At 44.2% G+C, this 120,944-nt stretch overlaps 3 protein-coding genes across 3 annotated transcripts in view; all 3 read left to right on the top strand.

The window, feature by feature from the left end:
• Positions 1 to 51,847, top strand: part of ACER3 (alkaline ceramidase 3) — a 58,907-nt gene extending 7,060 nt beyond the window's left edge. The window contains exons 2-11 of the mRNA XM_042024220.1: positions 14,712 to 14,822; positions 21,949 to 22,001; positions 26,161 to 26,213; positions 28,359 to 28,440; positions 29,577 to 29,612; positions 37,582 to 37,640; positions 40,894 to 40,995; positions 43,405 to 43,509; positions 45,047 to 45,092; positions 45,598 to 51,847. Of these exons, the coding sequence (XP_041880154.1) occupies positions 14,712 to 14,822; positions 21,949 to 22,001; positions 26,161 to 26,213; positions 28,359 to 28,440; positions 29,577 to 29,612; positions 37,582 to 37,640; positions 40,894 to 40,995; positions 43,405 to 43,509; positions 45,047 to 45,092; positions 45,598 to 45,651 (701 nt within the window). The 3' untranslated portion in view covers positions 45,652 to 51,847. The remainder of the gene's footprint in view (positions 1 to 14,711; positions 14,823 to 21,948; positions 22,002 to 26,160; positions 26,214 to 28,358; positions 28,441 to 29,576; positions 29,613 to 37,581; positions 37,641 to 40,893; positions 40,996 to 43,404; positions 43,510 to 45,046; positions 45,093 to 45,597) is intronic.
• A 13,941-nt stretch (positions 51,848 to 65,788) lies between these two features.
• Positions 65,789 to 118,671, top strand: CAPN5 (calpain 5). The gene is made up of 13 exons (XM_042024218.1): positions 65,789 to 65,894; positions 81,313 to 81,489; positions 97,509 to 97,640; positions 105,955 to 106,163; positions 106,579 to 106,771; positions 107,336 to 107,529; positions 108,182 to 108,259; positions 108,817 to 109,012; positions 110,320 to 110,442; positions 111,121 to 111,317; positions 111,761 to 111,882; positions 114,898 to 115,034; positions 115,344 to 118,671. The coding sequence occupies exons 2-13, from the start codon at positions 81,328 to 81,330 to the stop codon at positions 115,524 to 115,526; spliced, it is 1,926 nt and encodes a 641-aa protein (XP_041880152.1). The 5' UTR covers positions 65,789 to 65,894; positions 81,313 to 81,327; the 3' UTR covers positions 115,527 to 118,671.
• LOC121662713 (olfactory marker protein) lies at positions 97,648 to 102,323 on the top strand. Its single transcript, XM_042024219.1, has one exon. It carries the CDS (start codon positions 100,836 to 100,838, stop codon positions 101,313 to 101,315), a length of 480 nt encoding a protein of 159 aa, XP_041880153.1. The 5' UTR covers positions 97,648 to 100,835; the 3' UTR covers positions 101,316 to 102,323.
• Positions 118,672 to 120,944: the final 2,273 nt, after the last annotated feature.

Here is a 120,944-nt window from a genome sequence, read left to right as displayed (position 1 = left end):
GAGAAGGGAGGAAGGTGGGGGGAGGAGGAGAGTTCTGAAGGTGGTATAATTTTTTTTCCTTCTTCTTTTAGGTCTGTTAATAAACTTCTTTATATTCTTTCAAGTTTGGTGCCTGTTTTGCATTTCTCCTAACTCTTATCTCACAGCAGATAAACAGTAATGAGTATTTTGGACCAAACCACTACACTAAATTGGTGTTTCCGCCCGGTTACAAACCGAACCCGCGACAACATACTTCAGTGTGTCTGGAGTTCGGGAGGCAGAAGTTGTTCTCTCTGTCAATCTCAGTGGAGAGATTGCATCCTTTGTGCCCCTTCCTCAGCCTTACAAGATTCCTCTTCAGTTCTTTGCCTTTCCACCAACTGGTGACTCAACCTGCCCTGCATATTGCAGAGCTTTCCTGAAGGAAATTCCAAACTTTATTTCAAAATTGAGATTAGTGTCCAGCAGAATGCCTGTTTCCCAGCTGTGTCCTGGGGCTTTTGTTTTTTTTTATTTGGTTTTACATTATTCCTTGGTTCCTTTTGACATGTTTTTTGAATGCAGTGTCCTTGGAGTGACCCTGAAATGATACGTGCAGAGTGTGTGTCTCTTAAAAGATCTCTGGCTGGCTTTGTCAACAGGAAGGTATTTTCCCTTAGCCAAGTGCAGATAATGCTCAGATTCTCCTCTCTAACCAAAGGAACTGGAGAAGGGGGCAAGAGTGTGGCCTGATTAAACTAGGCAAGGTTCAGGATGTTAGTTTGAGACCTGACTTTTACATTTGAGAAGGCAAGATTTGGACTTCTTCAGGCAGAAAACCAGACAAGCAGAATTAGGAAAAGACATTGTGTTAGGGATGAGCTGAACATCTGTAGGCTTTGTATGAATTTTATATGTATTCCAACTAGTAGGATTTCCAGGTATCAACTTAATGGTCATAAGACATGACCCTAGAAGCTCTTGATTTATACAGTGCTTTAATGAGCTCATTATTTACAGTAAGCTCAAAATGCTACTACTCTGTAAGCTGGATTTTTAGTAATTGCTGATTCCAGTTGGATAAGGATTTTAATTTGAACAAGAACCAGCGTCTGGGAAACAGGTGCAATATTAGCTCAAAGAAGTCCTTTAGAGCACTGAGCATTAAAATTAGTCTGGACACTTTCAATCTTGGGACAGAGTATTTCTGTGTTAACCTGATGAACAAATGACAGATCTCTTCATTTTCCCTGGTCAATACCATTTGTTTGTTCAGGCAAAGACCTGCTTCCTGACTGGAAAGCATGCTGTGATCCCTTCAAATGGGTATTTTAAGCTTCATTGAGGAAACTCAGGGATAATTGAAAAATTACTTGTATGTCTCTGAGAAAGAGGATCTGCAGATCTGGCTTGCTCTGAAATCAAATGGGTCATCTGCAACAAGAAGCTAAAATGACCAACAGAACTGATGAACTGATTTTGTTGTCACAGAGAGGAGTTTGTATTTCTTCTAGGTAAAGTGGGTGTATTTTTCTTCTACAAGTTTCTTCTTACCCATTTCTTGTACAGCAAACCTTTTCACATTTGTGTGGTTCTCATTACAGATTTGATTGTTCTTGGAGGGAATTTGCAGTGCTGCTCTCCTGTCAGAGACTTCCAAGTCTGGTGCTGGCCCCAGATTGCAGCAGCCAAGCTGCTCTGGGGGTTATTGCACACTGCAGGGTGTATTTCTACTGATATTCCTGCATTCCTTCCACAGGATACAGACTTCATTATTTTTTTTAGATTTTAAATCTTACAGACTTAAGAAAAAACCCACAAATATATAAACTCAGAGTTGTTCCAGCTAATATTTTGTTCATGAATGGAAACTGATGTCTTTGTCTTTCTTTTCTTTTTTTTCCAAGTCCTTTTCGTAGTTGTGAAAATTACCTGTATAAGCACAAAGAACAAACTGTACACAATGTGCTGACCAGTGTATGAGTAAACTGCCTGGAAAATCAGAGAAACAAAACTTTTTGCTTTATTTTTTTCAATTTAGTAGCAAAAACGTAGAAAAAAGTTTGGCAATGCACTCCTGTTCATACCAGTTTAATGTCATCTCCATAAGCTGCCGCTAGCAGCAGCAGTGTGGAAGTTCAGGGCTTTCTTTAGATGCAGCAGAGCAAAAACCAGAGGATCATTGCTGGTTTGTGCTGCTGGTGGGTGCAGTGTCTCTCTAAGAATCAGTTCAATTGAATTGTGTCGATGCCTTGGAAAGCAGCAGAGAAGTGCTCTGTAGCAGTGAAATCATACAGCAGATGTTGTTTTTGTTCACTTAAACAAACTGCTATGCCTTTGTGGTCTGTGATACCACAGTTGCTTTTCACTCGGAGTTTTGGTGGCTGTTAAATCTTTCAAGGCCCAAGTTTTATAATCCTGCAAGGCTCCTCTTAATATGTTCTCCTGAACAATGCCTAACATCAGTGCAGTGCTGAAATTCTTGAGTCTATCCCGGTTTAATTTTTCATGTCCTTTCTTCCCCTCTGTTCTGGGCTGCCGAGAAACATTGTAAAGCAATTTCCATTTCTTAAATGCACTTCCTTCCGAGCTCTTCCATGCTGATTTCCACTTGACTTCTGTATTATTTTTTTTTCTACACTTGTCTCAAGCATTTCCTCTGCCAGCATATAGGCCACCATTTGTGTTGGGAACATGGTTAATTTGTATATAGTTTTCAACTACTTTGTATCTTATTCAGTAAAACAGACTTGTGCCCGAATTCCTGTCATGCACCTTATAAACTGTTATTGTAGGTACTATATTAATTTATATTTATAACAAAAAGATAGTCTTTAAAGCTTGAACCTTCAGTGTATTTCATATCTCTTCCTTAATTTGGCTAAGACTGTGAGATACTTAAGATACGGACTTTGATCTTACGGTCTTTGTGAGAAGAAGCGTCATTTTCCCTCCAGATAAATAGCTTTTGCCAAGGTTTGTGGATGATAGATGACTGCCAATTTTTTTCTTTCCATTTTTCAAGCAAGAACAAGAGGGTTATCTTGAAATGAGAATTGGACAGTGACTAAAGAATACAGTTGGAATTAGAAGTTGTACACTAGGAGTGACAACCTTTGGGTCTTGCATTATTGAATTAATTAGGTACTGTTGAAAGTTCTTGCTGGAGGTTGTTATATTAACTGGAAAAGGTTGTGAAGACTTTAGAGAAATGAAGTACCTATGTAAAAGAGATAAAGTTAGATATTTAGGAGTGAAGATGATGGCTCCAGGTCATTTCTGGGATCAGTTGCTTGTCATCACATGTTCCAGGTAGCCTTAGGATTATTCATGTAAAGCAGCCCTGAAAAAAAAAAAGAAAAGAAAAGAAAAAAAATATGAGTTGCAGAAGGAATTTAGTTTGTATTAGTACTGCTAATAAGAGGGTGAATGTCACTAATGAGATTTGAGTGGTTGCTGTATGTCTGAATCAGGCTGTAGTTGCTGACCAGCTTCATTATCCTCATGTGTTCTCCTATATTTGTCATGTTGTATCTCACTTTTAATTTCCTGCTGTCCAAGTAGGGCAAAAGAATGGTGTGAGTCCTTAGTAGGAGAGGCTTTAATTGTTCTGGACACCCAGAGGAAATCTATATTGACAGTAAGAAAGGGAAGAAAGTGAGAAGATTTGGATTTTGAAGATAGGCTAATCAAGCTAAAGCTACAAATACCTGGACAGGAGCACTGGCGCACATTATTCTCTGCTGTTCACCATCCAGCGAGCATATTGGGCTCCTCTAAGGCTCAGCTCTCCTCTGTCACTGCTTAGTGCCTGGAAGAGTCCTGCCAGAGCCTCTGGGCTGATACCCACAGCTTCCGTGCCTCAAGCTGGTTTTTCCATTTGTAGTGAGGACTGATGGATGCTGGGTTGGATGTACTTGGTAGCTCAAAGCTATCAGCTGCTAAAAGCTGTGCTTTCTGCTCTGGACAGACCCTTAGACTTAGAGGAGTTGGTGCAGACAGTGAACAGGAAGCCAGGATGCTGACATCAGCACAGAAGAAGAATGGCTGGAAGGAGTTAAGAATGGTGAAAATTGAATGGATGATCAGTGTAACATCATATTGGTCACTGCTTAGTTTAAGCAGGGGCTGAACAGTAATCTTCTCCATGTCTGTTATTTCCTTCCAGTCTGACATCATCAACCTGCCTTAAAATAACATTTAAAATACGTTTTATTTTGTTTTCCAGTAAAGGATATAAAAGAAGCAAATCTGCCCTTCAGCAACAAGCTTATTGCATGTAATATTCTAACTTTACATCATCTCAGCCTAATCTCTTTAGACTTTGATTGCATTTTCCAGATGTAAGCACTTGCTTTTAGCGAGCTTTCTAGATTGGTATTTCAAATTATCTGCCTGTGTCAACTGTTTTTACTTTAAATTTGCTTTCAGAATCCTTCCAGGTGTACTTCAAAGTAATTGGTGTGCTTGCTATCATCTTAGATTCATGTTTATTAGGGAAATTATGATTTCTTTTCCATGTGGTTTCCCATACCCTAGGAAAGCAATATTAAAATATGACAGGATGGCATATCAGCTGGCTGTAATGCAAGTTTATTCCTTGTAGTCCGGTTAATTGTGAATTTCTTGGATTAGGAATAAAATGTCCTGTAAAGATGGTGTGTGCTATCATATTTGTCCAAGCTGCTTCCTGCAGTCTCAAAACAATGGGCATGAATAGATTCTAGCATCTTTATTATTACATTTTTAAATACTGTTATTTTTAATGTAATGGTACGTTCAAAATGCAAAAACCATTTATTAATGATCCACAGTGCCCTGCACTTGTGACTGGCATTGGTGTGATAAACATAGTGTTACAGCAAACTAATAGGCTTCAAAGGAGAGACAGTACTTGTCTTTTAAATTTAAGTGTTGTAGCTATCTCTGTTCTGGCCTATCACCTCAGAATATTTTCATTGCAATTGCTTTCATAATTATCTGTTAAACTTCGCAGCTGGTCCTCCACATTTTTAATCTGCCCTTTTAATGCTCCTCTGGGGAAGAGCAGTTCATGCTGATCTCAGACTTCACTCATGAAAGGTTTTGAGACAGATCCCTCTGAAAAAATCAGCAGTCACCCTTCCTCAAAAAAAAAAAAAAAAATCAGTACAAGTTCTGTGGCTTTATGCACTTCTTCTTCATTTGTGATAGCCTTCAAGAATTCCAGAAGAAGGAGAAGTTCATTATGCTAAACATGAGAATTGGTAACAAAAACACTGTTTCTGGAAAGTACCCAGTTCTTACTGTGCCTGTAGTTTCTACTTTGAAGCTTTACTTATGAGAAGTGGTGTGTTGAACTCATTCATTTTTATTGTGGCACCTGAGGATGGTCATGTGGCTAGAGGAACACTTTGGTGTTTGAAAGTCCTGACTTCAGTTTTATGCGGATTTCTTTGTGACTCAGGCACCTTTATCCAGCCTGTCTTGCACGGATATTGAGACCGAAGACTGGGGTTGCTTAGACCCTGCAGTAAAGGAGACTAAATAGGTGACCAATGTGTTTTAGATTTGAGTGGAATGAGCAAAAATTTCTTTGGCCCAGCAATAAATGTTTTACCATCTAAATTTAAATTTGCACTATAAACACAAATGTTGTGTTTCTGGGATTGCAAGGGTATCCTCAAGGGTATTGGTTTCTTATGAAGAAACAAGTGGAGCTTCAAAATGTGAATTTGTGTAGTATTAGCTTTCACTTATTTATTTTTCGTAGAATTTACATAAGAAGCAAGGTCAGTGTTAGTATAGTCTTCCGTTAGGTGGTAGTTTTCGAATGTCTTTACTATACAGTAGCAAAGCAGATTGCAGAGATGAGAGTAAGGAAAAGGATAGCTTAATTGTAACCTGGGGCAATTCAGAAGCAGTTTATAGTAAGGGCTTTTGTAGGGTGTGCATACCAAAGAGGGTGGTGCAAAAGAAAATACACCTACACTTCACAGGTTTGAACTGAGCTTACTTCTGTGTGTTTTGTTAGTCAGCAGTGTCAAGAGCTTTCTCTTCTAATACCTTTTGATTGTTTTGAAGAACACAAATGTAACATGAAGTAGTGTAATCAGACTAAAATCGTCTAAAAATATTAGCTGGACTAGTGTGATGAATGCCAAGGGAAAGAATTCTGTGGTTGGAATATGAAGTGTGTAAAACCATAAATCAGAACATATCACTTGATACAGAGTGTGAGACCCATTTATAAATGTGCATTGGAAATAAAAATCAAATTGTATTGTTAATAATTCATTTTTTTTTCTGAAATTGCCTCGTTACCCCTCCCTAATCCAATATATCACTGAAATGGTTTACCTCTTCAGAAGGATATCAACTTACATATCCTGGAAATGGAGGCCCAGCAAGGGAGAAGCAGCCTAGAAGATCTAGAAGCACTGCCCCACATGCTGACTTTAAACACTTAAACCTCCCAGTTGGCCACCAGCTCTGCAGCAGCAATGTTGCTTCAGTTTTTTTGGCCTTGTCCCAGCACTCGGATGCACTGGAAGCAGCTCTGCTGCTGCTGGGGCTGAGACACGTGCAACTGGAACACAGTGTGCTCACACCAGTGGTATGCATCCCAGTTGGTGCTGGCCTTGGGAAGGAGCCTGTGTTCCCGCCTCGTTTGCCACCTTTCTTCACCCACAGTGGATTGTTTTCTTTGCATATCTTACAGTGTATTGTCCATTCTGTTTGCAACTCTTCCAGGATTCATGGTTTCTTTTGGGAGATGTTGCTGCTGCCAATGTTTGATTTCTAGATGTCCTACTGAAATGTCCCTTTCCCTTGGTTCAGCCTGTTATTGCTCATCAGAATGTTCTTCTTTAGTAATGCAAATAATATTTCTTTTCTATCCTTCCCCCATGTAAATCCTTTGGATTCTACATTGCTTTCTTGTAGCTTCTGCCTGGCTGAGATTTAGGTAGCTGTTCTTACCCTTTTGAGATCTTTCTTTTCCTTTGTAGTACTCCTAGTTGTTGTATCCACTCCCTCCCTCTCATTTGTGCCTTACAGTTTTTCTCATAATAGTATGACAACTTCTGTACAGAACTATATTAATGCAGCATTCCTTTGTAATGTACTTCATTACATTTTTCTGTGCTGTTTTATCTGTCTTTTATGATTCCTATGATCTATGTGAACTTGCTCTATAGATTTCTGGTATTATTTTAAATACCTAGAAAGATCTAGTAGTCTCAGTAAAGATCTATTGATTTGAGTTGTTATTTATGTGTACTCATTTTTATAGTTCTTCAGGAGGCTTTCATACACAGTTTATACAGTTCAGTAGTTCCTTCAGTATTTGTTTCCTTCAGTATTTTTCCCATTTTGTTATTACAAGTGTGGTGGCCAATACAAGTTGCAGCTGAATTGCTGATGTTTTAACTTCAATTAACGTCCCAATAAACAAAATCAAGACTAGCTTAGTATTTGGAAAGGAGAATAATACAAGGTAAGAAATGGATCTTGTAGCTTAAAAACAAACATCCCACACTCCCATTTTTTAATTTTTCTTTTATAATTTATTTTTAAAGTCTGTGTTGATCCTGTGTTCCAGCCTGCAGTAACAGTGTGTTGTATTTCACTGAGTGACGGGAAGTTTATATTGATCCTTCATGCACATTAGCAAGTAGGGAGTCCAGTAATTACACATTGGCAAAATTCCTGTTGGGATGACTTGGTTTTCTCCCCTTGAGGTCCTTCTGAAATATCAAATGGAAACAGGAGCTTTCATTTCCTGACACTCCGAAGTGCAGTTATTGTAGACTTTGAGGTGGAAGATATTAAAACTGGCTGGTGGAAGTGAAAATCTAATTGCTGCTTTGCTCTTCTGGTGATAAGCCGTAAGCGAAAACAGCGCGAGATTGGAGTTAGTGGCCAAACCAGGTGCCTCTGTGTAGTTGATTCTTCTGAACAATCATGAAATGCTCTTATTTTCAAACATCAGTGATACAAACCTCTGTCTCTGGATTGGTTATTATTGACTGATAATATGTAGCATGTGCTGTAGGGAAACTTGTTGGGTTTTATTCAAATTCATTCCCCTGTTGACACTTTGAATGCTGTGGTAGGTGAGCTATGAAATACTTGGATCTTAGCAAGAACTCCCGTATTAGATTTAAATGAGTTTCTTGTTCATATAAGGAATTACTCTAGATCCTCCTCAGTCTTTAAGCTGTTAGACTACCTACTCCTCCAGTTAATAACTAATTTCCAAATATCTTTTTTATCTTTCATTGTTTCACCTTATCTGTTGCTGCTAGGCCCCAGGACTCACCTTTCTTTCGCTTTCATGTTAATTCTCTCGGTGTGTTCATCTTTGGTCTCATATCCACAGAGATCCTTTCAAAAAAAGGAAAACTCTTTTTCTTTAAAAGAGAGCCTACCTAATGGTAGATGGCTATGCTCTCAAATGTGCCTGAATTGCATTCCTTTGCAATTTCTTTAAACTTAGTAAACTCTCTAATAATGAACTGTAGTTTGCACCAGAAGTGTGTGAGATGATTCCAGAAACAAAAACCATGAAATAGAATTCCTTACATCTGAAAGCAGCTAGAAGGATGAATCAAGTTCTACATTATGCCATCTGGCAGGCTTTGTTTTTTTTAATTATTTTTAATTTCTTCCTGCAGTGATGGAAAAAGATAAAGCTACATGATCCAGGAATTGACTGTGAAGAGCACCATGATATCTAGACAATTAAATGGGTGTTTTCAGCCTCAAAACCTTGTTTGTTTGCTTGTGTTTTACTTAAAGGCCTACTTTGACTCTGTTACAACTTAGGAAAGTGGCCACTATTTTCCAAAAAAAATAACCTTTCTCCTGTTTCACAGTGGGATGCAAAAATCTTACTGTAATGAAAAATCTTACTGCTGAAAAATCTTACTGTGATGAATATTGTGTCCTGATATTAAATGAGCTCTTTATGTATAGTCAACTTTTTAAACTGCAAGTGTTTTCTTCTTTCCTCTCTGAGGGTAGCATCTATTTCTATTGGTTTTGAGTCTTGTAGAAACCATTAGAGAGTGAAAAGTCATTTGTTTGACGAAGAGAGCAAGAACATTTTAAAATTTGAGAAGATCCTTGTGGTTGGTAGATCTTGCAGTCATTCTGTGTACAAACATAGGAAAAAGCATCTCTTAACACTGGGTAAATTACACTGATCACCTTGTCAAAAGTTGAACATGATAATTTTTGCTTCTTTTTTATGATAGCACTTTTCCTCCCTCACCAAAACCAGCATGTTTGTTCTAACTCCCAGTGTTTCCCTTATCTTTTTGCATCCTGTTCATTATCCCTTTATGACCATGTTCTTTTACAACTTACTTCCAACTTTGCTTTTTTTTCTCTTTTAACTCTGCATCCAAACATTATAGCAATTACTTTCTAGTGTGGAATTAACTACATATTTGGAAAAATGGAAATTTTATGAAAGGTACTTCAAGTTTGTGTCCTTCCCAACTGTGTGTACAATGTCTGTACAACAGTAAGCTGTATATTGTGCCTGCATTTGCCTGTAGAAACTATTTCTCCTTTTAAGTTATTTTTCTTTGTATTTGTGGTCAGTCTTTGTACAGATCTTTGTGTGTTAATGATAATACACATATATTTTAGGGCATGAAGGTGACTGTGAATATACATGCATTATAAAAAGACTTGTCAGGTTTCGCTGCTGGATTTGTAGAACGGGAAGCAGATGTGGTTTAACACTCATACTGTTCTTCCTACAGACAGAAGCTTGTTGAAGAGATGTTTTGCATAAATTTGATTTTGTTCCGCTACCTTATGGCATTCTCTCAATGAATAAAACATTACTTTGAAACAATGGTTTGCATTAAAACAGTCTTGAAAGACTTATATGAAAATTTGTGCAGTCAGTCACATTCTCATGATTAGACATTAATTTAGCCCTTTACCTAGTACCATGTATGATCTTTTTGGATGTGGTCTGGTTTAGTACTCAGATACAGTACTTCATCATATAACCTCATTGTGGAGCTTCCTGAGCTGCATCCTGACAGGAGGTTCATCGTGCTGCTCATTTCTGTTGGGAAGCAGTTGTAAATATTTCCTCTTTAATGGGAAGCTTTCCTCTTTATTCTAGCCTGCATTTATTTAGGGTTAGTTTATATTGATGCAGTCTTTGTCAGTATTATCCTTCAGCTCAAACAGCTCCCTTTTGTCTTTGGCATTGACCCATGATGTCTTTACAGAGCACAGTTTTATTCCATCCAGCCGTTGTTTTGTTCAGTGAGCTGAGCAATTTTTGTCCCTTCAGCCTTCTGAAATTGTAGGCTCCCATTCATCACTCCCATCTGAGTAGAGCTTCTCTGCACCTGATAAGCTTTCTCTTTTACCAGTAACTAGAGAACAGTGTATTCTACTGTTGACTTGCATGAAGACATAACTATTTTCCCTGACTCTATTGGAAATAAATTTAGGGTGCATACAGTGCATACAGTGATGGTTTATGGTCCGTTACCATGCAGTTTAAATTCATTTTTCTGCATTTTTTTGTATTCTTCAAATAGATTCATTCTGCATATGGAATAAGGATTCGTATTCACACTGAAAGGTGTATTCTTGGCCGTCATATTTAATCCTGTTCTTGTAATTTCACTCTGTAAGTTCATTCATTTCTCCCTCAGATAATGTGGTTTGCCCTTCTGTTGACAGACATGTTGAAGACAAAATGTTGAGAAGCAGTCTTTGGATCAAATTAGAACAAATGAGATCACTCCCTGGACCAGTATTCAAGGAATCCAGTACTGAAATATAAGAATGCTGTACAGAGTTAAGCCCAGGTCCATCCATGTGCATTCATCAAATTTCTGATGTACTCTATTTCTTGTAGGCATAACCAATAATTTCTTCTTTAATTATTTTGCATATCTTCTGCCTCATATCTTAGTTGCAATTTCCCCAGTCTCTGGTTTTCCCATGGAGTTCTGCTGCACTATGTTTCCCCCATTTTAAAAAAAGGAAATGTAGTGAAAAAAGATCAGATTTTTTTTTTTTGACAGTTTGAACTGTTTTACCCTTTTCAACTTCCATATCTATTTCCTTCAAAGCTTGTTTCACTTCCTTGTTTGTTAATTAACTTTAGAGTTATGTGTCTGCATTGTGTCACGTTTTTCTTCCTTCTTGGTATTCTTTGCTAATCTCTGTGCGTATCCCACTGCCATTTTTTGATGGAATTAGTAAATATCCCTTTTAATGAATTTATAAGCTATTCTCTGTGAGGATAATCCTGAAAAGACTAGCTAGACTTTTATGAAATATGCATTCCTGAGGACCCTGGGTTGGCAAGAGGCCTTGCAGTTTTCATTCTTGAAAAAAGTAATTTTGCTAGCAGCATGCCAGAGGGCTTTATTGTTCCCCTGACCCCATTTCCCCTTTTAAAAAAATATACACAACTTTCAGTAAGTTTGTTTGCAGATAGGCTTGCCTAATCCATGCTGCAAATGTTCTGAGTAATATGGGCCAAAAAGTGCAGAGAAGGAGTGGCAGGAATGTACAGCTAGATTAGGTCTATGGTATTTCCTCTCTCAGCAAGATGGTCCCAGATTAAATGCTCATAAATTTTCAATAATTTAATGTAATTATAGCTTTACAGGAAGTGTTGAAACCTTCCCTTCCCTTTCCTACAGAAGAATCTGTTTTCTGCATTCTTACACCCATCTGAAGTTTGTTATCCTACTGCAACTCTCTTCTACAGTTATGTGCCTTCCCAATTGCAGATAAACATCATGGTATTTCTTTTGTTTGGCATTTTCATATTTGAATTTTTGCCAGGTTTTTGACAGTTTCATAACTAAGTGACCTTGAACAGTGATATTTATATAATGTCTACTGACTTCTCTTGAAAATGGGCATAATTGAGGACTGTTCTAGAAAGCAGAAGTTTTGCTATCCAGACTATGTAACCTTTATTCTACTTTTCAAGGCTCAATGACATGTTTGCATGATTTACAGGAAGACATGGTGTAGTGGTTTGGTCCAAAATACTCATTACTGTTTATCTGCTGTGAGATAAGAATTAGGAGAAATGCAAAACAGGCACTAAACTTGAAAGAATATAAAGAAGTTTATTAACAGACCTAAAAGAAGGAAAAAAAATCATACCACCTTCAGAACTCTCCTCCTCCCCCCACCTTCCTCCCTTCTCCCACTGACAATGTGAAAAGACAACCCTTAAGATGTTCAGTCTGTTTAGAAAGAGAAGTCTCTTCTTGCTCATGCTATGAAAACATTATCACAACGAGACAGCCGCCCACTTCCAAATATTGTTCAGTCCATTTAGGAAGAGGAGTCTCTCTGCCTGCGTGTGAGTCCTTTCCCCCGACTTGCAGCTTTTCCCACAACTGCTTTCGAGGGTCCACTCTTGAAGTTTTTTGGGGTACGATTTTAAGGTTGAGCCGTTCAGAAACAAAAACAGAGGCCCTTCTCCTTCCCTGGGAGCAAAGGGTCTTCATCATCTTCATCGTTAGGACTATCTCTGGGAGCATCTCTAGGAACTGAGGTTTTCTCCTTTCCCATTTGGAGCAAAAGTCCTCATCTGGTTCATCTCTACGGACTGAGGTTTTCTCGTTTCCCGTTTGGAGCAAAAGTCCTCATCTGGTTCATCTCTCCCTGTCCAAACTTCTCATGAAATTACAGCTGCGTCAGCATCTGCCTATCTCAGCGCAGGTGCTTTTGCTCACGAGTTGAACACTCCACCCCCCATATCTTCATGAAATTACAACAGGATACTCTGATATATCATAGCTTCACAACAGAATTTCAGCTTTAAGCATCTCCTCTCTCTCTTCCCTCAGGTTTTCAGCTCTTCACAGCAGTAAAAGGGTTAATCTCACCTCGGCCTTGCAGCTTTGCAGCTGGAATGTTGAATTTTTCTTATCGAAGTGGGGAGGGGGGGAGAGCCGAGCCGCTCCGGCTGCCGACGGCAAGGCAGTGGGGGGGGTTCCACGGCTGGAACAGGTCCAGGGCTCCAGGATGGCCGTGGCCCGGCCCGGCCTGGCCCAGGCAGGGCCTGGCCGGGCCCGCTGGCCCCCACACAGGGCCTGCAGCCACTTGTCCCAGCGCCGGAAACGAGAGAGAGCTTGGAGGGGGAGTTTGCCTATTCTTAAATGTGGATCACAGAGGTGATCACAACTTTAAGTGGCTTAGAGAATTGTCCATATTCAAACTGGCCAGCTGATAGGTTCTGTCAGTTCCCAGAGGAATCTGTAAGCACCCCTTAGCAAGGACGTCCCTTCCGGGACTATGCTTGCTAACCTATGACACATGGCAATGGTCAGTATGTCACACAACAGCATTTTAGTGAATGTCTTGCAAACCTGGTCTCTGCTAAAAGTGAATCACTACCCATTGCAACACTGTGGGTATGTGGTAAAAGGGTAATGATTCCACAAAGAATTTAAACATAAAAAAGGCCTTTTATAGTGGTATAAACTTGTATATCCTTGCAGAAGGTTTTTTGATTTCAGCTGGGCTTCCTTTACATGGAGGAACTCACTACAGAGCTGACTAGAAGAGCGAGATCTCTGACACATCCGATTTGACTGTTATAACTTGGTGAAATTCATGGTTGGGCAGGATATGATGTTAAATCAATAAGGAAGTGATTTAAAGAAGTTCTGGTATAAATCAGATGCGATTTTTATCTGGTTGAGAAGACTGTCTCAGGGTGAGATTTGTATCTACTTTGTGAGAATATAGAAGAGCTACCTTGTTCCAGGTAACGAGGTACCCTTCTGCTCCATTTGTTCTGAAGTAACCTTTTTTCCATTTGCGTCTGAATTTTCTTGAAAACTGTGAAGTATGGATTTTTGTTTTTAGAGGTGCTGCAATACCTTAGGGTTATATGAACATAGCTTGGTAGGTTTTGCTTTTCTTTAGGATGCATCTTCGCAAGTAGGACTCCTGAAAAATAGCTGCTTGAATTAGGGGTGTGACTCAGACAGGACCTGCTCACTCTTGTTCTTTGTTCTACGATGTGAAATGCTTCTGGGATTTTCTGCTGAATAAAAAATACAGAAATAGGGGTTTTTCTGGTATCTTCATAGCCTCATAAATTGTATATTTCATTGGGATATTTGCAAATTAGATTTCAGTTTTATATATATTTAACTGATGGTATGTGAAAATGTGTCATTTATCTTACACAAGCCTTTTTTAACGGATTAGTTAATTTTCCCAAATCGTATGGCATTTAATTCCCATAACATAACCTCTATTCTCAAAATTATGATTTGTGGTTAAGCTAAAAAGCTGAATCTGCATCCCTTCTCTTGAGAGATGCACCATTTCCTTTTGTTTCATTTAAACTTTGCAGGATTTCATTGCACTTTTGCTTAGGTCAGCACAGTTTGGAAAAGAAAAACCAAATCCAAATCAGTATGCAAGAGCTGGGCTATTGGCTTTTAGTGCTTTCTCTCGTGTCTGCAAGGCGTGTAATTTCTTTGCATGGGGTAGAATGTAGGATGAGTCCTGGAAAGGTTTGGATTGGAAGGGACCTTCAAGACCATCTAGTTCTAAGCCCCTTGCCATGGACAGGGACCCCTTCCACTAGACCAGGGATGGAGAGCAGTGGTGTCCTGGCAAGTAGCTTTCTGATGAAAACTGTTGGACCGGTCTCTAATGAGTGAATGTAATTTTGTTGGATTTAGTTAAAGCGCATAGTACCCAATTCTAAATCTCTCCTTTGTGTTTCTGTCCTCCAGGGAACACAGTGAGTAACCTGATTTTCATTCTACCTCCAATCTATGGTGCAATTCAGACCTATAAAGATGGCCTTGAAAAACGGTATTTAGCTGCCTATTTGTGTCTTACAGGTATGTGTAAAACTTAATTTGCCCTTTCATTATAAAGAGAGCTCAGATATGCAATGAAAACTATATCTAGATATTAATAAACCAAGTCGTTAAATCTGAGTACAGTGTGTGTGAAAAGTAGACCTCAGTTTGCTATACTTCTTAATGTTTGCAGAAAATTTGTATTTGTTGCAGGGACATGAAATTAGCATTCAACTAAATAACTCTATCAGATTTTAAAGTGATCCTTTTCTGGCTTTGGGTCCTGCTCAGTGCATCTTAGTTTGCTCTGTACTTTTCTAATGATTTACAGAAGGTGTCTTGTGTGTTCTACTTATAAACTGTTTCACACTACATTAATGTTTTTGTGGCATTTGTATGGAAGAGTAATATAGGAAGTGGCCAAGATGTAGAGGGAACTGGAAAGGCATTCTTTCATGGCTTTGAATTTGTTTTCAGTTCCTCTTTGGCATGTATCATGCAACAGCCTAACTGCCATCATATCTGGGAAGTTTTGCAAGAATGGAGCAACATGATATTCATGTTTGTATCAACTCAAGGGAAGTCTGTCCATTCTAAAATAACAAAATTCAGAAAAGAACCAACTTCCTTTGAAATGTTAGTGTGACTAGAAGTCTTGTGTGACTAGAAGTCTTGCTCCTTATGAGAAAAGATGTTTGAAGATTGTTTAGATTTGGCAGTTGGGTGTCAAAACTAGATTTCATTGAATTTCTGTGTTTCATGGGATTTCTGTGTTTGCTATAGCTCTTACCTATGGAGATTTTTCCCAGTCTTTGGAGTGGTAAGGGATTGGTAAATGTTACTTTTAAGATTGGCATATTATGTATTTAGGCAGACATTGTTGAAAAACACATATCCATATGCTAAATATATCCTTCATGCCAGTTAAACTGTAACATATACAAGGTGCAACTTCACAAGTTTTCAGTTATATCAGCTTTGCTCATCTATGTGAAAGACAGGCAGCAGCAATGCACTGCTTTGCACGTTGTCTGAACACTTTCTAATTAGCCACTTGTAGGCTTTCTGTGGTTTCAAGTAATTATTAATTTTTGTCTCAGTATGAAACAGAGAGAATTCTTAAAGGTCAAGGTTTACTTTTAAAAAGACGTGGTAGGAAATGGTGTGTAAATGTTTGCTGAAGTTGACTTTGGGTGTTCTTGAATCAAAGTGTCCTATACTGCCACTCTTTTTAAACTATGAAAAGAAACCCCTTAAATTAAAGCTCAGTTTGAGACTGTTTTCGCCATGATTTATGGCTACCTCTGTCAGTGACACATTATGATAGACAAAGCGTGCCACTATCTGACCAGAATGTCAGGCTGTCACACACAATGGGCATTTCTCATGTCCCTTTTAATGTTTGAAATATTTTTTTTTAAAAAAGTTATCTGTCTTTGATCACAGTAAATACCTTAGACTTCAGTTTTTCTTCTTTGTGGTGTTGCTGAAGGGGTGTTCAGCCTGCATTTAAACAGCAGTGCTGGAAGGCAGTCCTGAGTTCCATCCAGGCCCTGCTCATCTGTGACTGAGTTGGCTTTGATTCCTGTCTGAAGTGATAAATGCTTGCATGGCTTGAATTTTATCTCATATGTTGGAACCTAACATTAAAGGTTTCTTCCAAAAGCATTTCCCTTCTGCTTTGTGTCTGCTTCAGTATTCATAACCCTGTTTTACAGCAGCTGAAAGATGTAAAGGAATGTAGAAGACTTTATAGCTTCTCAGTGAAAAACAGGAACAGGATGATTTGGAATCAAAAACCTCTTAACATTTGCTCTACTACAGAATAAAAGCAGTGAATGAGAACATAAGAAGAATTTTAAATATGGTTGAAATGTGCCAGGAACATTGGCATTCTTTCTGTGCATGTGACTGAACAAGAAGCATATTGAAGTGGAGATAGAGTAAGTGTACAGAAAATTCTTTTTTAAGAAAGTACCAGACAGAATTCTTTCCATTGCATGAATTTTATTTAGTAATAGGTTTCACGCTATTTATTTAATTTGTAACAAACAAGTGTAGACTTCATCTGTGAAAAGATAGTGAGTGTAACACGAAGTTGTGATTTCTCTTGAGGCAGCATGCTTCATTAAAGACCACGTAGCAGAGCCTCTAACTGAGGGTTGTTTTGTCAAAGTAGAAATTAACAATTCTGCTGTGAAGATGGAGGTGGAAGGGAGGGCACTTTAGTTAGGTTTTAACAATTTTGAATAGTTACTGAGATTTTACAAGATACTAAAAGACAGCTGTCAAAGCCAATGTTAAAATTAAATCTGTTAGCATTTGAGAACATAAGAGGTGTTGTTTCTAGACATTATTTTGATCCAAATCAGCTGTTTCTTTTGCATGCTTCCAGACATTTAACTGATTGTCAGTTCCTTTGTGTTCTACCATGCCATGTTCAGTGCTTGAGTTTTATACCCACAATTTCTTTGGTTGACAATTACTTCCTTTTTGAAGCAAATGCATTTTGAATTATGGAAGCACTGTTTGTTTCACATACATGCAAAGATCTTGGCAGGACAAGAAGGGGTATTTCTAAATAATTGTTCAAATAAATTTCTTGCTCATACTGATGCCAAGAATGAGTTACACTTTTCAACAAGGCCTTTGAGATACAGCACGCTGTTCTCAGCCCTTTTTTCTGCTGCCTTTCAACATAAAGTGCATGTTCTCAATTAACTCAGTGGGAATTGGATATTATTTTTAAGCTGTAGAGAACCATTTAATCAATGTGTAAATTATGAAGAATAATCTTAAGCCATTATTTCAGTATGTTGCATCACCTGAAGTAGGTGGAACATCAGACTGTTAGTACCTCAAGGAATAAGCAGTTGGTTTTGAGTAGTTCCTTATGATGCTGGGGTATTGTATCAGGTTCTACCAGATGCCAGTTCCTCATGCATCCTGGGGAACTGTGATTCTGAAAGGGCTCATATTCTAGAAGGGTCTTGATTTTTAAAAAATTGTGTGTGTGTGTATATATATATATATATATACACACATATATAAAGTGTAACTTCTGAACCTAAGGAAATAAGAAAGCACTCAATGGAGTAATGTTTGGTAGATACTTCACTTGATATTTGGAAGGATTGTTCCGATTTGTATTTCTTTGGCCTGTTTAATAGGGCTGAGTCATTCAAGCAGTGCCAAAGTGGAGGGAAAAAAAAAGTACAAAATTTTTTCTAAATTAGGCATAGCCATAGGAACTCTTAAGCAACTTACTAAACTTAATTTCCAGTGAAACCATGTGTCAGTGAAAACAGTTCAGTCAAAGTTAATTCCCTTACTCTTACCTAACACCTGTAGAGGAGCTCCCAGGGCTGTGTCAATGTTGGTAAATCAGCTGTGGTTGGGAACATTCCTGAGTGCTGAAGCCAAGCAGCATGGAACAGCTCATGTCTGTTCGTCTTAGCCTCCAAAACAAGGTGACCGCATACAAATTCCCTGCTGAGCGCGGGCCCCAGGCTCTTCCGGCTGCTAGGCTGTGCCTGGAAGCTGCTTGGGGAAAGTGCTCATTGGAACAGGCCAGATTCATACCACAGACTGTTCTAACAACTCACTAGTGCAGACACTTGTATTGCAGTGTCTGGGAATAGTACCAGCCAAGCTGGAGTTTAACTGTAGAGCTGTAGCTCTGGAGTAACCAGGGTGTCTCCTGTCTCTTATGCTGTGGAGGGAAAGCATTACAACACAAAATAAGCCATTAAAAATAGTTAATTTAATTCTACTTTTTCATCTTGTTTCTTTCTTTAACTTTTAATGATGCAATATGTTGTTGTTTAATTTAGTTCTATCACTGTAAAAAAAAAAATGGAACTCAGCTCCAAATTTGAACACTTAAACATATGTGTCTAGCTGTGCAGAGGGTTCTGTCTGCCAGTGCCGTCAGTAAAGCCAGGAGAATCATTTGACTTTTTCTAAAATACCTGTTTGGCCAGCTGAATTACTCTTAATAATGACATTCTCTTAGTGGAAGCTTTGACGCCTATTTCATGTGTAGATACCTAAATAAAGGTGTTTGCATCTGGAGCATCCTTCCTTCAGGATATTTTCAAACAGTGCCTGTACAGTTACTATTTCTGCAAAATCCTAATAAACTGCTTTTTCTGTGAAGGATTTAGGCTCATAATGATACTTTTCATTGCTGATGGATAGTTACATCAAACTGAGTTATCACTGATTGTGATGCTTCTGATGCTTCCTAAACTATTGAAAAAAATCCCTCTAGGATTCACATCCTGAAGGTTTATAGAGTTCATCTATAGAGCTGGATCTTTTGTATAATATTAGATTATTTCTAGCCATAGGTAGAAATGTCTCATTATTTCTAGCCATAGGTATTGCCCTTAAGTTTTTTGACAGTACATGTATGAAGTAAAGTTTGTAGATGTATTGGTTTTACATCATCTTAACACCACTGTTTTATCCACTGGCAGTAACCACACAGGGTGTTTGCTGCAGGACAGAAAAAGACCCTGTTGGTCTACATGTAGCAGCAACCCTGACTTTGCAATTCTGGTCTTGTGAAGTGCCAGTCTGATCTCATAATATTGTGATTTAATGTGTGTTCCGTGCTTAGTACATAATTTATATATATCCCCTGTAACTTGGGAGGTTCATTGATGTAAAAATGTCAAATGACTTGTGGTATTTATGAAAAGTGAGTTACAGTAGTTAGAGAGGAAATGGTACTTACTGCTTCAGATGGTGTTAAAACTTCCCAATCAATATGCAGCTTTTAGTGAGTTCATCTTCTTTGCAAAAGGAAACACCTAAAATATGAACTGTAACCCCTGCTTAGAAGATAAGGAGCAAATTTATTGTTCAGTGTGTCAGTGGCTGTACGGGAAAGTTGCTTCTCTTTAAAACTTGTGTCATTGCAGTGATCATGATCACTCTTATTTTGAAAAGTACAAAGCTGGCAGAATGTATCATTGCAGATGGTTTTTGTGAAGTAAATATTTTTTAGAAATGTCTGGAACCTGAACCATATGATCTGTCCTGTAAGCTTTTCTTCTTCCAGGTATCTATTTTAGATAGATAGATACTATAGATAAAACATTGTTCTGCAATGCATAGCAAAATTTCATAATCAGAGAAACTCCAATGTGATTATTACACAGAAGAAAAGAGGGGGTTTATTCATTTTAACCATAGAAATTAACTGCAGTCATAGGATTAATGACTTGAAACCCTAATATCTGCAGCATTCTTCATTTTTTTCAAAGCCTGGAGAGGAAAAACTAATCTAGAAATAATTGCTTCTCATCATATAGGAGGAAGGGAAGGAGTTCAGTTGCTGATTGTTGAGATTTATTAACCCAAATAACATTAACAAAGGCAAACAAAGAAGAAAACCCCAAAACCATATTTTGTTAATTTAAAATCTGTTTAAATTTCTTATGCAATGATTTTGCCCATACTTGAAAATTATATTTGTTACAAATTGTAAGAGTTTGTATTCTGTGACAGCCAGGATAATGAATGACGCTGTTTTAATGATGATCTTAATGAGTTTTTTTTCTCCAGAATGAACAGTTGTTGTCATATATTCTGTATACATAGAAAAATGGCTATGAGAATTTCCCATTAGAATCTCAATGAAGGCAAAAGCAGTTGTTGCTTATTGTTTGGAAAGATTGATTTTTCAGAGGCAAACCAATGTAATTAGAGTTTACAGAAGTGCATGTGGTTGTTTATTTTCTGGTAGGGAGCTGTGCTTAATTGTCCCAGAGAATTAACGACAGTGAAGTGTTTGGTAATACATTTTGAAATGTCGCTGTATTACAGTTTTGCGTTTCAGTAAAGTTACATGCTTAGGTATTTAATTTCACTGGGTAAGAGTAATAATCACAGTTCTAATTAATAACATCTAAGGAAGCATCTCCAGACGTGTCTCGACTGTCTTGGGAATCATTTACAGAGTGCACAGAGATAGAGTTCTTGTTTATGCATCAGTGAAACTTGACTGGTGTGTGTAGACAAGGTGATGCTCCTGCCGTAAAACATGGTAGCACTAGTCAGTGATCAAGGCTTGAGTGCAAATTACTTGGCTTTCTCTGAAACTGGAGTCTGAGGTAAAACATAATTTCTTGAAGGAAGACAAGACATCACATTACTGTACTTGTTCTTGCAAAATAAAACTGAGCTGGTGCTTAATGAGAGTGTTTTACTGATAATATTTCAAAGTAATGAATGATGCATTAAATACTATACTAGCTTTGCTCTAAACAGTGAAATCTAACTTCCAAGAAGCATTATTCATGCCTGACTGAAAAAACTGTGTATAGGCAAAGCATACGTCTAATAAAGTAATTTCAGAAGTAAATTCAAAATGTGTAAAGAGAGTATTTCAAATAAATACAAATCATTTCTTAAAAGCTCATCTTTCTGTGTAGAAGGCCCAGATACGGTGATCTCATTTCATTAAACGAGTCCATACTATGTGGGGTTGGTTTATGTACCTTGAATTTCTAGTTCTGAGTTGTAATAGCAATTCACTTCTGCTTTTGAATCACAGAGTAGTCTCAGTTAGAAGGGAGCCACAAGAATCATCAAGTCTGGCTCCTAAATGAATGGCCCCTGTGGGGATCAAACCCAAGCCCTTGGTGTTATTAGCCTCATGTTTTATGGAGACAAAGCTTTGGTGAAATACATGTTTTAAAACTGGGCAATAAGCAGAAACATTGAGAGGCTTCCAGGAGTACTAGTTACTTGAATGATGCTTTGCCTTATAGAAGGACTGGAACAGAGAAATCTTAATTTACTTAAAATTTTAAAAAATAAAAAGAAAAAGGTAAATTGATCTATAATATTCCGTTCATTCTGGGCTCCCTCTGCTCCTCTCCTCTTTGAGATTACACCCAGTTCATAGGACACGGTATTGAGAGGAGATAGAGAGGACACTCACACCCAAAGCCCCGTAAATTCAGGGATTTCATTGGTGACTAATATAAAAAGTAGAAGGCTGTGGAAAATTGGGGGTATGTCCCTGCAGTGGAATGCTGATATTCTAATTTCTTTTTCACTGCTAAGCATGCATTTCATGCATTTAAGTTAATGTACCTGAAAATTTTACGTGTGTACTATTATGTTGATGATAGTTTTGATTTGTTTTCAGCTGTAGGATTGGGATCTTGGTGCTTCCACATGACCCTGAAGTATGAAATGCAGGTGAGTACTGATAAGTAGCTGTGAGTCATTTTCTGTGTGTATCTCGCTGTACAGTCATACTGCCATTTCTTGGCTAGATGGAACTTGTATAAAATGAGTTAATCTACCTTAAGTATCATTGTACATGACTCCTGCTCTCAACAAGGCAGTAATGCAGGTCTTGTTTCAATAGGTATTTTCCCCTGATTATGTACGAAATATATACTTACATCTAAAGTAAGAGCTATAATCAATTGCTTATGTTGGTAGAGGAAACTTTATCCTTTGGGAAATCATGTAATCTTTTACACGAGATGTTATTTTAAAATTCCCACAGCTTTGGCACAATAGCAAGCAGTATAAATGAGTTACTGCTATTTATTGTAACTTTTCTCATCTTTATGTTTCTGTATATCTAGCTGTAGCATTAGTACTGAAATCAGTATCTTCTGAGTAGCAGTAGTTGCATCATCTTCTCTCTTATTTTTGAGTAGACAGCATTCTATGACAAGTCCCAGGGCACAGGGATTGTCCTGGTATTTCCTGTTTTCTAAAGGGACACTGGAAGTCTTGTCCTGTCGTCCTCTTTTAGGTCTGCAAAGATGAAGGAAGTGCATCTTTGAATTAAAGTCAGGGTGAAGTGGGATTCTGTTCAAAATTAAGAAACCTGCATTTAAAAGTCTGTGCTGGAAGTCTGTGTTCCCACCACAGTCAATGGAAATACAGTTAAATCAGTGGAGTGGAGAGGGGCAGTTGGCTGGGCTGAATCATTCTCCAGACATTGCCATTGGCAATCCTTGCTCAAAAAAGATTCATTTGTCTAAACAGAGATGTTTAGTGTTATTTTCGACCGTGTGGGTGTTCTCTCAAGCCTCTAGCTTCCATCCCACACAGGTGCAGGTTTCTTAGACTCCTGTTACATCTGCCAGTCTTGGATGGGTGTATTGGAGGTGATAGAGCATCTCAGGTAGCATTAGGCAACTATGCTGTGGCAGCTAAATTAAGTCCTGCGTTTCTGCTGATCACAATGGGACCTACCTATTGCTGACTGATTGATGTTTGCCTCCATAATGCTCTGGTTTGTATCTCTCTGCCATGTGGTGGCACTGTCAGCTTCCAGAGAGCACACCGTTGTCACCGTGTAAGAATATTTGGTGCTTTTCTTGGCATGAAAAAGGTGGTTTGTAGAGCCATTTCACTACTCTTTCCCAAATTAGGGTGCCATTTACCTGTATTCACTTCTGTGGTGAAACTGCCTTGAATTTCCACCTTTTTCATATGTCTTCCCTCAGCTGCTTGTTTGTACTGTGGTATTGCAAATCCTCTTTCTCACACTGATGCAGATGTGAGCGAGGGTACCCTGAAACCATGATCATTAAAATTATCCAGACTTTAAACTTTTTATGAAGGGGGAGGTTGTGGGTTTTTGTTTGTTTTGTTTGGGGGGGGGGGGGGGGCTGTTTTTTGGGTTTGGTTGGGGTTATTTTTTTTGGTTGTTGTTGGCAGTTTTGTGTGTATGTGTGTGTGTAAAGGCTTTACTTTAATCCAAGTCACTTTGCTGCTACTTGCCCAATAGTTCTGGTGTTGCATCAGAACAACTAAGGGGCCTATGAACTGTGGTAAATAAAGTGGGGACAGAAGCAGATGAGAGGGAAGCAGGATCTTGCATCATCCTGTCGACTGATGTAAAAGGCTTTGTGTGAGGCAGAGAAAGTAAGTTTATTTTGGCAGCCAAGTGAAATCCACAAGTAGTCCATAATTATTCCAATTGCTTGCTTGCTGATCACCATGGAGAAAGCAGTTCAACCAGTAAATAAACTTTTCTCATTCACTTTATCTCTTGTAATGGTTAAAAATCAGCACTGATAGCTGTTCAAGGAGACTTTTTTTTTTACATTTGTTTTGTGGTCTTAGTACTGTAAATGATCAATTCAGTTTGCTTAATTAAGAAAAACATGAAAGATTCTGTTCTTGAAAGCAGTTTTTCAGAATACTTCTGAAGAGATCACCTCTTTTTCTCGTATTTTTATGGGAATCTGCTTGATTGTGCATTCCTCAAGAGTCCAGAAGACTCATTTGGCCAGTGAAATCAGCTCCCTGAGTTCCCTTCTTTCCATGGTTCTTCATTGTCCAGGCATGCCTTTAACAGTACTTCTAGAAGCATTACTTCCTTTGGGTACAAAAGTCATTGTCTTCTGCATGCAAATTCTAGCTAAGATCTTTCGAGAGGCTCTTTGTTGCTACTGTAATGTCCCTGAGATGCTGCCAGCATATGAACTTGAGTGTAATCACCTGTCCAAATTTTAAAAATTTTCCTGTATTGTATTTCTTGTTTTTCCCCTGCCTTTTTCTTTCATGAGGTGTTAAATGACTCACACTCTTTAACATCCATGTGAATTAATCATGTAGCTTAACTCCTATCAGACTTGGAAAAGCACATCACTGAACTTATAAAATACTATTACTATAAAGCTGAATTCAGCTATTGCTTCTATTTTGTGCCCTCTAAGACACAACAGCAAAGATAAACTGATGTGATGGCAAAGTGCCACCTAACATGCCGGTTAGCTTCAGCTGCTATCAGTGTTCCTGATACTGTCTTTGTGCTGCCTATTGTGGTCCCTGACCCTGCAATGAACAGGTCCTGGGATTTACACCTCACACTGCCAGGTTGGTTGTGGGCTGGCTCAGCATCGACCTGCCTCCCCATGGGTCAGACCAGTCTGATCACCTCACTGGAGAGAAGCAGAGACAGTGTGGGGGAAGAAGCAATGCCTGCCCTATCAGTGGCAGCTGGTCAGCAGAGCTGTTTAGCACTACTGTGAAACATTTCCTGAACCTTCTATGACCAAAATAACAACAAGCTGGTACTTCACACTCAGGATAATACATCTCTCTCCTTCTGTAAAGAATTAGATCCTTTTTTTTTTTTTTTCTTCAATAGGAAATTTCAAAGCTACAATGCAGTTTTTGACTGTGCCGTTAAAAAATTACCCCAAATCGAGCAGAATCAGGCTGGCTGTATAAAAGGGTTTAAATAAGCTGCTTACTGCTCTTAACAAGTCTCATTGTTCAGAATAGCATGGTTATGAACTTGTTAGGTACCCTATAGCAGTAGTAGGAAAGCCATTTCTTTACAGGCATGGCCATCAAGAACTTGGAGTGATAATGGAAAAAGGTCAAAATCTTTTTTGCATCTAGTTCTTGTTTTTCTTAGAAGTCAAGCTCTAAAAGTTCTAAAAGCCCTAACTATTAATGTTTGCTTAACATATTGGAAATCAGAGGCTGTGGATGTTCATTGATCCGTTTGTATGCTTTTTCATTTCCATGATTTTCAGTCCTTCTTAAGAGAAGGTAAGTTTAACTGTATATTTATAAGCAGAAATTCATGAAAGTTCTTTGATGAGAAGTTTTACAAGAAAATGATGCTGTGATTCTCTTTCCTTCTAATGATAAATGGCAATTTTGAGTGTACCTGCTATTGAGAAATCAACTCTCTTATGATTACAATTTTAATTCCATTCTATTAAGGTGGCAAGTTCCTGAAGAAATAACTGTTTTAGCTGTAACACACCAGCCTTCTCCCAAAGTATAAAAATTATTTAAGACAATAAAACATTATATGCAGCTGTAATTTCTGGGGGGAAAAAAATCAACAAAACAGCCCGCAAGAACTCCACATCAAACAAACAAAAATCCCTGTCTCTGAATTAAAACAATGTAAAAAATTTCTAAAATTAGGAAGTAAACATGCAAGCATATTGCCCATCCTAATAGGCTAAAATTGTATCTTATGCTATGGAAAAATTATGTTTTGGTTTTTCTGTCAAGTCAGAAGATGCTACTGACTGTAAGGCTGTAGATGGGATGGTCTTCTTCAGCCTGGATTTACAGAACTAATTCTTACAAATATTTTAAGAGGTATGAGCAGCAAAAATGTCAAGGTTCTTTGAAGGCATGGGGTTTTATGAAGCCTAATCTTCAAAAGATTCAGAGTAATAAGCTTTTCAATGCAGTAGCTTTTGGTAGCTGAACAGGGTGTGAGAGTACAGTCAAGAAGATGGATATCCAAATGACTTGAAAACTCCTGTTTACTTAAGACTTACCTCTCCTTAATTAACTTAGACAAGCTTGTGAGTTAAAAGTAGCTTTCATGTTTTGATGTCTTTGCTTTTTATAGCTGTTGGATGAACTGCCAATGATATACAGTTGTTGTGTGTTTGTCTACTGCCTGTAAGTATTTGTTAATTTTTTTTCTTGAATATTTATGAAATGTTAACTTCTGAAATGTAGAATCTCTGAAGCCAAATTTAGTGCATATAGAGAGAAAGCTTCTACTCCTTTCAGTGAGATCTGGTTTTATACAGCATTATGATGTTAGAGTACCAGGCTGGCTTTAGTCCTAGTTTTTGCTAATTTTGATACATTTTACCAGTTTGGTTTTTTTTAATAGGGAAAAAACCCCACTCATTAAAGACTTAGTGTAGTATACAAGCAGAACTCAGTGCTACTTATATAAAAACAGCAGCCATAATAAAATCAACTTCAGTAATGCCTACAAAATTAGCAACATTATAATTTTTTGGAACTGGATTTCTATGATGTAGTCTGGCTTCAAATGCAAATTTCAGGTTTCTGGCTAAACCTGCTTTTCACTCATCTGGAAAATTAAAGGGAAAAGATTTTATGAAGAGTCGAATGCGTATTTTGGGGAGAGTGTCTTGGAACATGCGTGACAGCTTAATGCGATGCCAGGATGTTTTCTCCCATTTAATTTTGGGAGCAGTGTAGCATTTGACAACTGTAACGATACCCAAAGTTGGCTTTTTCTTGGCTGTTGCTGCAAGGTCTGGATTTAACATGACTTGTTGTGTCACTTGGCAAATCCAAATGATAAATCAACTTGTTGCAGACAAAAAGAGGGGAAAAAAAAGTCTTTTTGCTTTTGAACTTATCAAATATTCAGCTGTTGAAAATTGTGCTGTCTTGGTGAAGATTACTCGTAGCTTGCAATGGAGATGGAATGCTGTAGGACTAAACCCCTATCTGTGGAAATTGCCCTCAGTATGTGACTCATACATTAGTGTGATTTGTACAAATTCGGGACCAGAATCATAATGCCTCTTTTAACAGAAATATTTCTATTGTAGCTCCCTATCTCCTTGCAATTGCCTTTGCATTTATTTTGTCTGATTTGAATGTGACTGGAAGAAAGGATGAGAAGTGGCTATAAAAATCTATCTGATTTTTTTTTGTGCAATGGTTACTCTATTATCTTCAAAAGCACTGAAGTCTGTTACTGCATTTATAGCTCTAATAAGATTCTGTGTATGTATGTCTGGTAGCAATTAAAATGTTCAAAAAAATGAGCTAATATGTAGTTTAGGAGGCCTTTAATAGTTGTTTTGGTTTGCTTGAGGGTAGGTTGCAGGTGGTTGTGCACAGGACATTCCCTTATACATCATTCAGTCCTGCTGATTCTCAAGCTATGTAATTACTTTACCAAGCCATTTTGCAATGTAGCACATTGTGCTGCCTTTAGACTTTTTGTTTCCCAGATGTGTTTGTATTTTATTTCCTTTTATCCATTCATGATGGTGTCTGTTTCTCAAAGTTTATAAACAAAGGAACTAGACAGATGTAACTTGGAATTATATAGACAACTTCCTCCAGCCCTGATGATAATGGGCTTCTCAAAATTCATTTTTGTTGGGTTTTTTTGGACCTTTTTTCTGGTGGAGATACAGTATGGGATGTGTGTGTATTTCCATCACAGCTGAGACTGAGGTGTAGCATAGAGATTGTGAAGGTAATTTTAATTGGTTGTTTTACATACTGGGAGCAGTCAGGTGGTTTTACCTTCCACTTCTACCAGTACCCAATCTAGCAAATTTACTGCACTGCAGCTGTAGTGAAACCATAAACAATCTACATTCTTAACAGATCTGAGTTCACTGTTTTGTAAGGCAGTCCTTTTCCTACCCTGCCATTTGCCAGTAATGTTTTTTGACAGCTGTGTTGCATTTGAAACCAATTTCTAATTTGCCATCCATTATCACCCTGTGAGCACCTTCTGAAAACACTTCTGCTTCACAGACTCTTTTCTAAGAGTGGGTTACTTCTTGGCATATGCTTGAGCTTATCGGTGTTGGGGGTTTTTTTTGCCTTAGATGGTTTTTTTAAAAACATTTATTGGTAAAAGTATGAGTTTTTCTCCTAAAATAATGCATCTTTATTGGAGGAGTTAGAACTTCTTGAGGGGCCTAAAACTAATTTAGATCAATTTTCTCACAATTTTTTTAATAATATGCCTTGGAAATTGCATCCATTATATGGTAAGTGATGAATGTTATCTCTCTCCTTTATCCTCTCTTCCAGGTACGAATGTTTCAAGTACAAGAATACAGTCAATTATCCACTGCTTTTCTTATTAATAACATACAGCGTCGTAGTCAGCATAGTAAGTAACTTTTTCTAATATGGCATTTTCACCCTTAGGTTGGCAGTTTTTCTGACGGTGGAGAAATGTTATAGAGGCAATACTAAGTCTCTGTCACTTCCAGTCAAGAAAGACAAATTATTCTTTTGTTGAGGAAATTATGTTGCTGGCCAGAGAAACCTGAAACCTTTCTATCTAAACTCCTGTATAGAATAAATGAAGAAGAAAAGTAATAATCCAGTTGCTAGAATAGTAAAGTGAGAAAAACAGTCGCCATTGACTTGCTATGAGACCTTGGATGAGCTGTATTCCTCACCTTCTCTCACTTTACTTCATCTATAGAAATAGAATCATCCTGTTTGACTACAAAAAAGTGAACTGTGATACCCAGTCCAGGATGCAGACTGGTGTTTTAAAACAGGCAGAATAAGAAGAGAACTTAACTGTTAGTTAAAATGCTTCTAATTTTTTTGTGTCACAGCTAACTTGACTCCCTGTGTTAATGGAGTGTTCTTCCTTTATGAATAAATTTAGTTTTGTGCTGGCTGTCAACTACAGATGGAATTTGCTTTGTAATTTTTATTGATAACCATTTCTTAAAAAATTAAAGTATTATTTTAAGTCATCTTCAGCTGCGAAAATCCTTGCCTCTTTTGTTTCTCCTAAAATTTGTTACACTTGTAGCACATAATGTCTAATGTCTAGTGCCCTTCCCTCTTCAAGAACATAAATTAACTGTTTTAATGGAAGGACTGGAAGAACTAGTAGCTTTTTGTGAAATGAATTGAAATGTTAAATTATTGTCAAAAGCATTAATAATAGCAAATCAAAGTTGAGTATGTTTTCTTTTTTGCAATGCGTACCAAGAACATCTGGTAACTTCAGCATCTTAATTGTTTTTGTATGTATTCAACTCTATCAAATTAGAAGTCTTATGTTAGATGTTAATGTTTCTATTTGTGCTTCTAAGTTTAAAATAATTCCACAGTTAAAACCTCAGGATTTGCCAGAGGAAAATTCAAATATTTAATCAACTTTAAACATGCATGAGTAGGCACTCATGGTTTGATTCTAGCAGAACAAGACTTGGCAATATTTAGATGAATAATGTTATGATGGTTCTGTTGCAAATTATTTCTCTTTTTTAATCTTTCCAGGTTTACCTAAATTTGAAAGAGCCTGTATTCCATCAGGTAAATCTTGCTCTGTTGGAACAGCAAATTTTGGTTTTTAACTATGCTTTTTTAGTGGAAAGCGTTACAGTATTTTACTGCTGGAAGAAAGACGGAAGGGAAGCACAATTTGCCTTTTGCTTTTTCTTCAAGCAGTATTGGTGCCTGTCGTGTCACCATCCTCTTAGTGACCTGAAAAACTAGAATGCTTCAATGTGTGTTGTGTTTTAGCTTTTGACCTAATATTTCCCATGGTTTTCATCAGTGGCAGTTGTAATGAGGTGACCCTAAGGTGTGTGAGACAGGAAGAGGTAAATGAGTCTTTTTCTGCCATTTTCCATTAGCAGCTGCTTTGAAACTATGACCTTACATCATAAGATGGCTTGATTGACTTACCATGTTCTCTCTGCTTTAACACATTAGTTTATTGGGTTTTTTTAACTACTCAGCTTTATTTTGTGGAAATTCAAGGTGAATTTAAGCACAGAATACCCTCTAGGGTTAGGTAGCAGGCTGCTTTGCACAGGCTTAAAGGCATATTTAGTACAGGTTCCTTTTGTAGCAGCCCAGGACTATTAATGTGCATCCCCTGCCTGTGGGGATAGGACTTGTACCACTTACCTCTTCACAGGAGGTTAGAAATGATGCTCATTTCTGTATGCCATGGGTAGTTTTCCCTCATTTATGATTTTTTGATTAGGGATAACAGCTGAAAAATTGCCAAGCAAAAAGCACTGAGCTCCTTGCAGGACAGAGCTTTAAAGCCTTAATTTCTGAAATTGGTAGTGCCACTGCTTGTCAAAATGTGCCTGCTGCATCAGCAGTTGTAAAAGTGATACGTGACTCCTGTTGGTGGATTAGTGAAGCTCTGATCAAGAGAATAAATTTTCAGCCGCTCCAAATAATCTCCCCTAGGAACATGAATTGTTGCCCTACCTGTAGATAAAAGCGAAATTTGCAGGGTGGGTTTTTTTGGTAATATTAAGTAAATCCTTTCTTTTTTTTCCCCCTACTTACATTTCCAGCAGAAATATACTGGCTGGGATGAAAGTGACAATTTCTGGTGCTTTTACTGAGCTGGTCATAACCAGTTTTGAATGAAGTGACTTATATTAGTTTTGTTAACAACAGTGGCAAAATTTACTATTTATAAAATGAACTCTTATCTCTTTAATCAGTTATTTACCTGAGCTACATTTATTGGAATAAATACATCACAGCTTCATTATAGTGCAGTTTGATGCATTGGCATAGGTATTGCCCCATGTCACAGAAACTATAAGACAATAGATATTGTCTTATAGACTTCTTGGAAAAGAGGGAAATAGGGAAACTTTAACTGTTACCCCAGACCTTTATTTTTTTGCATCTGCTTTCTCTTAGGTTCAGAATATGAATTCCCTGTTATAATTTATACATGAGGAATCAATGTAGAAAATATTTGGATCCATAAAAGTGCTGGACTTCTTACAACAATTCTTTGCAAATTGATTTTTATGGAGAACATACAGTTATGGCCAAATTCCAAATGTTTGAGTACTGTACTCATTTTTTCACAGTCTTTGCCAAATACATTGTAAATCCTTAGGAAATATTTCCCTTACTGCACAGCTAAGCAAGGTTATTTTCTTAATACTTCTGCATTATTTTAGAGTGCATTTAAAAAAAAAAGTTGAATCATTTCTGTAAGCATTTTCAAACTGAATGGGTCACTTAGACTTGAAGTAAAATTAAATATGTTCATGCAGTCGTAGTTTAAATCACAATCTTTGTAACTAGATTAGAAAGCAGTATCAGGAGATAAAGCAGCATTTGATTCCTCTAGGTGTTTGTCTGTGATTATTAAAAGTTGTCAGCAAAAAGAGGAATAACTACAAGGATAACTTTTTATTGTTCATTGTTTCAGTATGGGTTGTGGGTTTTTTCCTCTGGAAGGAGACCAGTGAAAATGGAGAAAGGATCCTATTATATTTAGCAGCTAGGATCCAAGTCTCATTTTTCCCGAAATTACTTTCTACTTCTCTTCCCAATATAGGCTCAAATTGCTGGCTGCCAGCAGGGCACGAAGGTGATTTCAGTTTGTTATTCATGGCACAGTGGCAACAGAGACCAACTTCTTTTTCTGCCTCCCTATATTAAAGGAGATCTTTAAGGGTTTTAGTGCTTCAACCATAGGAGGGATGAGATGCACGTTTTGGGCAGTTGGAGGCAGCACATCATTAGAAGGAAAAACCAATTCTTGCTTAACAACTCATCTAGTATTTTTTGCTACCTCATCGATTAAAAGAAATATATTAATGGCCTTTACAGGCATATAGTATCTTGTTTATGTTCAAATTTATTAGTGTTAATTTTCAAGGTGCTAAACAACCCTACATCCCAGCTGTTCGGTTGTTTTTAAGCCAGCATCATTGTCACAGAAAACAGCTGGGCCTCTCCTCTCTTTTCCATCTGGCACACAAATTTATTTTCTGATGTGAATTTGATTGGCGATCTCAACAGGTTAAAACTCTCCTCGGAATTAATTTTAAATCAGATTAGTTGTTCATCCGTTTACCACATGTATATTTGTGCTTATACAAGGAAAGGGGCAGGGGAAGACTGACTGCTTGTGTGGAGTGATCCACAGACATACAGAGACAGCCCTGGAAGTAGAAGTTACTCTGAAGTCACACTTTTCAACTCAAGTCTTACAAGTAGCCTTCTTCCTAATATAATGAGGCCTAGGAAGCTGTCACGTACAAAGCAATGTGTTCCATCCTGGTTTGTCTGCTTGCTCCATACCATATCTGATCACTTGTAGTGATCAAAAACCTCATTCAGATAATGGGCCAATTTATGTGAATGGTCAAATAGAACTGAAAACCTATTTTATTTGCATAGTCATCTGCTGTGGGAGTTTGAAGCAAATTTTAGCAAACAAATAATTAAAAGTTTAATGAAAATTAGATCAAATAGCTGTTTCTTCTACATTAGGAAATGTGATGTAAAAAATAGGCATTCTAAAATGTTGTTGTGGTGTCCCATGAGAAACCAAGCAAGCTGGAAAAGCAATCAGTCGGAGAATTGTAAGGGAGTGGGTAGTAGGGTAAGGGTGTAGGGTAAGGGAGTGACTGGTGAAAAATTACTAAAGGAGATTATGAAAAGCCTGAATTTTCTTGGAATCAGTAGTGGGACCGTTTTGTTTGGTTGGTTTTCTTTTTAACAACCTGTAGAAGGAAAAAGAAAAGTGTGCTGGTAGTATTTGTGATGATACAAAATTCAGAGGCCTCAGTGAGTACTGGGGAGGAAATGAAGAGATAACTGGGAGACCTTGAGGACTAAGATGACGACTGATTCAAAATGGAAGAGATGCACTGATGGGCAAATACAGATTATTCTTGTTCTAAACTGCTCACAGTTCACCAAAGGGAGGGGAAGGAGTGCCTGGATGTGTTTGCTGATCACAGCATAACAACATGACCACAGATTTTTTTTTTTTTTAATTTTTTTTTTTTGCATAGAAGTAAAATACAAGTATTGGATTTACCTACTAAGGGGACTTTGAGTAAGTGGGAGAAAGCAAGCATGGCAGGAAAAGGTATTTCATTTGCCATAATTTTTTTTTTTTCTATATGGGTGTTCTAAATACACAAGTGCAAAGAAGGAAGTGAAATCGCAATGAAATCTGTGTATAGAGTACATAAGGGAGCCTGAAACTGCATGAAGAACATGTTATGTAGAGCACAACCTGTTCAGACTTGCAGGATTCACCGTTTTGGGGAATCTGCGTGGACCCACTCGATGTCTTACAGCTAGCTCTCCAAAATCTCTCCTGCTGCTAAGGCAACAGTTAGTTGTAAGCTTGTGGTTATATATTATGCCTTTTAGTGGAATGTGTTCTTACTTTCTGTATGTTCAGATTCCTCAGTATTCTGTTCAAAATGTTTTCAGGTGTGTCTTCATCACAGAGATTTTTCTGTTCTGTCATTGTCCTGCTGATGAGCACTTACGAAGCAGACTTGAGTGACATTTCACCCTTCCACAGCTCATTTGGGGACGTCTTCCCAAGCGAGTACAGCTTTCATTCTGGCTGGTGCTTCTTACCTGCACAGTAGCTTAGGGAATGAGGAAGGCTATTCTGACTCTCCAAAGGTTCAGCTCTACAAGTCATTGGAGGGGCAGCTTGGCTTTCTGTGGCAGACAGTGTTGCAGAAGCAGTGACTTGTGTGTCACTTTGCCATCACGTATGTGCATCTAAACAGGACCAAACCCAGTGAATCTGAGTGAGTTCATTCAGGAGCTGTCAAGGCAGCCCATGGTACTACACAGTTGTAATCGTGCCGAGTTACTTGGTGCTTCAGTGTCATCTTGGGGATTGTCCTTCCTTTTCCTCTCAGCTCAGATTTCTTCTCCAGAAATGCAAAAACATGTAGAACTCTGTTTTCTTTGTTGCAAATTGCAAATACAGTTTCCACATTCAAGTACTTAAGGTCTGTATCTTTGATAGCTGGTTGGGGTTAAGTTAAGCAGGTTGCCACGAGCCCAAAATCTCTCTGTGCAGTTCCCAACAGCTCTACTAATATTTGCAGCTGATAAATTGATTTTATTAGCCAAGGATGAGTAGAAAGCAAGGAGCAGAGGAAACAGAGAAGTGGAAATAGCAAGCTATTGCTGCGTTCTGTACTACAAGGGTAGATGAAGAATCAGTTTTGTATGCTCCCCCTCTGAATGTGGAGTACCAGCCTTGCTGCTGACCCTTCATAAGTGATTCTAAGTATGATTTGCTTAATTGCTTCCACATCAAAAATGCTGCCAGACATTGAGCCCTGAAGTGCTTATTTCCCATTTGTGAATTAGAAGGACATTCTTCGTATTTGGCCTTCTTAGAAGGTAATCCACTGTGTATTCATCAGACTTTGGGTTTTTCCCTCAATTGCAAAGATACCTTCAAAGCTGAAATATGCACAGCTTTATTTGCATCTGAAACAGCAAAGAGGGAATGGTCTAGTGGTAACAGAAGTTTGAGATTCTGATGTTTCCATTTGTTTCAATTGCAGTCCAAGGATGTTCTCTGGCTTACAATTTAATGGAAGCTTGAGACAAAATAGCAGAAAACTTGCTTGGGTTCTCATCTGTCACTTAAGTGATGTGTTAGTTAAAGAAAAGAAGGACAAAGGGGGCTAAAAGAATGGAAAACTTTGAGTTAACTTGAATAAGGCAGATTTTTCTTTTTTTATATATTACTGTACTTTGTCCTTCTTGGGGTGGATGGGTAATACCTAGCAAAGTTTTACCGTTATGAAAGTAGTAAAGCCATGGGTTGTAAAGGAGATAAAGTAAGCACTGCTCCCTGACATCTGAACTAAGTTGTGCAGCTTGGTGTGTAGCCCTCTAGTAAGACACAGCTGAGGGAGAGATGTGAAGCTACAGTCTGTATATCACAGCAACACCTCCTGGGTGCTCACCTTCAGGGAGGAGGATTAGAGCATGCAGAGCAGAACAGTTTGTTGTTCCAGTCTTTCACAGGCTTTTAAACACAAATGTGTTTTACTGCTAACAACCTGTTTGGGTGGGGAAGCAGAAAAGGCAAGAAATTGAAGTGTCAGCTCTGGGCATATTTTTCTTCAGTCACTGCAAGGTTCTTTTTATTTTTTTTTTCCTTCCTCCCTCCATTAAGACTGTCCTCTTCTGCAAGCCATTAACTCACTAGGAAATACCAAGCTGGAAACTTTGCAAAGAAAGCTTTTTGTAGCTTTTGCTTTTTCCTGCTTTTAGCAACTGCTGAAAAAGGTAGCATTTACCTGGGCTTTGGGCTGCTGTAAGATCTGTTTCTCTAGGCATAGTCTGACACTATTTAACTCCTTGTACAACGAATCCAAAAGCAATTTGGGTACAAGCTTAAGGGTGGCCACAACCCCTAACGTGTATGAGAGAAATTGCTCTTAATGGATAGGTTTTTCCCATATCTCTGCTGCAAAGGAGTATTTTAGCAATGAAAATTTTAAGAAGGAGGAGATCAGCAAAGAAAGAGATATCAGCAAATCAAACTGTAATTTGGATTCTAGAGGAGCCTTTCTATGACTACCTTCCTCTGTACCATCCCTCTCTTAGAATAAATTGCTGGATTTGATTAGAAAAGTGAAACGGGCTGTTTTAAATGAAGCTGATAATGTATTTATGTGGGTGGGGTCTTTTTAGGCAAAATGGCAACAATGAAGAATTGTACCAGCGTGCAGCACCTAGCACACCTGAGCACTCACCTTCCTACCCTTAGCTTGGGACTGATAAGCACTTGATACTCAGGCTGTGTCTAGCAGGTTTTGGTGGTTTTCTTTTTTTCCTGGTTTATGTGGTGTACCCCAACAAGGGGACTGGAAGTAACTAACAGCTTTGTATAAATTACAAGCCAGAACCAATTAGCCTTTCAAATAGTTTTGCTTTGTTTAGCTCTACAGAGCAGAACACACAGTAGTAGTAGTTTATTTACTGAAGTTCTTTAATCTTGTGCTGAATGCAAATAAAGAGCTACTGTGCTGACTGACTTTGAACAGTCAGCATTGGAGCTTGCTTGTACCTGTTGTCAAACATAAGGGTTCTGTTGTCTGTCCTGTTCTGTATATGTGCACTGATAATATGGTGTGTGCTACTAACCTCATCCTTAAAGCTAAAAGGAGTTTGCAAATTTGCCTTTATGGACTTTTGGAAGGCAGGTTTCACTTCCCATTATCACAGTAACCTATTTTATGTGAGATGCCTAGACATGCTTACAGGATAGTAGGATCTGAATGCCCCAGTTACAGCAGAGTGAGAGGCAGTCCCTGTCTCAAAGGCAGTTGAAAAGAAGGAGGGGTATGAGGAGGTCAGTAGAACATGGTAAGGACACTGGTTTGTAAGCACACTTCTTTCTGTGAGGTTTAGTGACTTTTAAAAATAGACAGCAAAGGTTTGTAATTTTTCTGTTTCATGTAAAACAAAGGCAGAATTAGCCAGTAGCTAACTAGAAGCAAGATGAGAAAGTTAAGTCAGTGAACAAGGAAGAAAAAAATACTGAAAGGCTTGTGGGCTGCTGGAGAGAGGCAAAAAGAGGAAGGCACAGCTGCTTGGAACAAACTGCCTTTTGGCAGGAGGAAACCAGTGTTCAGAATAAAAAATATAGAAAGTAATTGAATGTCACCAGTGTTTAAAAGTCCTCCCTGCTGCAGTGACTTCTGCATCACTTCTCAGGCATGACTGGCCACATTTTTTCCTCTTCTTTAATCTGTATATCTTGGAGGTGGTGTTACATGGATTTTTAAATTTGTGAATAAAAAAAGGAGAGTGATTTAAAGATCACGAGGCAAAAAATAAATTATTACTTTGACTTTTTATATAAGTCAGGTGATTGCATTCAAATTCATCAAGCCTCTGGTGAGTCAGATTTTGCTCATGGATCTTTTCAGAGTGTGCAGCCTTCCCACTATATAATTAGATTGTTTGGATTTAATCTGTAATAGTTGTTTGAAATGCTTCCTGGAAAGTTTTTCCCCATACTGATGCTCAGTGTGGGAATAGTGCATTGTCTATTCAGGTGTTTGCTTTCAAGAAAAAATATTAATTAAATATCAGTGAAAGTAGTACAGCTTTCAGAAACAGTTTTAGCTGATGCTTACACTATCCTGGGCTAAAATGCACAGAGAGAGAAGAGAGAATAGGGGTTAGTTACCGGTTTTGATTTCAGGATGCTTTCCGAGTGCCATCTAGTGTTTGCTTTCTGATTCAGAACAGTGAAATATTGGTTTTACACAACTGACCTTTCCTGCAATTGTATAAAGGACACTGTTTATAATCATACTTTTATTTGAAACTTTAACAGAAGGTTTTGTGGAGATGAAGTTAGAAGGAATGCTATTTTCCTGACACTTAAAAACAAAAAAAACCAACAGAGACTTCAAAATGTTTTTACTCCTCTAGTAATTTATAAGATATCTTGAGCCCAACTGCTGAATTTTATCTCTTTTTTTATTTTCAGGTCATGTATGGAACACTAGTTTCCATCATAGTTCTAAGATCTGTTTATATAGTATTATGGTAAGTAACCATTTAATTCAGCATTAAAAGTTACAGCATAGCACTTGCAGCTTTTTTTGGTGGGCTTAACATGAGAAATTGGCAGTGGGAGAATTTCTTTAACTAGGTACATAATGTTAGCTCTCGGGCTCCCCTGGGTTGAAAGGGAATATGACTCATCACCTTGTACTTTTTTGAAGCCACTGGGATACCATTAAACTAAACTGAGATTTCTACACTTATGATCAGTGTTTACTGCCAGGTGTTCTGCTGGTGGCTTCAGCTGTTAGCCTGGGATTTAAACAGAAATGGAGTTTGTCTTCATATTGCTGGGTAAATCTGTTGCTAGTGTTGAAACTCTACTGATGATACCTGGAGAGTGGTAAGACTGCAGAAAGGAACCATCACTTAGTAATTTCCTTTCCTCTTCCCTGCTCAAGTATTAAAGTTCAAATGTAAAAAGTAATAACACATGGTAGTTTTTCTTACAGTTTTGATAGGGTAAAGTTAGGTGCAATATTATGGAAATAGAAATAAAAACTGTAACAAACAAAAGGCATTAAAAGTGTTAGGAGACATTGAGAAGCATTAAAACCATCAGAGCACAGACTTGGTAGGTTAAAGGAAGAAAAATGGAATTTAATCAGTACTGCAGTAAACACATACCTTTAGCTCTCAGGGGCCCATTTCTGTCTATTCCCTGTGAATACTGGTGTTCTCATGTGTTTGGGGATTGCTTCTGAAAATTACTTATTTCTTTCTTCTGTCATCATTTTAACTGTGCTTTCTGTTAAACTGTGCTTTCAAGTTCCACATGTATCTGTTCAGGAACACAAGGAAGAATTTAACAAAATGTGAATTTGAAGTATCATAGAATACTCAGATATTCTGAGTTGGAAGAGACCCACAAGGATCAAGTACATTCATTGAATCACCTTCCAATTGCTATTTCAGTTCCCGTGGTTTGGCTTTCCCCAAGAAATTCCCACAGACCAAGTGCAAATGTTCACAGACTTTTTTTATTAAGCAAGAAGAACTTAAAACTGGTAGTGTATTACAGCTTTAGGAACAATTATCAATTTAAAGGCACTTTTCAAACCCATGAACTGGAAATTTTAATCCTCGCCTAGAGATCTCAAGTGATACTACATTAATTTACCTCCAAGGGGAAATAAATTGAATCAAATTCAAGTCATTTTAATTTTGGTCTTATTAAAGGATTTACCACAGTTCTAGTCACTTAGATTAAATTTCTGTCTGTGTAGACAAACTCTTGGACCTGCTATTTTTCTAGTTCTGCAAGTTCCACAGTTATGCATTCTCATTATTTCTGAGGCATTTCATAGTCTTCTGTCTTTACCAGTAACATCACCACCTTCACTCCCAGAGTATCATTCATTGTTTTGCTCCATCTGAAGTTCCACCTACTTTTTGCTTCAGTTTTAGGGGCTTGGAGTGTATTTTCTTAATTAGCTTGATCACTTCATTGCAACAGGGCCCTGCAAAAACTTATTTCCCCTTTGGTGTTATTATGCAAACTGGGTAGAAAGTTGGGATGGGAAGAGAAGTAGGTTTAAACTAGTTCTAAATTTTAACTAAACTACTACTAATTTTAAATTAGTTCTGCTAGAGAAGCTGTGCCAACCTGAAGGTACCCTTTTTTTTCTCTAAAATTCATCCCCAAGCACTCTTGGATTTACTTCCTCTGCACTGCTAGAACATATTCCTGTATTTCCATCAGTAGTCCTAGCACTTGGCCAAGTCTGTTCCAGCTTACATACTGACCCTGATTTCTGCTTGTTTTTTCTTACTTCACTTCCTATCACTCATATCTCTTAGTGTGGGGCTTGAAGTCACTCTGAGATTAGAGTGAAAATCCCAAAGAATAGCATGTTATTCCTTCCAGGCTACTACCTCATCCTATCCTCACCAGTTGTTCCTCTTCCTGCCTGTTCCCCCCATGCTTCTCATCTCTTTCTTAGGTCTGCTTCCTTCCCAAGATTACAACTGGGCAAATGTTATTCTCTGTTCACAAAGCATGTTCCCTATTAATAAGTGATGCCAGTTGATTCCTTCACAAAACCACCCCTATTTGTTCCTCAACTATTCTAGCTATAATTACCTAATTACCAGCATGTTTAATATACTATTTTGTGGTCTGTCGTGTCCTGGTCTTGCTTATGTCTCTGGAGCTTTGAGGGGGGAATACTACAGTGTAGTCTCTGCCATGTACTGCATGGTGCTCCACATATTTATTATACTAAACAAATAATAATTTTGCTAGTTTATATTGGCAGTCAATTTGTGAATATGTACAGCTTGTATCTGGTTAGCTTGCCCTGTGGAGGAAGCTCTACCTGTTGTGTTTTGCACATTTTGTTTCCCAGTGCTCACAGCTCTGAAATGTGCTGTAACACACACAGGGGAGGAAAAAGCAGCTCAGGAATGTGTTTTAACCCAGAATCTCAACTGTGCATTCATAATGCTTAAAAATAACCTGAACAGTATGTTGTGGCAGCCTTTCGGGATTGGATTTGGGTTTGCTTTTGGACTTGTCTTATTAGTGGGAAAGGAGCCTTCCATGTAGGAAGTTTACAATTCCATGTTCCATGAATGTAGATAGGGAAAGCAAATTTATTAATGATGTACTTTCTTGCACCTGAGTCTTCAGTGTGTTTTCCATATCTTAAAGAGGACTTTTTTTTCTCCCAAAATTAAATTGACATTTTTCTATTCCCAGTAGCATTCAACTAAAAAGAACTAAAAGTACTGGGGTTTAATACCATTCATTTGGTTAGTTATTGGTCACAGTGGTCTACATTCACAAAAGAGTAATTTTGAAAGACTGTAGTTATACAAATCACCTAGTATAGGGATATCGTCTCTTGGAAAAGAGCCTCTTCTTTTGTTTGCTTGTTTGTTTGTTTTTTCAATGAAAGAATATACATGGGACTGAAGAATTAGTACCTTTTAGCCAACTTTAGTTTTCCCACTTTTTGGTTTTGCTCGGAGAGTGCAGTATTTGGGAAAACAATTATAATTATAGAAGTAAAAGAACAGTCTCAGAGACTGAGAGAGGAGAAGTAAAATACAATATTTAAACAGATGAAATTTGAAGTTGGTATTTTTTTTCTTTTGGGGAGAAAACCAAATTGATAAAGCATTTTATTTATATATAAAAGTATTTTTGTATGTTTCATGTATTTAATGTAGTATGTTTCTGTATCTTAAAGCATTCTGAACTAAACTTTGCATTATTTCTCTCTCTCTCTAGGGTATATCCATGGCTTAGAGGTCTAGGCTATACATCTTTAACTGTATTTTTAATGGGATTTTTTCTCTGGAATGTGGACAACATTTTCTGTGATAAATTGAGGTGAGTCTTTTCACTTGTCTAGATAGCTCTTAATAGCTTTTTAGTATAAAGATTGGATTATTTCTGTGGTGCATATTCAAGTCCATCTCATTGTATATATGGTGTGCTGCCTACAAAGCATCCATGAGGTTTTATGCAGATTGCTCATGGCTAGAGTCAGCACTTAAGAGGCCTTTTTTTAACCATTTATAGATTTATTTTGTTATTTCTCTTTAACTTCCAATTAAATTGGGAGAAATAATGTCACTGAGGTAACTCTGAGGATCTGTTGCTGAGTAAAGCCTGCTATTCACACTTGAGTGAATGAGTATGTTTTCATCTGAGTGTGTTTTTATCCTGCTGGTTTGGGCTTTTTGGGGTTTCTGCCCTTACATTTCCCAGGAAAATATTAAAAGCAGTAGTTCTGCTTGTTAAAGAAGACATGCAGAACTACTGCTACTACTACTGCTACTACTGTTAAAGAAATACCTATTACAATATCCATGTTACCAATAAACAACACCTAGCTGGAATTCATGTGTTGCTCAACAAGCTGGAGGAGATGGAAAGGTTAATTCCAGCATCCAGAAAAATACATTTTTGACTGTTTGAAATGCTGTAATGCCATGGAGTCTGTGTTGTACAGAATTGTCCTGGTAGGTTGCTTTGTCAGAGCCTAATAACAGTGTGCTGTAAAGAAATCCAAAGTTTTCTATCCTGTCTTGCTCTGTAGTCCCTGTGCTAGGTTAAGCCAACTGAAAGTTAATTCCAACAGAGTATTCTTGAAACTTTTTTCTTAAATGAATATAATACATGATCCTCATCCCTAGAAGCGCTTGATACGAGTGGAATGGAGTAGTTATTTTGCAGCACAAGTGGCTGGGTTTACAGTTACTTTGCAAATATTGGCACCAGGGTTGATTTTTGCAGCTGCCTCACATCACTGGTGAGGTCATTACCCCCAATTCACCAAACCTGCTGAGCTGCTGTGGGTCCTTGGGGCTTTTGAACTGGTTCCTAGGCCCAAAATTGACACCAGCTGCTGAGGCACTTTTTTCCATCCTCATTTCATAAGGGGAAAAAATTTTAGTGTCTTTCCTGTAATACTTGTTTGGTTATGGTGCTGGAAAAAAAAAAAACCAAACTTGTTTACTAGCTTTAATCAGACATCTACAGAGCCTTGGATTTCTCCAGGGGGTATTATAATTTGAACCTTTGGAGAAAATACATTTCAATTCCTTGCAATTCTTTATTCTGTGAAGGTCTAACTTGTGAATCATCCACCTACCTGCTCTGTTTGGTTTTAAAGTTCAAAACTGAGTTTTGATTCAAGGTTTTTTGTTCCATATTTCATTAAATCTGAAGCTTATTAAAAAAATCAAAATAAAAAATCTGTAACAGTTTCTCTGGTAGGAACCACACACTTCTGATTTTGGGCTTTGAAATTTCTTGCCATCCAAAGGCTTGGAGGTTGTGCTGGACTGACTGTGTATTCCACTGTGTCATTGCTGGGTTGACTCAATCAAAACTCTGTGCTAATATTTGTGGCTGAGCAGCTTTGGACCAAGCACTGTAATATCAAGCAGTAAGGATGTATTCCGGGACCTGCAGATTTTTCTTCCTTAACACATGCAATCGTTGTTTGCCATTTTTTGTTTTGACAAGTGAAATGAAAGTGAAGAAAAAAAAAAAAGACCAGCAGATGCAAACATTTGTTCCACCATCAACCAAAATAGGCATTATCTGCAGAAGCCTAGTGAGCAGGAGAAATAAGAGCAATGTAGCTCCTTCTCTTTATTTCTTTACCTCCATCCCTTAGCCCCTTCCCTAGTAGTTCACACCCCATAACTACAAAATACAAAGCATGTTGGTGGAGTATTTCAGACTCTCTGCTTTAATTGCTTCCTCACTAACACCCGTTTTGTCCCTGTTTTAGAGTTCAACAGAGAAAGGCAAGTTAAGCTTCCATGGACCTGCAGGATAGGTGATGTGATTGCCAGATTTAAAGTGATGATGTCTGATAAATCCCATTTCATCTCTCAGACCTTAAACTCAGCATTTCATCCTATGGACAGAAGTTCACAGGGTTTGGGGGAGAAGAATGGTAGAATTCATTTGGGACTGTAGGATGCCATAAATATATTCCCTGAAATTTGAGTCCAGAAGTAATTGATCACTCATCATATGAAGAAACGTCTGTTTTCTTTAAATGTATAAGAAAGTCAGTTTGCTGATGTGTCTCTGTACTGGCACTGTAAAGTATAACTGCTGCTCCTCACCTGCTGAAAGCCTGATTCCACAAAACCTGACCTATCAAGCACGTGCCTGAGATATGGAAACAATAATGCGTGATCTGGCAATCCAACATTGTGATTTGAGATTGCTTAGCTGGGGAAAAATATCCCACTGCATGATATTTCTTTCTTTCAGAGCACTACGAGAGAAGATGCCTCCTGTGGTGGGAGCTGTGACACAGTTTCATGCATGGTGGCATATTCTCACAGGCCTGGGTTCTTACCTGCATATCCTGCTAAGGTAAGAAATGTTTTCTAAACTGGATGTTCACAGAGATCTTATGAGTTTTCTCAGGTTCAGATGTACTTCAGAATATTGTATCATCCAGAAGAGCAGGAAAATTACTTATTAAACTGGTGTGAGGTTTTCTTCCCTCTTTGCAACTGATCTAAAAACTCTCTAAAACTAGTTTATATTCTTCAAAATGTAACCACTAATCTTTAAACAGTCACGGTTTTTCAAGAAAATTTAATTCAGAAATGGGAACCCTGTGGCAGTTAAACCAAAACCATTTGACAGTATGTGAATTTCAGAATGTAAGCCATTAATACCTGTCTGTTCTTGAGCAGCAATCCTGAAGTACTTGAACATGTTTAAATTTAGGAGCTTAACTGATCTTTTGATAGGCACTGTCGCTCCTGAAAACCAACAGGCATCCTGCTGTAGTGCAGAAGGATGATGGCTGAAGTAGTTGTAGTGGAGCTGTTCCCAGAGGGGTAGGATATAAGGTTTAGGAGGAGACTTAAAAAAGAGTGTAAGGTAGCAAGTCTAGATCCAGCAGATTTGTCTCATTTTGGCTCTGTACCACCATCTAGTGGAACCAGGGGTGAGGATAGAATGTAAGCTGAAATCTGTGAAGAATTTCTGCAGTTTGTTCATCATATAATGAAATAATATTTTACCACTTAACTGTAACTGAGAGAATGTCTGTTTTACATATACATGCTGTGTAGTTCAGGGAGCTTGATTACATATCCGTTTTTCTACATCTTACATGGCATTCACCTTTTTTGTCAGATGTTAAAATACCTAATAGAAGGAAAATAAGTACATTTCCAATAGATTATCTGATAGCTTATAGTTACATTTATGTGTATATAGATGCACACATATGTACCTATACATCTGTAAATGTATATATACAGATGTACATTTATATATATATAAATGTATACGTTAAATATGTCAAGGTATGTGGAAAACAGTTGCTCCATTTTGGCTTACAGCTTGTGTGCTACCCTGAAGAGCTTGAGGTAATATTTTAAAGAAAATTCCTTACAGGAATCAAGCATAGGCAAGGGTTTTCCAACATGCCACAAAGTGGCATCACCACTTAAAAGTCGTGAGGTCATTCACAGGAAAAGATCTACTGAGAGGAGAAAGTGTCTAAGAATAAAAATAAGATATAGAATCAAGCTATGCTGCTTTTTACCCCTTTAACATCTGCTAGATTTTGTGGTACACTGATTTAATTTCATCCTTCTAGAATGACAGGCTCGAGTCCCTGTTTAATTTTTTTTTTTTTTTTGTACCTCTCAGGGTTTCTTTCTCCCCACATAGCTGATAGGGTAAATTAGTTTGCTGATTAGTCTGCTACAGAGGTATTTACTGGAAGCTAACATCTCCTATTTCTACTAAATCTAGGCAGAATAGGTAGCTCTGCAATCACAGAAACAATTCTTTTCTTGTTGGAAAATAAAACTGGGTTCAGGACATGGTTATTTTATGTGCTGCCTTAGACCTGAAATTTTAAGCATGCTTTTTTCCTTCTCCTCAGTTTATATACAAGGACACTTTTCCTGAAACACAGGCCAAAGGTGAAGGTAAGCTATTTTGTGTTTATTAATGTACATTTGAATATCTTGTGCTTTGATCTTGTGGTGGGGCTCAATAATTATGCCTGTTAGGACTGTCTTTGAATTCTGCTTACATCCCAAGAAATGCAGTTGAAATTTTCATAGAATCAGAGAATGGTTTGGGTTGGAAGGGACCTCAATGATTATTTAGTTTCAGCCCCCCTGCCATGGGAAGGGACACCTTCCCCTAGACCAGGTTACTCAGAGTGCCCAGGTTACTTCAACCTGGCCTTGAACATTTCCAGGGGTGGAACATCCACAACTTCTCTGGGCAACCTGTGCCAGTGCCTCACCACCCTCAAAGTAAAGAATTTCTTCTTAATAATATCCAATCGAAACTTACTGTCTTTCATTTTAAAGCCATTCCCCTTTCATCCTATCATTAGAATATGTTTAATAGTGTTTGGTTTCTGTTCCAAGAAACATAATATTCCAAGGAGTCTTTCCCCTATTCCTATTTTTCTTTTGACAGTTTGTTTTTGGAATATGGCCTGTTCTTCTGGTGGAGCCACCCAAGAAACTTTGACGGAGCCCTGGGCAGCAGCACGCGATCACCTGGCCTGGCTGAATAAAGCATTTCAACAGTTACTCTGGCTGAAGTGTCAAAATTATGGATCAATCCAAGTACCATTGCTATTAAAGGACTTCTCTGTGCTGTGAGGCCAGTCAGCCAGAACAGAGCGAAGAGCTGGCACACTAGGGAAATAGCATTTAGTACAGCTTTATTCTAAGTTGTTAAAACAAAGATTAAGACACAAGGGTTTTATGTATATATTGTATAGCTGATGATACTGAGGTAATATTTCGTGCTGGTCACAGAAAACTAACCATTTTTGAAGTGGATTGCACACGTTTTTTCATTCAGTTTTTGTTCTTTCTGTGGTCTAAACTAATATTAGTAACTGAATGACAAAACCAGGCCATTGATGGCCAAGCTAAGCGTTTGTGTGGCCTATAGTGAACTGAATGCTTAACCCAAACTACTTTAACCTTGCACTTTTATAGAATTAATGAAGTATGTAATGGTTGATTTAAGCCTTTATTCTATCTTGCTTTTCCACAGCCTCCTTTGGCAATTTATATTTTAAGCAAAATGGTTGCGATACCATTAGTTCATTTTGTACCAAGCTTCCATTTTCTCTTTAGTCCAACCAAGAGGTTCATCATGGAGGATGTTCCAGGGTTTGACCAGCAGAAGACACTGAAATGGTGAAGCCTTATAGATGTTCTTGTTTGTGTCTGGAAACTCAGTTCCTAATTTGTTTGACCAGTGATTCATCACAAAACTGTAGAGTGACCGTAGAAACATAAGAAACACTCTTTTATTTTTTTGTAATTGTTATTTACGTACGTCCTTTTCTAACCCTGCCTTTAACTTCCCATTTCCCATTCATACTACAGATTGACAAACACCTCAGATATGCTCTAGTTTAGCTTTGAATTCATCTTTCTCTTATTTTACAAGTCTTAAATAGTGGTCTAACTTTCAGATGCATCTTCTTATTCAGAAACATTGAAGGAGGTATAAAGAACAAGACTGAGGTTGACGATACCCTCAAATATAAGTGGCAGCACTTTGCTTGCTTTTAATCTATCACATGGTTAGTCTGTGAGAAAGCTGACCACCTTTTAAAACCAGACTTTGGGGATTAATGGGGGAGACAAACCCTCTATTTTCTGCAATTTTTATCTACCCAGCTGATGGAAGTTAATAAGTAAATGTAAAGAAAACATTAAACTAACACAGTTTTTCAAGATATACCTCAAGTGAAGGCTGTGGTTTTGACGTTCTTGATTTTGGGGCAACTAACAGAGTCTGTGCCTACTTGCTGCCACGCTATGCAATTTTTGTCTGCTTTTGATGCTCTGAGGGATTTATCCTTTTTGCCATGAAGAAAAAAAGGGAAATGCTCAGAGTGATCCAAAATCCCATTCTGTATTGATTTACAACATGCTCACAGCAGTAAAGCATGGTAATGTAGCTGTAAAGCTGTCTGCCAGGTCTCAAAGTCCTGACTATTGAACAATCAGTGCTGGCTAAAATGGTCTCCTCCCTTTAATGTCTTTTTCTCTGTCTGCAGTTTCTCTGCATCTTCCACGTCCATCAGTAACTCTCCTACTGACATGAACCTCCAAATAAAACTGTGGCTTTTGTTATGCGACGACCCTGGACCCTTGAGATCAAATAACACCAAACTCTGGGCTGGAAAAAGATACTTAACCTTGAGTGAGTTCAGTGAGGTTTAAGCACGTGCTGATAGCAGTACATTTCAACCTGTACATCCCTATAAAGACACCTGAAGGGTAACTTTAGAACAGCTTTGCTATCTGTAGGCTCCAGTTCCATAGACAAGGTCAGCATCTGTGTTGGGAAATTTGAGCGCTCTTCAGACTGAAAGAAGTTAGAAGAACTAGCATAGAGGCAGGAAAAAGCTGTTCTGGATCAAGTGTCTTTAATTATCCAGAAGGCATATTTTTTGTAAAGAGATTTGAGAACTGTTTCAAAAATGTAGCTTGAAAATAAGTGCCTGCCTGTTCACCTCCAGGCTTTCTCAAGCATTTTTCCACAGACTGTATCCCATTTTCTTATTTAGTATGTTTACATGTGTTCATAAGTTAGGGAAGGAGTCCCGTAAGAGAAGCAGTGCAGCAGGAAGACATATCAACAGTGACTTGTGACATCTGCTAGGTATGGTATTATTTTTATGAAAATGAAAAAAAACTTTATTTTAGTGGCCTTAGTATTGTTACTGAAGGATCTGGGGGCTCTGTTTAGTTTAGTAATTGCAAGAACCAGAGTGTCTTGAAAAGCCACTTTCTTATTGATCAGGCATCTCTACAATGGAATATTTTAAAGAAATTTGTTGATTCTTCTGCACATTTGCAACAAGGAAGTGTATGGTGGGGGGTGGTTTTCAAGTCTTATTGAATTGTCAGGATTTAAAAAAAGAAGTTGGAAAAGCTCATATTTTAATTTTATGCTGCTGTTAGTTTTTCATTCATGTATCATTTGTTGTTGATGTTTTTATCTTTAAAAAAATTATGCAAATTGGCTTCTTCCTACATTCCAAATGACCAAAAACATGCACACCTCTGCCACTCTGCCAGCAGCCTTTCTTTCAACAGGTTATATTAGACCCTGAAGAATGTAATTTACCTGTGTATCCTTCTTAGCATAAATAATCTAAAATCATGGGTGCTTTGGTTTGACTGCCTTACTGATCTTGTGAGTGATATTGAAAATGACAAGCTGGTTTTAACTGCATGTCACTAAAATTCAGACTGCCTTTTCTAGTGCCTGGAAAGACATACATTCTTACTCCTGTAATGTAACTACGTTAATTAATTAATGTCTGTTAATTGCTTTTTATTTGTATCATTTGTATGACAACGTTGATTTTTTTTCCTACAGACCTTAGAGCAGCATATCCCAAACGTTCTTGCACTACATCTTAGAAAGTCATGTATGATCCTGTTTTTTGAGTGGGATTCGGACAGCAGCTACTTTAAAGAGAATTATGGGAGTAGCAGGTGTCATTTGGTATTAATTCTACAGGATGTGTTGGACAGACTTGATAGCAATGAATTCTCCTATTCCTTAATATCTGTGAAGAACCAGGAAATCTGCCACCATACATCAATTTGACACAAATGAGCAGCAAAGTACCTCTGCAGTCCGTGAGCTGAAAAATTCTTTCTTGAAAATAAGAGGAAAAACTTCAAAATTACTCTCACAGTACAGATCAAACCCATACCTTATTCTGGGAATTTAGATTTTTTGGATACAGCTCAAGACATGAATTCTCCAGAACTAAAGATGTGAGGAGGAATCTCATCCATGTTTTGAAGGCAGTGTTGTTGGCTAGCAGTATTAGTCATCTCCAGACTTCATCTTAGTGCTTTTTCTGTTAGCACAGGCATGATGTGCTGCCCATGAGTGTTTAGAAAACTCTCCCCAGTCAGAGTTGGAAGATGCAGTCATGCCACTTGCTGATCTACCTCTGTCATGTATTGTACCATACCTGTGCCCTTAATTATATTTGCCTGAATGTGTGCACGTCAGAGCAGCCTGACTTAGACCGTGCAGCCCCTGAGAGTGGCAAGAGTATTATACTGATTCGTGGCTGCCTCTCTTCACTCCCCTGACTTGTTTGGTGTCTGTCATTTACAGCTTGTGCTCATTCTGCCACTCGTCTGTGTGTAAGTCTGGCTGCTTTAGAGAGAGATTCGAGTAGGAGGACTTCAATTCAGACAGGTGTAGCAAAATCTTTTGGGAGGGACATGATGGAAAATATTGCTTTATAATTACTTTCATTCTATTTTAATCCTGTTTTGTGCTGTCTTGCTTGGCTAAAGCTGATTCGTATGATTTGAAATGCAGTTGATTCTTTGGGCCATAGTGGATTTGCTTCTAACACCTCGTTTCAAGCAGCTGAATGTCTTTTTCAGCAAACACTTCCACATGAAACTCAGCAACAGAAAATCCTCCTAATACCACCAGTGTTTCTCACCACCTTGTTCACTACCACCTTGTTTAATCTGCATTTAAGAATTTCAGTAATACCATTTTTTTTAAAACCTGTTTCTCTCTGTAGATATATTACAGCATTTAATAGCAGGTGGTGAAACAATTCAGTACAGCCCTGCTCAGGCAGCAGCACTGCTGTTTTCTTTAGCAGACATCAGAATTCAGGAACACACATCCATTTTGGGGTGATCTGTGCCCCATAATTTAGATTAACATATTGAGGTAAAACTTTCGGTTTACTTTAAACCCCATCTGCACTTTATAAGTAGGCACTGGGAGGCTTTAACTGCAAAGTGCTGTTTGACTGAGAGACTTTATCATGAAGAAGGATAAATGATGGAGTCTTTACTACACATGAGCAGAGCAAAGCCAGAAGGAGATTAAGAAATCTTACATGAAAAGAGAATAACAAAAGATTAAGCACAGAATCCTATAGTATTACGTCAACCACCCTCCTGATATCTGCACTTTAGATACTTGAATGTCTTGTTATTTATACTTTTAACTTCCCATGTTGACTCTGCTCTCTTCACCACAGAAGTGATGTAGTTTCTGTTACATTCAGTTCATTGTAGATGACTTAGGGGCTGTTTTATGAGGATGGAACATGACACAGATTCATTCATACGTGAATGAATGCATTTCTGATCCATCTGGAATGTCTTCTGCCAGCTTTATTTGAGTCTGTAACCTAAAGACAGAGAACATCCTGTGTAACTTAAAATTGGTTTGGGGTTTCTTTGTTCAGTTCCTCACGCACAACTGCCTACAGCTGCCAAGTGCCTGATCTCGCTGTTGCAAGGCTTTTCTGAGAGCTGGGGCTGTGTTCTCTTCTGAGGTCTGTAAGACAAGGTCTTTGGTAGGTGGGGGGTCAATTTTTTGTTGAAAATTCTCATTCTGCAGGAATCACAGTGCTATTTTTAGTGGCTTTCCAGCTAGTTATCCAGTACATGTCTGCCTCTGTTTGACTCAAACTTGAGCCTGACTACCCACCTTCCTGATGCTGTTGCCTCTTTCCAGGCTTTGAAAGCTGGCTGAGGGATTTAGCAGTGCAGCAGGTGTTTATTTTGGGTTGTGTAGTTCAGTGACAGGCCATTTGTGGGCGCAGCAGTCAAGCAAGCACTTTATGCAGAGCCCCCTTATCGGAGCTCCCAGCCAGATGCTCTAAACAGGGCTGGGATAGGGTATTCATATGTGCAATTTGGGAGGCAGGTTTGGTGCCTGAACCTCTTACTTTAGAAATCTCCCATTTTACATGTTGAAAATGTTTAGGTTTGACTAAGTATGTAATTGTACATTTAAGAAGAACCAAGTTCAGAGTTCATGTGAGACCCTAAACCAGTGCCTGCAATTTTTTTTTTTTTTTTGCACACATACCACACAAATTGAATCTGCCTGATGTTAAAGAGCAGATTGTCAAGATTTTTAAAAATGCGAAGATAAAGGGTCTTTTGTTTATTTGTCCACAGGAATAGCTATAAGCACAATCTTAGATTCCTCATTCTGTCCCCAAAGCTCTGGAACATACATACGTTTCTCCAAAGACAGTGTTAAATAAAATGGCTCATAGCAAGTCATGTACCAAAATGTTTTCTACATTAAAGCTGTGGAAGAACTTTGTGTATACTACTGCTCCCTGGATTTTGGAAGAGAGGTTTTCAAGCAGCTTAAGCAGTAGTTAGTCCTTAGACTGAACAGGAACTAATTTTTCTCTTGATTTTCCAAATTGTTGTTGACTGTTTCGTGTTGACAGTTGATCTCGGCTTAATGCACAGATGATGTTACTGTCTGATCAAACAACATCTGTCCACCTGGAGTGGACAGGAAATCTCCTGTGCATTACGTGACCAAACTTTCTAACATTGACACTATGACTTCTAACATGTGGTGTCTCTTCCTGAAATTCAGTACATTGTTGCAGATGGATAGCAGCACTGTGACAGATGAGTAGCAGTTGATTTGTAGAACACACCTACGTTGAGAAACGCTTATTGACAATTTTGATATGCTGAACTGACTCTTCCTACTAAACCAGCTGGTAACTAATGTTAGGCTTATATGTATCAGCATATCTTGTTTTCCAAAGCACAGTAGCTTTGAAATATTTAATATGTTTCATTTGTTATTCATGCTGCAGTCAAGCACTAATTTGTGTCTTTATAGTACAAACTATTAAAGAATTTTGTTTTAAATACTTCTCCGAAGTGGTTCTTGGCTTTTGTGTTGCACAGGGCTGGCGAGTTCATCTGGATGCTGTTCAGTACATGGGTGGTTGTACGTCTTGGCTGGTGGTGTGCAGGTAGCACAGCAGGATTTGTGTGTCCTGCCTGGATGGGGCAGCTGCCTGCCTGAAGCCAAAAGCCTCCATGGCAGTAGGGTTCCCCGATCTTTCTGCCTTGTGCTGGGGCCCTTTGAGCACTGGGCCTTGCTCGGAGTTGTAGTGTTGGCTGTAAATACTGCAGGACCTTCTTCCCTTCAAAGGCCTTCCCCAGCACACACCGGTTAGAGGGGACCTCAGGTATGGGACATGGGTGGGAGAGGAAAAGGGCAGGAGTCAGGGGAACATGCAGGCAGACCAGAGTGTGCAGTTTGCACACTCTTTGCTTCAGCCTTTTCCTCTTCCTTTCAGTGAGAGAGGAGGATAATCACTGCAGGGCAGAACCTCTCCAGGCAGGAATTGTGAACAACCAGGCACTAATCCAGCAAGTCTCATCACACCCCAGCAGCCAGAGTCTGGTAATGACCATCAGGTGTTTTCCCCACTTCTGGCTGCTCTCCCAGGTGCTCAGAAACCCCATTTTCTCCTGCTTATCTCTCTCAAAGCTGTGCCTCTGCAGGGACAGCCTGGAGTTAACTATTCAGGGGCCAAGCCACGGGGCAGCAAACCTCAGAGCCAGTGGTGTAAATGGCTGGGGCAAGCTGTGCCACCTGCTCTCAGTGGTGCTGCATACAGAGGCCTATCCAGACTCTGCAGACAAGTGTTGCCAGAACCCTGGGGCTGGGTGAAATCCAGCTTTGCATATTGAGCTTGTGGCTGGCCTAGAACTGAGTAATACTTTGAAATTTCCCTGGGGATAAAAACATTGTGGTTCTGTAAAAGCCCTCCTCCCAACCAGAAAATTGAATTTTGAGCTTGATGATTCCCTTTCAAGATTGCCAGTTTACTTGCAGCTTTATTAATTTCTCTCTTTCCCCCACTTCAACTCCCCCCTTGTTTTTTGGGTTTTTTTTTAATTCAACCTGTTCAAAGGCTAGAAGTGAAAGTCTAAACTTGCACCACTTAAATCCCAGTGGCTCTAATCACAGATTTGGCTGCTCATGGTGCTGTATGGAGACAGTTGCTGCCAGTTAGCAGAGGAGCTGACTCTCCAGCCTGGATATCTGTTCCAAAGTTCATGGAGATGGATGAGATAATGCAATCACTAATGGAGCTGCGATGGGTTTGTCTCTTCTGTGGGTCATTTTTGAGGGCTCTTCAGATGGGTCCCCATGGGGACATGGACCATGGTTGTGCTGGCATGGGAGAGGATCAACAGATCAAGGACAAATGTCCGGATTCAAACTCAGTTACCCAAGAGCGGATAATGTGATGAGCTCAAGAGGTCCCTTGCACCCTCAGCAGGAACAGAGCTGGGGATGATGTCCTCATTCACCTTTTGTATGTGAGGGACTCTGCATTTGCCAAGACAGAACTAATGTTGTGTGAAGCACTGCATGTGATGGAACAAACATCCCAACCTACAAGCAGAAACTTTGCAGACTTACTTTAAACCTGTTTTGCAATTGCTATGGTTAATTTAGCATCCTAAACTCCTTTCCAAGGTGAGTCACCCCCAAGCTGGGTATCTCACGTTGCTCACATGCAACACCCAAGGCTCTCAGTGCATGACACTTTCCAGCTGCTATAGTAATACAAATAGCCACTAAAAACATCCAACCTCATTAATCACCTTTGCTCAGAGTGACTTTATAATTAGCATGCAAGATGCACACACCACTTTAATGAAATTAGCAGTAATTAGTGGCCCTGACACAGATGTAGAGCCAACACAGGGACCAGGTGGAGCATGGGGTGTGCAGCTCCTGTGGACCTTGTGCCCATGGCACAGCACCCAGAAACACCTTGGGACATCAAGGGTGCTGACTCTGATACCTCATCATAGAGATCAGATAGGTGAATGCTAATGAACAGCAGCTCGCATGATCCCACAGAAATGGAATTAAGCAAGTTACTCTGCTGATGTAACCTGATGTCAAACCTCTAATATTTATAGGCTGGCCGAGTATCAGAGCTGCAGTGATTTATGTGGATGTCTAGCCTTAGCACTGTTTTTTCCTCATAGCTGGTGTGTTGACTCAATGCCAAACAGCAGAATGAAGTCCATTTGTTAAAATATTGCAGTATTGTAGAAGCCTGGGGACAAATCCAACTTCTCAGGTAAGAGAAGTGATGAACAGAACAACCAGATCCACTCGGCAGCCAGGCAAGCCTGTCCAGGCACTTGTGAGTCATTGCTTCACAGGGTTTTATTGCTTAACAGGGTTTTGTTCATTTAGAGTCCTCTGAGGGTTGATTTGTTTTAGGATTTTTTTCTTCTATTTGTTTGGGATTTTTTCTTTAATCATCTCATTTTTAACATCCCACCTCGGCTGGAATGAAAGCAAGATTAAGTGCTACTTACAAAATGAAAAACAACAATGAACCTACAAACCACAGCATGAGAACAGAGCTGCTACAGAAGGGATATTTTTATACAGGTTATCTGACAAGCAAACAAACTCCAGATGTTTTCTTGCTGCTGACATTAATTGAAGCAGGAGGGCTGATTAACACTGTGGACTTGTTTCTGCTGAAAATCTCTCTGCCGCATCCCCCTGGATTTGACAGCTCACTATCAATTTGCTTTGCAACCGAGGTGCTCATGCACATCCCTCCGGAGTGGTTGTGGCTCTTCAGTAACGCCCAGGACATCTCATACTAAGTGGCTTTGTCCATATGCTCACATCATGTGGTGTTCATGTTCAGGATGGAGTAAAAAGCCTCTTTCCCATGCCATGAGCCATGTTACCTCCCAGCAGCTCCCTTCCTCTCCAGTAAGCATCGCAGGGCACATCAGTCAGGTTTGTATAACCATGAGAACAAAAACGCCAGGCCAAACTCATGGTGATCAGGCTTTAGGGGAAATCAGTGTTTAAATCAAAATAAGAACCTGGCCATCCTTGCCTTAATTAGAGTCAACAGTGGTAAACACAGTGCTGGAGGCAATTACCTCCAGCAAGGGTTGTGATTTACATCTGGCATGGAAACATCCTCATGTGGGAAGGCTGGAGGAAAACATCTAGTTGCAACCTCCAATTCCAAATGAAACCCTGGTGTTATTCTTCCTGAATCCATGCCCAGCTTAGCTGTCTCTGCTTAGAGAGCCATAGTTTAGTTATATATATATATACATATATATATATATACTGTCTGATAATATCAGAGATGGTAGCTTGAAGCTTCAAGCTCCTGAAGCTTGAAGTTGGAAGTCAGCAAATTAGAGAGGGCAGAAGGAGTCTCGTTTTATTCATTAAGGTGTGACAGTAGTTTTAAGTCTCACACATGGGTCCTGGAAAGGAACATACATCTATATGAGCTGTGAAGGTACGGTTCATGTCAGTGTGAAGACTAAAACTCTACTGCTCTTGCATTAAAGGAGTTTTTTTTTTCCTTGGCTTGGCTAGTGAGCAGTGACTGATGTGATTCCTGCAATCACTTGCACTCACCCAGATACGAGGCTGTGGGACCTCTCCTGACAGAGACCTCAGGCTGACAACATTAATCTGTGGGTACGACTGGAGCAATGCCTCTTCAGTTGAGGTGCCCAGAGGAAGAGACAAGCTCTGTGTCCCTGGCTGAAGTGCCTCACTGGTTAACTCACCCCCAGATACAAACTGGCACACAGCCACGCTGTGGCAGTGGGAGCTGTACCAAAAGCTCAGGGGTGTTTGTGCCTGGGACTTACCCTGTGTCCCCTTGGGGGACAAGATGAGCCAGTGAGGGCTGGCACGATGCTCCATCCCTACAGCTGCCATGCCCTAGCACAGTGCAGCCTCTTTGAAACTTCTGGTGACAGGGATCCTATAGTGTCCCCTGCCTGCCCACTCCAAAGCTAGACTTGGAAAGTATTCCCCAACAGCTCAGTTAGATACAAGCCTTGTCCCTCCTTTGGGCTTTTTACCTTGTAGGAAGCTGAATGTGAAGGGGATTTTCATCTTCATTTTTTCTCTAAATTATTGATGTCACTAAATTGGATTTTTTTCTTTTTAAATTTTTTTTCCAATCTTCAGAGTTGAAATAGAAACTTTTGAAGCACTCCTTCCTCTATCTCTTTTTGGCTTCAATGCCTTCTTTTTGGCAAAGACATCTAACAATGAAAAGACATTTCACTGGCTGTGTGTAACATCACCCATTAAAACACCATATGCAAAGGATGAAGTAATCTGCATGCTTTGGGATGGATTTATATCCTTGGGCAGTAAGACTTCCCAGCCTCATACATGGTGATTGGTCTTTTTGTGCTATATCACTACTGCTGGGTCTTTTTCTTCTCTCTTTTTCCCTTTTAAAACACAGAGATATGCACAGGAGACAATGCCATCCCCCAGGGAAACCACTGAGCAAGATCAGGGGCTCTCAAAGGATGCAACACCCAGGTCAGGCATCCCAAACCCCTCCCACCAGCCCCATGCAGGAGAAATCATCTCCTTCCACAGCCCAGACTACCTGAGGTCCACTAGAAGCACTGTGGCAAGTCCTGGGGATTTAGGTTGCAAACACTTGCCCAGGTGAAACCAGAATTAAAGGTAAAGCTAATAATTTTGTCTTTGCTCTTCTTTACCAAATGCTTCACATGATTGTTTGCCAATTAATACAGGCTCTTCTTTGCAACTGGCAAGTAAGTGAGATGACTTGAGTTACTGCAAAATAAGGAGGACTTCAGATTGTAAGGAGGACTGCTGGCTGCTGTCCCCGATTGCTAGCCTGTATATTAATTATTTTCCTGCTGATTCAGAGGGAAGACAGCCAAGCTGTGAATCAGCCGTACCTCTTCTTGCAACACCTATCATTTCCCTAGATCTCCTCTCCAAACCCCAGCCAGGTCTGGCAGTGCTTTGTTAATGAGATCAGTAATTGCTGCACAAGCCGTACAGTTGCAGTCAGGAGAGAACTGGAGTAACTCTGCTTTCTTCCACCTTGCAAAGCAGAAAGTGCTAACTGTGAACTGGATATCATTTTCTCCAGAAGATGGATTGATATTTACTTTTTTGCAAGATCAGAGGGTTCCTGGTTTCTTTGCCATTGCTCTTCACGCAGACGGTGCAACACCGATTCCTTTTAAAAAAACCACTGAGAATCCAAAACACAAAAAAAGCCCGAATTCTCAGCTCCTGACCGCTGTCCAGCAGCCAAGACATGCCTCCTTGTGCGAGTGAAAGTAGATATGACACAGATTTAATGAGGCAACAGCTTCTTGGCAGCACCACAGGTCTCCTCAGAAACAGTACCATTATTCGTTTACTTGACTAATGCAGTTGTGTTGTGCAAAAATATGGGAGAAAGGTATTTGGAGGGCCAAGTAAATAAGGTTTGGGACAAAACCCCATAGATAATTCAGCAGAGTTTCCTTGACGCTTAGGCAGGCCTTGGACATGTCATAGTTTTGGCAGTTGTGCAGAAGCATTTCCAGGAACCCTCTGAAGACTTAGGGGGCCTTGTCACCATGTCTGCAATGCCTGAGGCTGCACTGGTGATACAGAGCATCTAAAATTAGAATCATGGAATGGTTTGGGCATAAGGGACCTTCAAGATCATCTAGTTCCAGCCCTGCTGCCATGGGCAGGGACACCTTCCACTAGAGCAGGATGCTCAGAGCCCCGTCCAACAAGGCCTTGAACACTTCCAGGAATGGGGCAGCCACAGCTTCTCAGGGCAAATACTATTGTCATGTTCTCCTCAAGACTGAAACATTCCTGTTCTCTAAAACTTTATAAAAGAGGGGAATAGAGGTATTTGAGATGCCATTGGTTTAATTATCCAGATTACTGGTGTGTGAGGGGACTGTCTGCTGGTAACCACGAATCCCATCAGCAGTGCTGGATAATTGCTGCTTTTCCCAGTGCATTTTAAAAAAGTGTATCCAGAGCTTTTAAAATTACGCTTGAGTTCGTTTCTCAAACTGGCAGCAATGAAAAACTACTGGTGACAAAGACCTCAGAAAAAAGTACATTTGGGAACATCTCCTTCTCCTACATACTTTTTGGCTTCAGTACAGTACTTTTCCCCTAAAACATAAAGCTTGGAGAAGAAGAAGTGGCAGAAGTCAATCACCAGACACTGCAAGAAGCGAGGATGATTTCTGAGCAAACGTTGAGTACCCAAGTCAAGGCTCTTGTGAACTCCCAAACACAGCATCACAGTTACAGTTCAGGGCTTAGATGAGGATGTTAAAAAGTGCCTTGCTACTGGGGTTTTCACAAAGAATTACATCACTCTTGTTTTTCCCCCACAGCCTTGGCTCTACCTTTCCAGCCTGTCTGTACTGCAGCAAATAAATCTTGATTGCGCTGATGGTTTTATGCTTGCCTTGTGTTTGAAGCTCAGCCTGGATGAAGCTGAGGTGTGGAGGTGACCTCTCCAATTAACACCCAAGCAATTTCCCCTGAGCCCTGTAATCGGAGACATCTGGGAGCAGATTTTGGAGTTGGTTTCCTCACCAACTGCAGGAGTCAGCACAAGTGCTAGAGTTGGCTGCACACGCATGTTAGGTCAAGGTTAGGCTGATAAACAATACACAGAAGGAAGTACCCTACAAGCCTCCAGGACATGTCCTAGAGATGTTCCTTGCTGAAGAAGAGAAGGTTGTAGAATGAAAGTATCTGCCTTGGAAGTGGTGGGGAAATTCACAGGTGTCAGTTCCCATGGGGTGATAGTGATGAAAAGATGAGTGCATGGCTCCTGGTGCAGGGGAACAAAGGGACTGTTGGAACACATGGCCACTGTGGCAAATTATCCTCTGCCCCTCCAAAACCTCCATTTCCTTTAAGTGCAATTGATGTGAGTGGCTAGTCCATGGGTCCTGGAGTGTGTTGGAGGTAGCTCAGTAAGAAATATATTTCACAAAATTAATAAATCCCTGGGGAAATTTGTTCTGTCAGATCCACTGGCTACTCGTCTTACTGTCTTGTCTTGCAGGGAATCATCTGAGTCACATTTGTCTTCTTCTGGGAGCTTTGCTCTACATTTGTGGTGGCAAGGACTCGGACAAGGTGTTCCTGTGAGGTCTGACATTTTCCTGCTCCTCTTCCCCAGGTATGGGCAGTCCAAAAGTAACGTCTGAGGATCACTGTTTGGAAGGACAATGTCTTCTTCCAAAAGAAGCAGGCAGTGCTTTGATGTATCTACACCTTATAAATGAGCAATATTGCTAGGCAACTGGGAAACAAGGAGAAACTCAAAACACAGCAGAGTTTTTCAAAATTTCCTTAGGAAAAGTAAAGCCTGCCTTTCTGTGAGTCCCTCAGGAACAAGTCACCACTTTTGCACAAGAGAGCATGTCTGGTAGGAGAGGGAAGCTTTAATCAAGCCAAAGTAGGTCTCCATTACACCAATGTAAATCCAAAGTAATTCAAGCAATCCCAGGTTGATTTAGGCTTGAGAAGCCAAGATCAAATTTTGATGTCACAACAAGCTACTTATCTGCAAGAAGAATTTTGGGGAAGAGCCTTGATGTGCAGCTCTGCCTTGCTCAGCCCAGGAGCTGCTGGAATCAGGAGTTTCCATGTCTCTCTTCTGGGAGTTGAAGGCAGGAATGGTGACAGAAGGGAAAAAAACTTCTTTTTTTTTTTTGTGAAGAATAGGATCAGCAGACAAATTGCCTTAAAAATGCTTGTCAGGACTGTTTGGAGTCACCATTTGTTAGGATGGCTTCTGACCTGTCATAAACAAAGAGCAGTTGAGAGGCCAGCAGTGCCATTTGCTCCTTTCATTCCTCTCCACTCTAGGGATATAGGATCACTGGCAACCTGCTTGTTTTCCAAACAGTCTTGCTTCTCACTGTGGAAAATCCTGTGTAAAAATCAAGGTCACTGACTGAACCTCTATAACACTGTCTGCTGTCAGGCAGAGGTGCACTCCTGCCAAAGCAGCTGAGCCCTGGCCCCCTCCAGGAGGGTGGTCATGGCTGAATGACAACCAAAGTCCTGGAGGGTTTGTGGCCAGGAACTGTAGAATGGTTTGTGTTGGCAGGGACCTTAATGGCCATTTAGTTCCAAACCCCCTGCCATGGACAGGAACACTTTTCACTAGACCAGGCTGATCCAGGCCCTCATCCAGCCTGGCCTTGAACACTTCCAGGGATGGGGCAGCCACAGCTTCTCTGGGCAGCCTGTGCCAGTGCCTCACCATGCTCACAGGAAAGAATTTCTTGCTAATACCCAATCTAAACCTTCCCTGTCAGTTTGAAGCCATCCCCCCTCGTCCTATCACTCCATGTCCTTGTCAAAAGTCCCTCTACAGCTCTCTTGTACCCCCTGTAGGCACTGGAAGGTGCTCTAAGGTCTCCCTGGAGCCCTCTCTTCTCCAGACTTACCAAGCCCAACTCTCTCAGCCTGTCTCTGTAACAGAGGTGCTACCCACCCCTGGGTGTGTTCAAGGCCAGGTTGGATGGGGCTTGGAGCAACCAGGTCTAGCGAAAGAGGTCCCTGTCCATGGCAGGGGGTTTGTTATAAGTTGATCTTTAAGGTCCCTTCCAACCCAACCATTCCGTGGTTCTATGAAGCATTTGCGTGGAAACCAGATTGACGCAGGCTAGGAAAGGTTTTTTGAGTAAGTCCAGCTCTCTTCTGATTATGCAGTGCTGAGCAAAAGGCTGCTCACATGGCCATGGGACTGGAGACCTCAGCCCCATTTCCCATGCTTGTGCCATCTGGTGTCACCCCTAAGGAGAAGGATTCAAGGAAGATTCAGGATACAGGAGAAGAGTAAATGCTTAAGCAACCACGTGCTGCCAGAGCTTGATGTGTGATACCTGAGTTACCTTCTATAGATACAATCACAGATAACCTTTCCTCTGCTGATTTACCTCACTAGATTTTCAGGGAAAAGCCAGTCCCAGCATCTCTCAGGGCCACAGCTCCCACTCTGATCTCAGGAACCCTCTCCTTCACTGAGAACCCCAATGCCATGATTTCATTCCTCTAATCAAGGAGCTTCTTGCTCCTTGACTTCCCTGTTGCTTAATAACAGACGGCCCATTAGAGAGCTGCTTGATTTGTGATGGTGCAGAAGTAAGTGCTGATAAAGACAATTAATTAATGGTATGGATTTCCCAGCAGAGCTCTCAATTAGCGTGAGCTGTTTGCCAGCCAGCCGCGGTGCAGATCACAGAGCGGGTGCATCCCGAACCGTGGCTGATGCATTCAGTGAGGCAGAGGGTGGGTTTCATCAGGCCTTAGGGTTTCCACCTTGCATTGTATGCAAAAACTAGGAAAAAAGGGGTCTTCTCATGATGAACGGTTACAATACGGATTTTTGGGAAGAGATGTCATTGCTGCCATTAAATGTTTGGCTGCCGTGTTCACGCTGCTCTCCTGGGGATGGTTGTGCAACAAGCCACAAAGCGAGGATCTTCTGGCTGCCAGTGACCCTGGGTTATTCCTACCCAGTTTATGAACTGAATTTCCTACTTAAGCTGATCATAGACTCACTTAAGTTGGGGAAGTCCCCTAAAGTCATTGAGCCCAGCCATTAACCCAGCACTGCCAGTCCACCATGAAATCACATCCCCGGTGGTTCACAGTAGAGGAGAATGGAAAGGGAGGAGAAGCCTGACTCTAGGGAGTCTTAAACGAGGAGGAAAAGGATATTACAAGGTCTCATAGTCGCAAGAAGATGCTGATGATGCTCAAATGGGAAATGAAATACAAGTATTAACAGAAGGGAAATGGAGCTTCTGAACTGTCTGCCAAGAGAGGTGGCAAAATCTCGGGCAAGAGCCTGTCTGCATGAGTGACCAAAGTATCTCGAAGTATCTCAGGTTCCCTCTGAGACCTCCCCCCGCTGAGCACCTCCCCAGCTTCTGGCAAATGTTTTTTGTGGAAGGCGCATTTCTGAGTTCAGCCCTGAGACAGACATTGAAAGGTGAAAGTCCCTGGTCCATGCTTTGTGGGGAGCCACAGGGTCTTGCTGAACATCACAACATTGCCTTTCAATAGCCTTAACTTCTCCATCGTGGTCAAGGACAGCAATCTGGCTTCTCATCCAAGAGCTGCTTCTGCCAAAAATAGGAGGCGTTGCTACAGTTTGCCTTTTTGTTACAACTGCTGGTCCTTTGGTCACAGTGACCCCCATAAATAAAAGAGCTAATTAATGCCCATCTCCTCCCAATGGTGATTGACTATGACCTTGAGTGACCTTGCTTAATTTAACTTTCTCGACCAGCTATTTTTGACAGCAAATAATTTAACATCCTTGTGACCCCAGTCTTGCGTCTCTCCTGCCAACTGGCTCTGCAGTTTAAATGAACAGCAATAAATAAATACATATCTGCAGAGGGACCTAAATGACTCCCATTACTGGAGCATCTGAAGGCCTGCTTAAATAAATCAAGGGAGTAGGAGATTATGCTGCAATCATGTGGAGAGGGAAAGGAGAGAATACATTACTGGTATTCCAGGGGCTGCAACTCAGGGGTGAAAAACTTTGCAGAATTCAGAACAATGAGGTTTAATTCAAGTGCAGATGGACAACCAGAGGCTCATTTTGTAATGTCTTCAAAGAGGAGCAGAAGATTGCAACCTGATGGGATCTCCAGTGCTTAGAACTCTCACCAGGCAGCTCCTGCCTTGGGGATGGGGCTGTTGGAGGTTGCTCCACGGCATGAAAGTGAGGGTACGGGCACCACCTGCCCACCTGCAGTCATTGTCCCACTTTTCTCCCCCAAACATGCCCTCAGGAGAGGAAAGCTGGCCTTGTAGGAGCAGGAATGGCAGGAGTGAGCAGTTCTTCAACTCCCACTGCTTTGGGCAGGCAGACACTCGCTTTGAACCATGCCGGGGCTAAACCTCACCTTGGGGGCCCCCTGCATGAGTAGGAACAACAAATATTCCTGGGAGGAAGGAAAACCTCACTAAGTCATCTGCTTTGAAATCCCAGAACAAACAATGATATTCTATTTGTTGGAGGGATCACCAGCTGCAACTTTCCTCGTCCACTTTGCCTTTTCCCTTATTCCTACTTATTTTCGGGGTCTGGTTTTAAAGCATGGCTATTTCTGCCTTTCCCCTGTACAGCCTTCAAGTCAGCCCTGTCACTGTGGCCTCATTTGCATCACACTGAGGAGACTGAAGAGTCGTTATAAATTGTATTTACATAATTTTCCTTCCCCCGCTGAGGCTGAAATCAAAAATGCAACTAAGTTAATCAGGAAGATCTGGGCCTGGCGTAAGTGCAGGCTGGGGCTCCACATCCCTGTGGGGCAAGAGGAATGTCTGGGGACCCACTTGCTGCTTAAATACAGTGGAAGAGCTTTTCCCGAATGTTTTCCAGCTTCTCCCTAATGCTTTCCAGCCTGCTGACAAAATAAAAGCCAGGCTCCTGCTGTTGATTTGTCTCAAGGGTGAGTCCATTTTCTCTCGTTTTTCATTTTTCCTCTTTTTAATCCTTTCATCCAGCTCTGCACAGCATCACCCATCACCCCTCTGGGTGACAAACTCTGCCCTGTGCCCCTCTGTCCCCATGTCCCCAGCAGTGTGATCCTCCCCCTCATCAGCTTTGGGGTCAAACTGGTGAAACAGCTCAGTAGGAAATTACTTACTATTAAAGCAAACCCACAGCGGCTAACTGGGCAGGAGGTACCTCTACTGGTGAGAGGAAGGATGGATGATCATATTAATTAATTTACACTGATGGAGTGTCTCTCAATTAAAACACATCACAGATCAAAAGAGGCTCTGTGCTCTCCTCGCCCTCCCAGGGGGCAGCAGCAGCACCATCCATCCCTGTCCTAGTCTGCCTGGCAGCTGGTTCTAAGGCTATTAAGAGGATTTTGGGGTTGGAGACCTGTTTAGGGTCTACTCTTCCCCCTTTAAAATCTTCAGAGATTGAGGGTTTGTCTTTTATTTTGGTCTTTGCCTTTTGCTGCTGGAGTTTTCCCTGGAGGGGGTGGTGGTTCAGCACCGCACATGGACAAGCCTGAGACCTAAATATAGCAGGGGTTAGGGTTATTTTCTTGGGTGATTTTGATGAGGGGAGAGAACAGAGATGTATGAAACACCTGGTTTTGGGCAGCCCTGACATCTGTGGGGGAGAGAGGAAAAACAAGCAAAGAGAAGGAAAATGTTAGAAAACAGCTTTTGCTGCCAAATAAAGCCTTCGTGGAACTACAGATTTTTGGCTTTCCCATTCATTTAACTAATAAATGAATTAACATAATTCTAACGCAAATATTGCAAGAATTGAATAAGCAATGAAATTTAAAAACTAACAGGAAAATACTTTAATATGGAAAGTCCAGGAGGGCTTCAGATAATGAGAAACTGGAGGAAATGGCTGGTGCTAGAGGAGTTGGTGACCACGTACAGCTGCAGGTGACACCTCGATGGGAACAGGAGCCTGTGCCAGGCCAATGCTGCTCTGGGCACGGCCTCCTTTCTAATTTTATCACCAAAATTTCACTGCATTACCACTAATGTGGCAAGCAGATGTCCTTAAGCACTCACTCTGTTGCTGGCAGGCAGCAGCTAACCCTTCGCTCTATTTTTTTGTAGTTTAAAAGAGTCTGACCACCCATGATTTTAAATGTGAGAAGTTTATTCTTGTCATGTCTAAATGTTTTCTTTAACTGTTCTTCCCTTGCCATCTATTTTTGGCTTAATTTATGATAAACCATGAACACTACCAATAAAGCTTGTATGTTAAGTCAGTGCATCAGATCAGAGCTGCCCCTGACAGAGGGTCTGTAAAACCTCACTGCCTCCTTCCCACCGGGGGGGATGCACTTTTGTGTGGGTCATGTTTGGTTTTCCCCTCTTGAATGTCTATTTGTGAGCTGTGAAAGCTTTCCATCAGTCTGGATACCTTGGCCCCATCACCAGCCCCACAATGCCTGTTGCACATCAACATCCATGGACGAGTAGGAGGACCAAGTGCATGCCCATCCTTTGATCCCCCCTTCCCAGTGTCTCAGCTTCCCTCTTACAAAAGAGAAAAGGGGATTAACTTTGGTCTTGGGCTGGAAAACACACCTCCTCAACCTCTGTGATCATGCCCATACTATTCCTTACTGGGAGATGTGGCCTTTGCACCCAAATCCTGCAACCTCTGATGACTCTTCCCTGCACCTTCCATAGGTTATGTCCCAAGGCCTCCCAGCTGCCTGGTATCTAGATGGCCCAGCTGGTGGTGGTGCATGGTGCTCCAGTCTGTCCAGTTCCCTGTGCCAGTGCAAGGTCCCAGGGAGTGCCAGTGGGACTTTGTCCTATTATCTAGTGCCACGGCAATGCTGGGCCAAGTGCCAGTGCCTGGAAGGCCCCAGTGGCTACTGCCAGTGTTCAGCTACGCAGGTGCTGGTCCCAGTTCCTGTTCCCAGCTGGTGGTGCTGGTGTCAGGGTAGTCCCAGTTCCCCATTCCTATTCCCTACCCAGAACGGTGCCAGCTCCTGTTCCCACCGACAGGCCCATTTTCTGGATGATCCCAGGTCTTGGTACCTGAGCAATGTTGGACCCGGATCCCGCTTCCCAGCAGGGTTCCCAGTCCACCAGACTGGTCCCCAGCTCCTGGACCAGCGCCAGCTGGCGCCGTTCCCATTTCCCACTACCGGGTGGTGCCAGTCCCCATTCCCAGTAGTGACTGGGGAGTGCCGGTTTCCGGTGTCGGTTCCCATTCCTAGTTAGAGTTCCCTGTGCCGGTTCGCTGTCCAGTTCCCGATCCCGTTCCCGGTCCCCTCTGTGCAGTTCCCATTCCCGTTCCCAGTGCCGGTTCCCGTTCCCGGTGCCAGTTCCCGGTCCCTCTCGCAGTGCCGCCGGCCGGACCCGTGGCGGGCCGCGGCTGCGGGTGCCGGTTCGGAGCCCGGCGCGGTGCCGGCGCAGGCGCGGTCCGTGCCCGCCCGTCGGGGCGGTGCTTGCGGGAGGTGAAGCGCTGCGGGCAGCGGCGCGCCCGGAGCGGCGGCACCGGCACTGGCACCGGCAGCAGCCCCGGGCAGGTAAGGCGACCCCCGGCTCCGGGAGGGGGGTGGCCCGTCCCTGCAGCCCCGCCGCTGCTCCATTCGCGGGGGGACGGCTCCGCGCCCCGCCCGGGGGTCCCGCCGCCTCCTCGGGGGATGCTCCGCGCACCTGTGGCTTTGGGAACCGGGGGCAGCTGCATTCCGGGGCGGGGGGCAGTGTGTGTTTGTATGTGAGCGTGTATGAGCGTAAGGGTTTTTTGGGGGGGGAAAAGCCCGAAGCAGGCACCCGGCGCCTCCCCTGCGCGGAGCACGCTGCTGCCCTTGCCTTCAGCAAGCGCTGGTGTTTGGGGCTGCTGGAAGTCGGGGTGCTCGGCGTGATGCGTAGGAAAGTTGCATTCCGGATGGTTAAAACCCCACAGCTGCCCCCCAGGTCAGCTTGTGGAGCCAGGCTGGACAGAAACTTTGAGCAGCGAGGCCTCGGCGCTGGCTGGAGAGCAGAATTTCTGTGCTGAGAAAAAATCCTGAGGTTTCAGTATTGTTCTTTGTTCCATTTTTCTGGGACAAACGCAGGGGCTTTTAAAAAGTCTCCTGGAAAGTTAAGGCAAGAGAGAGCTCCTGCTCCCAAGGCAGGCTAGCTCGCTGCTAGGGTGCAGGAGACTGATGGCTTTTGGCGTTTCCAAGCAGAGAGATGAATCTGGATTTCCCAAATCCCATCCTTTTCTCCCTTCCCTGAAAAATGTTATTTTGAGCTTGAGACACCCGCCTGGTGCTTTCTAGCAGAGGGTGTCCCACTGGTTATGGCTCTGGTCTTCTATCCCCCACCTCCCATTCTGGTAGCTGCAGGTGAGTGTGAGCTGCACGCTTGGCTCTGCAGATCCACCCTGTGTCACACTTGGATGTTTATTATGTATTTATTATATTTATTTATTACCAGTTACTGTTTCTGCCTGGATGCTGTGTTAGCTCTGAGCTTGGTGGGGAGTGCAGCCACGGCAAATGGAGCTGGAAGCAGAGCAGCGAGCTCCGTGTGTCACAGAGAATGCTCTTAAACCCTCGGCTGCTTGTCTTGCTGCATCCAGCAAGGACCATCTGCAGGCTTTCCCCAGGGCACCTTTTATCTCCAACCCATCTCGTATCTTAGAGGGATCCTCCTGCCAGGGTCGGCCTGGGTTCCAAGTGTGCTGAACTGGTGTTACACTGGAGGGAAGGCAGCACAGGGTCCCTGGAGCTGCATCTCCCACCCCCAGCTCTGCACGTGGATAGCCCAGGGCAAGTGCAGGGAGCCTGGCTGGCCCTGCTGCTTAGGGTAGCAGTGGATTGAGGAGGAACAAATTTTGGGATAAAGGTGAGAGCAGGTTTCACCTGTTGGGAGCATCCTTGGGGCAGCAAGGACTAGGGTGGGGGAAAAGCAGCGGAGTCAGGCATGGATGGACGTGTAGAGCCTGATCCAAGTGCTCACCACTTAGCTCCTGCTCGGTGCAACTTACTGCTACAGGCACACCTATCCTGCTGGGATCTACTTCCCCCTACTCTTCCCAGGAGCATCAGCTGCCTCCTACTTATTTAAGCAATTCTTTAATGTGAATCACCTGGGGGCTCAGCTCCAGCCCATGACCCAGGCAGTGGGGTTGTAAAACCTAAGAGGGAGTAAGGGATGCTCTTTCAGAGATCTTCTCTCCACCCTTAGGAGCGGGATGTGAGGTCTAAATCCCTCCTGCAACGGGTTCACGTGTACAGGTGCTGTGGGTGTGGGAGCTGGCTCGCTCGGTGGCTGGTGCTTGCCAGCAGCCATGTGCCAGAACTGGTTGGGAAAAACTTTCTTGTTGGCAGCAGAGTTAAGGATCAAGGCGTGAATGAAAGGAAAAGCAGGTTTTTGAGGAAGTCAGCAGGGCTCGCTGTAGCAGGCCCTGCCCAGGGTAGCAATCAAGCCCCTTTGTCATGCTGTAAGGACACCATGGTGACATGCAGAAGGAATAATGCTATCTGCAAAGCAGTGGCACATGAAATAGGGGCAAAGTGACATGACCAAGGCACTCAGGAGGTTTGTGGCAGGCTCAAGTCCACCCTGCTCCCTGCCACCAGCACCCCAATCCTTGTGTGAAATTACTTAGGTGGGGCTTTGACATGGCCACAAGCCCAGGAAAACCTCTGCCCTGCTGCTGTGTCCTCCATGGCATTGTCTGTTCAAGGGAGCTTTCAACCAGTGGTGGACAGCTACCGTGGGTATTCTCAAGCCTCTGAGGTGGGGGGAGATGGAAACCCAGAGCTATTACTGAAAGAGGCTGATGTGTAGCTGTGCTCTCATTTTTAGGGAAAGGAGATGCCCCAGGTCTCCTTTACCAGGATGTGCCAGCACTTTACACGGTGCACGTGGGAGTGTGCCAGTGGAGAAGATTTCTACCTGGGAGGGGGCTGGGGGAGGTGACAAAGGGCACTGCTGGACAGATTAAGCCCACACAGCAGAGCTTAAATCTGCTTAAAGCCTTTAAGGGAGGATCTGAGCTCATTCTCATTTTTCATGCCGAGATTCGCCTGCGAAACCAAGCTGAGAGGTGGATGAGGTGCTCAGCCAGAGGGGAACAGCTGACCTCGAGGATGGGTTTCAGGCTGTGGGGATGTCCCCTAGGTCTTATACCAGCCCATACAGTGGGGCACTTTATGTCTGGACTTTGTGCTAGGTTTAGGGATTGAATCATATTGGGATAGCCCAGACTGAGGGTTCGGGGCTGTTTTGGTCCTGGATGCCTCTGGGAGTGTTGCAAAAAAAGCAATGGGAAACAGGCAAAGGGTGTTTGTGGGACATGGGTATGGAAGAGTTAACATGGAAGGACCAGGCTCTTCGATCTGGTGCTTGAGAGGGATTAACTCAGCCTGGAGCAGGTGCAGGGAAAAGGGCTCTGAAGCTGCTCAGAGGGATGGAGAGCTATTATACAAGGCTATAAAAGCCCAGTGAAACAAAGGCAGAGAGGGGATGTGCTTGCTGACTACAAATACATCCTACGGGTGAACTCCAGGCAGGCAGAAGAGCGATTTAAACTGGGGGCAGTGTTGGTGCTGGGGTGTGAATTCATTCAGTTTAGCTTAGGAGGCTTATCTAGAGGCTCTGCAACTGTGTCACATCAGAGGAGGGTAGGAGAGGGTGAATTAGAGCACATCACCTCTCTTGCAAGGTGCTTGGCTGTGATATAAGGAGGTCTTAACGTTTGTCAGTGTAGGAGGCCAGGACTCTGTGGTCCAGGCACCCTGTCCTGGTGTCTCCTTTGGGAAGGGCTGTGTTAGCAAAGCAGATCTCACCATCTTCCTGATGTGGGACCAGACCAACCATGAAGCAGATGAAGCCCAGCTGAGATAATTTTTTGTCTTTGATTATGCCTCAAAAAACTGAATCCATCTCTCCCTTGCCCGGTTGCTGCGTGGATTAATAACAAAGCATCCACACTTTAAAGAAGGCTTTGGCTCTGATCCCAAGAGGAGATTTAGACAGTGTTCGTGCTGGGGTATGATGTTACGGAGAACGGGTGCATCCTCTAAATCTGCTCACGCTTGTGCATTAATTATTGGATATTTTTGGCTGCCCAGAGATGCCAAGATTCCTCTCCTAATGCTTTCTCCAAGCAGGGCAGCATCAGGTTAATACAGAGAGGAGGAGAAGGATGCAGCTGTGCCTTGAAGGCTGGGATCAGGCGCTCCTTCTCTTCCTCCTCACTAATCTCCAGAGGTGTCAAGTCCTTTCTCTGCAGATGTCCAGAGGTGAAACCCCTTCCACAGAGAAGCCTCCTCAGCCCACACAGAGGTGTTTGTTGTCCTCTGCTCGTGCCGTGGTGGTGCGGGGCACACTTGGGCACCATTTACTCCCTTATGTCTTCACCTTCACCTGCACTTCTGAGGGGCTGTGGGGCACAAGGACTCAACTCTGGGCTTGCACTGACCTGCTCCAGGCCAGACGGTGCTCCTGCATCTCCCAGCCCCGCGGGCAGTGTCACGGGTGGGGAATGAGGGGCGGTGATTACTCCAGCTCTGCTCACTTCCAGTTGATTACCCAGGGAGAAAGGGCCAGGCTCTGGGCACTGCAGAAAATGGACACAGACCCAGTGGCTTCATGGAAGCTACATTTTTCACCAGTCAAGCATCTGTCTGGCTGTGTTAACCCTTTACCTGCTCTGAGCTTTCCCCTTCACACCATGGAGACTTTTCACCCATAGCTTATTCCTACTAAATTGGCTTACACTTTAGGAGGCACCCCTTCGACATAGGGGTGACTTCTTGAGGTCATGGAGGGGAATAGGAATGGTTGCCATTGAGTTTTTCACCCTCTCTGGGAAAAAATCCTTTCTGCTCCACACTCTGTGGCCAAGAAGACTTCACAGTTTTTACTCTTCTGCATGATGCATTAGTTTTTCAGCCAATATTGCAGATCCTCATGCTTTGGGGATCTTCCTGGACTGGAGATGTGACAGATGATACCCCTGCAAAGCCGTGCTGGGAGCCCGCGGGGTTTGCAGCATCTAGGTCAGAGACTGGCTCCTTTGGGCCTGGTCCAGCCCTTCAGAGGGGCTGGACTGAGCTCCTCAGCCCCTGCCTGCAGTTTTGTGTCCCAGTTCAATAACACTTTGATGCATTTTGCCTTAAAATACTCCTCTGGCAGAGAAAAGCTCTCCCCGCCCCTTGGTTTGCCCTTGTGCAAAAATGACCAGTTTTAGTCCTCCCACCATCCATCTGAGCATCATCTCTGTTCCCTCCTGTCCTGTGACTTCAATCCATTGGGAATGAAGGTTAAAGGGAGAGGGGACTATAAAGCATCCCAACCACCTTAAGTCTGCCCCGTGCTGGGAGGCTGGAGACCTTACTGTGAAGCTCTGAAATGCTATGTGGGTGAGGGCTCCTTCTCCCTACCATGCAGGGGCTTTCTCAGCTTATCAGAGCCCCCAGCAGAAGACAGATGGGTTGGAAAGGCACCAGAAGAGGCCATGAGGGTGGTCAGAGGGCTGGAGCACCTCCACTATGAAAACAGACTTAGGGAGTTGGAGTTGTTCAGCCTGGAGGAGAGAAGGCTTCAAGGAGACCTCAGAGCACCTTCCAGTGCCTAAAGGGGCTGCAAGAGAGCTGAGACATTTTAAAGGGCATGGAGTGATAGGGGGAATGGCTTCACACTGTCAGAGGGTGGTTTAGATTAGATGTTAGAAAGAAATTATTTCCTCTGAGGGTGGTGAGGCACTGGCACAGGCTGCCCAGAGAAGCTGTGGATGCCCCATCCCTGGAAGTGTTTAAGGCCAGGTTTGATGGGGCTTTGAGCAACTTGGTCTAGTGAAAGATGTCTCGTGGCAGAGGGGCTGGAACTAGATCATCTGTAAGGTCCTTTCCAACCCAAACCATTTTATGGTTCTATGATTCTATGAAAATTGCCCCGTGCCTGTCTGCAGCTCATCCTTACGTGAGGGAGCCTGCAGCCCTGGTTGATTCCTTCAAGGTTTATCCTGCGATCTGGACATAGCTATCAAACAAGGCTGCAGCAGACCAGGGCAGGGCTGTGCTGTGCTTTTACCATCAGGGAAAGGGACACAGAATATTGCTTCCTATGTAGCTACAGCATGACAGGCAGCAGCAGGTCTCCCTGAGCTCCGAGTGAAAAGGGCAAAGCTTCAGCTCTGCTCCTGCCTGACCTTCCCTTAAACCACGATGCACTGTGTTTTTGTGGTGTAGCTGGGGTGGTTTTGTTACATCTCCAAATAATCCATACAGTGATTTCTCTGGGTGACAAAAGGCATCCCTCCCTTGCAGCAAGCACCCTCCATCCCAGTTTTCATCACATTTTGACTGGTTCGAGCTTCCCTGCCTCCATGGCGCAGGATGCAGGTGGCTCTGGTTGACTCAATCCCTTTACAGCCCCTCCTGGGCTGTTCCACCATTTTTTCCAGTCCTGTATAGAGATGAAGGATGCATGTCTGTTTGTCTCTCAGGGTTTGGGGTTCATTTGTTTTATTTTTTCTGAGGCGCACCCTAGTAATCAAAAGCTTCGTATGAAGTGTTTGCAGGCTTGTTGCTCCCAAATCCTTGAAGAGCTGGTCCTACCAGTTGTCTGAGCATATGTAAATACTGTGAGGATAGCTTAGGGGTGATTAAGGGAGGTGATTTCTCTGCTGAACAAAGGGAAGCCTTGATTTGATAAAAGCTGCAGCTGCAAACTCTACTTTTTCAGAGCCAGACCACCGCTGCTGCATGAGTGCAGGGTGGGGATGGGGATGGTTGCTGCTGGCTGCTTGCCCAGTAATTGGTGCCTTTGGCTTCCTGGCAGGTCTTCATGCAGGAGCAGGAGAGTGATGATTTGTTGCATCTAACACGGGGCTGTGTCAGGTTCCTGTCCCATGCAGGGGAGTGGAACTCCTCCCTGTGTCACAAGGTACATCTCATGCATACTCTGTGACTCGCTGCTCCAGCTCAGAGCTGCTGCAGCATGAGGGAATCTAAAAGGATACATGAGCTCTAAAAGAGCAAGGACTTGCAGCAGGGTAATGTCTGGGAGACGAGGAGGGGGCTTAATCCTGATCCCAGAGTGCTGTGCTCAGCCCACACTCTCCTGCTTGCTGCTCAACATGCATTAGGAGCATGCTCTGAGCCACCTCCTGAAGACAAGCCGGACCTGCTTCGTGCAGAGAATCCAGACAGACATCAGAGCAGTGATGGACATTTTTATTCACGTGAGAGCAGGGTGATGGATCTGGCTGCCAGCTGTGGTAGCAGGAGCAAGCACCAGCCATGCTGGACTGCAGCAAAGCAGTAGGTCTCCAAAAGAGGAGGAATCCTCATCTCAAAAGTGAGAGGTGTACCTGTCCACAGCAGAGGGTGTTGGACTTCATGACCTTTAAGATCCCCTCCAACCCAAACCATTCCATGACTTTATGATCTGGAACACTGAGTGGAGAAAACGTGCAGTGCTCAGCATCTCATCCATCTCCCCGGAGGGGGAGGAAAGCTCATGCCTAGTCCCTGCCTGGAGAAAGAAGCAGCCTTTCTGCTCCAAGGGTTGTATGGCAAACTCTTACCTCTGTGTTTAGAGAAGAGCAGCACTGCTCAAATGTAGGAATAATGGGGGGGAAAGTTGGCTGGGAGGTTGGGGGACTTGCAGCATCCAAGGCAGAAACACAGTTTGAAGAGCTCAAATTAAGACAGTGGGAACTTACATTCCAACCTTTCCGCTTGTAAGAGCCGAGTGGATCCAGTAACAAGGATTTCTAATAAATCTCACAGATTTGCGGTGGTCCAATCTGCCTGAGAGAGGCTACCCTGTTCAAAAGCACTAACACTATCAGTTGCTACAAGCCTTTACATATGACTTTGGTGCTCATGATGCTTTAGACTAGTCACAGAAAGAAAAATTCATTTAAGACAGAGAGGGAAAAGGAGGTAAAATTCAATTTTAAAAAATCAGATTTGCTGGGCGATCCTGAAAGTTTTACGGACAAGGAGAATGTTCTTATCAGTCTGTACCCAGGTGTGGTCTGATATTTGCTGTTGTGGCTTTGGAATTTATAGGATATGGGTTTCAGGAAGGGACTGGCAAGCGGGTTGAGGGCCTATCAAAGAGAAAACTGAACATGGAGGACCCAAGTCAGAAGTGGACCAGAGTGCCTTGGTGCTTCTTTTCAGGTTTGGGTCAGGCAAAGAGAAAATTGTAAGATGTTTCAGGTTTATTAGCCGAAGTTGTGAGTCTTGGCAGAGGTTTGAGACCTGACTTGAGGCCAGCAGCTGTAGGGCTGGGGCAAAGCTTGTGGTGTGGAGCCTGTTGTCAGAGGCAGTGGGGTGTCCCCATCATCTGGAATTGCAGGAGATGATCATATCCCACTTGAAGTGGAACAGGTCAAGGGATACATTGCTGGAATGGCCAGGAGCCTCTCAAGAGGAGACCTGAAGGACTTGGTTCTACCTCCAGGCCTCTGTGGGGATGGAGTTTTGGGCTCTGCCTGCAGCAAGGGGTGAAGGTGATGGAGAGAGAAGAAACCCATTGCCTTGGGGATGGTGTTGTTGTAGAATCACAGAATGGTTTGGGTTGGAAGGGTCCTTGAAGACCATCTCATTCAGCACCCTGCCATGAGCAGGGACACCTCCCACTAGACCAGCTTGCTCAAAACCCCATCCGTCCTCACCTTGAACACTCCCAGAGAGAGATAGGGCTTGTTATGAAGTGATCAGGGCTGAAGCTGCAGGAAGGATGCTCTGGATCAGCCAGAAGGGCAAACATCACAGCTCGCCTGGGAGGGATGATGTTGAAGGATCCAGCTGCCTCTCCTCACTCCTCTACGGAGTAGCTGCAGCCCCGTTATCTCTTCTGCTCCTCCTGCATGTGTCTCTGTGCTTCGTTTGAAGTTCAATTGCTTTAATCATCCCAGAGGCTGCGGAAGCTATTGAAGGCAGAGCATTTGCATGGAGACGTGCTGCATTTTATCTGCATTAATGATGAGTTTTCTGAATGGATTTTCCAGTTCCTCAACCTCTTCAATACGCACCTCTGTGACCCAACATGGCCAAGAAAAAGGCTCACATGGTGATGCCAAGCAATACCCTGTGACTCTTCTGTCCTTCCCTCTGTCTACCTTACAAAGGTACAGGCCTGCCTTGACACCATAGTTTTTTTGCCCAGCTGGCAAGAAAACCAGCGTGAGTGTATTGATGTGGTGCAAGGCTTCCAGTGGAGTCAGTGTGACTGGATTTAAAAGGAGCTGGTCTAGCTGTTCAATTAGAAACACTGAATAGATAATAGAAATACGTGCTCAGTCAGGTACTGCAAAGATAGCATCCTCTCCTCTCCTCTCCTCTCCTCTCCTCTCCTCTCCTCTCCTTCCAAATGGATGCTGAGAAGGGCACAGCTCTGTAACTTCATGGGGTGTGTTTGTGTTCAACATGATCCTCATGTGGCGTGGCAGCCCTCTTGGGCTAAGCAGGAGCCGTGTGGCTGGATGACCGTAGGTGCAGGTGGCTCGATTCTGTATGTGTGAATCTGCTCTTCCTAGGTTGTATTTTTCCAGTGCCTGAAAACCTGCTCTGCGTGAGCAGTGTCACGTGCTGGACAAGATTCCTGCCTTCTCCTTGCACAAAGGTGTTTTTCTGGAGGCTGCATTGGCTGCTGAGTGAGCTTGGGAGTGCTTTGGTGTTGCTGGCACTCTGTGCTGCTCCTTACAATTATTAACCAGGGTCAGGGTGTGCTGAGGCGTGAGGGGTTAGTGAAGTTATGGCTGTCTCCAGGGACTTGGCATTGGCAAAGCCCATTAATTTACCTTTTGTTGATTGTCTTGCAACTCCTGCTGATCTCCAAGGGTTTTTAACCCTGCTGTGGCCTGGGAAACAAGCCTAAAATAACACAACCAGTAATGCTGGCTCAGGGACCAAACAGCATGTGGAAGGTACCCAAAACTTAGTGTCTCTGTTCTCCCCAAACCATGAGTGGATTGGGATGAGCTGGACCCTGTGTGGTGAATATATTCAGCCCATCTCTGCTTTCCCTCAGCCAAGGCTGGCTGCCTGGTGGCATGTTACTGCCTTGCTCTTTCCACTGCTTTTGGGGCTTTCTGTTGTTGCATCCCTCTCCCTGCTATTCCTGCATCCCTCCAGCCTCCTGCATTTTCTTATCTAGTGGGAGATGCTGCCACCAGCTTTGCTTTGAGCTTGTTACTCCTTCCTGTGCCAGGATGCCTTCAGACATGTGTCCTGGTCCCATCTGATCTTAGAGTCTGTGCTGAGGGAAGGGCCAGTCTGGCTGGTGCCACAAGCCCGGTTTGTGTGCACTGCTCTGGCCAGGCAGAGCTGGAGCCAGCACAGGGTTATGAGAGTGTTCCCAGTGTGGGGCTGCCTTTTCTTCCTGCAGCTCCAACATCTGACTCTGTTTGCAATCGGTGACTCATATCTGCAAGGAATGAGGAACTCCTGAGTCAAAGGCCTCTGTCCCAGCATGAGTCATCCAAGCAGAAAGGGAGCTCCTGGTCAGCACACCCAGCTGGTTCCTGAAGGAGATGGGTATTCAAGGATGCCCAGACCCTCCTGTTAACCCTGGCCTTCCCAGGAAAAAAAACCCCAATCCTGTACATACATGCAGACCTGCTAGCTGGCTGTGTCTCTCCTTGTGCTGTCATCTTGCTGTTAAGCAATAAAGGAGTGATACTCTGGAGGAAAAAAATCCAGAGGAGATAATGCAAGTATGATAAAAATTACTGGGCATTGCCAGAAACATCCTCCAAATGTGACATCTTATATCCAGTTGATTTTGTGCAGATGCTGACAGCCAGGCGTGTTTTGATATTACAGAGTCACTTGCAGAAGCTTTCTGCCAGAATATGTGACCCCGCCCTTTCCCTGGCCCCGGATGCAACTGCACTTTTTAATGAAAGATTGCTCTGGATTCACAGAACCATAGAGTTCTTTGGGTTGGAAGTACCTTGAAGACCTTCTAGTTCCAACCCCCTGCCATGGGCAGGGACACCTTTCACTAGACCAGGGTGCTCAGAGCCCCATCCAGCCTGGCCTGGAACACTTCCAGGGATGGGGCATCCACAGCTTCACTGGGCAGCCTCTGCCAGTGTCTCACCACCCTCACAGGGAAGAATTTCTTTCTGATATAAAATCTAAACCTACTCCCTTTCAGTTTAAAGCCATTCCAGATTGTCCTATCACTACATGCCCTTGTCAAAAGGACATTTCTTTTGAGTTTATTTTCAGTAATAGCCAGCTGTTAGACAGCACCTTTCTTTGTAGGTGTTGGAGTGCTTTGCAGAAGGGACCAGGATCTCTGCAGAAGGAGAGTGATGCTTCTTCCTGCTCCATAGAGGAGGAGGATTCAGCAGGGAGCATTTGCTGTACTTAGATGCTTGCAAAAAGCCATGTTGATGCAGAGGGTTTACTCACTTAGAACAAACAGCCCCCAACCCCATCAGGATGTTTTTTGGGGCTAAATCCGCCTCACTGAGTTTCTGAGGGGGAACGGCTTGTCCCTGTGTGAGCTCATGTAAGATTAACCCTCAGGCTGAAAGGTGGCATGTTAAGGTGTCCTGATTTGGATGCCATCTGTCCTGCAGCAAATCTCTGATTAAAATCAGAGCTTGATATAAACATAATTAAGAGTAAAAATTATTATTTCACCTTTAGCCTAGCGGAGCTTTTAGCTCTTAAGTGAGAACAGAGATATGACCTGAAGAAGAAAAGAGATAAAGGCCAGAAGGGGACATTCAGTGCTCTGTTCTTCATCAGTTTTATTTCAGCAAGTAACCACTGTAAATGTTCAGTAATTTGCATTTTAGCTAAAGCATCTGGTCTGTAAAGATGTCCAACTGTGCTCAAAAACATCTGGAGCTGAGCTACCTGTAACTTCCCACGGGAATTAGCTTCCCTGGTTAACCGCAGTCAGTTTGAGAAGAAATGATGTCTTGTTTTCTAATTGCCATCAGTGCGGTTTCAGCTTCCACTCCTTGTGGACATTGCTAATGCAGGATGCTGCACTGTGCTGCTGGCTCTGGGCCATGCCATTTGGGGTCCAAAGCTAAGCTACGGTGCATGCACAGCTGGGAGTGGGAAAGGGCTTTGGGAATGGCTCAGGTTTCCCAGAGGAGCTGCGTGACCAAGCTTGGAACTAGACAGTCTTGAAGGTCCTTTCCAACCCAAAGCATTCTATGATTCGAAGACAGCTTCAGGCTTTTTTTTGTTCATGGTTGGCCAAGAGGTGTGGAGTGCTTATCTTGTGTTCTGTGTAAACAGTGACAATTCAAGTCCTTCTTCTTCCCTGGGTCCTGGAGAAACAGTGTGTAAAGCTCTCCTTGCATCGACAGGGATGAATTCCTTTGCTGAGCTGGACTTTTGTGTTGGTAGGTGTAAGGATAACCCTGGTGTTGCCCCATTTCTGTCAATAGAAACACCCAAGGAGGCTGTAAAAAATTGTTTAAATAACATATTAAGAAAAAGCCTGGTGGTTGCTCTGAACACCCTGCTGCTGAGCCCCATAACATTGCACCTGGTTGAGGATTGGGCAGTCTGGTTCCTGCTTCATCTTCTCCTTGGCTGATCCTGTGCCCTTGCAATGTGATATGGAAGCCCTCTCCTGTTTAGTGAGAGTGGAGCTGAAGGACAGCAGATCCTGTCCTTTAGAACAAAGTGTTTTTTCTGACCTGGAGGCAGACAGCTGTAGGATCTATAAGTAAGGAGGCTTTGCTCCTGGCCAGGCTGCAGCCTTGTGGTAACACAGGTGTGGTGAGCCCCTGCCAGCTACCCAAGGTGCAGGAGCCTCTGAGCTGGAAGGCAAGGAGAGGAAGATGTTTGTAGGGGAGGAAGGAAGCGTCTTTCCGCAAGTATTTGGTCCTGGCCAATGCAAAGGCTTTCAATTCTTCTCCCTGTTACGGTCCTTAGAGCCGTGATTGTTACCAGATGGCAGGAGCTGGAGCACTTGGATGATGCTAGAGGTGAAAAGGGGAGTCCACAACACCCCTGAGTCATAAGTCTGGCTCCGTCTTCCAACAAAATAGTTTCTTTAAACTCCTTCGTGGCAGGACTGAGGTTGGGATCAGACCACTGTTCCTAAAAACTCAGCTCTGCTAAGAGTGGTGAGTGCAGATTCCCCTCCCTGCTCACATGCAAACACATGCATATGCAGGTGTAGGGTTGTTAATTCAAATCAGGCATGAAAACACCCAGTTCTTGTGCTCCTGGAGCGTTTGAGCTTGGTGCAAGAAGGCAAAGAGTAATTAGACAGCCTTTGGGCATTTTAAGGTGGCAGAGGTAGAGTTCAGCCTGGCGAGCATGAAATGCTGCAAATTAGAGAGAGTAATGAATTTGAACACTGCCCTAAGAACATTCCCTCTGCCACTTCCTTTTAATTATTTAGCAAGGTGGGGTTCTTTTGTTTGTTTTTCTAAATGATCCTGAGCAGTATCCCTTCCTTTGTAACTCAAATCCATCTACACGCTGTCATGTGAGAGTAGCCCTGCAGCGAGGACAGATGGCTGGCAAGGTGACAGTCACTGTGGGGTGGGATAGCAGGGCAAAATTCAGGCAAATTTGGGTATCAGAAAGGCTGGAACTCCTTGGCTGAGATGACTGCGGTCTTGTTCTCATAGGGATGGACATTGCTCAGGGTCTCTTGTGAAAATCGGTGTTGCAGGGATCATTGGAAAGCACGGCTCCAAGCTGCAGGGTGTAGCAGTAATTTTATGAATGAGCAGCCAAGTGCCAGCCCTTGGCCATGGTACAGGCTGCAGAGCAGCATCCAGCATCTCCTACATCAAACCCAAAACTCCTGCCTTTAACTCAAGCGTGGCTTTTAGGAAGGCTCCAGACCTCCTTCCTCCCCTCCTTTCCAGGCTCCCTCCCTAATCTCGCTGGTTCTTCCTGCACAACCTCCCAAGGAAATATCCTTTCCTGTCTGTCAGCCCACTTCATGCACCAGTCCAAGCCATTCATCTTGCATGTCAGCCCACAGCATCTTCCTCCTCTCTCAGCCTGTTGTATTCCTGCAGAAGGCAGTTGCCAGCCATCCTTTCCCAGCACTGCTGCTTTCCCTGTGTCTCTCTGTAGCAATGAGTTCTATCACTGTGAAAGTCTTGCCTGATTGTCACTCAAAAGGAGCTCATGCAGTGCTCAGATGTCCCCATGACCTCCCTGGGTACATCTCCCTTGTTTTTCACCCCTTCCTCTGCTGGAGATCTGAAGGCCAGCACCTTCCCTGGCCCTCTTAGCAGGGTGTATAGGACTACTGGCTGCATTCCCTGCCTGCTCAAAGGCTGACAGCCTTTCCACAAGTAGTAAATTTGGTGTATTATTTGGGGGTTTATAGCAGGCCATTTATTTTTAAGGCTTTTCTGAGGGCCGGTGATGCACTTGGGCCTCTTTGTAGCATCTGGGGTCTACAGAGCATCTGGTACTGATGGCAGGGAGAAAATCCCCACGAACTGCATTAGCAACTCGTCCTCAGAAGCAGAGACCTGTGGAGCAGCCAGCAAGGGGATTATTTTGGGTTCACTTAAGCTCTGAGTGATGAGCACTTGTGCTGCTAATCAAGCTGATAAATGCTGTCAATTAAAACCTGTGCTTTGCTCTTCAGCTTTCCAGAAGTGAAGTGGTTTCGTGTCTCCCAGAGGAGAGAAGGCTGGCTGGGTGGGCAGTGCTCCTGGAGCATCAGAATGGGCATTAGTTGAGCTCTCAGACACCTACTTTCCTTCAGCTAATCCTAGTGGTTCATAAACAAGGGATGTGACACTGCTACTTAAATTGGTGCCAACTGTAACTGATCATATAATCCTTGAGATTTTGGATGTTTACAAATCAGCAGCTTCCAATTAGCCATTATCGCAACTTCATTATCCCACCACGTGTGATAATACCACAACAAGCATAGGGTTTCTGTGTGTCTCACTAGGAGGGATGAGAGGTCGGCTTGCTGGATGCATCCACCCACTGCATGGGGCACCCTTAGTTTTACCATGTTGGAGATGAAAGCTGGGATTATGCCACTTAGGGACATGCTTTAGTGGAGGACTTGGCAGTCCTGGGTTAACAATTGGAATAGGTGGTCTTAGAGGTCTTTTCCAACCTGAATGATTCCATGATTCTATGGTTATGTGGCACACACATTCCCATTTCTTTAGGAAAACATACTAGACATTTCCAGACTGAGGTCGCTAATGGCCAGCTTTTGAAAAAGGACATCCCGTTTTGGGGAGAGATAAGGATTGTACATGGCTGTTACAAATAAATACAGAGAAACTTTAGGGAAGGAGTTTTGGAAAAAGTCTGTGATTAAGTAGTGGGGAACTATGCAGAGCACCCATTTTCCTTGTGCCTGAGCAAAGGGGTTGGTACCCAGTGACCAAAAGGCAGGGGTGATGGACAGGTGCTGATCTCTCTCTGGGGGGCAATTGAGCAATGGTTTCCTGCTGTTGTCTGGGTTGCTAAATTCACATCTCTGCCCTGGAAGCAAGACACTTGTCAGGAAAGAATAATTAATCCAGAAACACATGGTGCTCTGCCAGGAGACTTTTTTTAAAATTAAAACCAGATCTGATAAAGTTTGCTGAGAAATTGGCGTCTCTGACAAAATCATGAACTGCATGATTTTGTGAGTTGAGGCTCTGTGGTGGGGGTGCTCTGGATAGGGCTCAGCCCCCACAGCTGTGCACACCCATCTTGCAGGGGGTGTCTTTCCCTCCTTTGCCTCTGAGGGCTGTGTTTTTCCCACATGAGTTACAAATTTGTTAAGAAGCAGGACACCAGTTATCATCTACTACTATGCCTGGCTTGGTGTTGTTTGGCCAGCCTGGGGGGTAAATGGGAGTCCCAGTCCCGGGGGATCAGCAAGGTGCACTTGGGCTCAGAGGTGGTTATCTTCAGCCACGATGTCTTGGTCCTGCCACGGAGATGTTGCAGAGGAGGATTGAGCATCCCTGGCCAGACCCTGCCCCATCTCATTCCTGCTCTGCCTGTCCTCCAGAGCCGCTGGGGAAGGATGTTTTCCTCGGTGAAGCCGTACGAGAACCAGCGCTACGCCTCTCTGAAGAAGGAGTGCCAGCGGCGGAAGCAGCTCTTTGAGGACCCACTTTTCCCCGCCAATGATGACTCGCTCTTCTACAAGTCAAGGATTCAGGGCATCCAGTGGAAACGACCCAAAGTAAGTGCACCCATCCCCTTGCCCCTCCACACTGCTTTCTGCCATCTCTGCTCTCAGGTGTTCCTAAAAATGCACAGTTCACCCTTCACTAAGGCTGTCAAGCCCCAGTTAACATCCCTTCTCCCCGACAGCATTTATTGGCCCAGACCTGATATTGCGAGCTTCTAGGGTGCCAGGAAGACCTGCTGCACTCAGGTCCAGACTTTTCGGCATCCTGTGAGGACCAAGAGCAAAGGAAGCTGTTCTGTGACTCAGTTTCCCCATGTATGAACCAGAGAGATGGTTTGCAGCTGGGTTGGTGTTGTGTACTCCTGTAAGGCTGCTGGGTCCAGCAAGGCAGAGTGTTATCTCTGAATCACTGGATGGTTTGAGTTGGAAGGGACCTTTAAGATCATCTATTTCCAACCTCCTGCCAAGGGCAGGGATACCTTCCACTAGAATACTCTTGGTGGTCCATTTGGAAAGGAAAAAGAAGATTTGAGTAGGTGAGGTTGTTTTGGAATCTTTAGGGAAGGGGGTGGTCATACCCATCCTTCCTCTTCTGTGCAAAAACCATGTCCTCTGGAAAATGCTCTCTGCCTCTCCTCCATGCTTCTGTGTCTGTCATGAAGGCAGGTTGTGGGAGGCTGGGATAACACTGTCTGTCCACAGTGTTGCCAGCCCCTCTTCTGCTGTCCTCAGTGCCAGCCCAAAGGATGCACATCAGGACCTCAGGGCACTATGGGGAATTTTTGTGTCCTGTTATGGCCATCTGCTTGGAGTTGACCATGAGACCAGTGCTCTGACTGCCATGAAGCACAAGGAGTCCCAGGTAGCAGTGATAATTGTGGTTGGGGAGTGGCAGTATCCCAACATCTCACACACCTGAGGTTACTTCCTTCCCCGTGGGGAGCAGCAGCCCTCTCTGCCCAGCCCGTGCTTTTCCACACGTGACTTGGTGGCATTTCAGTGTTGTAGGGTTGCCTGAGCCGCCGTCATCGTCTTCGCCCCCGCTGACAGCCCAGAAAATCAGCTGGCCTTCCACAAGACAAGGCTGTGTCTGTCTGGATGAAGGCAGTCTGGAGGGGGGTGGACAAAAAGGCTTTGTGCAGAGGGAGAGATGGAGCTGAACTGACTCTTGTTGTGTGGCCAGAGGGGCTGAGCCCCCAGCATCCCACTGGGCTCCTTGGGGGGGGAGGTCTCTCTTCCCTCTGCTCTGCCTTTGTCTCTTCCACACCAGCTCTGCCTGGACACTGGATTTGTGTAAAGCCCTGTGTATGTTTTAGTTTATTCCCTTTGTCTCCTGGAAGGAAAGGAGGCTCTGTGCCTTCTGAAGACAGGGCTGACCATGGTTTGGTCTCGCTGTGGGGGCCAACATGAGCACGCCTTGCATATCCTGTTTATACAGCCAGCAGGTGATGGCTGTGTGTTTCTAAACAACTTTCTCTGGGACTAAAAGGTGGGGATGTATTTGAGACCCCCTTGCTGGTTTGCAGTCAGGTCACACACATTAATTCAGCCCCACGTTTAAAGACAGAGGGTTGGGTCCCTTTGTAGAGGGACAAAGATTGCTTGTGTTCTGCTGAGCATCTCAGAGTTTTTCTCCATGTGCTTTTCAGGCTTTCATCTCACTTGCAGCCCTTGGTGTTCAGGCAGGTATTATCTTCTTGCTGGCCTTGCTCTGTAGAGCATGAGGTCTTCCTTAGAAAGCTTTCTGAACCTCACCTGCAAGGTGTCATGCTCACCTAGTCCAAACCCATCCCTGCTGAAGCATGGAGAGAATTCAGACTTTTTCAGACACCCAGCTCTGCAGTTTTGTGGGATCATAGAACTGTTTAGGTAGGAAGGGACCCTTAAAGTAATTATCATTGAATGCTGAACCAGGGCTCTTTCTGGCATGGGCTGTCAGTGGGAATGGGGGCTGGAATTGGGTCCCATGTGCCAGCAAGGTCCTGTAGCTTAACAAGACATAGAGGTGGTCCTTGTTTTGCTGCCTCTGCACCAGACAAAGGAACTTTGCCAGCAGTTTGGGCACCAGAAGGAATGCATGCTGAGCAGTAGCAGACTCATGATGCCACTGTCTGGTAGGATTCTTTGATCCGACCTACTCAGCTGCCTTGACCACAAAATCACCATTAAAAAAAGAATTTGAACTCACACCTGCCCTGTTTACTGCTGAAGTTTCCAGAAACCTCTTTCTCAAAAGCATTTCTCTAGGTTCTTAATCGTTCATTTCAGCAAAAGTAACTAAATTTCATGGGGAGAATTGCTTTGTGCCAGCAGACAATGCAAAAGGACACTTTTAGTTCTGGACCTGAATTCAGACCGGCTTTCTAAGGGAGAGAGTCCAGGAAAAATCCCAGCAAATTCTGCAGGAAAGCAATCACTATCGGCTTTCCCAAGCTAATGCAGGATTCAGGAGGGTCCAAAATGTCCATGAAGTTTAAATGAACTGTTCTGCTTGTGTGCTAGTGAATGGCATGGTGCAGTTATTAAACCACAGCATCTTGTTTCTATTACAACCAGCAATTCTTGTCTTAGGTGAAATCTTAGGCAGTTAAACCTTTTTCAGAAAAAAAGCAAGTAGTGTTACTCCCAGCTTTTGGCAGATGCTGTTTTGGGGATTTCCTTACCCAGAAATGGAGTCCCCAGTCCCAGGGATATTGTCTGCAGGGAAGGGATGGTGTGTACATGCTTTTATCTCTCAGGGCCATGGCCGTGGGTTGTTCTGGAGAGTTTCAGCTAAAACTGTGATAAAACATAAGAGCTCATGGTGTCTCTAGCTTTGTTGTGAGAACAGAGTGGGTGGAGAACGGAAATAAAATCTGTCCACTATTGAAAACAACCACTTGCATTCTCGGAAAAGTTGTCACTTGTGATCTATGAGAAGAAATCAGACATATGAGATAAGTCGTGCCCTGAAAAGCTGTAGCTGCCTTATCTCTGGAAGTGTTCAAGGCCAGGTTGGATGGGCTTTGAGCAACGTGGTCTAGTGGAAGGTGTTCCTGGCCACAGTAGGGGAGTTGGAACCAGGTGATCTTGAAGGTCCTTCCAAGCCAAACCATTCTGTGGTGTTTCAGATAAAGCACTTGCATGTGAAAAGTAACCCTAGTGAACTCACTGGGGTGCTGGGAATGTGCTTTGGCAGAGGCAGGATCTTATTTCTATGTACTTACATGGTGCTGGTATGGATCTAAACAGCCCATCCTCTGTCTGTGCATCTCTACTTTCCCAGCTATTCTTCTGGCATCCTTTCTGTTTCTCCATGCACTCCCAAAGCTTGAGGCTGCTTTGGCAAAAAACCCCCAACAAAACAACAAAACCCCCAATCTCTGCAGTGCTTCCCCTTTTGCTTGAGGTTTTTCTGGGCAGAAGGGAAAAGGAGAGGCTGAGGAACAGCTCTGGTCCCTTCCGTGGTCAGGCTGTTTAGCTTCAACTTCCTTCTGCATCCGGCACTGCAGCCTTTCCTGGAATGGGCTCAGCCTTATTATTTCCAGCAGGGTGTCCTCCCTCCCACTCTGCTTTCCTTGGCCTCCAGCCCTGCTCTGGATGCCAGATCTTTGCAGAGGGAGCAGCTGTTTGAGCCCTCTAATTGTGTTTTGGCTCCGGTGGTTGTTTGCTGGATGCCTTCGTGATGCAGCCCCGCAAAGCCAGAAAGCCAATTACTGGAGTGCTTCGGAGGGAGGGAAACCACAGCATCAGCCTGAGCAGGGAAGGGGGTCCTGAAGAGCCCTGTTTAGTGAATCCACTTAAAAACAAAGCTGGCTGCTCGTTGCCTAGCCAAAGCAGATTTTGGAGCTCACTCAGGCAGCATCAGCGGCTCCTTTTGGCAGCAGCACTCAGCTGTTGCATTAGAAATTAAACAGAACTTTTGAGCTTAGCCCAAATCCCAACACCTTGCTTGAAACTTCTTTCCCTTGTGCTCTGTGTGCTGCCATGTGAAGGAGAGGGAGATCTGTATCCAGGCAAGTAGGACCACTTTTCCCAGTGAAAATCTTGGCCTGATCCTGGAGCTCTGAGTTTTGCCCTCCCTTTTTGGGACAGGAATGCTGGCAGTGCACCTTAGAATCAGGAGGTTTGGTCTGTGCATTGGGTGAGCTGGTCTGGGTGTTTGGGTGGAGGGTAAATAAGGAGGGGTGGCACAAAGATGAGTAGAAGGGGATGGATGAGGTGCAGGATGGATGGCAAAACTAAGGGGAGATCTGGGGCATCTGCTGTGTCTGTTGATCCCCTGTAGAAAAAGCAATGATAGTCTAAGGTAGAAGAGACTCATCTACCCTTTGGGAAAAAGAGTTCATCTCTTCTAATTATCCCAGTCCTAAGCTCTCTTCTTGGGTACAGATTGCTTCCAATGATGCCATGGCATTGGTACAGGCTTCAATTAGGGTCTGTCTTTAATACCTCTGGGCCTTACCCAGGGCTTGTTGTCTCTCTGCAGCAAGGGGGCCACTTGGTTCAGGTTCAGCCTGCCAAGCTATGACCTGCTGCTGGGACAGGTCACCAGCCAGGACAAATTTGGGCATCACTGCACCTGTGGGAAGCAAATGAAGCCTGGTGAGAGGCTTACATAATGCACAGGTGCGATGTTGAACCATATGAGCTGCATGCTCTGATCCTTCAGCTCTTTCCAGAGAGCAAGGTTGAGCATGGAGACAGTTTTTTCCTCCCTTTCCTGGGAGGCAGGTGGGCTGCTGTGTGCTGAGTGTATTCCTGTCCACAGCAGTGTGCTGCAGGACATTGCAGGAGCACCTCATGGTCATCCCTAAGATGCTGAGTGGCTGGGACATGAGATCCCAAAGATGTTTGGAGGGCTCCAGGTGGGATCTCAGTGCCAAGCTGAGCCAAAAGTGCTGTGATGAGAAGCTGTGACAAACACAAGGGTTTCCAAGCTGGCTGTTGTCACAGTGACTGTGTGGCTCAAGGTGACATGTGGTTGTTGTTGAACCTGAGCTGCATCCCTGTTCTTGTGAGTTCAAGCCTGGATGGTTGCAACCACCAGAGAAACGCTCTTGGATGAAGTCTACACCCTCCCATCTTCAGGGAAAGAGTTTTTCCCTCCATCCCTGTTTCTCAGTATTTTTATCTCTCTCCAGTATTTACTTGCAAGCGCTGAATTATCTCTGCAGGAATTAATTGTCAGGGGAGATTGTCACTGATTAAAGAACATAAAGGTAGATTCTTGCTAAATGGTGATATTATTTTATCTGGATGAAGGCAATGTCATTTGAAGGGGAAAGCCTGAGAGAGTAGTTTTGGGGGAGAGAGACAGGCCAGATGTTTTGGGAAGAGTTGTAGAAGTAGGAGATCTTAGGGCACTAGAACCATGGCATTTTCAGGCCTACTATGGCACTAGGGAGACATGCTCTCAGTCACAGTCCTGAGGTTTTTTCCCAGACATTCAAGGGAAATCTTGTTTCAGAAACCTAGAAAATAGGATTTTTCAATAGCCATTCCCTGCTGTCCTGGTATATATCTACCCTGACTTTTGTATAGGGGTTTTGCCCACTCACAGAACCATATAATGGTTTGGGTTGGAAGGGATCCTAAAGATGCTCTAGTTCCATGGGCAGGGACACCTTCCACTATCCCAGGTTGCTCAGAGCCCCATCCAACCTGGCCTTGAACACTTCCAGGGATGGGGCATCCATGGCTTCTCTGGGCAACCTGTGCCAGTGCCTCATCACCCTCACAGGGAGGAATTTCTTCCTAATATCCAATCTGAATCTACCCTATTTCACCTTAAAGCCATTCTCCCTTGCCCTATCATGCAGGATACGTTATGTCCATTGTCTCCTGAATGGGATGTTGTTGTCTTTGGAGAAGGTGTTGCAGGATGGGAGAGCATCTCTTAGCTCCACTTTTTTTTACATTATTAAGCACTTAGCTCTTTTCTCTTGCTGAGTGAGGATTATACAGTCAATTCCCATGGGGGTTTCCTGGAAGGGGAAAGGAGTCAGTGAACTAATTCACTAAAAGCAGGACCAGCACTTCCCTGCCCACAAGTTTCTGCATTAAAAGGTCTTTTCCCCAGTGTGTAGTGCAGGCTGGGAAGCTGGAAAAGACACAAGAGTGAAGATAATGGGGAAGACAGAGGTTAAGTTCTTGCAGTTCTTTGCTCTCTGAAGCTCACCAAGAATTTAGCAGGGAGGCACTTACATTGGCAATGGCCACTGGCTGCAGAAACCTTCTGGTGTCCCACTTGGAGGTTTTTCTTCCAGAATGAGTAAAATACTAACTTCTGTGCTCCAGGGGTGTCTTTGCTGAGCTTTTTGCAGTGACTTGGCCTGTGTCTCTCAGTTTTGGTTTCTCCTAAAGAATGCTTGGAGTTAGTGTTGACTCTGGGGCTCCTCTGTGCTGCTGGATTGTCTGAGGGGTCGTCTCCTCTGAACAGAGTGAACAGACTGTCTGGGATCCATCACAGGGGTTGAAATCCTTCCAGACCTTTGCATTTCTTGGCTTAAGAATTTATGAGCCACTTGCCTGTTAATTTATCTGCTGTTTTCAGTAAAACTGGAGCTGATTGCCAGTCTGGCTGCTCCTTGCCAGGAAAGGATTTGGTCATCATTTAATGCAATCTCTGAATTGACCTTGTTTTTACATTTTTAAGCCATTCATAGGCTCCCCCCATCCCTCAAGGATGAACAAGAGATTCATTGTTATTACTTGTACTTATTTTAAAAGGTCTCTACTCCCATTAGATGTGATGCTGACCCTGGCTGCATTCCAGCAGGTCTCGCCGGCTCCTCCCAGGGCCGTGGCCTCCTGTTGTCAGGCAAACACACTCCCCCCCTTAGCCCCAGTGAGGACTGGGGTTGATAAGCAGTGCAGCCTTTGATAAGAAATTTCCAGCCAGTCTGCTCTGTCCTCAGCATCAGAAGGACGTGGCCTTAAAAGCAAAAGCAACAGTAAAATCCCTGGATTAGATTCATTGCGTGCTTCTTAGTGCAGCTGCGTGTTGGTGACAAGAACTTATTGTATTGGTAATGAGGAAGAGCAGAACAATAGCAGAGGGTGTTGCAGAAAGGAGCCCTGAGCATCCACTGCCTCTGAGTTCCGTGGGAGGGAGCGTGCAAATCCTCCCAGACTGGACTCTGGGGTCCTGCAGGGGCACGTTCAACCTGCGGAGCAATTGCAGAGCTGCTTCTCATAGAATCACAGGGTGGCTGGGTTTCAAGATCACCTGCTTCCAACCTCCCTGCCATGGGCAGAGACACCTTCCACTAGACCTGGTTGCTCAGTGTTAAGGAAACTTCCTGTCTGACCATCCAGGAGCCACTCTGGCAGTCACACTGCCACCACCTGAGCTGGGACCGAAACCCCTTCGCAGCAGGCGGCTCCAGTGAGACAGTGGGTGCCCCACTTGACTCCCTACACTCAATGTCAGACCAGGTTTCCTTACTGGAAACCCAGCTTTCCCATAGCAGAGTCTCAGACATCTGAGTTATTCAAATTATTTAACCTTGGTGCAGTGGTAGAATAATGGTCTGAGCTGGTGCCTCTGAGGAGGGACCATGAACAAAGGAAACCTTGGGATTTTATCCTCTCGCAGTCCAAGCATAGGAGTCTCCAGTGTCCAGTCACGTGGATGGGCCACAGGTGCCCCTTTTTTCTTTGGTCAGCAGTTCACAGCCTCTTGGCTCAGGCTCAGGCTCCCTCCCCCCAGAGCTCAAACTGCAGCTGCTCACCAAGATACCTGCACTGAATGTGTTCCTCACCACTCAAAGCCCTATCCTAACCTGTCCTGGGGATGGGGCATTTACAGGGAAACCTGTGCCAGTGCCTCACTACCCTCACAGGAAAGAATTTCTTTCTATTATCTAACTTAAACCTGATTTCATTCAGTTTAAAGCCATTCAAGCTATTCCTCCTTGTCCTGTTACTCCAGCTCTCTTAGAGCTTCTTTAGGCACCAGAAGGAGCTCTAAGGTCTCCTTCCATCCTTCTCATCTCCAGGCTGCACAACCCCAACTCTCTCAGCCTGTCTTCATAGCAGAGCTGCTCCAGCCCTCTGAGCATCTTTGTGGTCTCCTCTGGACTTGCTCCAGCAGGTTCACATCCTCCTTATGTTGGGGGTCCCAGAGCTGGATGCACGCTCTGAGTCAGCCAAGGGATTTAATCTTGGTGCAAGTTGGGAGTTTCTGCACTGCCTGTGAGCTCTAATCCTTGAGCCCTCAGAGAGGATGGGATTTTGGGTCTGCATAAGAGCGTGTGTGGGTGTGTAAGAATGTTTGAGTGTTTAAGAGTGTGTAAGAGGTTGTGTGAGTGTGTAACTGTGAGAGTGTGAGTGAGTGTGTGTGAGGGGAAATATAAAACAAGGCATCTTTGATATTTCTGGAACTTTGGGAAGAAGCCACTGCTCAGTGATGCATTCCTCCCAGTCCCTCTCCAAGAAGGAAAAAGATGAACAAACCATCTGAATGGGGACCGGTCATGGATGGTTAAATTTTGACTGTGGTCTGATGCAAAGGCCACTGACAGAGTTACATAAGAACTAATGTCCCTTCTCCCAGTTAGCAGAAGCTCATGACTCCACATTCCTAGACGGCGGTTTTCTCATAAAGCAGGATTCTGTTTGCAAAGCTACACCCAGTGTATGAATAACCAGAATAGGTGTGGGCTGAAAGTACTTTCTTTAAATGGCTTAAACTCATGATAACCTCATTTTTCATCATCTTTGGATAGTCAGGGATTAGTTTAGATTGTGGTGAGGTCAAGTCCTGTTTTTGAATGGAGGTGCTGTGAATGTGACACAATCACAAACCAAAGGGTATTTCCTTGCCCTGGGACAAGGAAATGGAGAGAGTATGGCTCAAGGGGGTGTGGGAGGTGTCCCACAGAAAAGCAGTTAGGAGATTTTGATCTGAGACACGCACAATGGAGTGTGGAGGTAGTTTTCCTTTGCAGCTTCTTATTATTCTTTTCCCATGAATAACTTGACTCTTAGGATGATTAAAAACAAACAAACAAAACCAACAAAAAAACCCTGCACAATTTAGATTTCTAAATCCTGTTTTAGAAGGTTGGCTTTCCATGAGACACAGGATTTGGGATTCAGGCAGGGCAGCTGCTGAATTGTGTTGCTTGGAGGCAGAAACAGTGCAGCTGAGCTCATGACCACATCAGCTTGCTCCAGGATTTCACATTAGCTCTGTGATGAATGGCTGGGTTTGGACCATTCCTTCCAAAATACTGTAGTTTTTCACAGCAGGACCTACTTGAATAAGCCCCTCCCATTCCACCAGCATGGCCCCACCACTGTGTCCTCCAGGATGGGGATTGATGACTCAAAAGTGGTGCAAGATGTGGAGCATCCTCAGGGCTGCTGCCTGTGGTTCATGCTCCTTCACTTGTACTGCATGACTGTGATCCTCCAAGTCTAAGGCTTGATGCATCATAGTTTCAAGCCAAAGCAGTTCCTCTGCTTGAGGTTAAACCCCACAACTAAAAGTGCTGGGAGTAACTGAGAGCATGGTGTGCCATGTGAGAGGACAGGCTTTGGAATGTGGGTGTATTTTAAACTCACAATACTGCCAAACGAGGGTTGGTCTTCACCCTGCGAGTCCTTCCCAAAGGAAGCTGGTCAAAGGAGATCTGTAGGAGAGCTCAAAACTGGGATATGTCGGAGGATGGGGGAACTTGGGTGGAGGTGGCCAGCAGCACTGTGCTGAGTCGGAGAGGTGTACCTGTCAGAGGATGTTAAACAGCCTTGGGAGCTTTTTTTTTTACTTCCTCCTCCTCCATCTCTCTGGTGTAGCTCCTAGAGCCCATGCCTACATGGACTAGGATTTAGGGAAGGAGATCCAGGTGGAGCCGTCTCTGAGAGCTGCATTTGCTCAGTGTCCTCTCCACTTCTCAAGACTGTAGTTGTGTGCAGCTGTAAGGGTCAGGCTGGCTCAGGCAATGCAGCATGAAAAGGAGCCAGGTGACATCATTTCTATGAAGGAAGGGTGGCTCCCATGGTGACTGGGCTGTGCTGGGACTGGAAACCCAGGGGGACCACTGCTGCCTCTGGATGGGGTGACCTGTGGCATGTCATCTCACTGCTCTGAGCATTCTACCCCCTAGTTTGTCAGTGAGCCATGTGAAGACTTTCCTGCTTTGGCAGTGACTTCTGCAGACCTCAGGGCTGTTGGTATCCAGGGAGTATTTTTTTTCTTAGTGGCTTTGCAACCAGACAGAAGCACTTGCTGTGGGAGAGATGGTCTAGGAGAGAGAGAGAGAGAGAGGGCTGTGTCTGGATGTGTGGTGATTCTAAAAGCCAGGCCGTGCCAGCCTCTGCATCAGTCTTGGCTGGGTAAAAACTGAAGTAGTCCTGGGCTGAGTAATGGTGTGACTTCCCAAGAGTGCATCCCTGGAAAGTGTGTGTGGGAGGAATGACAGGTCTGAGGTCTCTGTACTTGTGCCATTCTCCTTCCCATCCATCTCCATCTGCTCCTGGGGAAGTGCAGTACTCTCACAGGTTCTTGTGTCTCTCCACTTCTCATTGCTTTATCCCTCTTTGGTGCCTTTGTACTTTGGATACCCGGAAAATAAAACTGCAGAGGGACCTGTCAAGGTCCTGCAAATTGACCTTTAGATCTTGTTTGCCTCTGTCCCAGCTCTTCCTGGTGCCAAAACAAATGCTGCCCCCACTCTTCCTGGTGCCAAAACAAACACCATTGCATGGTGCTGTGGTACACAAACTGAGTCGAGGAGTTTGTGGGGAGCATGTTTTTGGGATGCCTCCCTTCACAAGCAAGTCCTGTTTGCTGTGGGTGGAGTGTCCAGTGCCCTCTGCATGGTGTGGGAGCTGATAACAATACAAATGTGTATACACTGAGATACTGTGAGTGGATTAGCATTAGGGATGCCTGACTGAGGCAATACAAACCCCCACAAACAGTTCTGTAGGGTGTAGATATTCCCAACCAAGCCTATCCTTCCATGTGTGTGAAGCTGATCTGCCAAGTACATATTTTTTAGCAGAGCCTGTAGCGATAGCACAAGGGATAATGGTTTTAAATGGAAAAAGGATGGATTCAAAGTAGATGTAGCAACACAATTTTTTATAGTGAGGGCGGCAGGACACTGTCACAGGTTGCCCAGAAAAGTTGTGGCTGCCGCATCCCTGGAAGTGTTCAAGGCCAGGCTGAATGGGGTTTGAGCAATCTGGTCCTTGTGGAAGGTGTCCCTGCCCATGGCAGGGGGGTGGAGATGATCTTTAAGGTCCCTTCCAACCCAAACCACTCCATGATTCTGTGATCCTATAATAATCCATCTGAAAGCTTGGCATTCTAAATTCACTCCATTTCCCTTTTCTCTGTCACCCTGGTGCAAATTTTTTGTAACTCCCCTTTTTGCACAAGCACATCCCAGTTGCAGGTACCTGCAGCAGGGCAGCACGGGGACCTTTGTGTCTGCTCTGTCACCGTTGCTCGCCATGCTTGGGCGCCTCTTCCTCTCTTGTCTGTGTGAATGACATTTAAGACAGGATCCTTTCAGTTCCCAGTTGGCCAGGAGGGAGGGCGGAAGCGCAGCCATGCTAATAGATTATTTTGCTGATTTTGCAAGTCTGAGTGAAGGCATTGTTCTGAAACAGCCAGGCTCTGCAATGAAATTAGACCAGTCTGTTCCTTACAAAATCTTGTTAGAAAAAATGCTGCATGCAGCAGATGTTGTATCTCCCATGGTTATTCCTCCACCTGCCATAGCTTTTCCCCACCCCACATCTGGTTTGACATTATCCGGATCCCCAGTGAATCTCAGTCTCAGAAACCAGCACCAGGAAACACTTGTGGTAAAGCAGTTGCCAATTATAAAGCCAGTTAGAGAGTGATTTTCTCCTTAAAACCCTGTGTGGAATTGGACTGGCTGGAGAAGGCAAGGAAGATATTTTCTGCTTTAAATGCATTTGGAAAAAAATTGTGCTATTTTGGGAAAGTGTACCAAAAGGGACAGCAGAGGAAAAGACCGCATGCTTTTTGGTGGGAAGCAAAAAAGTACAAGATAATGCTCTGATTGGGTCTTTTTTTTTTTTTTCCTTAATGGACTTCAAAAACCCAAAGCCAGAGGGAGCAAACTGCCCCAGTCTGGGCTCCTGTGAGCCAGACCTCTGCAATCAGCCGCTCATCGACAGGGACCTGCTCTGGCCCTGATTTCCACCTCTGTCCCACATCCATTGGAGGAGGAAGGATATGAATCACCAGGACTTTGAATCGCTATTTTGGCCCTCTCTGTTTTATCTGTCAGAATCTTTCCATAGAACCATCTGCACAGGCTTTCTCTAAATTGTGTTTTGTTGCCTGGAGCTCAGCAGGCATTTCAGCAGACAATTTTAGGGAGAGAAGATAATCTCTGATGGTGCCTAGGATTCTTGGAATAGCCATCTCCAGAAGTGTTCAAAAAACATGTGGGTGTGGCACTCAGGAACATGATCTGTTGATGAACATGGAAGTGTTGGATTAATGGTTGGACTTGGTGATCTTAAGTGCTTTTCCAGCCTCAATGATTCTGTGATTCTTGGGACCCTCCAAGACAGGTTCTCCTTGGGGGTAAAGAGACATAGATGACTCCCTTGGCCAAAGGAGAGTTAAGAACAACACATTAAAGTCATAGCTTCCCTGCAGCCATAGCTTTTGGCTTCCCCTTCCTGTTTCTTCCTGTTCTCCATCTGTATCCAGACTAGGAGCAACCAGGGCCCAGGATCTGGCTATGATAAATGAAGGACAGAATGGACTCCCTGTCTGCTGAAGCCTCGAGTGGCAAGAGGCAGTTTGAGCTGGTTCTGTGGTGGCTGAAGCCTGAGCCCAGAAGCCCCAGGGTGTGTGTGGGTGTAATGTTGGTGTGCTGCCCTCTTCTCTCAGGGTCGTGGTGCTGGGAGGGTGACATGGTGTTTGCTGCCTGGATAAATGTTATTGCTCACCTGGTTTCTGTCTGTTCCATGGGAGGGAGGGGAGAAAACCAAGGTCACGACCTTCTCTGATCGGGGAATCTCTGCTTCCCTCCTCCCTTTGCACGTGCAAATCCCAGGCCCTGTAATTCCATCTGGCTGCAGAACAAGCTCCTTATCACTTCCAGCACTTTTCACAGGAAAAGGAACACTAAATGGTCCAAAGCTTCTCTTGGCTTTTTGATCTAGTTCCCACTGTTACCTTGTTCATCACCCACCTCTGCACATGGGCACGATGCTCCATGGCTCCGAGTGTGCTTTGCATCACACACCAGGGCCCTGCTGTGCTCTACGCAATCCTGGGGCGTTGAAGCCTGGCTGAAGCAGTGCCTTGCTCCTTGGCTCCCATCTCAGTACAGACAGAGCACACAGGGAATGTCATCCCATTGGATTGAGGCCACACAGTCTAGACCAGGTACAAAATGTGTGAGTGGAAACTCAGCAGCTTCAATGAGGACTGAAGAATCCAAGTAATTTAATATTGGTAAGCTCCAGTCTAAGGAATATGGCAAACCTTCCCAGGGGGTTTTGCTGGGGAGACTGACCCATGGATGAGACTTATTCTGATCGAATCAGTTCCACAGCATTAGAACAAGGAGGCAATGCTGCCTTCCCCTTTGCAAGGATTGGATATCAAGAAAAATTTATTCACTGAAAGGGTGGTCAAGCATTGGAACAAACTGCCCAGGGAAGTGGTGGAATCACCATCACTGGAAATGTTCAAGAAAGTACAGATGTGCTGAGAGACATGGTTTAGTGGTGGACTTTAGTGCTGGGTTAATGGCTGGATTCCATGATCTTAGAGGTCTTCTTAATGATTCTGTGATTCTTTACTCTGGAGAAGAGAAGGCTCAGGAGGATCTTAACAATGTCCATAAATACCGGATAGCCAGGAACGAAGGAGACAGAGCCCAATTTCTCAGTGGTGCCCAGTGACATTACAAGAGACAGTGTGTACAAGTTGAAAGTCAGGAAATTCCATTTAAACATGAGAAAAGACTTTTTTACTGTGAGGGTGGTCCAGAAACTGGCACAGGCTTCCCAGAGAGGTTGCAAAGTCTCCATTCCTGGAGATAGGCAAAACCTGCCTGAACACAGTCCTGAGCAACTTGCTGTAGCAGACCCTGCTTTGATTAGGGGGCCTGGACTGGATGGCACTCAGAAATTCCTTATTAACTGCATTGATTTGGTGATTCTGTGCTTAGGATCACTGGGAGTCCACTGGAACCAGGCTCAGTCTGAGGGCTTGAGTGTGGTGGGCCTTCTTCAGAGGGGCTTATAAGAAAGATGGGGACAAACTTTTTAGCAGGGCCTGTTGTGATAGGACAAGGAGTAGTGGTTTTAAACTGAAGGAGAGTTGATTTAGACCACCTATAAGGAAGAAGTTTTTTACAATAAGGGTGGTCAGACACTGGCACGGGTTGCCCAGAGAGGTGGTCGATGTTCCATGCCTGGGAAACATTCAAGGTCAGGTTGGACTGGGCTCTGAGCAACCTGATCCAGTTAAAGATGTCCCCGCTTATTGCAGGGAGTTGGACTAGATGGCCTTTAAAAGATCCCTTCCAACTCAAACCATTCTGTGGCTCTGTGTTTCTCATGATTTCATGTTCTCAACTGTCTCTGTAATATCAAGTGACTCCTTTATTGTATTCTGCAGATCCCCCCCAAGGGCAGAAGGGGCAGCTGTGGTCCTCAGGTGGGACAAAAAAGGTGCCTCTGCTCCCCAGAGCAGGATGACAAAGAGCTGATCTTGCAGGCACCCCCACCACTGACCAGACACATGCCCAGCTGCTGGATGCTTCCCCGGTGCTATGAGCTGAACCCCACTGCTCCTCTTCCATCCCTGCCTGCGCTCAGCGATGCTGAGAGGCGCAGGTGGCTCCTGCCCTTGCTGGTGTCAGCTTGCCTCCCCCTAGCGCTCATCCAACATCCTGCAACACCAGCATTAGGGGGTTAGTCCTTTTCCTTGGGTCTGATCCTGGCCAGTTTGTGTCAGGTTATTTTTGAGGTATTTGGTGCTGGCTGGGCTAGGTGGGAATAGCAGGAGGTGTTTATGGTTCCTTTTCATCCCTGTGATGGGGCCTTAGGCAATGTAATCTAGTGGGTGGGGTCTCTGCCTAGAGTGCAGGGGTTGGAACTAGATGATCTTTAGGGTCACCTCCAACCCAAACCCTTCCATGAATCTATGGGTAGAGGCAATAGAAGTCCTCATATGCAAAGTCTTGGGGGAGGGCATATTATTCTGGGTACAACCAGCCTGAAAAACTGGGAGGTGTGGGGGAGGAGGGATAATGTGCTTTTCCTTTTTCCTCTTCAAAGTAAATGTAATAACAAAGGGAAAAACATTCTTTCATCTCTTCGTCTGTCCCATCTGCTCCCAGCCTCCAGCTGGATGTGATGTTACAAACTGGATTGAGCAGGAGAAAATACATTTTAAAAAAAGCAGTGTGTCACCTGAAGCTTCCCCAACACCCTCTGTTATTGAAGTGCTTTTTTGGCCAGACTCTAAGTGGGAGTGGGAAGCAGGGAGGGCAGCCTGGCAGAGAAAAGCCGATGGTCTTGGTGCGTGGTTGGAGGGATGAGCTCACCTCCCAGCTGCCTCTTACCCAAGTTTCTCCATTCGTGGTGTCCGTGCACAATCCACCATCCTGGTTTTGGTGGCAGAATGAGTGTTTAATCCTCCTGGCCCAGCTACAAAGCTTTTAGCTCACCGAATTTTTTTCATCTGCTGTGCTAGGATCTGGAAGGGCAGATCCCTCACCCTTTATAAAACGGTCACGGAGTAGAGGCATCTGCAAGAGGAGACTTAGAAGGGCTGTAATGGTGTGAAAGCATACTATTATCAACAGGGATAATTATAACAAAGCTGCACTGGTGCTGGGACAGAATAGGGAGCTGGTCTAGTGATGCTGCCCGTGTCCTGGTGAGAGCAGAAGGCAGGACAGGGTCCTTCTGCCACCAGCATGATGAGCGAGGCCAGCAGAAAGCTGCAGGTCAGGTTTACATGGAGTCTGAGGAAGAGAGGAAGTGATTTTCCTTTGCCAAGAAGCCCTGCTTCTGATTTCCCTGTCTGCTCACTGACCCACTGTGTCTGGTTTTCTCCTGTCCCACAGGAAATCTGCAATGATCCACGTCTCTTTGTGGATGGGATCAGCTCCCATGACTTACACCAGGGCCAGGTCGGGAACTGCTGGTTTGTGGCTGCCTGCTCCTCCCTGGCATCCCGGGAGTCTCTGTGGCAGAAGGTGAGTGGTTCCCCGTGCCTGTCTTCAACACCTTGGCTTTGCATTGTGTTTGTCCAGCTCAAAGACTGTTTCTCAGGGATGCCTCATGTCCTGAAAAGCTGACGATGTGCAAAAACCTCCCTAAAAGAACTGTATTTCAAAGAGAATTAGTCATCATGACTGCAGTCACCACACTCCAGCCAAACCCTTGGCCAGTTTCTCCTTAACCAAGTGGATCAAATCCCATCCTGTTTTTCAGGTCCCAAATCTGACCCTTTGAATTCCAACATAACCTAAAAATTAACAAGAAGTACAAAACTCAGGATGCTCAGCTGCAGCATTTGGCCCCGTTTCCCTAGTTCCCATGGTGTTCTCTCTCTTTGGCTGTTTACTGTGTTCCCACCTTGGCACTGACACCTCATGCTGGGGCTGATAGGCTGATTTCAGGGCGTTAGCATCTCTCCCAAGTTCACTGCTTGCCCAAAGCATCCAACCCTGGCATGTCCCATGGCTGGATGGCACCATATGGCAATGTTCCTTCAAGAGTAGGCCAGAAAGCCACCAAGGAGCTGCACCAGAGCAAGGGGCTGCAGACCTGGGGAAGCAAGCAGAGGTTCAGGGGGAAGGAGGTGCTCAGTGCCACATCCCTGGACAGTCTGTGCCCATCTCCACCATGTCCTCAGCTGTGCAAGATGTCAGCCCTGTGAAAGCCAAGGCAGGTACAGACTCTGGTACAGGTGTGCATCATCATAGGGCAAGGGACCAGCAAGTTGCAAGCAGCTTCTCCCAGATTTTACTGTAAAAGGCAGCCAGTCTGTGCAGACAGCACCACCTACTTCACCCACAGCCTCCCATAGCCACAGGTCTGAGATGGTTTCCTCCACCCCACACCTTTACATCTGCTCTGTGTGCTGTGGTTCTTCCAGTCTCTGCTTCCTGTGGTGAGCATAAACAGCAAGCTCAGGGATTTCTTGCAGCATCCCCATTTTTTATTAAAATCAAGGTTTTTCTTTATACAGGAACAGGATAGCTGTTGTTGCCTTCTAGATAAGCAATAAGGCTTCTTGCTGTGGTGGTGACTGCTGTGGCTCTCATTACAAGGGTGATGCACGGGGTTGTTTAGCTTGTTCCTCACCATCAACATCCCCCAAGGGTGAGTGGGCAAGTTGTCTTCCTTCCTCACCATTCACTTCCAGCTCTGCCCTGGGAAATGCCAACCAGAGGCTGCATCCCTTTGGACACTTCATTATTTCAGTTTGTCAAGCATTGCTTTTCCTCCCTTGGCAATTTGGCTGTTGGTGTTTGTGACTTCTCAGTTTCCATTGCTTTAACTCTCAGAGGCTTTTTTTTACCTCCCCCCTCTTTTCTTTCAGAAAGATTTGATTTATAGAATTGTATAGGTTGGAAGGGACCTTAATGACCATTTAGTTCCAGCCCCCCTGCCATGGGCAGGGACACCTTCCACTAGACCAGGTTGCTCAAAGCCCCATCCAACCTGACCTTGAACTTCCGGGGATGGGGCAGCCACAAATTCTCTGAGCAACCTGTGCCAGTGCCTCACCACCCTCACAGTAAAGAATTTCTTATTTGCTGAAGATCTCAGAGACAGAAATAATGGGCCACTTGGTCCTCAGTGTGGTTACACATGCAATTGTGATAACATTGCTGGACACCAAAATGTCTCTGTTTGGGGTCTGGCAAGAGCTGAAAGATGCTGATGCAGGCTTTAGTATCTCTGAAATATCAGTCCAGGAATCTTGTCCCAGGTTTTCCCCTGCTACTAGAAAATGTTTTCCTGGTGTACACCAGGATGTTACATAGGCTCTGTATGTCCCTTGCTCCATTTCACACAGTGAAACTGTCTCTCTCAAGTGTGGGGAGGGGGAATACCTTCAAGAAAATAAGGCAGGCCAGCACATCCCTGTGTATCCCAGGAGGTTATTTTATTCAAACATTTTCTTCCACCTTGCTTTCTCCATGTCCCTCCCTACTTCCCATTATGCCTGTGAGTCACTGAGTGGGAGTGGGGTACTGGAATTTAGTTGAGAGCTGTTTTCTAAACTCCTGAGCCTTGGCTGACCCTACATGGCTCTAGGTGTGATCTGGCTCTGTAACACCCTTTCTATGACCCTTCAGATGTGTCTAGCTTTTATTAAAAGAAATTGAGACATTAAAATGGGGGGCAAAACCATGCCAGGATGCTGGTGCTGACTTGCTGCTGCAGGAGCAGTGTGGTGTCTGACTCCTGCCAGCTATGCTACCCAGAAAAGGACATGATGGTCACAGTGGTTTGCTATTCATTGACTTATAGTCAATCCATCCCTTGGGACCCTCATGTGCTTTCCTGGATGGCACAGCCTGATGGAGGCCACCAAAATGGTCTGGAGGAAAGTGGGTTTGTGCATCCAGGAGGAGAGAAGGTGAAAGGGGAGCTTATTGCTCCGTGCAGCTACTTAACCATAGAATCATAGAATGGTTTGGGTTGAAAGGGGCCTTCAAAGGTCATCTAGTTCCAACACTCCTGCCAAGGGCAGACACACCTTCCAGTGGACCTTGTTGCTCAGAGCCCCATCCAGCCTGGATAGGGGAGTGTGGACAAGATGGAGCCAGGGTCTTGCAGGGATGCAGTCAGAGGACAAAGGACAGCAGCACAAGCTGCAGCTTATCTTCAGCATGAGCACAGTCAGACACTGGAACAGGGCCCAGAGAGGCTGTGGAGCCTCTGTCCATGGAGATACTCAGAGATGGACTTGCTGAAGCTCCAAGAAACATGATTTAACCCTGAAATAAGTCCTGCTTTGAGCAGTAGGTTGGATCAGACTTCTCCAGAGTCTCATTCCAGCCTGAATTATCCCATGAACCTACACTTGGAGAAAGCCATTGCCCCTCATCCCTGCCAAGGTGGCATCCCTGGCTTTGTTTTGGGATAATGAGCCATGGTTGTCAGGGAGGTTGTCAGGGAGGCTGACATCAGACATCCCTTCCCTATAGATTATTGTGCACAGCAGCACCAACAGTTCTGAATCTGCAAACGAGTTGGGAGGGCACTCAGGGGAAGTCCCAGAGGTGTTTTGCGTCACTGGCCTAGGTTGCCTAGCACTGCTGGGACTGTGGAGAAGGGACACCAGCTCCAGGGGCCTGTCTGATCTTTCCCCCTGCGTGTGCTGTTTGAGAGCCACACACTGCTGAGGAGGGAGCAGAGGAGCAGCCAAGGTGATGGCAGCTGAGGCAGGGATGCTTGAGCTGCCCTTCACCCGCGACGAGCAGCTCACCCGGCGCATGCGGCTGCGATTCCAGAGCCTGCAGCAAAAAAACGCGAGGCCCCAGGATGGTGAGAAGCTGCTGCGTCCCAATGAGCACATCTACCGAGTGGATTTCATCCAGCAGCACAGACTGCGCTTCCTCCGCTGGGACATGCAGCTGGAGAGACCTGGGAAGGTCACGGTCACTGGCACCTCCCAGCACTGGACTCCTGATCTCACCCACCTCATGAACCGGCAGCTGCTGGAGCCGGTGGGCATCTTCTGGAAGAAGCTAGGGGCCAAGGAGGTGGAGTGCAATGAGGCAGATGCCCAGGAATTTGGGGAGCGGATAGCGGAATTAGCCCAGATCCGCAAGGTGATGTATTTCCTCCTCACTTTCACTGGCGGCCTCGAACCAGCACAGCTGAAAGGCTCCGTTGTTTTTAAAGCCTGATCCCCTCTTGCTCAGCTTTTCTATGCTTCTTTCAGTTCAGTTCTTTGTTCAGTTTCTACATCTGTCTTTTTCTTTTCTTTATGAGAGACAGCACTGGTAAAGCAGAGAACAGCTCAGTGCTTCTGGTGCCCCTCAGCCCTGTGAAATATTCCCCAAACGTGCTGTCCTCTTTCTGAATGATGGGGAGAAGGGAACCATGAGCTTGCTGCTGCTTTTGCCTGGAGTATAAGACTGTGTGCTTGTGAATTCATCAGGGATTCACGCAGGGTCTTGCTGGTTTGGAAATATGAGGTTGCCCTAAGTCCTCTCACTGTAGCAACTGCACAGCAAAAACCTGCTGGAAAAATAAGTAATTGCCGTACTGGAAAACAGCAGGGACCCCTGGAGAGAGCCCTGCTTTTCAGTTTCCATTCTAGCCATTAAAAAGGGAGGCCTTGTTTGTGATGGAGTTCCTCTCCTTGCAAGGTGCTGACTGCTTGCAGGCTTTGGTGACTAGTGCTGCTGCTGTGGCTGCTTGAAGTCTCTGAAGACCAGTCCCATGGAGAATCCACCTTGCTGTGAAGCTGAAGTACATTTGGACTCACTGTATTCTGCAGATTGCAAACCCACTGAACTAATGGGGAGGTTGGACCAGCCTTTTCTGGCCACTGCCTCCATTTCTTGCTCAGGGGAGGGTGGAGTGTGTTGGTCCAAGAAGGGTTGGAGCAGATGTGTGTGTGTGCAGAGTTAATTTGTGCTTTGTTCTGTCCTTAAACCACCCGTGAAAATATTTGCTCTGCAGTATCTACAGAGAGCCATGAGGATGCAGAGCACTTTGCAAACCGCAGAGCAGGAACCTGCTTCTGCTTCTGTCCCTGAAAAGCAGTGTCTCCTGCCCTCTACAACACGGGGAAGGGTGTCTGGGTGACCATGGAAGCGGAGGGGAGTGGTACATTTATAAATATTGGAATGGGAGAGTGTTTTGTGCCCAGCCTGCCCCATGACTGCGAATAAACTACTAACTTTGGATGTTTCCTTTTCCTCCACCAAAATATGGAGAGTACTGCAATGAAGCTTCTTGAGACAGACAGATAGAAAAGTCCCTTAAAAGAGTTAAGTATTCTTACAGTTGGTCCTTTGCTCAGATTTCACTCAAATGTGTGTGGGTACTCCTCAAGTTGCGGCCTGACATCTTCCCAAGATGTGTGAGGAGAGACCAGTGATGGAAAAGCCAGGGCAAGGTGACTTTGTACCTGTGGCCTGCTGACTCATGCAGACCAGCCCCAAAAAGAGTCCAACCTCTTCTCCAAAGCCTCCAGACATGCAGGCCCTATGCCTTCCCCAGCCCAACAATAGTGTATAAAATGATATGCACAAGTCATGCCAGGCAGAGAGGAGAAAGAAAGCAGGAAGATCAGCTACTGGCTGGAGAGATGGTGGGAGCTCTGAGTCTTGCCCACAGCCAAAGCTCAGCAACCACCAAATCCTACAGCCATGCCGTGGCCATTGCCAGAGAAGGTGATGTCTTTGTTTAGACCCCAAGAAATGCTGGACTTGGTGAGTAGAGAGAAAAATGGATGCATCCCTGCTTGGCCAAACACACCTCTAGGGTCCTAGCAGACATTCCCTCCTTGTATATCCCAGAGCAGAGTTCCTGACTAGAAACCACTTCAGATGAAGTAACAGGAGCCACTGGCAACATCCAAAGGGGGTTTTGCATGCCAAGTCTCACAATATGCCATTGCTACATTGCTGGGGTAGAGTTCTTGCTGCAGATATCTTGCTGGGTATTGGTGTACCACAGTAAATAAAATCCTAGACAACGAGTTCCCCTTAAGGACTGAGGCTGTTTGTGTCTTATTCATGCTCCCTTTGGAAGCTACCCTAATCCTGCATGCAATAAAGCACCAAATTTCAACTCAATGCTGGTATTTTTGAGCCCCTTTTAACTTCCTGTAAAATGTAAGATGAACATTTACCTTCTTCTCTCCTGGTATGAAAGGCTTCATGGAGTTTTCTTGTGGTTTGGAGAGGGGTTTGAAGCTGGGCATAGAAGGGGAAATGATTCTCAGGTGGATCCTTGTTTTCTTCAGAGCTGGGGAGAGAGGTGAAGGGGGCAGTGTGATCTCTCTCTGCTGCAAGGAAGATGAGCCTCTTTTTACCAGTCACTGAAACTATCCCTACACAGTTTCAGCATCCCATAAAGACTTTCAGATACACCACCCTGTCCCATCTCCCAGGGGAATTTCATCTGAGTTTGTGCCACAGTTCAGCAGATTGGTACAGCTGGGTGCCTCTCTCCTTATCCTGAGTTGGCCAGTTCCCAGCAGAAGGCTTGAGAACTTGGCGTGTACCAATTTCTTGTTTTTATCAGGGACATTTTTTCCAGGGCCACAGGTGCCTTTTCTCTTAATTAGCCACTCTTAAGAAAATTGAAAAAAGCCCTAAATCAGCTTAGGAAGGGGCACCTGGTGTTTCTGAGCTCCCAATTTACCTGTCTCTGAACCTTTTCACTGTAAATTTGTCATACTAAACGGTGTTGCAGCTCCAGATTTTGTGAGCCCCTAAGGAAAAAGCAGCACAGTTGGGTGAAGGAGAAGACGTGGTTTCCACTGCCCCAGTGTCATGCAACCAAGCTGAGTCCAGGACTTGCTGGGATCCTAGGATGGGTGGTCCATGGCATACTCTCCAGCAGGGAATACCTCTGGAGATCAGACTCCTCTTGGGTCAGTGTACAAATACAACCCATCCTTGCTCCTGGACCCTGCTCTGGATGAAAGCTGACTGCTTGTGCTGCCTTCAGTGGCGGAGGGTGCTCCCAGAGCTGTCCCCAAGTGAAGGGATGGAGGAGGATGGTGTCCTGCCACAAATGACAGTAAGAGCAAATCTCAGACCCAGCCAGCTGGAAGCTGTCACTACCAGCTCTGGCTGACAAGCTGCCTCTAATCAATGCTGGGATCATTTCTAAGCCCTCATTAATAGCGAGTTGATTATCATGATGGTCCTCTATGACAATTCATTAGGATGAGCTCCAGCCAGGAGGGAATCGATGGGCACTGATGGAGGGTTGTCTGACCTTTCCTGGCAGTCTCCAGAGGGGACTCTGGGACATTGTTAGCACTCCTATAAAACACCAAACCCTCCAAATGTGGCTCTTTTTCATGGCTTTGTCTGCTCTGCTTCTATTGATTCAGACAACTCAAAGAGTTCCAGTGGGCTTGCAGGGCTGATGGCATGATTAATATTTCAGTGTAGGAGCAATAAGAGCCCTGGGCTGGATCATTGCTGGTAGCTAAGGAGTCGGGGGGCTCTTCAGAGGGAATTCTCTCTGCACAATTCCTGCTTTGTGACAGCAGACAAAAAAAAAAAAAAAAAGGGCTCTGTCAGCTGGACAAGGGCCCAAAGCACAGTAAAGATGGTTTCACCATGTCCTGTGACTTCTTGAAGAGGCTCTTTCCATGCAATGTAGCTGTGTCCTCTCCTATCCCACCCCAACATGCCCAGCTCTCCACAGGACAGTGATTATTTGGTGTATTGGAAGACAATACATGCTTGCATGGACACCTTGGGGTTTTTCCTCACTGAGCTCATGATCCTTTGGGAGCGGGTAAGTGAAGCAGCAGGGGTGTGGACAGTCAGTCACATTCCTGCTGCTGAATAAGTCAGTATCTGTCAGCCATCAACTACAGTAAATACACATGGCCCCACAGCCCGCCCTGGCCATGCAGTAAAACCACATTGCCTCCACCCTCAACAAAAGCTAAACTGCAGTGGGGTAGTTCCTTGCTGTGTGCCTCTGTGTCCTGGTTCTAAACAAGATGCAGATCCCCCTACGTGTAATGTCTGTGCCTGGCTGTGCTCATTTCTGTTGCAGCTGTTGGCTGAATTTTCCATCCAAAGCAGAGCTGGTGGTGCCTGCAGCCATGAAGGGCTATGGACTTTGGCAGTTACCCTTTGCTTGTGCCTGCCCTGCTGGCAGTGACACCAAACCTGTGCCTCCTCAGACTCCTCAGCTGCTCTAGGGTTTCTTTCAACTCAGGCCTTCTTTTCCTTCTTTCATCAAGTCATCTTGCTGTGCTTGCTTGGATGAGCATGGTAGCTCTTGACAGGGAAGAATGGAGACCTTGAGGGAATCCTGCTTTTCCCACTTTTATTTAACAGTTCATACAGAGTATCTGCTGCCTGTTCATTGGCAGTAGGTAGATGAATACAACACTTGCTCTTGGGCCAGTCAAGTCACACCAGAATCAAGTAGGAGAATCAAAGAAGGTGCCCTTTGTTAGTACCCTACTGACACTAAAAAAACAAAAAATGTGTTCATAAAAATAACCACCCCTGGTTAGACAAAGAACTCTTCTGCTCCAATAGCCTGTCTACAGAAGTAGATGGCAACAGATGTCCAGGGCAGGGTTATAAGAAAGAGGACAAAGGTCTTTAACTCCACCTTCCGAGGGACAGTGAAGTCTAAGCTATTCTAGTCACATTAATCTAGTCTGCATTGGTGGAACCAGGTCCAAAATCTGGCCCCAGCAGACTGTAAGCAAATCCATCCCCCTCATATTCTTCCTTGCCTTTGATATTGTCTGCATTAGTTCCAGGATGAGAGTCAATCCCAGGAAAAAAGGGAATCATTTAGATATATGTGCCTCTTCTTTCGCAGGTCATCCCAGACTGGAAGGAGCAGGAGTGGAACCCTGAGAAACCCGAGAGCTATGTGGGGATCTTCCACTTCCAGTTCTGGCGTTTTGGTCAGTGGCTGGATGTGGTGATCGATGACCGCCTTCCTACACTCCACAACCAGCTCATCTACTGCCACTCCAACTCCAAGAATGAGTTCTGGTGTGCCTTGGTGGAGAAAGCTTATGCCAAGTAGGTACCCAGGCAGTTGTAGGATAAAGTGAGACCTGAGCACACTGTTTTTCCTCTCTGTTCATTCATCAGCTGGCTTGCAGCAGTGGAACCAACATCTTTCCTGTGGACAGGAAAGTAGTAGTGCATAACTCAAACAGACAAAAAATAAGGGAAAAAACCCTTCTCTAGCCTTAATTTACCCTTAAAGCAAAATACCCTTCAATGTTTCTTTAAGCAACGCCTATTCTAGAGATTTCAAGTTCCTTTTACTTTGGTCCTATGGAAGCAAGAGTGCTGCAAGGAATGTGGGTCCTATCTTTTCACCGTAGTTTGCTATCCTCTCCCACTTGAAGTTCAACTGCAAATCTCCATTCCCAAGGCTGCCCTAAGAATTGTCCCAGACCCCTTTGCCATCCCTGTCACCCTCTTTCAGGTTGTCAGGCTGCTACGAGGCCCTGGATGGAGGCAACACTGCTGATGCCCTGGTGGATTTCACTGGTGGGGTCTCTGAACCTATCGACCTGACCGAAGGGGACTACGTCGCTGACGAAGCCAAGCGAAACCTGCTCTTTGAGCGCGTGTTGAAGGTGCACAACAGGGGAGGCCTCATCAGCTGCTCCATTAAAGTAAGCAGCATTACCAGTATGGTCATGGTCCCCTGGGAATAGGCGTTTTAGGAGGCAGTTGTCTTACACAGTCATAAACTTCTAAATTAGATCGGATAAATGGTGGCCAAGGGTTCCAACTTCTTGATGATGGCAAAAGGAGTTAATCCTGAATGCCAGCCAACCCTCTTTATTTCTTGTTGCTATGTCCAAGAGCCCAGGTTCATCCCAGTACCGTTTAAATGCTAGGAGGTGATCCACTCCAGAGAAAGACGTTTTGGTGTCTGCATCCGGGCGTCTCTACAAATGCTGGTTGCCAGACCTCCCATTATAACCATAAGGATGAGCTTTATTGGTTGCCAGTATGGGAGCTCAGAGACCTCATGAAGCAAATGAAGAAAAGGAGGGATTCAGCACATAAAATGGCATCTGAGACCTGTGCTAACTGGGTTTTTCCCTGACCATTGATGCTTTTCATTTTGGCTTGAAGAAACCTGCAGGGAAATCTGAGTTCCTTTCTTTCCCAGCCCCTGCAGAGGTGGTCATGTCCCCCTGGTCTGAGCACTGTCTGTGTCCTCCTGCCAGGCCACGTCAGCGGCTGACATGGAGGCTCGCCTGGCCTGCGGACTGGTGAAGGGCCACGCGTACGCGGTGACGGACGTGCGGAAGGTCCGTCTTGGCCATGGCCTTCTGTCCTTCTTCAAGTCGGAGAAGCTGGACATGATCCGCATGCGCAACCCATGGGGCGAGCGGGAGTGGAACGGCCCTTGGAGTGACACGTGAGTTGGGATGGACAGCTTGTTTCAGTGGGAAATTCTTCCCTGTGAGGGTGAGGAACTGGCACAGGTTACTCAGAGAAGCTTGGATGCCCTATCCCTGGAAGCATTCAAGACGAAGTTGGATGGGGCTCTGAGCAACCTGGTCTAGTGGAAGGTGCCCCTATTCATAGCAGGGGGGTTGGAATGAGATGATATTTAAGGTCCTTTCCAACCCAAACCATTCTGTGATTCCATGATTCCATGTTCGTTTGTACTAGCGAAGGATGTTTATAGCTCACCTTTGTGCTCCCAGTCTTTTTGCAGCAAAACAAGCACCCAACAGAATCAACCTCTGCCACCACTGGCTGCTGTGATGGCTGTAGATGAGATGAGGAACCAAGGGCTGGTGCAACCAGAGCCTTTGGCCAGAGTCAATTTTGTTGTCTTCACGGATAGGGCTGTGATTCTACTGGCCAAATAAAACCTTGCCAGGCTGGATTCACCTCCACTGGTCAGGAAGGAAGTTGAAGTTCCAAGCCGTGCTGCACTTTCCCCCTGTTTGGCAGATGACCTAACCACAGCAGCATGGGGACTGGCTTTATATACAGTCCTTGAGCCTCAAATTCTTCTGTGTCCCTTACCTTTGAGTAATGATCCTGTTCTCTTCCCTCAGCTCTGAGGAGTGGCAGAAAGTGAGTAAAAGTGAGAGAGAGAAGATGGGAATGACAGTGGAAGATGATGGAGAGTTCTGGTGAGTCCCTCCTGAGTTTGTCACCACAGGCCATGCCCACAGCATCCTCTCACCCCATGGAGCATGTACATCATTTCCATGCATACAGCTATCCAGAGAAAATAGGCTTCCAAGCCATAGGATCTCTAGTGAAGCCCTCTCCTTGAGCCCATGGGTATCAGCTTTGGATGGCCATGACCCTGGGATTGCAAGCTGCTCTGTATCACACAGGGGCCAGACCATTTCGCCAAGGCACTGAGAACCTGTCATAAATGTGCTGAATTTCACAGACTCACCAGGAACATTTCAGTATCACATTTACCCTTGGGTGGGGAAAGGGACACTGTGCTGCTTCTCCTGCTCCAAAACACAGAGATCTGTTGTTTAAACTCAGGAAGTATTTACTGCAGGCATAGACAAAAGTACCTCCATCTCTTCTGGAGATATTTTATGAATAACTTTTGTTATTCATCAGCCATCAGAGACAACCCACACTCTCTAACAGGTGATCAGGAAAATCCCTGCAGTGTACTTTTCCAGGGAATGAAGCAGCATAACCCAGTTCTGTCCTGATTCAGGATGACCTTTGAAGATTTCTGCAAATACTTCACGGACATCATCAAGTGCCGTCTGATCAACACCTCCTACCTGAGCATCCACAAGACCTGGGAAGAGGCAGTGCTACATGGGGCATGGACCAGAAGCAGTGACCCCTTGAAGAACCGCTCTGGAGGCTGCATCAACCACAAGGACACCTTTCTGCAGAACCCCCAAGTGAGTAAGGGGGCAGAGGCCCTTCTGGAGCCTTCACATGTGCTTCCAAGTGTTTAACTGTCCTACAGGTACCTAGAAGACTGAAATGGCTACCAAACCTCTAATAGATTATTTGTGCTTATGGCAATTCTCTGGCTCAGCATGACCAGCGTTGAGGCCAACTCTATTAACCTTATCCCTCTTATCAGGGAGACTGCATCCAAGCGCCCTTGGCACAAGGGAAGAACAAGCTGTGCCACAGGGTATCAGTGTTGTCTGGTTCCAGTCCAGGAGTCATTTCCAATAATCTGGATGTCTGAATGACCAAATTCCAGGTTTTTTGCCCAAACTTTGACACTGTTAAATTTACCAGGACAGGTGTAGCCCATAGAGCCATTTCCTTCTAGCTTGAAGTTCATTTCCTGGAGCAAACTTTTCTGGAGAAAAGGAGGCTCAGGGGGACCTTATGGCTCTCTACACCTTCCTGAAAGGAGATTGTATCCAGGTGGGAGTCAGTTTCTTCTCCCAGGTGACAAGTGGTAGGACAAGAGAAAACAACCTCAAGTTGTGCCAGGGGAGGTTTAGATTGAATATTAGGGAAAACTTCTTCACTGGAAGGGTGAAGATGTTAGAAGAGGCTGCCTAGGGCCATGGTGAAATCACCATTTCTGGAAGTGTTCAAAAGGCATGTGATGTGGGGGACACCCGGGGACATGGTTTAGTGGTGAACTTGACATTGCTTGAGTAAGGGTTGGACTGGATGATCTTAGACATCTTTTCTAACATAAATGATTCTACAATTGTCTTGTCCTGCTCTGAACTGGGATTCTCAGTATCACAAGTGAGGACCTTTTGTGTCCTTCATCTAACAAGCAGATGAAGGATGGTCTGGTCCATTGCAGGAGTTGTCATCAAGGATGTGGGAGAGTTGTTTCCAGCTTCCAGCTCTGTATTAGCCTTTTTGTTAGGTCTCTGAACATCAGTTCATCCTTCCATGCCTTATAGGAGGAGTTCTGGCAGACTGCAGGGGGTGAAAATCTCTGATATAGGACTACATCTAGACTGCTTGGATTCTGCTGAGCAATTCAAAGACTGGATTTCGCAGTATTTCTCTAAGATGGGCCAAAAAGGTCACTGTCTTGGCAAGTTGATGCCAGGTCCCAAGAAGAGAGTGTATGGGCTCTCAGAGTGGGTACTGAAGCCAGGTTGTCCCTGCATGGAAGTGGATGGAGAGAAACTGATGTTAAATCTGTTAAATCCACCCCCACCCATGCCCAGGGATCCTGTATTAATCAAAATCTCCCTTACCTTCCTCTTTTTGGTTCTAGTATGTGTTTGATGTGAAGAAGGCAGAAGATGAAGTGCTGATCTCCATCCAGCAGAAGCCCAAAAGGACCAGTCGCAGAGAGGGCAAAGGAGAGAATTTGGCCATAGGCTTTGATATCCATAAGGTAGGCTGGGGTTCCTGCATGTTGGCCTGAATGCCACTATAAATTTGTTGGTTGTGGAGTGGTACATCAGTCCTGCATGGCCATATCGCTCATTTAAGCATTATCTGGGTACTTCTGGGGTGCCATCAGCATAGCCTGCCCTCCTCTGGAGATGAAGAGGGATATCAAAGGGGTCAGCATGGAAAACAGGTTGCCTCGAGCAGCTGTGGATACTCCATCCCTGGAAATGTTCAAGGTCAGGATGGATGTGGCTTTGAGTAACCTGTTCTAGTGGGAGGTGTCCCTGCCCATGACAGGGGATTGAAACTAGATGATCTTTAAGGTCCCTTCCAACCCAAACCATTCTGTGATTCTGCACAGTTCTTGCTAAAAGCAATGATTAGTCTTTTCTCTCCAAATGTTGAGATCTGTTAGACTAATCCTTACATGTTGTTTGCTGGGTCCCCAGTGTTAAGCTGTGATGCAGGAGATGAGTCCCTGAGCCAAAAGAATTGGGAAAGCCACATCCACAGTTGCTTTCCACCCAGCACAGCTGGGACCAATTTGCTGGTTCTCTTAACTCCAGGTCTCCTGGCACTGTGGACTCAGTCCTTGCAGTCTTTCCCCCTCCGTGGTGGATACCAGTACATTTTCAGCCAGTGACAATGCGCTGACCATCCCACTGTGGTCTCTGCCCAGGTGGAGTTGAATAGGAACTACCGGATGCACACCCTGCAGCAGAAGGTGGCCAGCTCCATCTACATCAACTCCCGCAGCGTCTTCCTGAGGACAGACCTGAAGGAAGGCCGCTACGTCATCATCCCCACCACTTTTGACCCTGGTCATGAAGGCGAGTTCCTTCTCAGGATTTTCACAGACGTGCCTTCAGATTGCCGGTAAGGAGCATGAGCAGGGATGGGGAGGAATTGGCTCTTTGGAGACAGCCCTGTGCTTTTGATGTGTGGTTTTTCTTAATAGTCACAGCCTTGCCTGCAGCTGCTCTTTGGCTTTCTGTTAAGGGTGATCAAGAGACAGGACATCTTTACAGGTCTCTCCACAGACATGCAGAGAAGCTCCCACTCTGCTTCTAAGCATGATATGGGAGGGCATCCCAAAACCAGGTTGAGGAGATTGGAGTGGGGAGCAGAGTCTGACACTGGACCGTGGATAGTCATAAAACCACAGAATATTCTGAGTTGGAAGGGACCCACAAGCATCATCCAAAGATCATTAAGTCCAACTCTTAAGTGAATGGCCTATACAGTCCTTCATTGTGCCAGAGCAAACTCCTTGGGGTAAGATTAGGCACCTCTCAAAGGCCACATGTTTTTCCTTGCAGAGAGCTGACATTGGATGAGCCACCACACACCTGCTGGAGTGGGATGTGTGGCTACCCACAAGTAGTATCCCAGATCCATGTCCTTGCTGCAGCTGGGCTCAAGAATCAGGACTCCCAAGGAGGTACTGGTCTTTCCCTACCTGTTGTCCGGCCCCGGAGGAGTTGGGAGGTGATTTATGAACTGGGATGTGGCTGGAATTTATATTGTTTCCTTTCCCTGGTCTTAAAATTAAGAATCAAACACGATTTAAGGGAAAAAGGGTTTTTTACCTTGGTGTTTATTTAAGGAACCTTAAGGTGCACCACTTCATCCAGGTGGAATGCGCCGAAATGCACGCTGAAATGCACCCCGATGATAGATCACGTCTACAGTTTATAGACCTTGCAAATTAGCATATCTATCAAAGATTCCCCAATGAGAGGCTCAAACAAACCCCCCATCCCAAGGAATCCCCCCCTGGATGGGCCTATCTTGGCTTACAGGATGTTCTAGGGAAGACCTTGGTTTCTCAGGATAGCATAGGGGTTTCCGGCCTCCAACTGCGAGGCCTCCAGGATATTTGGTCTCCTGGCTTAACGGAATATTGGGTCTAAGCTAAGTTATCAGACTTAAGGAATTACAAATATGCATGCTAAAAGCACTAGGGATACATAAAACCAAACTCACTTCTTGCAGTGGACATGATCTGGGAGCTGTTATATTTAGGCTGTTATCTGAGACCCTCCCAAAACTTCCCCAAAGCCCTTAGCAGTGGTCCTGTAACAACCCAAGCTTTCCTCTCAAGTATGAGCAGCTGTAAAAGCCAGGAATTGTATTTAAAGGCATTTCAGTAGGAAGGACAGAGAAACAGCGTGATGTGTAGCATTCATCCCTGGAGGCTGGATAAATGTCTTATCAGTAGAGGGTATGTCAAATTTAGGTCACTTTGGGATGGTGTGGATCTAGACCAATTCTGACATCCATCACTTTTCTTGCATGGAAGATAGCAGCAGGACCATACCTCCCCCTGTCCTACAGCCACACAGAGGCTTATGGCAAGAGCCCTATGTTCTGTCTGCCTGGAGCATCTGGACCAAGAAACCCAGTGGCAGTGATAGCTTGTACTGGGAGATTGCTGAAGTTGGGATGGAAGGTCTAGAGGTTGCAGTTACAGAAGCAAATATCTTTCCACCATGGAAATAGATCAGATCCTAGCCTTTCTCCCCCATTTCCTGAGTCAAGGACATGTGGTGGTTGTGGCAAGATTTAGCCAAACACTTTCAAGCCAAATTTAAAATATAAAAATTAAAAACTTAGAAGATCTAAATAAAACCCAATTAAAATTGTAATTTTTTTTACCCAAGAATTTTTATTAGGGCTGCCTATCACTATATCCCTGAGAGTAAAGAGCAGGATCTTTCCTAAGCAAGGACTAGTCAAATGTTCTTACTTCCCACATGCCACAAAGGGAGTTCTTATGCCCTATCTGGTGTTTGGGGAGGGAATTTAACCCTAGGCAGGTGGTTTTTTCTTGGATTATTCACAACAGGTCAGTGCACCTGTAGCAATGCAGGGAAATCGGAAGCCAAAGGTCTCTGAACTGTTCACAGAAACAAGGAGGTTTATCTTTCCTTCAGACAAGAAGACGTGTGGATTCTGGAGTCACAAAACATTTTCTCCACAAAAACCCCTTGGGAATTGCTTTCTTCCAGCTGTTTTCCAGCTGTTCAGCTCCCACCACCAACAGTGTGTTTGGTGTTTTCCAGTGCAATGGCATCTCTCACACATCCCAGACCAGGCCTTTCAAAACACTTTGGAAATAGTGATTTACAGATAGGAATTTGGCTCTGGCTGATGGAATCTGAGGATTCAATGGGACATCCCAAAAGACAAGGTAATTTGGAAAAACAGCTGTGAGATCCAGCAGCTGTGTTTCACCAGGGGAGCCAGATCCTTGCCAACAGAAAGTGAGCAAAGAGGTGGTCTGGAAATCAAAATCCCTGGCTGTCAGAAGGGGCTGGTTTGTTCCTCCTCATTTCCACATTTCCCTTGGACAAGAAAACTCATCCAACAGGTCTGTGTTTCCATCATAGCAACTAAAGTTCATGGTAAGAAAAAGCATTCTGGCAGTTAAATTTCCATAGCAATAGCTCTTTCTCTACTGAAATTCCCCAAACAAGCACTTTGTTTGGCAAGATGAAAGTATTCGCTAATGAGGGACTCTTTCCTTCTCCTGGAAGCTCAGGTACCATCCAGCTGTGGGCTGGTAGTATGTAAACTTGGTAACTTAATCCTCTATTTGGTATTTCCTTGTGTGAGTCTCTTTCTCTTCTCCATGGTTTTAATTCTGCCTGCCTCTAGGAGAGCAAATCCTGAAAAGAGGGCTGAGTAGGATGGTGTCCTCCATGGAACATTTACTGCAATGGTCAGGAGGATTTGGAGTGATGAAGGAGTGTTTCTGTAGAATATGGGGACAAGAGAGGTAGCCTTTTCATAGAATCATAGAATTGTTTCAGTTGGAAAAGCCCTCTAAGATCATCGAGTCCAACCCTTAACCCAGCACTGCCAAGTCCACCACTAAATCCTGTTCCCAACAGCCACATCTGCGCATCTTTTAAACCCCTCCAGGGATGGTGACTGTACCACTGCTCTGGGCAGCCTGTTCCAGGTGCTTGATAAGCCTTTCTATGAGTTAGTTTTTCCTAATATCCAGTCTAAACCTCCGCTGGTGCAATTTAAGGCCTTTTCATCTCGTCCTGTTGCTTGTTTCTTGGGAGAAGAGACCAACCCCCACCTCGTTACATCCTCCATTCAGACAGTTGTAGGAGTCATAAGGTCCGCCCAAGCCTCCTTTCCTCCAGGTTAAGCCCCCCAGCTCCTTCAGCCGCTCCTTATCAGATTTGTGCTCCATCGAGACCCTTCCCCAGCTTCATAGCAGTCCATCAACACCTGCTGTGCAGGGACAATGTCACTCAATAGAATTAAACCCAAACAGCTGAGCTCCATGGACATCATACAGGGTGTGACAAACGCTTTGGCAGATACCCATCTCCTCTGGTGGGATATGGAGGCAGAGGACTGCATGACACCCCTGGAAAAGGACTCTAAGGAGTTACAGAAGCTACAACAAACCAAAAATTCCCTTTTCTCTCCTCAGGAGCTGACCCTTATGTGATCATCAAGTGCGAAGGGCAAAAGGTTCGCTCTCCAGTGAAGAAGAACACGGTGTCACCAGAATTTGATGTGAAAGGGCTCTTCTACCGCAAGAAGCCAGGACAACCCATCATTGTTCAGGTACCTGCCAGGCAAGCAGTGGGCTGAGGGATGGAGACCCTCTCTCACTTGGACCACCCCCCCGCCCTCTCCTCACACTGTCCACAGCAGATCTGTTCATTAGTTAATGCAGCTCAACCTCTCACCACCATGGTGACATCTGGTAAAGGCATGTCTTTCACCCGTCTCACTTCCAGAGTGACACCCTCACACCTCACCACCTCCCTGGCTTCAGCTCAGGGCACATCCCCAGTAACCCCTTCTCTCCAGTTCATGAAGGTTGGCTGCATCCCTGAAGGAGCTGCTCTCATCCCTGTTTTGTTTCCACAGATCTGGAACCACAACTTGATAAGTGATGAGTTCTTGGGCCAAGTGGTGCTCACGGGAGATCCCAGCGACCGGCAGTCGGTGCACACACTGCACCTCCAGGACAAGGGGAACAGGAGGTCAAACGATCTCCCTGGAACCATTGCTGTGATGCTGCTCAGCAGTAACATCCTCACTAATGTCTGAGTACTCAAGGATGACTCTTCTGGTGCCACATATGTGAATATAAACATGCACACATACATATATATAGAGAGAGACACACAGAGCCTACCTACCACCTGCAAAGTGTATACGAAGCATGCATGCATTCCACTCCAAGGAGCCAATCTTGTGTTTTCAATGTTAAAAAATGGTGCCTTTTTTGGGGAACCGCAATGATCCTTCTGCTGGCGTCCTCTGCAGCCCCCCTGGCTGCCACGTGCACTGTGGGACCTCTGTGAGCATGCTGTGTGTCCTGACAGCCAGAGCACGATGCCCTGGGGCTGTTTGTTTACACAGGCTGGCACACACACGTGCCACCACGCACACGTGTGGCCACCGTGGTCCCACCAGCTGCTTCAGTGCATCTTCAATGTGTCTGCTTGGGTTAAGAGTAGTGTGCATGGAGTTTTCTCCCTTGAAATTACCATGTAATCGCTTATCTGTGGAGGCACCACAGCAAAGGAGAAGTGGAAAAACTGATCGGGGCCTGCTGGATGTTTTTTGGATATGGGTTTGCATACTGCAACTGCAAGGAAAACGCACCAAGGCAGCCCAAATCCCAAATCCCAAATCCACAGGGGCAACAAGACCAAAGGCTCCATCATTTTGGGGACAAGCTGTCTCCACCCAAGTCTTGTTCAACCCCATGCAACTCTGAAGTATACAAAAATAACAACAGCTGTGGTGGGATAACTGTTCTCTGGGGTCAAGTTTCTGAATCAGTCTGCACCCGGCTCCCGTGTGTGCCTCCTGAACTCCCGTGGTGCCTGCTGTCTCCATGTCTCCATGCCATCTCCATCCCAAAATCTCACCCCAGGAGCTGGGGTGGGTTGTCTACTGGGGCAGTTCAGTGTTTAGGTAAGAGAAGGTTGGTTCCTCTGAAGGCTGAAGTGTCAAGTTCAAGGGATGGGGAGCTTTGCTCCATGGGCTCCATCTGTACTGCTGCCTACAGTGCATCATTTCTCAGTGCCTCGCTTTCTCAAATTCTTTTTAAAAATAGTGGGATTTTAGCTTGTACTAGAGGAGCACTGCTCCCAGTGCAGCCTGAAAATGCTGGGAATATTTCATTCATACCAGTGTCCATCTCTCACCTTTAATTTTCAGTCTCCTGTCATGGAGTATGAGTTGCACAGTCCTAGAGCCAGTCTCACAAGCACAACCCAAATGCATCCTTGGGGATGTGTCTAGGGCCACAGTCTGCTCCTGATTTCCATGAAAACTGGGTTAGTCTTCCTTATTCCACTGGGTGGCAGAATCTGGCTTCTTATAAATCATCCCAGATAAACCAAACAACAACCCGTTGTCTGGCCTTTCAGCAGCTGACTAGGACAAGTTTCAACCCCTTTTTTTTTCTCCTGTTGTTTGGGTTTTTTTATTCGTGTGCCTTTAAAGTGGTGCAAGTTAAGGGATTTTTCGGTTAGATTTTCTAACGAGCAAATATTTTGCAGTCACCTGCATGCAAGTGGAAATTAATACAAAATCTTTGAATCTTGGTAAATTTTGACCTGAGCAGAGTCCTTTTCCTGCAAGAAAAGTGAACAGGAAAGCCTTCTTTTACCATAGCAAATGGTTTCTGCTTGTCCTACTGAACACCCATGTTTGTCCTGCAAGTCTGTTTGGGGTTTTTTTAAAAGTACCTAAAGGTCTGCTAAGTCTGAAACATGGTGAAGTGTTCCCCAAAGTCACAGTACCTGCTAGCTCAGTTCTTGGTGCAACCAGAAGCTGATGGTGCAACTGCAGTGATTTTTGCAGGCTGCTTTTCCCCTTTCCTCATCTTCACAGTCCTGCGGTTATGAGTTGTCTTTTTTACCACATTTGCTTATGTTCTTAGGTCTTGTTTTCCAGGACTTAAAGGCAAGCAGAGGTCCCCATGATGCTCTTTCCAGATCTCAATTACTCCTGGCTTGCACTGAGCACCCTCCAGCTCCAGGTGCCATCACTGGGACCAAGTTTGGTTCAGCATCTTGCAGAATTGACTTAAATGCTCCTAGTTAGGTAAAGCAACTTTTTGATCCCAAGGTCAAAGCAAATCCTTGAATTTGGGAAGACCAATGCAGAGATATTTTGATTTTATCCTAGTTTTGTTTATGAGACTGATCACTGAAAATAAATGGAAGCAGGACTGTGGGGTTAGAAGGTATGATTTGGGTCTTAGGAGAAGATCTCTCAGGCTTATGTTCAGAGCGATATGTGAGAGGGATGCCCGAAGATACCTCGCCTGGCAGGGGGATGAGCTATTTGGCATCGCAGGAACGTGACAGGACCATCATCAGCAGATGGAGGTGTCCTGCCTGCCTGCATTAGCCTTGTTTTCTCAGGAAATCAGGCTGTGGGTGGCTGCAGCAAAGGAGAGCTGTTTGTCCAGGAGCGCCCTGCCATGTGCCAAATGGCACCGTGATCCCCAAGGAGTGGTGCCAAAGCTCACCAAGGAGTTGTGGTGCCCTGGTACCCATGGGCAGCCTCCTTCCTCCCTACAGAGAATCAAGCCATAAAGAGAGGAAAGGCAGCTTTTTAATAACGTCTTAAAAAAAAAAAAAATCATCTCTCTGTATCAGGACAAAATTGTCTTAATATCAGTATTATTTGTCCTTTTTAAAACAAAAAAAAAAAAGAGAAAACTTTGGAAAAGTTAGAGCAGAAGCCTTCTTTCCCTACATTTCAAATGAAATGACAAAAATTACCTTTCTTACTCTTCTTTTTGTCTTATTTGTAGAGCACATGAGGGAAGGGAATTATTGAAATGCCATTCCTATTGTTGATGCCTTTTCTCTTTGAATGAAGTAAACAGAAATATTCAGGATTGATTTTATTTTTTTTTTTTTTTTAGAGGAGGGCAGGTTTGAAAAACACTTTCCGGTCCCTCATGAGTGGGGTAGGACATGTGTCTGATGTATTTCACATTTCTTTTGTTAATCATTTCAATGGTTGCAGGCAGCCTGGCATTACACTCTGTGGAATTAATTTCTTTTTGACATCTGCCTGTTAAAACAGGCTGTGACTTGTCTTCATCTCCAAAGGCACTGACGTGTCATGCTGCACAAGGTCAGAGAATGGTCCAAACAGAAAGCCAACATTGTACAGCTGTAAACCTCCTATAAATAAATAAATTGTGTATATTTTATTCAGACTCCTTGCCTTTGAACTGCTTTGTTCTTCCAGAATGCTTTTGATGGGCACAAGGTGGCTCTGCAGAGCCTTTTGAATTTGCTTGATTCACCAAACTCCATTCTAATTATTTTCTCTGCAGACTTTGAGACTGAGACAAGGTGATCTGCATGAGGCTTTCACACAAGGTTACACTCACATTCACAGAGAAAATCCACGGAGGGATGGGTAACCTCCTCTGACTATAAATAGCCTTTGCATCCTATACCCCAGAGTCACCACAGTGCAGGGCACTTGGGTTTTTGAGCCTCACCTGACTTGGAAAAGAGCTCTGCAGATTGCTGAAAAAACAAAAGGAGGGGGGGAGAGTTTATGGGCGAAGTAGAAGGAGGAAGAGGGTTTTGGATGGCTTTCCCTCAGAAAACAAACCTGCACAATGCACATCGGAGCGTTTGAAAAGCCTGGCCCTGCCCATGGGTATCTCCAGTCTTGCTGCTGCAGCATACAGACCCAAAGCTCTGGCACTGGGATCTCGCTTCCATCTCGGCTTCCCTCCACCAGCTGCCTGTGCTCAAAGGCTTTGCAGCAAGAAGGAGCTGTGTGCTTCTGCAGCCCACCCTTAGGAGCCTGGAGCAGATATCTGGAAAAAGCCCTTCTATTGTGGGGTGAAGGTATCTTCCCAGACCCTCCAGCCTTAAAAGGACCTTTCTTAGGGGAAAAGCCTCACAAACACCTCAATTCTCCAAACATCCTGATACTCTCATGGAAGGTGTCCTGAGCAGCAGACCCGGCTGGGCACATATGCAGCCGAACATAGCACAGGAGCTCTGGTGTAGACCAGGCAGCTTTACTGAGTCTTGCTTGGTGCACATTTTATAAAAAAGGTCTATGCAAGCCTGGGTAAGCCACAGACTATCATGGAGGCATGGAGGTTGTGCTTTCCCACCAACATCCACACCTTGATTTTGCTGATAGTGGGGCAGTGGGCTGAAAAGTGTAGGTTGATTTGCAGCCCTGCCTGTGTCTGTGCTGATGGTGCACACCAGCACAGAGATAGGGATGCTGGAATTTGTGTGGGAGGGCAGCACGTGAGTGTGGAGATGTGCGGAGACTGTGCATGTTTGGAGACCAGCAGCAAGTAGTAGAGCAGTGTACAGCTCCAGGCAGGATCCACCCCAGGCTCACCAAGGGTCCTGCAGCATCTCCTCATGCCTACAGCAGAGTCATTTGCCAGGGATTTCTGCTCACAGCATTAATTTCATATAGTTTCATATCAGTTTTTGTAGGGGACTTTTTTTAAGGACTTTTTGTAAGGGCATGTTTTGATAGAACAAGTGGGGAATGGCTTTGAAGTGAAAGGGTGGGGTTAGATGAGATACCTGGAAGAAATGCTTTACTGTGAGCATGGTGAGGCACTGGCACAGGTTGCCCAGAGCAGTTGGGGATGTCCCATCCCTGGAAGTGTTCAAGGCCAGGTTGGGTGGGGCTCTGAGCAACCTGGTCTAGTGGAAGGTGTCCCTGCCCATGGCAGGGGTTTGGAACTAGGCGATCTGTAAGGTCCCTTCCAACTCAGGCCATTCTATGGTTCTATGATTCTATGATTCTATGGTAAATTGGCAGTTCAGGATCTGCCTTTGACCTGAAAGTGCATCTTCATGAAGGAACAGACATCCATCCTATGGCTGAAAGTTGATGCTGAAGTATTTCTTCTTGCAGCTAGATCCCCCATAGGCACCATCTTCCCACCTTAATGCCTGCATACATATGAATATGAGGCTCATACCATATGAGCCTCCTGCCCCTCAAAAGGATGAGGGATTTCCAGCAGGAAGGGCTGCAGAGGCAGAAGGGCCTTCAGCAATGGGGCAGGTTCATTGCCTGTCCCTCAGAACTGTTCAGGTGCTGCCACATCCTTGGCCAATAGCCCAGGTTAATACCAAGGGATTGGCCACTGGAGTCTGTTCTGAGCAGTTGTCTGAAGGCTCCTTGCAGTCTTCAAATCCCACCTCCAAACCCAGTGGTGCAGTCAGGAAGTACCTGCGTTCCTGGCAGAGCCTCCCTCACTGCCTTTCCACACATGCATGGGTCATGTTGGGCCCAAGGAAAGGCTGCCCAAGCCCTTCCAAGCGCATCAGATGCAGTCCAGAGCAAAGCCCAGACACAGCCAGGATCTGCCCTCACATCCACACCAACTATATTGACACAATGAGGAGGGCTTGAGTGAAACTGGGCATGGTGGTCACAAATCATCTGTCTTGAGCTCAAGGTCAGCTTGAGTCTGTTCATGGCTGAGGA

Source organism: Corvus kubaryi, unplaced genomic scaffold, assembly GCF_017639235.1.
Source record: "Corvus kubaryi isolate FWS band 111438036 unplaced genomic scaffold, C.kubaryi_AGA036_p1.0 37260, whole genome shotgun sequence".
Classification (NCBI taxonomy): domain Eukaryota; kingdom Metazoa; phylum Chordata; class Aves; order Passeriformes; family Corvidae; genus Corvus; species Corvus kubaryi.
Note: the sequence above shows the minus strand (reverse complement) of the source record. Positions and strands in the feature narration are given on the sequence as shown.

What these genes read in the sequence shown, in the direction of transcription:
- CAPN5 (XM_042024218.1), top strand. Translation starts at nt 81,328, where the DNA reads ATGTTTTCCTCGGTGAAGCCGTACGAGAACCAGCGCTACGCCTCTCTG. An exon ending in GACGTGCCTTCAGATTGCCG is followed by an intron (nt 111,318 to 111,760) that starts GTAAGGAGCATG and finishes TTTTCCTTGCAG; the next exon opens with AGAGCTGACATTGGATGAGC. An exon ending in GACAACCCATCATTGTTCAG is followed by an intron (nt 115,035 to 115,343) that starts GTACCTGCCAGG and finishes TTGTTTCCACAG; the next exon opens with ATCTGGAACCACAACTTGAT.
- LOC121662713 (XM_042024219.1), top strand. Translation starts at nt 100,836, where the DNA reads ATGGCAGCTGAGGCAGGGATGCTTGAGCTGCCCTTCACCCGCGACGAG.